The 144,179-nt window shown below is 45.2% G+C and overlaps 1 protein-coding gene across 2 annotated transcripts; it reads left to right on the top strand.

Annotated features, from left to right (window-relative positions):
- Positions 1-27,984: 27,984 nt before the first annotated feature.
- AKT1 (AKT serine/threonine kinase 1) lies at positions 27,985-143,098 on the top strand. 2 transcript variants are annotated; one of them, XM_033138574.1, is made up of 14 exons: positions 27,985-28,212; positions 47,547-47,708; positions 107,550-107,678; positions 113,787-113,898; positions 117,537-117,684; positions 118,598-118,729; positions 118,916-118,981; positions 122,529-122,597; positions 124,182-124,307; positions 127,365-127,493; positions 135,692-135,906; positions 137,599-137,686; positions 140,180-140,282; positions 141,872-141,951. In XM_033138574.1, exons 2-14 carry the CDS (start codon positions 47,663-47,665, stop codon positions 141,949-141,951), a joined length of 1,443 nt encoding a protein of 480 aa, XP_032994465.1. In that variant the 5' UTR covers positions 27,985-28,212; positions 47,547-47,662. The 2 variants fall into 2 exon arrangements, with proteins under 2 accessions (XP_032994465.1, XP_032994457.1); XM_033138566.1 differs by having other exon boundaries at positions 27,987-28,216; positions 141,872-143,098.
- The last annotated feature ends 1,081 nt before the right edge of the window (positions 143,099-144,179 follow it).

Genomic DNA, 144,179 nt, shown 5'->3' with positions numbered 1-144,179 from the left:
GCTTAGGGAGCTGGGTATGTTTAGCCTGGAGACGAGAAGGTTAAGGGGTGATATGATAGCCACGTTCAAATATATAAAAGGATGTCATATAGAGGAGGGAGAAAGGTTGTTTTCTGCTGCTCCAGAGAAGCGGACACGGGGCAATGGATTCAAACTACAAGAAAGAAGATTCCACTTAAACATTAGGAAGAACTTCCTGACAGTAAGAGCTGTTCGACAGTGGAATTTGCTGCCAAGGAGTGTGGTGGAGTCTCCTTCTTTGGAGGTCTTTAAGCGGAGGCTTGACAGCCATCTGTCAGGAATGCTTTGATGGTGTTTTCTGCTTGGCAGGGGGTTGGACTGGATGGCCCTTGTTGTCTCTTCCAACTCTATTATTCTATGATTCTATGACCTTCAGTATAGGAAGCTGCCAGGAACCCACAGACTATCTGTCCATCTGGCCCAATAATGTCTACTCTGACTGGGAGCAGTTCTCTAGGGTCTCAGGCAGACATTTTCCCCAACACCTACCTTAAACAAACTTTATTTTTTAGTATTTGGATTACAACAAAGGAACTGAACCATCAAACAAAACATTTCAAGTAAAGACCACAAGAGTTACATCGCAATACGAAGGCTATATAATAGACTTTCCTCAGAAGGAACCATTAAGACAACCAAATTTCATACACTGGTTCCGATAAGGTGCAGAATTGTGCGGTATAAAGCCCTTTGTTGTTGTTGTTGTCATTCAGTCACGTCCGACTCTTCGTGACCCCATGGACCAGAGCACGCCAGGCACGCCTATCCTTCACTGCCTCCCGTCAGACTCATGTTGGTAGCTTCAAGAACACTGTCCAACCATCTCATCCTCTGTCGTCCCCTTCTCCTTGTGCCCTCCATCTTTCCCAACATCAGGGTCTTTTCCAGGGAGTCTTCTCTTCTCATGAGGTGGCCAAAGTACTGGAGCCTCAACTTCAGGATCTGTCCTTCTAGTGAGCACTCAGGGCCGATTTCCTTGAGAATGGATAGGTTTGATCTTCTTGCAGTCCATGGGACTCTCAAGAGTCTCCTCCAGCACCATAATTCAAAAGCATCAATTCTTCGGCGATCAGCCTTCTTTATGGTCCAGCTCTCACTTCCGTACATTACTACTGGGAAAAACCATAGCAGTAGTAATGTACGGAAGTGAGAGCTGGACCATCAAGAAGGCTGATCAGCGTACCGTGTAGCATAAAACGTTTTTTGGGTTCTCTGTTCCGTTAAATGGTCCCACCCCCGCACCCGAGATTGCAAAATTCAAATATATACTAGTAATATCCAGTCTTTGAAAATATAACTATTAATATAATTGTCTCAAATCTCCCTGATCCTTTTAACTGCCAGCTGCCAGGAATTGAACCTGGGACTTTCTGCATGTATGCTCCCTTCCTGTCCAGGTAAACCCATCCAGGCACTGCCTTAAAAGTTCTGAAAATGAAAGCAGGGCTCATAACTTTTTTCACTTGGGAACCACCTGCCAAGAAAGAAACTTTCTTCCTTGTTTTTCTTCTTCTTTGCTTATTGATTTATTTCATGCTGTGCTTTCATTGGGCGTTGCATCTTCCTCCTGCCCACCCCAGGTTGGAAAAACGAGACCTCTGTTTTCGTTATTTAGTCATTTGGGTTTCAAAGATTAAAAAGCACCGGCTACAACAGAGACGTAAACAGTAGTTGCAAGGGCAGGTGTCAGATTTTCCAAGGTCAAAAATGACACCAAGGAACCAATTAGAGGTCTCCTGCTTGTTATTCCTTTCATTTATTTTTATTTTTTTAAAAAACCTCCCTGTTTCTGTGCTTTTTAAACAGCAGCTGCAGTTATTTATCAGGGGAAGTTTTTTTTTTTTCCTGGCATGAAGACAAAGCAGAGGGCAAGGTAGTCAAATGACTGATCAAGATAGAAGAAATGACCTGCAGTGTGTGTCCCTGTGACTTTAACTGTTGTTTGTTTATTTCGAGGCAAACAGCCTCCACAACATTAGCTGACAATAAAGCTAGTATAAACAATTTTTTAAAAAAACAAACCAAGAATTTCCCAAGGTTCCCCCAGTTCTATCACCCCTCCAACATTTATCCGGTGAAAATAGGGACATCCCATTCCATAATGGTAGTTTTACTATTTATACCCCACACATCTTTCTGGGTTGCCCGAGCACTCTGGGCAGGGGCGGAGCAAGGGGGTGGGGGCGGTCCGCCCCGGGTTCCAGGGAAGGGGGGGGTGACACTTTGCCCCGCCCCACCGGTGGGTCCCAGACGGGCTGCAGGGCGTGTCACGCATGTGCAGTGCATTGTATCAGACGCAGCACGCTGGGTCCCCGGGTTTGCTGCCCCGGGTGAACGAGTGGCTCGGTACGCGCCTGAATCTGGGGATCTTCAAACGCATATAAAAACATAATAAAACATTAAACTTTTTTTAAAAAAAGAAACCCCTTCTCTAAACAGGATTGCCTTCAGATAGCTCAGGGGTCGGATAACTCCATACCCTCCAACATTTCTCCATTGAAAATAGAGACATCCTAAGGAAATGTGGGTCATCCCGGGATCAAATCAGAAACTGGGATGGCTTCTCTAAATCAGGGACGTCCCTGGAAAATAGGGACACTTGGAGGGTCAGTTCTATGAGTCCATTGCATCTGTCTTTCCCAAGCTGGCATCCTCCAGAAGTTGTTGGACTATAACTTCCATAATCCCTGGCCATTGGCCATATTGGCAGGGGTTGATGGGAGTTGGAGTCCAACAGCTTCTTGGAGAGGTCAGAGTGAAGAAGGCTGCAGCACAGAAGCAAATGTTTTAGGGGACCGGATATGCTGATTCAGGGCATAACTTGGATTGGATCCTCTTTGAGATTGCCCAAAGGAGCCTGTTGTGGAATCATGCCATAATGGAGAAGGTGGCATCAGTTACTAAATTCACAGTTGTTGTCTTTCATGGACAACTTGTGGATGTAGTTGATCTTACTACATTATTATTGTTGTTGTTGTTGTTGTTGTTGTTATTTAAATTGATGTATATCCCTCCTTTCTCCCAGGATTCAATACAGCTTACAACATTTATATTAAAAATAACTTCATTATAAAATACAAAATAATAAATACAAACTAGTGTTTGTGTATAAATTTTGTGTGTGTGTTTAAAATTGGATGTGAAAGAAGACACGGTCCCTACCTGTATCTGTTATATATTTTGTAAACCAAATAGATGTTTTATTCTTATATTTACCGGTAAATAGGTTTGTCATATTTCAAAAAGTGAAAATCCGGACACAAAAGTTTTTTGGGGGCGGGCAAAGTTGTTGAACTTTTTCTTGCTATTTTTTTAGGAAATTTTGTCAAAACAACAACAACACTTCTGACATGGGCTGCCGTACACCCAGATTTCCCCAGACATTTTAACAGATTTTAGAAAATTCCACCCAGACACCATTTTCGATGGACAAATCCCAGCTATGTCCGGGAAATTCCGGACGTATGGCAGCCCTATAGTCAAACAGTATATACAAATTGTTTGCAGTGCATTTGGACACATCTTAACCAAATTTTCCTTGAAGGTTCCTGAGATCACGGAACAACCTTTTTGCCGTCAAGCTTGGAGACAGTTTGTGTTTTATTTTTATATTTTTATTTTAAAATTACAGTTGTTTATATATTACCTCAGGGGCAGAAAGGCAATTCATGAAGACTATTAATAAATAACTGTTTGGGCCAGGAGAGAAATGTATTTTCTCTGTCGGCAGAAGGAAGTCTCTTTTCCTAAGAAAACGATTACCATGGCAAACTCAAAGAGTTGTTTTGGCGACCAGCCTAGGGTTAGCACTGGGCCGCCATTTCCCTGACTGAGCCAAGCTCAGGAGCAAGTGGAGTTTTCACTTTTATACACGGAAAAGAAAAAAAATTCACTGATTACTGGTATGTCTCCACCTTCCTGCTTGTCCTTCCATTGGTGTTATCCAAAAGAGCTGTGCTGGCAAATATTTTAAAACTACTTAGTTCCCCCCCCCCCAAAAAAAAAAATCAAAAAAATTTGGCAGGACACTTCATGAAAAGGGCACAGGAGGCAGCTGTGAGGAGAAGTGAGCACCAATAATGGAAATTAACAAAAAGCCATCAAGAGGGCAATTTTAAAACAGAGCTGAGCAAAGGTGTTTTTCTCCACAGGTCTCCTTCAAAGGATGCAAGAACCAGTTGCACATGCCAAGGTGTGAATGATGGTAAAAGGTAAAGGGACCCCTGACCGTTAGGTCCAGTCGCGGACAACTCTGGGGTTGCAACGCTCATCTCACTCTATAGGCCGAGGGAGCCGGCGTACAGCTTCTGGGTCATGTGGCCAGCATGACAAAGCCGCTTCTGGCGAACCAGAGCAGCGCACGGAAACGCCGTTTACCTTCCCACTGGAGCGGTACCTATTTATCTACTTGCACTTTGACATGCTTTCGAACTGCTAGGTTAGCAGGAGCAGGGACCGAGCATCGGGAGCGCACTCCGTCGCGGGGATTCGAACCACCGACCTTCCAATCAGCAAGCCCTAGGCTCAGTGGTTTAGACCACAGCGCAACAAAGTTTGTGTGCATGAGAAGTGCGGAGGTTTTAACAGAAATGATCACTAATGCTAAGGATGTGTCTGCACTAAACACTTATAATAGTCTTACAACAGTTTAGCCAGTGCTATCTGTCTAGAAAAAGAGGTGCCAGAACTCAACATGAATGCCTCCTAATGGCACCCACCTGAGAGGTGCCAGAACTGAGTTCTGGCTGAAAAAAGCCGTGAATTTAGCATTCTTGATTTCTCCCAAAATAATCTTGGGAAATTGTGGTTTTGTGAGGATGCAGAAAATCCTGTTAGGGATTATTTCCCTTTGCCTCCAACCCCACATGACCATTTTAGGATCTCAAAAGAGAAGGGATTATAATTAAACCAAGCCCAACTCCTTAATTTAGGTTGTTTTGGAAATCATACGACAGACCTAATGTGGCTTCCCTCCCGGAAAATGTGGAACTGTTTTACAATGCTTCGTTTAAAATTGTATTTTAATCTGTATTTTAATGAATTGTTTTATGTTTTTGTTGTGATTTTATTGGTGTTAGCCGCCCTGAGCCCGGTTTGGCGGGGAAGGGCGGGGTACAAATAAAATTATTATTATTATTATTATTATTATTATTATTATTATTATTATTAATTTTATTTATGATAATATTTAGAAACCACCATATATATATATATATATATATATATATATATATATATATATAGCGAGAGAGAGAGCGTAGATGTCAGATGAGATGTTCTGCTGCTAAAATCTGCACTTTTAATCCTGGATAGGTATGGAAAACGACTGCTAGGTTTGAGAAAGCTGGGAAGAGCTTAATGGCATCAAATTGGAATTTTTGATCATTTTTGATCATTTTTGAATGATAATTTCCACCAGAAATATTGCACCTTTTTGTTGCATAAATTGTTTATTACATTTTCCAAACATCTTAATATCAAATAATTACATTGTTTCATAAATTGACTTCTCACCTCCACTTTTGTAGTGTTTTTCTACTGCATTGTATCTTTATCTATTTCAAAAAAGTTTATCTATTACAGTTATTTTATCATTTGGCTATAGTATTTTTTTTAAAATCCACAAAGGCTTCTATTCTTCTGAAATGTCCAAGTAAAGGAGCTGGTTTCCTTCCTATGGCCTTAAAGGTTTTACAGGCAAAACCTTTGGCCTAACTTTTGTATGGCTCACAAATTGGACTCTCTGCCAATCATAAGATTCTTGAAACAGTCCAATCAAAATTCCTTAGATCCTTATTTGGTACCCCTAAGAGTACACCTAATGTAATACTAAGACAAGAGGCAGGACTTCCCAGAGTTGAATTAAAAGTCTGGGAACAAGCAATAGACCTCTGGTTGAAAATTCATTATAACCCAAAGGGAATGTTATCTCATTTCCTGGCCACAGCCCCTTATCCACCTTGGCTTACGCAAATTGTTAACAAGATCAAACAAATTGGCCTAAATCCTGAAGACCTTTTTAATGGAACTCTGAATAAGGCAAAAACAATTATTACCCAGAGACTTTTTGACATCGAATTGCAAAAAGAAGATGCCTCTCTCCCTGAGAATTGTTGTTGTTCTTCAGTCGTTCAGTCATGTCCGACTCTTCGTGACCCCATGGACCAGAGCACGCCAGGCACGCCTATCCTTCACTGCCTCTCGCAGTTTGGCCAAACTCATGTTAGTAGCTTCGAGAACACTGTCCAACCATCTCATCCTCTGTCGTCCCCTTCTCCTTGTGCCCTCCATCTTTCCCAACATCAGGGTCTTTTCTAGGGAGTCTTCTCTTCTCATGAGGTGGCCAAAGTATTGGAGCCTCAACTTCAGGATCTGTCCTTCTAGTGAGCACTCAGGGCTGATTTCTTTAAGAATGGATAGGTTTGATCTTCTTGCAGTCCATGGAACTCTCAAGCGTCTCCTCCAGCACCATAATCTTGGCCTAACTTTGCAGCTGCCCCTTATTTATCCAATATCACTTATGAATCATACAGATGGGCTTTCTCTAGAGCCCGATTTGAGGCGATGCCTACAGCTGTATTGCACGGCAAATCCTTGCGGGTACCAATTCATGAGCGTCTTTGTCCATGCATGCCCAATAAGGTGGAATCTGTTACTCACCTTCTTCTATTTTGTGAACTTTATAGTGAAGTGCGATCTTGTCTGATACTACCCCTTTTATCAAAATTTATACCCTTGCAATATTATTTGGAACTTTCTGCCAAATTTTTACGCAAATTCCTTTTAGAAGACTCTTCGAGCTCAGTATCTTATGCTGTGGCCAAATTTTGCACCCTAGCTATTAGAAAACGTAAATCTCTTTATTGAATAATATACTATAAATTCTTTTAGTGCTATTTTCTCTCTGGCCTTTTGGATTTTGTCCAACTGTGATGATGTTGCTCGTCTTTTGATTGTAGTTGTGTTGTTTTGTATTGCTGGCACTTGCTGTAATAAAACTGAACTGAAATGTCCACCATTTTGATCTCTTAATTTCGCTGTCAGCTTTGCCATTTCCACGTAGTCCATTACTTTCGAAAGCCACTCTTCCTTCGTTGTACCTTTTGAGGTTACAGTTTTATACAGCCATGAAAAACAAGCAGCTTAACATTGCAAAGTAGTAGCTGTTGTTGTTGATCAATGGCCATTATAATATGCCATGTATAAATTTATGTGAATTAGAGCAGGAATTCCTCCACTTCCTAGAGTCCCCAATCCAGTGGATATTGAATATAGGGTTGTGCCTTCAAATACCTAAAAATTGTCACACACACACCCCCCCCCCAAGGCATGGGAAGGTCAGGTGGTACCCAGTGCAGAAAATTTCTTGTCAACCCCCCCATTGATTCCCCCCCACCGCAAAAATGGTTTTACGTTATTTCATATTTTCTTACAAAGGAATAATAACAAGTAATAATAATTAAAAAAAAACTTTTATTTATATCCCGCCCTCCCCAGCCGAAGTCGGGCTCAGGGCGGCTAACATCAGATACATAACATTGGTATAAAATCAAACAATAATTAAATTACCTCCTAAAAACACCTCAAAATCAAATTAAAGTCTAATTAGATGGCTTTCCACAGGGTTAGGGTTGGGAACAGTAAGTGTTCTCTGAACTGAAATTTCAGCCTTCATGGCATAGGAAAACAGTCAAGTGAACAGTTATTTTGGTGGAGGAGAAGAAGAGTTTGGATTTGATATCCCGCTTTTCACTACCCGAAGGAGTCTCAAAGCGGCTAACATTCTCCTTTCCCTTCCTCCCCCACAACAAAAACTCTGTGACACCTCACAGTGGGGCTGAGAGACTTCCGAGAAGTGTGACTAGCCCAAGGTCACCCAACTGCTGCATGTGGAGGAGCGGAGACGCGAACCCGGTTCCCCAGATTATGAGTCTACCACTCCTAACCACTACACCACACTGGCTCTCAAGGAGGGTCAAGATATTAACTGATATGCATGAAATTTCATATATAGTTATATAATCCCTAGTATAGTAAGATAAGACCTTCGGAGCAGGCATTAAAAAAAAAAATCAATTTTTTTTTTTTGCAAAAAAAAAAATTGTTCCTTGATAATTTGTCACCCCCTCCATTATGGAACACGGCCCCCCTTGCTACCCGCCCCCACCCCCCTTGCTACGCCCCTGTCTTCTAGCTATTGGGCAAATATGAGAAATAAAAGTTGTATCAACAAACTGGAAAATTATGATTAACTGGTCTTTCACCAAAATTTGCATTTGAAGTTTCAAGCCCACGGAGTCTCCAAGGAAATCCCCTTTCTGGTTTTCAAAGCCCTGGGTGTACAAATATCCTAAAATTCCACCCAAAGGATGGCTGCAATGTTTGGAAAAACTTCTATCTGAAGTGGGGTTGGCTTGCTTATAATAATATTTTTTGGAAAAAAAATATGAAGGGAAGAGGCCTTTAAACAAATATGATGGATTAATTAAGAGAAAGGCAAATAAAGGTTAGAATGGCATAATTGGCTGAGTAGAGTTCATTAGGTGAGTGTAAAACCACTGGATATTACATTGCGGAAGCATGCCGTTTGACTTCCTAAATGACAGATGCCATAAAAGACATTCCTGAAATTAAGTTAAATGAAGATAATGAGCTCTGAGAACCGAACCCTAAAGTCAAGCAGTTGGAGACCATTTGACCTTATTTTCAATCTTCTTTATTAGGGTTAAAGACAAAGAGTCCAAGTGTCTTGCTAAATCGACCAGAGGATGGCTGATGAGCTAGAAATTAATGCTGTAGTTTAAAACAGGACTCAAGGAGATGGGAAACATCGGAGACCCATTAACCTTTCCCATGGCATTGTAAAGAAACAAAACCAAGGAAAGCGAAGACCAACCAGAAGGGACGCCTTTGGACTGTAATTATTCAAAAGGCTTCAGAAGCAATTATTTCATACGATATAGAAAAGATAGCTCAGCAGAAGGCTGATCTCTGCAAACGACACGGGCCATTTTTGTACTTTGACCATCATAGGCAAAAACTGGAATACATTGCCAAGGGCTGAACAAATCAGCAATCTCTTTTCAGGGTTTGGTTTTCATGACACTCAAAGGAGTTTACCTTCAAGAAATAAGAACGCTTCAAAACAGACCATTCACAGAGCAGGTTTACCGGTAGTTCAGGCCTAATCTGAAGTACAGTGGTACCTCAGGTTACATATGCTTCAGGTTACATACTCCGCTAACCCAGAAATAACGCTTCAGGTTAAGAACTTTGCTTCAGGATAAGAGCAGAAATCGTGCTCTGGCGGTACAGCGGCAGCGGGAGGTCCCATTAGCTAAAGTGGTGCTTCAGGTTAAGAACAGTTTCAGGTTAAGAACGGACCTCCGGAACGAATTAAGTTCTTAACCCGAGGTACCATTGTAAATTCCACTGAGGTCAGAGGGACTGACACCCAGGCAAGTGTGATAATAATCTAGAAGTAAACCCCGCCGAATTCAAATAAATTACTACAAAGTAGGCATGCACAGAACCTAACTGTTCAAGATTTGCTGTGCACAATAAATGAATTTTATTAGACGGTACACAGGGGTTAGCAAAACGAGCTTCCATTGGGGGTGCAGGCCCAGGAGGGGTGCAAAAATAATCTAACAGGCTATGGAGTGTGTGACATATACGGTATGTGTTTGGGGTTGGGTGACGTGCTGCCACTGTCACAGTGAGATCCAATGCAGGAGAAGATTCCCGTCCCTCTCACACCATGACACAAAGGCATGCAAAAAAAAAAAATTCACCCTTTCTATTCATATTGCCCTTTCTCCAGACGCTTTGAGTACTTGGGTGGAATAAAATGTTGTAATTTATAATGTGGCTATTGCGGTAAAGTGATTTTTTTCAGCTGTGGGGACACCACCGCAGATACAGCTCCTTGGGTGTGGGGACCCTAGGGACACTTCTATGGAGGCAGTAATGCTTCTGAATACAGTACAAGTTCCTGGAAACCACAGTGTGGGAGAGAGCAGTTTTTATATGAACAGAGGTGGAGCTTCAATTTTTGGTGGTGCACTGGGAGAGGGCAGTCAACAGAAGTGAAATTGGGTGTCTGGAAGCCAACACACCAGAAACGGGTTATCACCCACCCACCCAATTTGGTCTAATTTTGCTTCTTATACAAAAGTAGACACACAGACACCAAATCACACCAGGTAATGCAAATGTTTGGATTCAGTGAAATTTAAGGTTCTAAGTCAGGCATAGGCAGACTTGGGCCTCCGGATGTTTTGGGACTACAACTCCCACCATCCCTAGCTAACAGGACCAGTGGTCAGGGATGGTGGGAACTGTAGTCTCAAAACATCTGGAGGGCCGAGTTTGCCTATGCCTGTTCTAAGTTGTACTTTGTTTCAGACTGATAATAATAATATAATTTATTATTTATACCCTGCCCATCTGGCTGGGCCTCCCCAGCCACTCTGGGTGGCTTCCAACACAATATTAAAATACAATAATTCGTCAGACATTAAAAGCTTCCCTAAACAGGGCTGCCTTAAGATGTCTTCTAAAAGTCTGGTAGTTGTTGTTCTCTTTGACATCTGGTGGGAGGGCATTCCACAGGGCAGGTGCCACTACCGAGAAGGCCCTCTGTCTGGTTCCCTGTAAGTTGGCTTCTCGTAATGAGGGAACCGAAGCTACTAACATGAGTTTGGCCAAACTGCGAGAGGCAGTGAAGGATAGGCGTGCCTGGCGTGCTTTGGTCCATGGGGTCACGAAGAGTCGGACACGACTGAACGACTGAACAACAACAACAACAATGAGGGAACCACCAGAAGGCCCTCGGCGCTGGACCTCAGTGTCCGGGTAGATCGATGGGGGTGGAGATGCTCTTTCAGATATAATAATACCTTTATTGACATTGTACAACCTGTGTAAAATGAAATTAAACGAGCCTTCCCCCCCAAACACTCAATCTCTTATTGAACAACACACTACCTCACAGGTCAATTGTGCTATGTTATTTTCCGTTCAACAGCCTAACATCCCACGGATAGAAGCTATTTTTTAGCCTGTTGGTATGGATGATTATTATACTTCTGTATCTCCTGCCCGAGGGTAGAAGATTAAAGAGGTGATGGCCGGGGTGTGAGTCATCCCTGAGAATTTTTCTCGCTCTCTTAAGGCAATGATCCCTTGCGATGTCATCTAGCGGACTCAAGGGACAGCCCATGATATCATGTGTTATATTCACCACCCTCTGTAGAGACTTTCTGTCTGTGGCTGTCAAGCCAGCATACCACACAGTAATACAATATGAAAGGACACTTTCTATTGTGGACCGGTAAAAGGAGTTCATCAATTGTTATTTAACATTATTCTTTCGCAAGACCCTGAGGAAATGGAGTCTCTGTTGGGCCTTTCTGACCACCTGAGTTATGTTGATTTTCCAAGTGAGGTCCTCACTATGGTAAACTCCGAGGTATTTAAAGGAGGAGACTCTCTCCACACAGCCCCCCCCCGCCCCCGATATACAATGGGGCAGGTTCCCCTCTCTTTCTATGGAAGTCCAACACCATCTCCTTTGTCTTACTAATATTTAGATGCAAGTTATTCTCTAAGCAGGGCCGTCTTAAGTAAATCTGGCGCCCTGGCGCAAAGATCCCTCCGGTGCCCCTCGCACTCCGCCGGGCAGGGCCAGGCGCAGTGAGCAGCCGGAGGGCACGGAGGGGCGGGTGGGGACGCTGCCAGCTGTGCTCCACCTCCGCCTCCACCTGCTCATCCGAAGCGGTGGCACAGCACTGCTGTCTAGGGAGCCCTGGCTGCAGCGCCGACGGGAGGCTCACCGACGGCCTCCCCGCATCAGCAGCCCGAGAAGAGGCGGGTGACAGTGGCACTGCTGGTGGGTCTGGAGAGTGCAGGCGCCCTCCTCAGGCCATGGCTCCATGGCACCTTGCGCCAGTAGCCTCAATGGCTAAGACATCCCTGTCTCTAAGCACCATGTAGATACTTTTTGAACCTCTCCCCTGTACGCTGTTTCATCTCTGCCTGCAATTAGGCCCATTATCTGCAAACTTAATAATTACTGTGGATGGATCAGATGATATGCAGTCATATGCGTACAATGAGTACAGGAAGGGACTTGGCACACATTCCTGTGGGGTGCCAGTGCTAAGCTTCAGGGAGGTAGATGTAACAGTCCCAGTCCTCACTGTTTGTGTCCGACTGACCTTTAAAACAAAACAAAACAAAAGTTTTTATTGGTTTTTAAGGGAATATAAAGGTATAAAATAAATGTTTGATACAGTTTTACGTATTCCGAAAAGGCACTTTGTTCTAGAATGTAAGATACAGAGATATGCAATAGGATAAGCATAAACAGTAAGACAAGGGATGGGGGCAGCAGGGAGGGTAGCATTGGGAGCATGCTTTTTATGTTTCGTAATAGTAAAAAGGAGGATAAAGAGTCATGTTTTGAGCTTATACATTGGTGTATATGGAGAGCATATTGGGGGGTGGGGGGGGAAGAGAGAAGGAGGAGTACAGGGATGTTTGTACTTTGTCAAATCAACCAGGTTGTGTGAGTCATCTTTTCTACACTGAATAAAATCGTACTATACTACAAAGAATTCATTTGTTTTGTTTGGCCCTCTTGCTTTCAGACTGACCTTATAATGGACTGCCCATTACCGGTAATATGCAGCCACAGGCCACAAAACTTCGCATTGATGATATTGTTGCACACTACTCCCAATCTCCGGGTGGCACGAGGTTTTCCGGGAGCTTACCCGGGGTTCGTGTTTCCTTTGGGAATGAGGCACAACGGAGATTGTGGTGTCTTTATAATATATGGTTTATTCACACACATATGCAACTTGAGCCTACAATGGAGGAGTTCACAGCATTAACACCCCAATAGGGTCTTTGTTTTTCCCATAGCCACAGAAATCAAACAGTGCTCTCAAACTTTGCTCTGACTCTCCAGCTTCTTGCTTTGCTTCTAAGGTCATATCACTGTATCTCAACTCTAAACTTAGGCTTAGTCCATCTAACCATTTCTGAGTTGGAGGAGGGGCCCTACCCATTTGTCATCTCGCACACAGCCCCCTTTCCTTTGCTCTCTTAATGGCCCATCACCCATGCAATCACCTCAACACGGGAAGCTAGCCTGCCTTACGGTATATAGAAGGATCTTGCACACAATCTGCTTCCTCCCCATAAAACTCCTAACAATATGTACAGACATTGACTCAGCAAGTTTCGCATTTATTTTAATTTGTTAATTGTTTCCCAGTTGTGACAGTTGCAAGTTTTCTTTGTACTGTTCTATTAGTTATTACTGCAAGCTGTATAAAATCGCAAATTCAGCAAAAATAATTTGACAAAAAAAGAAAGAACAAAGCCATATTGGGTAGTTTTGCCAAGCAGTTGGAGGAAATGTACCATCAAAGAATGAAACCCCATATTCAAATGGTAAGATCCGCTCCCTCCAGTTGGAAGTGTACAAGGCAGGGGCAGTGGTACCTATAATAGCAGGACAAATTTATTTAGATGCTTCTTCTTCTTCTTCTTCTTCTTCTTCTTCTTCTTCTTCTTCTTCTGTTTTAATTATCTAGGTGCTTCTGTTTTTCAGCGCTGTGTGGCAAATGTACCTGCCCAGATGTTTTCACCCAGCTGCTTTCCTCAATACAAGTACTAGAGGTGTTCTCATCTGGTCACCCCCAGGGAGACATCTTCGGGTCACTGAATGATTTATCTGACGTTAAAATTAATGTCAGAAACAGACACAAGTTGTGACCTTGTTGCAGAACCAGGGCATTATTCCAGCGAGTGCAATTGCCAGATGGACGGAGTCCTGTGACTGCCTGTGGGAATATGGCTCTCCATCCATCCTGTAACCGCCATGGGGTCATTCCACGGCCTCTACTGTGAACTGAGTGGCTCCAGTTGCCATTTTTTTGTTCTGAAAATAGTGTTCGCAGCCAGGGGTATAACACAGTGATTTAAAACGCTCTCTGGCTCATCAGCAGCTAGGAAGGAATAGACCTTTGCTATGATCACCCATGGTTTGAGAAGGTCTGGCCGCATTCAGAGTAGCTTCGTTTATGTTTTCAGACTCCATACAAACATCTGGCAAAACATCTGATGGATGCAGTTCCAACTCCGGCAGAATCGAGTCGAAACATCTGTCAGTAATAAAAGGGGAGGGCTAGGGGGAAGTTGTAACCCTTTATTTATAGTTAATATATTGTTATTAATGTAGTATTTTTTTAACTGTTTCCATCCTGATCAGGCAGCAACACTTCACGACAGTGAACTGCTAAAAACTGAAAGGAAGGAACCCATTAAAATATGAAACATTGCACACTAAAGGTGATTGGCAACACAAGCCTATGCTGGATTACTCAGAAGCACGTTACACTTTTATTATTTATTTAAGGCACACACACACACACACACACACACACACACACATTTTCCAAAATGTAATACATACAACTTTCAATACTCTTCATTTGTCTCATTTCTCCAGACTTTCCCGCCCAACCCTCCATGGCTTTCTACTTGATCCTTGTTATGCTGCATATCCATTTATTTACTGCTGCTCACATTATCTACCCCTACTTGGAAATTTAGCTGGTTGTTGTTCCTCTTTAAGTATTCTCCAAAGTATTTCCACTCTTCCAGCCCCTCCAAGTGTCCCTGTTTTCCAGGGACGTCCCCGATTTAGAGAAGCCATCCCCGTTTCTGATTTGATCCTGGGATGCCCCACTTTTTCCTTAGGATGTCCCTATTTTCATTGGAGAAATGTTGGAGGGTATGGAGTTATCCGACCCCCGAGCCGCCTGAAGACAATCCTGTGTAGGGAAGTTTTTTTTAAAAAAAAGTTTATTATATTTTTATATATGTTGGAAGCTGCCCAGAGTGGCTGGGGCAACACAATAAGATGTGCGGGGTATAAATAGTAAAACAACAACAACAACAATCATTATGGAATGGGATGTTCCTATTTTCATTGGAGAAATGTTGGAGGGTTTGCTCTTCCCTCACACATTATTCTTTATCTTAGCTGACATCTTAGCTCACTTGCATGGGGGGGGGGATGCGCCAGCTTGCTTCATTGCCCAAGAGCTCCTTAGAGCATGGGTAGGCAAACTAAGTTCCGGGGGCCGGATCCAGCCCAATCGCCTTCTAAATCCAGCCCGCGGACGGTCTAGGAATCAGTGTGTTTTTACATGAGTAGAATGTGTCCTTTTATTTAAAACTAGTGCTTTAAACCCGTTAAATTAACGGGCGCTAGAACATATGTGGTGAAACATTTTAAAAAAGAGACTGCTCGCCTGCCACCACTTGTAACGGCCGCTACTGCTTAGAAGTTCATCCACGCGAGCGCGCACCCGCTGCGTGCCCGCGCACACCCGCCGCTTCAACAGCTTTGCCCGGCCGCCTGAAGTCTCTGCGCTCCAAGTCCCAACGGCTGTCCGTGGGGCACATGTGCAGTAGTGCAATCCCACGGACACAGGGACTGGACGCAGAGACACTTGCACTTTATTAGTGTAGATGCATCTCCGGGTTATTTGTGGGGAATAGGAATTTGTTCATTTATTTATTTTTTCAAAATATAGTCCGGGCCCCCCACAAGGTCTGAGGGACAGTGGACCGGCCCCCTGGTGAAAAAGTTTGCTGACCCCTGGTCTTAGAGCCTCCCAGATTCCCTGCAACCATAGAGAGCACTTATGAGAGATCCCATCAATAGGCCTTTCTATCTCACTGTTCCACAATGAAGCTAGAGTTTCAACAGGAGCACCAGGAATCAGTCCTAGCCAATCCAAACCTCACCACTGAGGGATCTGTCCATGACAACAGGGCAATATTTGCCAGATGCAAATGTTTTAAAGTGTATATTAAAAATTAATCATGAGGGAGAGCAGGGCTCCCCCTCCAGCCAGAACTTGCCGGAACCTCTCAGGTGGGCGCCATTGCCATTGTAAGAGAACATGGGAGTTGTGTGGTTAGCTCCGGAACCTCTTTTTCTCTAAAAAAAAAAAAGCACTGAGGGAGACTACTAATTATTATGGACCAGTATGTTTAGTGTCATGTCTACTAAATGACCACTTATTAAACCAACCACTTTGTATGCCCTGAACAGAAAAGCTTAAATCTCATATGTGCCTCACCATCAACTAAGCAACTGTGAGCAACTGGGGCAGTTTAGACAGTCGTGTGGCAGAATGCCAGCAGAACTCATATGCCATGTATCTCTTCTCTGGCTCTAGGCAAGAGTAAAAGACAAGGATTTCCTGCTTTCCACAGTTCACTATATTTACATACTAAACACTGTTTACCTGACAACAGTGTTCTTACTTAAAGTTTACCTCATAAAATTTTGGTTTTTCCTCAGGGGCCATGACTGCATGCATCTTGCCGCGGCAGTGAATCTCATAGTTTAACTACACACACTTTGTAGAGAAATACTTCCTTCTGCCTGTCCTGAACACTTAGCTTTCTCACATGACCCTGAGTTCTAGTATGACAAGAAGAACACATCTTATCTCTGTCGAGTTTCTTCACAGCATGCAGAATTTTATATACCTCTATCACGTCCCCCTGCCTTAGTTACTGAAACATTATTAATCTTACATAGGGGAGTTATTCCATCCCCATGTTCATTTTAGTTTCTATTTTCCAGCTCTAACAATATCTCTTTTGAGCAACTAAACACAGTACTCTCATGTTTGGCCACACACCATAGATGTGCATTTATGAGGCCAGCAGTCCCATTTCCTAAGGATCCCTAACACGCAATTTGCCATTCCCCCCCCCCCACATCTTCCACAGGCTGAGGCAAAATCTTCACTGAGCTATTCACCTCAGCTCCAAGATTTCTTTTCCTGGTCAGTGTCGGGGTGCGGGTGCTGGAGCTCCTCGTGCACAAACTTAGACTGCCCATGCACAAGGTACCAGTAGCGAGGAAAAGCGGCCAGCGTTCCACGTGCTTATGAGCACGGGCGCCGGCCAAGTCTCACAATCTGAAGGAAGCTGAGTAAGACGGAAAATGACTCCGAAGGTGTGTGAGTTCTTGAATGCCTTCTAACTAAAATAACGCCTCGGAAACTAATGGATGCCTCGAAAACCAAAGGACGCCCTGAATCTGAACCATGTAAACCAAACCAAGGACATTGCGTTGAAATAAAAATTTTAAAACCTTTACCCCCTTTTCCCCGAATGACGACAGACACCAGATCTTTCTTTTACGGCTTTGGCAAAACCCGCGTAGGCTCGTCTTGTGGCCCTAAGCTAAGTTTCCCTGAGCTCTAAGTCCCTGCGCGCCAATTCTTCCGCGATACTAAATTAATCTAAATCTAAACCGAATATCTTCCGCAATTCTAGCCCTAGGCTAAACCTAAAAACCTAACTAAGGCTAAACCGAAAATCTTCCGCGAACTAAACCTAACTAAAAGCAAAACCCATCCAACCCAACCAGCCCGCTCCCAAAATCCCTTAAACTAAACTTGACTTCAACTGAAAGAACTAAAGAAGAACGTGAATGAACGTGCCTAAGCGGGGAGCCTCAGCCTTTTATTTGGGAACAAATGTGACATCACGATTGACACTCCAACCAATAAAACCACTGTTGCTGCCCTCCAAAAAGGCGGGAAGCAGGTTTAACGCCCATTGATAACTTCAAATATTGCCGGAACTATAAATAAAAGGCGGATTAATCTTATTGGTAAACCAACTGTTCATTCTTACTTTCACTTTTGCTTTCACGCGTAAGGATACTAAAAGTAGTTCTCAAAAACCCATTAAAACAAATGAACAACCGCGGATCTTTTAACGGATCCACGCAGCGTATTCCGACAGGTCAGTCATTGATAATTCAGACCATAAGCATATATATGGGAAGCAAGGACTTTTTGACCCAATGCGCATCACTTTACAGTTGCTTACATTTACATACCTTCCAACATTTCTCCAATAAAAATAGGGACGTCCCATTCCATAATGATAATTTGACTATTTATCCCCCACGCATCTTACTAGGTTGCCCCGGCCACTCTGGGCAGCTTCCAACATATATAAAAACATAAGAAAACATTCAACATAAAAAACCTTCCCTATACAGAATTGCCTTCAGGCAGCTTTGGGGTCGGATAACTCCATACCCTCCATCATTTCTCTGATGAAAATAGGGACATCCTAAGGCATAAGCGGGACATTCCGGGATCAAATCAGAAACCAGGATGGGTTCTCTAAATCAGGGATGTCCCTGGAAAATAGAGACAACTGTAGGGTCTGCCTTTAATCGCCTTTGGCTTTTTAATGAACACAAAATTTCCCCTTCCGCACAACTGCTTAAAAAAATGCCGGAGCCCCGCCTGATTCTGCATCCACCCATTTTAATCCCAAAATTCTTCTCTGTGAAGAAAAATAGTACCCGACTCCACTCCATTGCTTTCAACAGCTTTTGGACATGCAAAAATCCCAAGCTGTGCAGTTTTAACCAGCATGGAAGGGAAGGATTGACCTGTTGAATTTCAGTAGTCATTCTGCGCTTTGTGTTTCAAAATCTAGCCAACTCCAATGCCTGCCACTTTCTCTGCATTCCTTTAGAGTGGGCCGCTGCTTCCATCAGTTACTGACAGTTAGATACAGTATAGCCTTGCTGGGCAGTTGTGTGATGTTGTGAAATCTGCCTTTCTCAGCACTTGGAAGAGCAGGGCCAGAATGTTGATTAGCTTTCATTCTAAGGCAATGTATGAAGTGGAGTGGGGGTGGGGAATTCCCTGGCATCCCATAATTCGGGGAGACTAATTCAGTGAAATGATTCCGCAATGACGGAAGAGATGCAGTTGGAATTCCACACAGGGTTTTCCAAAAGAGAAAGAAAAACTTGTTTTGAAAGAAAGAAAGAAAGAAAGAAAGAAAGAAAGAAAGAAAGAAAGAAAGAAAGAAAACTTCAGCGTTTTCCATTATTGCAGAGCTGTAGTGACTGGCCATTTTGCACAATCACTGGAGAAATTTGAAAGTTTTAGCTAAGCAGTGACTCAGCACAGTGATCTCAGATCTTTGGTATCTCCCCGCCCCGCAACTTCCCCAGGGCCTGACTCTGCAGTTTGATGACAGCCACTAGATTCCCAGAACCACACGGTTATTATTTCCAAGAGGAATGTATAAGGTCTGCATTTGTGCATGTAGTAAAAATGTTGGGAGTGAAAGATGAGTCAGGGGAGAGTTAAAGAAACCTTGTACAGTACTGTATTACTTAGCAAGGGATTGTGCTTTGACCAAAGGCAGCAGCTAAGCTTCTACTTTGGTGGGGGGCAAGGAGCATTCTGCAGTTTGCTCCTTCATTTACAGTGACATAGGGGAGGTAGGTCACCTGTGCTGTGTATTTGGTTGGGATGGGGGGGAAGCAGAATGTTGGAAGACTCATGTCAAGCAAAAGAAAGGCCCCCCCATTGTCTTTTCACTGCTGTTGTTAAAATATGTGAGCCTTGGGGAGGGGGAGGGGGGATAGCTTGGAGGACGCTTGTGGGTTAAGCCCCCTGCCCGATCTGGGAGTTTGCCACCTCTGACATACAACCTTCCATCTTTCAGCTGACCATTTACCTATATTTACTTAAAAGCATGTGATAAAGGCTAATCCCGCTGCGTAAAGCCAGCTTAAATGAAGAGCGGAGCCAACCTCTGCCAACAGGCTGGAAGTCATACAGAGCTTTGGACTGGAGAAGTTGGGCTGCATACAGGGAAAGCTTATTTTAATAGGGCAAAGTGCACTGAACTTTTCTCCTGGGCTGAGCTTGTTGCGGCAGAAAAAGCCCTGCCAAATGCAGTTGACCTTGAACGCAGGTGCTTGCTTCAGATCCATTGCTGGCAAACAAATCAAGGGTTTTTTTAAAAAAAAATATTGCAGGGAAATAAATCTCCCAATAACTAAAGGGAGCGAACACACCATAAAGGCAGTCATTATCTCCACAAACACGAACCTCCAACGGATGGCCAGGGTACAGCTTTGAACATCCAAAAGATTATTAAGAGAGAAGAGTGTAAGGATGCTTGACTCAGCCATGATCCCTCACATGTGCTTTGATGCGTGCCCAAAGTTGATGAACAAGCAGGCTTTGAAGGCCTTCTCCAATGGTAACTTCCTCAGAACTGTAAATAGCAAATTCCAAGTGGCCATTTTTAGTCAGGACCATGGCAGGGAGATAAAGAGTTAAGCTTTATATCCCTGCCAGATTCCTCAGGCTAATTAGGTTTTCCCTTAGCTGTTATTTAAATAAGCAAAAAACCAAAAGTGCATCATGTCCAGTTTGACCCTTAGGGTGTAGTTACCTGAGGATCTCAGGTGAGGAGAGCAATGTTGTACTCAGGTCCTGCTCGCAGGCTTCTCATATGCATTTGGTTGGCTGCTGTTGAGAGCAGGACTCAGGTCTTGGGGCACTCCCAGTTTGTAGCTATTTTGGGTGGGATTCAATCACATGCAGGTGATTAATCAATTATAGTTGATTGGAAGGTCTTCTGCAGCAAGCCCACTTCTCCAAAAGATCAGAGAGGAAAGTCAGGAGGGAACGCGCCAGAAAGTGTAGGAGAACATTTGCTTTGAGGCAACGTCATCTAACTTCCCCACAAACAAAACAGTATGAGTCCTGTTCTGGCTGTAACTGCCTGCCGAAGAACTCAAACTTCCAGCTCTAGTTCTGCCAAAGTATTTAATGCTCAAATCAGACTAGTACATAGAGCAAACTATGGGTTACAAGGTTCAGCAGGTACACAATAAGTTTGCGTGCATGACTAAGTGCAGCCTGAGTTGTCAATTCAAGAAGTATCACACTTCATATACCTTATTTCTAAAGAGCAGGCATTTGTGCAGCAAGTGGCTGGAGTGTCAGGACTGGGCAAGCAAAACGGGCACACCTTCAAGCGAGTTGACTCTGTTGGTTCCTACTGGTGTCTCCATGTCTTTGGAGACAGAGGTGGAATAGCACCGGTGGGATTTGACTCCTGTGAAGTTAGCAAAAATGTACAGAACGAGCACAAATACTTGCTGGAAATGTAAAGAAAAAGAAGGCACCTTTTATCATATGTGGTGGACGTGTAAATAACTAAAATAAAAAAAGGGAGATGATATATAATGAAATGAAAAAAAATGTTTAAAATAACTTTTGTTAAAAAACCAGAAGCTTCCTTATTAGGAATTATAGGTACTGAGATACCAAAGGACGAGAAAATATTGTTTATGTATGCGACAACAGTCGCATGGATACTATTAGCCCACAGATGAAAGGAAGAGACAACCCCAACCAAAGAAGAATGGCAAACCAAGTAGATGAACTATGCTGAAATGGCAAAACTAACTGGGAAACTCAGAAATCAAGAAGAAAAGAACTTTAAAAAAGAATGGGAAATTTTATAAATAATTTATATATGAGACCACTGTAAGCAGGTTAAAACATTGGCAGGGTTTTAATCACACTTGTAAAATAACAGAAACTATGGCCAATTTAGAAGGATAAAAATTTGGATAAGTAATGACACGCAGTTGTAAACATTGCCATTAGGACCCATGGAAGGGATGGGGGCGGGAAATCAGGAGATTCAGAGCAATTCTGATATTTGGATTTGGAAATGTTTTTGTTGTAAATCAAATAAAACAATTACTAAAAAGAGACAGAGGTGGAGTCGGAATCTGCTAAGCATCTGACTTACTCTCAGTCACCTCCTTGGAATGGGGCGCTTCCTCGTTGACGTAAGGAGTGTCCGATGTCGTAGGAGTGAGGCACTCTTCTGATAACTGTCTTGGTTCCTTTACTGGATCCAGATCTCCATCCCCTACAGGCTCCTGGACCCTTCCTTTGAAGTAGACACTTTTGGGGGCACCAATTCCACCTCCCAAACCCTGCCTAGGGCCCTTCTCAAAGTCCTCCAGCTCCAACTCTCTGAGCTCCTCCTCCCATCCCTTCCCCGAGCATCTGATCATCTCCTCCAGGACACCTCCATGGGACTCATGACAAACACTCCTTAATTGAGCACCATCATATAATCTCCCTGCAGACTAATCAGGATGAATGCTCAGTCAGCAGGTCATCTCAAATGCATCTTATTGGTTGCATTCAAAGTAGCACTAAGCAGCAACTTGCACAAACATAATGGCCTCTGCTTGCTCAAAGGGACTTTCCCTCCTCATCTCTTTCCCCTGCAGCCCCCTAACTCTGTTCCAGGGGTTCCCCCAACTCTCTGGAGCAGATCTGGGGACATTGTGGAATGCAAGGGGGGGGGGAAGGAAGGGAAAGTCCCATTGTGCAAGTGAAAGCTGTTCTGCTTGTTCAATTATGCAGCTGAATACTGCTTTGTGTTTTTAATAACACCCGATGAACTCGGTAGTGCTCGCTTCTGAACAGAGATACACTGAACGAATGGCAAACACCAAGAAGATTGTTATTAATCTTTCACATAACATTGTTTGCTTCTGTTCTTTGAGCAATGTGCTGCTCCCTCTGCCCCACACAAGTGTACACATTTTAGCCTGACCTTTTAAATAGGAGCAGAATACTGTACTCTCTCTTTCTGCTACAGGCAGGTTACCTAGAATTGCCAGACATTTTTTGCTAGTAGGGCTACTATACTTTTCATCAGGTAAATTTCTGCTGTTCGCTCGGCTTTTTAAATCATTGGAGCCATACAAGGAAAGAAAACAAAAGTTGCTTGTCTGTCCTCTGCTATTCATTACACAAGGAACAGCAATTGTGCATCTAGGGATGATCTGGGCTTGGTATAACCGTACTACTGTGGGGAAATATACATCAGTGTGGTGTAGTGATTAAAGTGTCAGACTAGGACCTGGGAGACCAGGGTTCAAATCCCCACTCAGCCATAAATCTCACTGGCTGACCTTGGGCTAGTCACTAACTCTCAGCATATCCAACCTCATAGGGTTGTTGTTGTGAGGAGGAGAACTATGTATGCCACCTTGAGCTCCTTGGGGGCAATAAATCAAATAAATAAACATCTCATGATAGGGTCTAGAAAGGGCGCAGCAACAAGACAATACTGCAGCAATAAAGTAATGAAGGAAACAGCAGCAAGGCAGCTACAAAACTGTAAAAGGGAATACAAAGAAAGAAGGAAGGAAGGAAGGAGAGGAAAACTGGGGCACTGCATCCTTGAAAATTAGCAACAAGGAATATTTTCAGAGAAGCAATGGAGAAGATTCACTCCCCCCCCCAGCATTGTGGGAAAATATTTTTTTTATCATGTCTAGGGGGTGGCCAGGACCTTGAAAGAAGCATTAGTGCAAGCCTGTCTTGAGAGGTTGCGTGAGATAAATGACAACTAACATTAAACATTAAAATGTCTGTGAACTTTCATGAGGGCTGTTTGAGGGTGGGGGAAACAGCCACACGTCAATGTGGAAAACTGAACTTCTGATTGGAAAAACGAGGAACTGAAACAAATAGGAATTGACATAGTTACCCATCCCTAATGACAACTGCAGCCCAGTGGCAAATATCACTTTTTGCCTAAAGTAGTGAAGAGTGTGGTGGCTTGGACAGCTTGGGTCATGCTTGGAAGAAATTAATTATCTAGACCGGTTTCAATTGGGCTATAGGCCTAAGTTCAGCACTCAAGCAACCTTTGTCATCTTGGTTGATCACCTACACCAAGAGAAAGGGAGTATGACTCTAGATTCTCCTACATGTCTTGAGGGTTTTGGATACCATCAACCTCCTAGAGTGGGTTTGCAAGGTGGGAGATGGCAACACTGCAAGACCGTTTGCATAGAGTAGCATTTGGGGAGTTCTGTTTTCCCCCACAGTGTTTGTGCTGTGGGGTCCCCATGGTCTCAGCTTGTTGCCCATGCTTGTTAACATCTGTTCAGTGGGTCTTAAAGGGTGTGGCGCTCCACACAGATGTGGCAGGAGAGGATGGAAAGTGTGGCAGGAAGGTTCAAGGGCAATGAAACATTTGAACATTTCAGTGTAGTATATAATAAGAGTATTAAAGTGTAGTGTTTTTTTTGCAGAATATGGATAGATCTGGAACAGGGATTTTCAACTCTGACAAACATGAGATTGGAAAAGAGAAAGGCTTCTTTGTGTTGATGAAGAGATGAGGGTTTGTCTCAAATTTGACCTAATATAAATGAGATTCCCTGGCAAAGGCAAACTCACACCTCTCATTGATCACCTCTCATAAAAGAGGCTCATTTATATTTTGGGAATGATTAATGTGCTTATGAAGCTGCATTGTTGTGTACAGTTCCTGAATGTCCCATGATCATATTATAAGGCAGTTGTGTTCTGCGTTATAAACCAAGCACCGCTAGGAGTTGCTTCTTTTTGTTTTCCAATGTATTTCTTATCAATAATTTGTACGGCGTGGCATGAGAAAATTTATGAAAGTGTTGCCCAGGGAAAAAGGTTTGAGAACCACTGATCTATATGAAGCCAGTGGGGGAGATCATTTGGGGATATGCAGTGAGGTGTCACCAATATGCAGTTGACACCAGCTCTTTCTCTCCATACAGATTACATGCTTATGTACATTGTGCATAATGCTATAATCCTCTAAAGCATCACCTCCATTTCTATGCTCATTGGTACTCTAAAAGAACTCTAAAACAGTGAGTTAGACCTGACTTACTGTTGCAGAAGTCATGATGGCTATGCTTCAGCAACAGTTGTTCTTTTACATGCTTGACAATTCTAATTTGAATAATTATTTCTACCAGGTTTCCCCAGAAAGACGTAAAGCTAACCAATCTGCAATTTCCTTTCCCTCCCTCTCAATGTTTTTAAAAACTGGTGTTTCCTTGGCTACTTGCCGGTCCTCAGGTATGGATGCCAAGCTTAAGGTCGCATTACAGTACATAGTTAGAAGAAATTCAATTTCATATCTGAGTTCTTTAAAAGCTCTTGGTGGGGGCCATCCAGACCCTGTGAGTTGTTCATTTTTAATTTGTCACTAAGGCCTAGAACTTTGTGCCTTGTCGCCCCTATTTGCCTCAGTTCCTCAAATTCCTTTCCTGAGATCTTTCCCTGATCATTCAGCTTTTCTTCAGTCTCCTATTTCTCTTTTGGCACATTATTATTATTATTATTATTATTATTATTATTAGAATTTGTATACCGCCCTATGGTGCTGGAGGAAACTCTTGAGAGTCCCATGGACTGGAAGAAGATCAAACCTATCCATTCTTAAAGAAATCAGCCCTGAGTGCTCACTAGAAGGACAGATCCTGAAGTTGAGGCTCCAGTACTTTGGCCACCTCATGAGAAGGGAAGACTCCCTGGAAAAGACCCTGATGTTGGGAAAGATGGAGGGCACGAGAAGGGGACGACAGAGGATGAAATGGTTGGATAGTGTTCTCGAAGCTACCAACATGAGTCTGACCAAACTGCAGGAGGCAGTGGAAGACAGGAATGCCTGGCAGGCTCTGGTCCATGGGGTCACGAAGAGTCGGACACGACTGAACGACTGAACAACAACACCGCCCTTCATCCACAGATCACAGGGCTGTTCACAACATAAAAATACGAAATGAGAACACAAAATACACAAGAAAATAAAAACAAAAGCAAACCAATAACACCCCTTGTCATCCAAACATCTAGTCACCTCCCTAGCCAATTTCTAATATATTTAAAGCTGTTGTTGCTGGTGGTCTTGTTTTTTGTAGTGTGCTTCCTGAAATCTTTCTATTTGCCTCATTTCTTTTGCAAAGGTGTGTGTTTCTTTTCGTTCTCCTTGTATGGGCAAGACTTCTGTTTTCTGAAGAAAACCGTGCTTCGATAAACTTACTTGACTCTACTTGTTAACCACGCTAGCATCCTCTTGGCAGTAACTTCCCTGGCAGGCCTGTGGTACTATACATTCTCACTGGGCTTCTGTTAGTGTAGTTTTGAACAGCTTTCCCCAAGCATTTTAGAAAGATTTGACTCTCTTGATCAGTATTGGGAAGCTCTGGCTGGTGAGCCTAATTAGGCCAAAAGGCTGTTTCAGTCAAGTTGTGCCCACCTAGACCAGGTGCGCAGCCTGGGAATCATTTTTGACTTACAGCTGTCCATGGAGACGCAGGTCAATTCTATGTCCAGGGCAGCTGTTTACCAGCTCCATCTGGTACACAGGCTGAGACCCTACCTGCCAGTAGACTGTCTCGCCAGAGTGGTGCACGCCCTAGTTATCTCCCACTTGGACTGCTGCTACCTTTGAAGGTGACTTGGAAACTACAACTAATCCAGAATGCGGCAGCTTGACTGGGAGTGGCTGCTGGGACCATATAACACCGGTCTTGAAAGCCCTACCGGTACATTGGCTCCCAGTACATTTCCGAGTGTTGGTGCTGACCTTTAAAACCCTAAACGGTCTCAGCCAGTATACCTGAAGGAGCGGCTCCACCCCCATCGTTCAGCCCAGACACTGAGGTGAGGTCCAGCTCCGAGGGTCTTCTGCTGGTTCCCTCACTGTGAGAAGCAAAATTACAGGGAACCAGGCAGAGGGCCCTTTCGGTAGTGGTGCCCTCCCTGTGGAACGCCCTCCCTTCAGATGTCAAAGAAAAAAACAACTATTTGACTTTTAGAAGACATCTGAAGGCAGCCATGTTTAGGGAAGTTTTTAAGGATTGATGTTTTTATTATTTTTTTCTATATGTTGTAAGCTGCCCAGAGCGACTGGGGAAACCCAGCCAGATGGGTTGGGTATAAATAAATTACTACTACACTACTACTACTACTACACCAGACCTCATATATGCAGCAGGTAAAGACACAGCTGGGCCTAACGATGTTTCACCTGAGAAGTCCCATGCACTGGGTTATGCAACTACTAATCATCACCTGATTTCACACTGCTGGGCAAAAAGGGTCAGCTGACATCATTGTTGACATGAAATGATTGACAGGCGGGCAGCCCCTCCCACCTGTCAAACTTGGTCCAGTTCCCCCATCCCGCTGCCCTTGACTTTCCCATCTTTCAGCTTCCTTTTCACCAGCCACGCTTATTTTGGGGGAACTTTCCTTTTTTCAAGTCCAGTATGACTGTGCGGGGGTCTTTCTTAGCCGCAGGCCATTTAACATGTATGTAGAATTACAATTTACGGCTGTGCTCAGTGTCCCCAGTCAGGCCAGCAACACTTTACATCTCTAACCAAGTCCTGCGCCTCTTAAGATGAAGTCCAGACTCTTCTCCACTCTGGCAGAGGTGAAGAGAGACACACAATTTCGTTTTGAAGGATTGTGTATGCTCTGAGTAAATGTATGCGAGTGTTTCGAGTGCGCTGTGTATGTGAGAGCTCAGAGCAAGCGCATGTGTATGTCTTGAGTGTGCTGTGTGTGAAGCTGCTGAGTAAAGTCTATGTATGTTTTGAGTGTGCGAGCGCTGCGCCTGTTTTGTGTTGAGTGCATGAGAATGCTGAGTAAGCGCATGCGTGTGTGTTGAATGTGTCAGTGTGCTGAATAAGGTGCACGCGTGTGTTTTGGGCGTGTTGCGTGCGAGAGAGTGCACGTTTTGAGAACTGGTTTTTGCTGAGCAAGCGTCTGAGTTTGGAGGCACGTGTGAGTGTCCAGCGTGTGCTGGATGCGGCAGTGTGCTAAGTGCATGCGTGTGTCGCGTGTGCATGTGGGGGGGTGTTGAGAGAGTGCTGTGGGGGTGCGCTTATGTGTTGCCTGAGGAAGCGCATGCATGCAGCAGCGCGCGGGTGTCTTTCCAGCGTCCTGACTATTCTTTCTCCCGGGGAAATGGGAAAAAAAATATTGCATGGAAACTGGAAGTGGAGCATGCCGGGCGGTAGGACCCCGCGGGCGAGAGCCGGCGTGTGTGTGTGTGTGTGTGTGTTTGTGCGCGTGAGCGTGTGAGTGTGCGCGCGAGTGACTCAAAGAGGGGAAAGGAAGGGAGGCTGGAGGAACTGGGAGCAGCAGCAAAAGCAGCAGCAGCAGCAGCAGCGGCGGCCGCAACGGCAACGCGTCCAGCTCGCGAAGCCCGGGCAGCCGCCGCGTTGCTCCGAGGAAAGCCCCGCAGGAGAGACCAGGAGCCGCCGGCCGCCTCCTCATTCATAGCCCTCGCAGGCGGGAGCTCAATGGGCTGATTCCCTGCGAGACCAGCAAGGAGGCGGCGGCGGCGGCGCCCGGCAGCAGCAGCAGCAACAGCAGCCCGCCTAGGCCTCGGCTCCGGCCAGCCGCTCCGCTTGCACCCTCCCAGGCATGTAAGTGGCCGCCGGCGTCCCCGGGCCTCGGATGAGGAGGGAGCAGCCGCGGGGCCTTGCTCAGCCCCCTTTGGCTTGGGTGTGTGTGTGTGTGTGTGCGCGCGCGCCCGGTTTTTTTGGGGGGGGGGCGCCCCCTTTTTTGGTGCATTGTCTGGAGCGTCTGTTCCGCGCGGCGCTCTCGCCCTTTCTCCGAGGCAGTTTGTTTGCTTGCAAACCTCCCGCTGCAAAAGTGACCCTCCTTTGCAGGCCTTAGATGAGATATGTGTGTGTGTGTGTTTTCTAAATATTATCATGAAATATCCTTTTTTTGTGCATTGCAGTGGCGGCGGCGGCGGTTCCCTTTGCTCCTGCCTGCAGATGCGCTTGGGCTTTGGAAACGCCTGCTCCCCAAAAGCGAGAGGAAGGAGGGGAATGGGCTCTTTGTGCGTGCCTTTGGGGTGGGGTGCGCGCTGGGGGGGGGGCTTCTCCCCTTGTGGAAAAAACTTGCACCTTTCCCAACCCTCTTTTTTCCTGCGTTGTGGGGTGTCATGTGGGTGAGGGGTCTTGTGGTGGGTCCTGGGTTTGCACCCTCGGATGCCACTCCATTTGCTTTACTCTCTCTAACCCCCCCCTTCTTTCCTCTATGCGGTGTTTGTTTACCTCAGGCTTCTCCATTGCTGCCCACAGCTGTTTGAGGAGGAAGGAGGTTTTCAGGTCCCTCCTCCTTCCACTTCTGAGGTAACTGGGTCTCCTGCCCTACCCACCAGCAATGTATATGTTTTCCAGGCATTGGATTATTTCATATTTATTAAATGCACCCCCCCTGCAACCTCACAAACCCAGTGCCATAAAAACCAGGCCTTTGCCACCCCCACCTTCTGATTCGCCAACTGAATCTTTGATGTGAGACAGACAGGGCTGATTCACACAATACTTATATTTTATTTTTACTGTACACCTAAAAAAAGTAACGAGTGAATGAGTCAAAACGGCGAATCACGTGGGGGGGGGCGTGCTTGACAGAACAACCCCTGTGGCTCCTCGTGAGGTGCGCAGTTTGGTTGCAGACCCCCAGGTCTCTGGACCGCTGTAGCCTCCTAATTAGCTTTTGGAGGTAATGAAAATAGCTGGTTTTCTCTCTTAAAACAAAACAAAAAAAAGTATGAAGGACTTTAGATTTTTGGCTAACTTGTTCTAAATGGAGTTTCGTGGGGGTTCTCACCCTCTGTTAACCTGCTTGTAGCAGATGCTATATAGGTTTTGTTTACTATCCTTCTGAAATATGTAAAAAGCTTCATAATGTCTACCCTGGGTACGTTATACCCGAGGCCTAAGTGAGTTTCACAGAATCCACTTGGGTGTAACTCTGTAAGATCTGTGGTTTTGTTTCTAGAGCTTGTTCATAGTCTTGTTATTCTTCTGTCCACACAGGCAGTCCTGACAGCTTCTAGGTAGCTACTGTACTACTTTGTGCGGACAAACCTGGCGGTCCCGCATGAATGTGACTGAAGCGCAACAGTTGTAGCAGGGAATACTGTACCTCTTCATTTCCATGGAGCTGCCTGTTGGACATGAGAGACCCTGAAGTGTTGTGGGATAGAGTGGTGTTGGAGTAGCTGCAGAGAGACATGGGTTCAAATTCTCACTCTCCATGGGACAGCAACGCTGGGGGTGCCTCAAAGCCGGCCACCGTTCTCAAGCTAACCTACTTCGCAGGGTTGTTAAGGAGGATAAATCGGAAATTGCTCCACAAAGAGGCAGGGGTGGCCACTGACTTTGATGGCTTTTTAAGGAGAATTAAATAGCAATCAATGCCTCTTGAGTACCAGTTGCTGGAAACTGCAGGAAAGGCGTTGTGCTGAAGTCCTGCTTGCCGGCTTTTCATTATGAGGCTGGGCTTGTGGGCCACTGGCCAGATCTTGCCTGCAATATGCGGGTGGTGGTGGTGTGATGGGCTGTGAGTTGTGCCCCAAGTTTCTTGGAGGACGGGCTGAATGAAAAAAAAAAAGTAATAAAGTTACATTTGCCCATGCAATAAGTGCAAGAAAGGCCAGGGATAGGCCTCTACTTATTTGGAGAAAAACCTTGCTGTGTGAACAGACTATGATTGTTTCTAGATTTTTTTTGTAGGTAGCAATCCTGTACCCACTTACTTAGGGGAGAGTAAGCCCTTCAGAACTTAGTGGGACCCGCTTCCCACTGAGGGTAGGGTAGCATTGTTAACACTTTTAGGTAGGTTTTTTTTTGGGGGGGGGGGGTCTAGGGTAGCATTGTTAATACTTTTAGTTAGGCCCCCCCTTTGTCTTTTCTCTGGCATGAGAAAACAAAAGGATGGATCCCTTATTGCATTCTGCGTGTTTGCGTAAGCGTGTAGTATTTAAAAGTCAGGATCTTTTCCCTTCCATTTTTTTTTTAAAAGGGCTGGCCAGGTTAATTATCGCCATTGCATTTGTTTACAGGTAAATGTGCGCAGTAGGCTGTGTTGCCAGTAGAATGTAGCTGTTTAACTTCCGTCTTCAAACCCACAATGGTTTCATTTAATTATCTCGGGGCCCACGGTATTTTGAATGTGTAAAAACCTTTGTGCCAGGAATTACTGCTTTTGGAGTAGGTGAATTGGTGCAGCGGTAATATAAGGAGTTTAGGTGTAAGGTGGGGGCAAAGGCATATTAACTTGAAGGAGGTCAAGTCTGTCTGATCTATCTAGCTGCGATTTTGGGCAGGAAGAAACAGTGTCATTGGATCAGGGTCCCAAAGTGAGCTTCATATCCAAGCAAGGGCTTGATCCTGAGTTTTCCCATAGTCCCAAGTCCAGTGCGTTATCCATTGTACCACATTGCTGTCTCACACGCAGATGGTTTACCTGATATGATTAAGCTTTCTCCCTTTATTTGTTTGGGAATGTGCAAAAAACCTCCACGCTGACCTGAATGAGCCACCTCCCTTAACCCAGGTTGAGGCAGCTAAATCTCTTTAAGTGTTGGTTTATTTTATAGCATACATATTCAGCTGGTGTGTGAGGAAAAACCAGAGTTTTAAGTGGTAAAATAGACGCATGGCGCCGTTGCTTTTGAATTGGACACTTTTAAGAGCCCCAAACTTCACAGCCATGTGCGCTACAAAACGTGCTGGGGAGAGCCAGCAATGTCACATGTGCCGTTTGCAACCTGCCTTGATGTTTAAAAGTTGCATACTGAACACGAGTTCAGAAAATTAAAAGCGCTAACCAGCCCTCTACTTCTTTTCTTCTCAGGCTAGGGAGAGTACGGTTTTACTAGGAACTAATTACTTTTGCTAGGAGTAATTTTAGGATTAAAAAGATTCGTCTTTCATCCTGCCCGAGTAAATAAAAAGCATATGATTTTAATTAAATAGTTCTGGATGCCGCCTATGTGACTCAAAATCCCCATATGCACATAGGCTAGCCAACCCTCCTCGGTGAAGGGGAATGGTCAAGGAAGACTGTGTGGGGATTTCACATTAGGTGAGCAACGAGTCTTCCCCAACACATGGAGGAGATTTAGGGAAGTCCCAATGCCCATGAACAGCACAAAGATACATAGGAAGTGCTCAGTTGCACATTGTTTACTTCTTAGGAAAGGCACCACAACTTCGTGGTAAAGCACGTGCTCGCTCTGTAGAAGATGCCAAGTTAAATCTCTTGCACCTTCAGTTAAAACAGGAGTCCCCAAACTAAGGCCCGGGGGCTGGATGCGGCCCAATCGCCTTCTCAATCTGGCCTGTGGACGGTCGGTGAATCAGCGTGTTTTTAATGTGTCCTTTTATTTAAAACGCATCTCTGGGTTATTTGTGGGGACTGCCTGGTGTTTTTACTTGAGTAGAACGTGTGCTTTTATTTAAAATGCATTTCTGGGTTATTTGTGGGGCATAGGAATTTGTTCATATTTCCCCCCCAAAATATAGTCCGGCCCCCCACAAGGTCTGAGGGACAGTGGACCGGCCCCCTGCTGAAGAAGTTTGCTTACCCCTGAGTTAAAAGATTTCCTGCTAGAATAGATCAAGACTTTTGCCTGGGACCTCTTAAGACAGTGATGGCCAAACTTGGCCCTCCAGCTGTTTTGGGACTACAACTCCCACCATCCCTAGCTAACAGGACCAGTGGTCAGGGATGATGGGAATTGTAGTCCCAAAACAGCTGGAGGGCCAAGTTTGGCCATCACTGTCTTAAGAGCTACAGCCAGTGGGAGTAGCTGTTACTTGGCAATGAATGTCCTCAGTATGAGTAGTGGACTTCCTATGTTTGTATTACTGCAACTCATCTATACGAGAAGTTTTGCAGAGTTTAGGAAAGTTGTTTTTCCCTCTTTCCAGCTGGAAAATTGAGCAAAAACACCTCTTTGCTATTCCAGCATCACTTGTCTTTTTTTTTTTTTTAAATGAAGCCCCACAAGCTTGGCATGGGGAGCTTCAGGCCTGGCTACCAAATATAGCCATCCAAACCTTTCTACCTGGCCCTTGGCACTCTAAGAAAATCATAAGAGTTGGAAGGGACCCCAAGGGTCATGTAGTCAAACCCCCCCCCCCCCCGCAGTGCAGGAATGTCAGCTAAAGCATCCAGGACAGATGGCCATCCAACCTCTGCTTCAAAACTTCCGAGGAAGGAGAGCCCTTCTACTTCGGAATCTCCTTTCTTGTCCCTAAGCCACACACCCTCACTGGACTCTTCTCTACATCCTGTGTGTTTTTGGTCTGGCTGTAATGTGCCCTTAAATTCTGATGGTGCCTCTTTGCTTGCCTGGGTGAAGGGTTGAGAGGGGTATGTGCAGAAAATGCACATTTGTAAAATTCACGTTTGTTACTCCGTCCACCTTTGCCCTTGGACCAGCCCAGCACTGGCATGTGGCCCCCAAAAGCTTGCCCAGAAGCGGAATGTGGCCCTCAGGTTGGAAAAATCTTCCAGCCTTAGCCTGGAATACCAGATGTGTGTCCCTCTGCACCTTCTGTTCATGCACAAGATCCATCCCAGTCTCAACTTCCTACAACTCCAGGTATGGGGCTAGGAAAGGCTCCTTCCGCCTGAAACCCAGGAGAGCTGCTGCCAGTAAGTGTAGACAGTATTGAGCTAGGCAGGCCAGTGGTCCCACTCAACACAACTTCCTGGAAGCTCCTTTAGGGTTAACTTTCGCCGCTTAAATGTGTATGTTTTTGAGAGAGCAGACCCACAACAGCGGTTTTCTGAAAACCTGCCCTGGTGTGTATCTGCAACACCTCCACTGAGCCACTGCAGTGCTGGCATAGTGCCGTGATTTGTGATGTGCTAGAGCAGCACTTGCTATGCTCAGTGCTTTGCGTGCGCATGCTGTGGATGCAGGGGGAATCCTGACGGCACAAGATAGCACCAGCGAAGTCAACAGAATATTCTGCATGGATGCATTTGAGACTGGCAATAGTAGTCTCTGCACTGGCTATTTTGCCTTCTGTGTCTGGGACCTGTTCTCCCTTTTATTATTGTCAGAACAGTTTTTCGCACCCAAGTCCCTCTTCTTATTAATAGGCCGTTCTGGCTTTACCCATCTCTGCTCTTCTGACTTGTCGGTTGTTGTCTTTACTGTTCATTGTTGGTCTGTAACCTTTTGTTCATGCTTGGCTTTCTGGGGCCGTGTGAAGGCTTATTCTGCGAATCGTAACCTATGCAGGCAGCGAAAAGGCTTGTTTATAGAGTGGAGGCTGTTCTATCGAACAACAGGCATAGAGGGCCACCCTGTCTGTAAATACAAACACACTCGGTATAAAAAAGCCCCCTGCTTGTGGTAATCTAGCATATAGGGGAGAGACCGGTGTTCAAACTTCCTTCCTGATGTGCTACCTTTCTATATGCGGGGAGATTTATCCTTACCAGCAGAAGCTGGTGCAGAATAAATCCTGATTGCAAGTCCAGAATCCTCCTACATTCTTACTAATCATCATATTTTACTAGGAACATAGGAAGCAGTGTTAGAAACTCGGATATACAAACTAATCGCCAGTGGTGCCTTAAACCTAGATTGCAGACGTCACAACGGATTGTCTAGGCGCCTTTTTTATTTTCCAGTGAAATTTATTATTATCCATTTCATTTCTGTACTGCTTTATATTTTAAAGAACAAATCTCAAAAGCGGTTTGCAATTCATTAAAACATCAAATAAAGCAATCCAGAATAAAACAACTTTGAGTTTCACAGAAAATATTTCAGATCCTTCTCTAAGGGACATTTTGCTTTCCCCCTATTTATTTACTTACTTACTTAATTTATCTAGCCGCCCCATAGCAGAAGTGCTCTAGAAAACCCATGTGGTTTCGTAGTTAGGAGTGTCGGAATAAGACCTGGGAGATCAGGGTTCAAATCCCCACTCAGTCATGACGTTCACTGGGTAGCCTTGGGCCAGTCGCAGTCTCTCAACCTACCTCACAGGGTTGTTGTAGGGAGGGAGGTAAACCATGGACTCCTTGGGAGAAAAAGGTGGGATATAAATGCGATAATTTAGCTCTTCTGCTTACCTGCTTAAGAAAGCTGAATGGTCCAGCCAGATGGAGATGTCAGTCACTCACCTGGCACCCAGATAGCTCCACATGGTCGCAATTGGACCTGTGCCAGTCGCAAGACACACCTGGAGCCTGGGGAATTTCTAACACTGATAGGAAGCTGTATTTTCTGGTCTGTTTGGCAGTGGTTTTTCAACACTCCCAGCCCTAACTGCGGCCTTTCTCTTCTTGGGCCCCTTAGTCACCATTTATTGAATTACCTGGATTCATTTTTAGAGGTTTATTGATTTTGTATCTGTGTCTCATTGACGATTGCTTGGTTTTTGATCGCTTAATGGATTTAGGTTGCTTTCGCATCCTATTACATCCGCTTTTTTTGCAAGCTCTTTAATTAACCAGTTTATAAATCTTGCTGGATAAATACAAATAAATAAATAAATGTCCTGGTTGTTTCAGCCAAGGTGTAGAAGCTTGTGCACGTAGTGCTAGCCGCACGGCATAGTCCTTGGCTGCCCATCTCTGAGTTTGCTAACATTAAAACACATTAGGAAGAACGCAGGAAGCTGCCTTGAATGCAGAGTCAGACCCTTGGTCCATCTGCCTCAGAACTGTCTGCACTGAATGGCGGACGCTCTCCGGGGTTTCAGCCCTACCTGGAAATGCTGCAGATTGCACAACCCGGGACTTTTTGCAAGCAAAGCAAATGCACTACCTCTGAGCTGAGGCACTCCCCCCTCTGATTGACCATGCTGGCAAGTGTGGTACCCCATATGGATGACACTTTCTTTGTTTGGTCCAACATGGCCAGGTCTTGTGAATTGGCCCTTAAGTAGCAGCAGCAGCAGCAGCGAATATGCAAAGACTCTGGCTTTTGCTGACCTGGCAGGCTTGCACAATACAGGTACTTCCTAACCCTGCAAAGTATCTCTGGTTTTTGGAAATAGCTCCATTTCATAGGGTTGCGTCCAGTTCAGCAGAGCTTCGCTTGTGCCATGGGATGTCCTCTCCTTGCTCTGCGCCCCTCCCCTCCCCCAGATCTGCTCTGGAGGGTCCCTCAGCCTTGAGAATGCACATGGGGCTGCAGGAAGAGGAGAGGAGACGAACGGGAGCTTTTGATACATACCTGAGTCTTCTGTTCCGAACTCCTGTCACATCCGCATGCAAACTTCCTTCTTTCTATATCTAGGGAGCTTGATTTCTCCTTAAAAGCACCCCGACATCTTCCAGTGCTCAGATTACAAGTGACCACAGGGGTCCACTCTCCCCCTACCTTTGTGATCTGTGTCCTATAGCCACCGTTCTTAGAAGTATGCACAATTTTGGAAATAAAGACAACCGTAGTGAAGTTCGGGGAACGGGCTTCATTAAGGTCCCCCACTTCCCAAATTCAATTATTGAAGTCTTCCCAGATCACAAAGGGTGGAATCCAGTGTAGCGCTGACTTTCTTGTGTTGTCAGCATGTTGTTTTCTGCTTGCACAGTGAAACTCCCCCCCCCAAAAAATCTGTTCTTGGGGGTGGGTTTCTCCCAATTCTCTAGAGCAGATTTGGAGAGGGTGCAGGGCAAGCCTGGGAAGAGGAGAGGGAGCACGTTCTGTTGTGCAGGCGGAAACCCTTGTGCTGATGAGAAGGGGGAGCTGGGTTACCATCCTTGATTAGCAACTGGATGCCCCAAAGCCAAACCTGGCCATAGGGTAAGCAGGAGCTGGCCTCATCCGTTGCCAAACCAGAAGCAAGAGTAGCATAGGTGTAAAGAGCGGTGGCTGTGGGCTTTATTTTGGCAGTGGTGGCTAGGCAGCTAGGAAATTACATTAATTGCCACGTTTTAATTGATGGGATTTTGATAGCTGGAATGAGCCTAGGAACAAAACGGTGGTTTCAATTAAGCATGGTTTTTTTCCTCGAAAGCAGGCCCCTTGAGGCTCATATATGATGCATGAACAGGAGCTACTGCGCCTGTTGATTAATACCTACTCAGCCGTGGAACCAAATTCCACAGTGCTGAGGAGAGGAGAGGAGAGGGCTTCCTTTCCTTCCATAATGTTCTACCCTGGAAGCCTAGGGTGGCTGGGGCAACCTAGTCAGATGGGTGTATTATTATTATTATTATTATTATTATTATTATTATTATTATTTGCTAAGCTGAGCCTCGAGAGTCAAGTCTCCTCCCAACTCATCCCCTGGTTGCACTCTTGCATTCACACAATATATGAATATGCCTGGCATGTACATAGCGAGGGCTCCGCATACTTCTTCAAAATGCATTGTGTGTGTTTACTAAATTTGCATCCTGCGCTTTGTCCCAAAGGAGACCAGGGTGTCAAAAACAAGAGGTGACAAAATTGAACAAAATCGTAAGATCTCGCCTGGGCCGGTTCACTCCAGCAGAGATCCCTCCATGGGCCGGATCGTGCATGTTTGCAATTTCCGCCAATGCGATTTCTGGTGTCGCGGAAGCAAGTCCCCGCGCTGCGCTGGTTTAGTGCGGCAAGCGGGCGGCTCGGTTTGGGGGCAGCTCGTGGGCCGGTTAAATGACCCCTGTGGGCTGCTTGTGGCCCATGGGCCTTAGGTTGCTGACCCCTGCGTAAGAACAATTCCACCTACAGATGCAGATTGGGAAAGAAATCTCAGCTTAAAAGGTTTGTTGGGAGAAAGGTCTTCAAGTAGGCACTGAAAAGACAACAAGAGATGGCACCTGCCTAATATCTAAATGGGAGGACGTTCCAGAGGGGCAGGTGCCACAACACTAGGAAAGACCTCTTGATTCCTAGATTGTATCTGCAGGAAGCCATCGCCCGCACAGTGTAGGGATCAACTTGGTAAATAAGCGATATGACCTTTCTGCATGCAGAAGGTCCCGGGTTCAACCCCCAGCATCTCCAGGTGGGACTGGCATTTGTTTGTCTCGGGAGACAATTGAGGAGTGCGCCTTCAGGGGTGAAGTCAAGCCATTGGAGGACTGAGCTATAGGTTTTTTTTAGAAGCTATCAAATGGAGAAGGGCTGTAGCTCAGCACAGGAGATGGATATGGGTCAGAGGGAACAGTGGGTGGAGTAACCAAGGGAAGAGTCCTGGGGGCCTGATTGGACCTGAGGGCCAGATGTTCTCCAACTTCGTGGATTTTATGATTTGTTTTGCTACTTTTAGTTTTCTACCTACATAATCTGCTCTCTGGATTTTTTTATTTATTTAATGCGACATCTGCACTGCTTTGCACCTCCTCCCTTCCCCCCCCCCCGGCATATATTTTGATTTTACATTTATAAAAACTTTTATTAGAATAAAGAAGAGAAAGTTTGTTCTTGCAGGTTAAAGTGAAAGGGACACTACAGTTCCGACCTAGAAAAGTTTGCCAAGTGCCTTTTCTGGCATTTCTCTTCCTGTTGCACCTCCCATGTCTATGTCATGCATTTCTGCTAAGGCTTGGGAAAGTGTGCTGCTGAGCATTTTGCGGGGGGGGGGGGAGAGAACCGCCCCCCCAAAAGAGGTTTAAAAACAAAAACTGCTACCTTTTGGTGTCAGGAGTGCAACCAGCTGCATCCCTGCTTGAGTAGACAGATTGGTGGTGGTAAAGCAAACCTCTCTCTTTCTCCCTCTCCCTCTCCCTCTCTCTCTGCATTGAGATGGTTAGACTGAGATTCTGCAGTCTGGATTGTCTCTTCAAAATAACACTCCGTGGTGTATTCGCAGCTTGAATGCTTCGGTCAGCGCATGAATAAATTAGCACAGTATAAACTGCAGTGAGGCATAAGCACTGCTTAGTTTCTTGACTGTTCTTTATTGAGCTGCGAGACTAGGGGAGACAGTGGTTGCATTTTTTTTTTTTTTTGGTGCTGAGTAAACCAGGAGGAGTTTTATATCTGCGCGTTTCGATTTTGATTTACTTCTATATCTTTGGCACAGCTCTGTCACGTGGCCAGTGGCTAGACAAGCAGGCCACAGCCACCTCGGGTGACCCCTATTTGCTGTAACTCTAGGAACTGCTCCCAAGTGAGGTCACTCTCCAGCCCAGTTTTATTTGTTCGTTTTATTTTTGCAATTTGCCCCGTCATTCGTCCGGCAAGAGCGCTCGCCTTTCTTGCTACATAAATGACTGTAGGGGTGAGAACTTTTTTTCCAAGCAGTGTGGGAAACGCATCGTGCGCTGCAAGGCCAGGCTTAGATTTTGCATAGCTGTGCATTAACATACTGTCCTTTTATGCAGTCTTTTCAGGATAAGGAATGGCTGTTGGCTGCCACGCTGCATTGATTCTGCAGCATTGTTGCTCTGAAGCTGTTCATTCTCAACTGTGAACTGCTTTGACCCTCGTAAACTATTTTATTGGGAGCAGGGGTTCTTAGAAATGTGTTTCTCTTTCTAGCCTAGAACCGTGATTTCTGATGCAAACAGATTAGCAGTGGTACTCTGAACTGAGACCTACTGCACCCAGTTAAACTTATTGTGTGTACAAGATTGCAGCCTTAAGGTTAGGTTAGGCTGCGTGAATCCTGTGGTAGCATAAAACTCGACAGTGGCCGCAGAACTCCAAAAGTAAATGATAAGATTCTAGTTAACCATTTGCCACACAAAAGCCTGGTGCAAATGGAACTCTGCAGACTGGGAGCTTACTTCCGCTTTATCCCATTGGGAAGCTCTTGCCAAATAGCCCTTCCATACTACCTGTCGTATAGGGGGATTTCCCTGCAATGATGGATCCTGCGAGTGCAGCCTAATTAATTCTTGGAAGCTCTGCTACAACCTAATGCAAGTAGATGTCCTTATTTAGCATTGACTAAAGGGACCCAGGTGGGTTAAACCACAGAGTCTAGGGCTTGCTGATCAGAAGGTCGGCGGTTCAAATCCCTACCACGGGGTGAGCTCCCGTTGCTTGGTCCCAGCTCCTGCCCACCTAGCAGTTCGAAAGCACATCAAAGTGCAAGTAGATAAATAGGGACCGCTCCGGCGGGAAGGTAAACGGCGTTTCCATGCGCTGCACTGCTCTGGTTCGCCAGAAGCGGCTTTGTCATGCTGGCCACATGACCCGGAAGCTGTCTGCGGACAAACGCCGGCTCCCTTGGCCTATAGAGCAAGATGAGCGCCGCAACCCCAGAGTCAGACATGACTGGACCTAATGGTCAGGGGCCCCTTTACTTTTACTCTTTTAACTCTGGGCCGTAAAAACAAGGCAGTCACCTTCCGCCAGTAATTGGACTAAGGCTGAATCTACAATTCCTGTGAAATGCCCTTTTTTCCTGCACAAAGGACACCTCATGTTGTAGGTTCCAAATGGCCCGAGGCCTTTCGTGATGATCCTGCCACTGAATGCTGTATGAAGCTAGTCTTGAAACTTGTAATGACTTCGCCAGCCCTGCCCTGCCCTGAACGAGGTCACCTTTTGGAATTACAACTAAAGCCCATCAGAAAGTCTGCTTCCTATAATTGGGCACCAGTTGGTTCAGGCATTTGGTTATTATTTGACTCTCTGGAATACCCCACGTCACTTGTTCATCAAGCCCCATGGATGCGATGTGGGGCCTGTAGCAGGCACAGGCAAACTCGGCCCTCCAGATGTTTTGAGACTACAATCCCCATCATCCCTGACCACTGGTCCTGTTAGCTAGGGATGATGGGAGTTGTAGTCCCAAAACATCTGGAGGGCCGAGTTTGCCTATGCCTGCTCTGTAGCCTAGCTAGACCGCTTACCCTTCCTGCCTCTTCCTGCCTCCTTGCTTTTCAAACCACATTGTTATCTCAAAGTAAATACCCTGTTTCTCCTAAAATAAGACATAGCCATAAAATAAGCCATAGCAGGATTTCTATGCATTTGCGAAATATAAGCCGTTCCCCAAAAATAAGCCATACCCTGAAAATAAGCCATAGTGACATGGTACCTCCCATTAAAACAGCCTGGGGAGGCGTGGCTATGCAGCGTACCGATGCGACACGGTTAAAATAAGACATCCCCTGAAAATAAGCCATACTGTGTTTTTTTGAGCAAAAAAAAATATAAGACGGTATTTTCCTTGATTTTTTTTTTTTGGGGGGGGTAACTTCATTGAGAGAGTTCTTTGAGAACCCAGGACTAGAGTCAGTCTTGACTCAAGGGACACCTCATCGACCGACTGATGGTCCCTTGGTGGGAGAGAGCCGTCCTACTAAGTTGCCTCTCTGAGCGGATCACCCACCCGCTTCCGAATTGCAGCTGTGACATGGACTCACAGGTCGGGTGGAACTCAAGAGATGGTTTCTCTTTGCCCTGGCTTTTTTCGAAACAGGTGGTTATTAGCATCTCATTCCTGCTTTCTATCTCTACTTGCTTTCCAAATCTCGCCGCCTCTCAACCGCTGTGCCGGTCCAACGCTGTGATGTGGGCTTTTCAGAAAATGTTGAATTGAAACATTTCCTGGAGGAGAAAATTCCCACGCATATCAGAGTAACTTTCATTGGAAATTTTTCTGATGTCCTAGATTGGTCTTTGGCTGGTGGGTTAGGATTTGAGGTGGGTCGCATACAAATAAGGGATAAAGAAAAAGAAGAAGAAGAAGAGAGAAGCGGATCCCCCAAAAGTAACCGTATTTTTCTGAGGTTTTTTTTTTTGCTTTTAAAATGTAGGCAGAAATTGGGGGTCGTCTTATACATGGATAGTGAATGCAGAGGGGGTGAGTGAGCGATTGGCGGTGGTGACCTCTCCCCCCAAAAGCTCAACAACTCAAGGGATATCTCCCCCCCCAAAAAAAAGCTCAGCAAAAAATATTATTTTCTTAATTTTGGCTTCCAAAAAATAGGGCTCGTCTTATACATGTGGGTGTCTTATACACGAGAAAATAGGGTGTGTTTTGGTTGAAGGTGGGTTTATAAAGGTGGACTACTGCCCTAGCAAGAGATCTATTTTAGCATGTTTATTTTGCTTATATTTAGTAAAGCCAAAAGCTTTGAAACGGCAATGATTTCCTAATACTGTATTGGCAGTAGGTTCACAGTTACTAATTAGCTCATGACATTTGTGTGTGTGTGTGTGTGTGTGTGTAATCACCCCCCCCCCCCAAATAAAAGCTCTGGAACTTTTTGTACTCCACACCTCTGCCATTTGTGTGTGAGCTGACCCCGCTGGTGTGTTTAGTCCGGTTGGCCAATGTGAGAACAGGATGTTGGACTTGGATGGCGGGCCTTTGCTCTGACCCCGCAGGCTCTTGGGATGTGATGGTGACCACTGATGGCTTTTAAAAGGGACTGGAACAGCTTCCTCCAACCTGGCACCCTCCTGATGTTGCTGGACTCCACCTTCCTATCAGCAACATCTGGAAGGCCTCAGGTTCCCCCATCCCTGGTCTGAAAAGCTTGAATGGCTGCTTGCACAGGAGAGATGGGTTGCTGGGTCTAGCTTTGCAGGAAGGACTGTGAGTGGCATGAAAATGCTGTGGGCACAATGTTTTTGTTTTTTATAAATGTATTTTTATTAAAGATTTTCTTGATTTACAAAAGTATGTGCAATGTCTCTCTCTCGTATTTTTTTCCATGTAACATTTTTACAAATCAGTTTTATTTGTTGAGACATTAGGAAGAAAAGGGGGGAAGAGGTGGAGGGGGGGGAAGATGGGTGGGGTCGGGTGACGATGTTTCTATTTTACATAATATATGTAGGGTTTGGTGTCAGCGTTGCTTGTGCAGGTTCTCTGCCGTTCACTTATGTTCCTTGTGCAGGTTCTCTGCCGTTCACTTATGAGAGAGGTTGGGGTTGGTGTAGGGTGTGGTTGTTCATTTGTGGTTGGCTGTGGTGGTCTTTGTTTTCATGTGTGAGTGGGGTGGGTGGTTGTTTTGGATCAGGTTAGCCATATTGATTTGTATGCTGTTGGTGGATTCTTGTCATTGTCTTGTTGGGCTGTGCGTGTGATAAAGGGGAGCCATACGGAGGTGAAGGCGTCTTCTTCTATTTGTCCCCGTGTCAGTTTCAGTTTATTGGTTAATTTTTCTAGTAAGGCTGTTTGCCATACTATTTGGTACTGTTGCTCCATGCTTACTCCTGGCAGTGTCTGCTTATGATGTTTATGGCTACTAGGACACAATGTTGGGATAGATGAGGACCAATAAACTTGAGCTTGAACCTTGGAAAGGGGGAGGCACTATGGGTTTGGGGTGCCTGCACCTGGGAGATTGGCCAGTTACCTGTTCTGGATGGGGTTGGTCTCCCTCTGAAAGAACAGGTTTTGGGGTGCCTGAATCCATCTTTGTCACTGCAAGGTCAGGTAGCCTCAGTGACTCGGGATGGTGAGTTTTGCTTGCTAAGTGGCCTGCATGGAATTCCTTTTTGCCTATGGCTACCAGCCCTAGTGTTTGAATGCATCACTTGAATTTACTTGTAGCCGAATTTGATTTGGTTGATATAGCTTGGGTGGACGTCACTGCTTGTTTTTTTGCAAATGGGACCTGTTGTTGCGGTCTTCAGATGGTGAACACACTGCCATGTGGGTGAACCAGTGCAATGAAAAATGATGGGGGGAATGATACTGAGAATAAGAGCTTGGAAAGAGTGGGAAGCAGTTTGAAATTCTCTGTGGGGTGTGTGTTTGCGGGCATTTTCTGCCTTCCTATCAGACTTTGTTTTTCTTCCTCAATCAATTTGCATACATTTGCATTCACTTGTGCCAACTTTCCTTATAGGAAAATTAGCTACAGCTACAGCCAGGAATTGGGAGTTGCTGTTATGTGCGCTTTGTTTTGTTTTGAATCGTCATCTTGACTTAGTAACTATGGGGGAAAGGATCCTCTTTCTCTGTACTGGCTGTGTTCTAAACACTACTCGCTTTTAATTGTAAACGTTGCTTAAAAATTGGAACCAATCATTAAAAACACCAGTAATAACAACAAGCAGTTCGTAATAGCCTGCAGCAGAAAATGAAAGCAACCAGTCCAGTACCATCTGCAAAATACAGTACCTTTTAAAGACTATGGCCGTTACTGATTATCGTACCTTGGCATGGTGCTTCATCTGCCTCCAACCCGTTTCTTCCTTCCCTATTTTGGAGTGCCGCAAAAAGTCGGGAAGTCTTAACTGTAGTTTCCCAGAACATCTTGAACCATGGTTTAAATTTGGTTAACACAATGGGAAACTCTGGCTGATTGCAAATTTTCTAGGTTAATTGCAGCACACTTGAGGGGAAGGGGCTGCATGCGTAGATGCAAGATTCTTCACATTTCTGGTTGTTAAGCAGTGATGGGGATTTCCTAGGAAATTTTGAGTTGGGAAAATTTCATGTGTGAATTAGAGCAGTTTGCTTCAGAAACAGTTATTTTGTGTGTATTGGAAAGCTTTCTGGTGGTGTATAGTGATCTAATTTAGCATGTCTATGTTACTTATTACTTAGCTTAAACAAAACATAATTTTTTTGAAACCGCCACACTTTCTCAATATTTTTTTGCGGGTTGTATCTGTTCATTGTCACCAGTGAACTTACGAAATGGGAAAATTGCCAGTGGAAAAATAAAGCACCACTAGAAAAGTTTCTGCTTCAGAAAATGTTCAGCCAAGGTATAATTGAACTGATGGGATACCAGCCTAAATTGACAAGGCTGAATCCAACCTCTCTGGGTTTGAATCTTCTGAATTTATCAGTGACTGCAGGCTAGCGATGGTCAGCTGTGGCCCTCCAGATGTTGCTGAAGTCCAGCTCCCATCATCCCTGGCAGTTTACCACTGACCATGCAGACTGGGGCTTAGGGAAGTTGTAGTATCCAGAGTCCCACACATTCCCTATCTCTGTCCAGGGCAAATCAGCTCCACTTTTCCTCTGCTCTCCATCAGCAGTATGGGAATGAGGGTGCCACCACTGGCAAGGCTCTGTTAGATGTTGAAGACAATCCTAGCTAGGATGGATTTAGTGCCCATAACACTTCTGTGTTGGACAACTGTGAATGTGAAGGTTTATATATGGGAGAAGAGCATAGCCTTAAGCAGTTTTAGAGAACAACTCTCTCAGTAATGATTTTCTCGCAAATCGGAGGGGATGGATGTGGCTTTGCCTGCTCTAAGACTTTGTACTTAGACTTAAAATTACGGGGACAGTTCCTGGTGGAATCTCAGAAACCAAAAAGAGTGGGGTGGGAAACAGCTGAGCAGGGACTCTGGTGGTCAGGGCGTGGTGTTTTGGGAGCTACCAGAGCTTCCTGCCCTTCCCCATGAATCACAGTAGAAAAAAATATATATTTTTATTATTTATTTTAACTATTTATAGGAACATAGGAAACTGCCTTAACACTGAGTCAGACCATTGGTCCGTCCCAGCTTAGTACTGTCTACACCAACTGGCAGCAGCTCTTCAGAATTTCAGACAGGCCACCATCCAGGTTCTCCCTGGAAATGCCAGAGTTGGATCCTGGATCTTCTGCTTGCAAGGGAGATGCTGTGTGTGTGCGTGCGTGCCTACACACAAACACACACACACAGCATACTGCTTTATCTTTCTAAGTGGTTATCAACCAAATTTCTAAGTGGGTTAGGTAAAAATTAGAAAAACCCGCAGTGGATAAAATTAATTTAATTAGTCATAATAGCATATTAAATTTGTGTGAAGTAAGCAAGCATATGGGAATTATTGCATGTGACGGATTGGCCCCGGGGTGGAGGAGTTATTACCTCCCGTCTCAGAAGGAGTTAATCCACCTTCAACTTAACTGACATCTCATCCTTTGGGGGCGGGACGGGTCCCGGTTTAAAAGGAGGGAACAGCCATGTTGACAGGGGAGAAGAGGGAGGGTGTGTGTGTGGAGACAGGGAAGAAGAAGGGCGTGGGGCCAGGATAGTGGTGGTTTAGGTTAGGATTAGTTTAACATGAAACTATAGATCGAAAGATGTTTCTGTATTACCGCAACTAAGATTGTGAATGGACGAATCTTTAAAGCAACTATGTTCTCAAGAAAATAAAGTTCAGTTCTTTTTGGTGCCAAGGAGGAATCGTCATTATTCGTCCAGCAGGGCATCAAATCTCACAGAGGTGTGGACTCAAGAAAGGGCAAAACTTACCTGAGGAAAGGGAGGTGATAGTTTGTGTCCTAGAGTCACACAGAAAAGGGTTAGATGGTGAAAACCCAGAGTGCCACGAAGTTGCCAGAGTGGTGAGGCAAATCGAGACAGTGGGGATCCGAGCTGAGGGAGGCCCTTTACTGTAGGCAAGGGGTTGTTCATTTAAGTAACCCAGAGTATTGAGGATACCAGGCCACGAAAGCTGGAAAAAGACTCTCATTACTAATAAGCCCTTGAAGTAAGAGGGGTTTGTTTTGAGGCAAACCGAGTGGAGGGGGGGGGTTGGTTTCACCCCTGTACCCTTTTGGACACGATTTTAGTAATTGAGAGGTGGGGGTTCGTCACATTGCACATTCAAACAGGTTGCAGTTCCAGCTTTCCTAGTGTATTTTTAACGATGTGGAGTGCACGCTTGTTCACAAATCTGGGTGTTCTTCAAAGTCTCCGCTGTCCACATCTCCCCCCCCCCCAGGTCCGTTCCCAGTATCTGTACCGTTTCACCTCTCCAGATCTGTTCCTCAATTCCATCCCGGGGGGGGGGGGAAGACAAATCATTTGACTTTGGAATCTCATTGGTGTGTGTGTGTGTGTTGCACTTGCAAATGTGCCGAAAGTAAACATATGCTAGTTTAATCTTCATGTTTCTGGGCTCTACTGGTACAGAGTCCAAGCAGCCCTGCTGTGCTTCAACATACGGTATGCTACCTCATGTGGCAAGTGACTCATTGCTTGGTTTTTGTGTGGCTTTGAAAGGCAGGTGAGGGTTCTGGATTTTGTTTTGTTTTTTTAAAGCCGATTTCTGAAAACAATTTTTTTTTTTGGGGGGGGGTGACTGTTGACAGCTTTGCAGCACCTAATGGATAAGATCACAAGCTGGCAACAGATGCTGAAACTTCAGTGGCATTGTTTTGCCTCCCAGTTTCCAAGTACAGAAATAATAACGTTGCATCGTAGTCATATTGGGACTTAGATTACTGAAAGGGACCTGGCAGCTGAAACGCATCAGGGAGACGGATTCTAACCTAACTTTTTGTTTGCCAACAGGGTAGCATTATTTTCTCCAAAGAGACATGCTTTTTGTTTTCTTTTGGGGGGGGGAGGGGAGAGGAAATGCTGCAGGTCCGAATGCTTCTCCCTGCAAATCCTTGCTTTGTGAAATACTAGAATTGGTGGGTGCAAGGTTAGGCAAGTGCTCTTCTGCCTGATTTGTCCCACTCTGTAATCTATGGGTCTCCAGTGTGCTGCCTAAAGGGCACTTTGTTGGCATCCACCAGTAGTTGAGATTGCTGCATTTCAGGGGGTTGGACTAGATGACCCCTGGGTCCCTTCCATCTCTTAACGTTCTGTGATTTAAAACACACTTGGGATCCTTCCAGCAGGGCAGTTGATGGTTGATGGCCCTGTTGGGTGAGTGAGGAGTCTAGCCTTGAGCAAGCGTTACTGACCATTTCTCCTTTGCTTTGGCAAAGTTTAAATGCTAGGCCAATGTTAAAATTCGTTCCTAGGGAAATCTGCACTTTTTCCATTACAAGGTCTTAATTCCAGAGGTCTCTCCTGTCTCTGGCTGATACGGTCTGTGCTAGTATCGAGGCTGCTTCTGTATTTTGCCTGACCGCTTGAACACGCAGGAATCCCCAAACAATTATGTCAGCTTCCCCTGTTTGCATTGGGGCGGTTCTCCTTCTCTGTTTTCGTGTGTATTTTCCATTGCATCGTGTGTGTGTGTGTGTGTGTGTGTGTGTTTGTTTAACCAAAAGAGCTTTCGTCCTGGCTCTGTATTTATAATGGTCTTTGCATCTTTATTATTGCCTGTTTGGGTTAATCAACGTTGCGTTGTTTTTCACACACACCCCCAATACCTTCTCTTTCAGGAATAGCTGAGAAAGGGGAAAGAGGAAGACGGGGAGAAAGAGCTCAATTTCTGTGCACCGCTGTGGGCAAACGTCTGTCTGGCTTCCATCGATAGGTCGAGGGGGAATTTGCCATTATGAATGAAGTCGCAATAGTGAAAGAGGGCTGGCTTCACAAACGAGGTAAGTACTGTCCCCCCCCCCTTCTCCACCTTTGCTGAAGCTAAGTAGTTCAGGGTCAATGCCTGGATGCGGGATAACTTTTGCAAGCCACAAGTAAGCTGCCTTTGGTTCTTTGGTTGAGGTGTGCGATGATGGGAAAGTGAGACATCAATGTAAGAAAATAAATAAAATCGGGAGAAACACAGTCTATCTGAGTCACCCAGTGTAAGCCCCACTGTGCATTTAAAACAGTCATGGCTTCCCCCAGAGAATTCTGGGCGTACTGTTGTTTGTTACGGGTGCTGCAAGTTGTATGGGGAACCCATTTCCCAGAGTTCACTGGGAAAAAGGATTGATTGTTAAACCACTCTGAGAATTGTAGCTGTGTGAGCACTCCCCTAGTAACTCCCTTAACCAACTGCGGTTGCCAAGGGGTATTCTATTGCTTTAAATATACAATGTAAATGTAAGAGGAGGGTTGCCATATTTCAAAAAGCTAAAATCTGAAATAGACAGCAGAAAAGGGCAACAGACAACAAAAGTTATTCAGCAGCTTTGGGGGGGGGGCAAAGTTGTTGAGCTTTTTCTGCAATACTATTGCAGATTTTGGGGCTGTTTTTATAAACGTTCATCGAGTTCTAGACTTCTGACCTGGGTTGCAGTGCATCCGTATTTTCCCAGAAATTTTGGCGATTTCTGCACGGACTCTGCTTGCGACTGCAGTATTCCGGTTACGTCCGGGGAATTCTGAACATATGGCAGCCCTACCTTTGAGGCTTCCAAATGTTTCTGTGAAGGAAGCTCACCAAGAGATGGATGTTTCTGGTTCTGTATGTAATGGTTACAGTTTTTGTTTGTTTGTTTTAGAAAACTGACATACGCAAAATGCACCATGTCCAGAATTTTAGGCTGTGCATTTGTGAGATTGAATGGCACCTTCCTTTGAACGGCGCTGATCCTTCGTCCATTGTAACATGTCTCCTTTGGCGCAAAGCATTGTGGGAGAACGTTGGTAAACGTATCTAACAGACTGTGCACCGGGAGAGATGCTTTTCTCTCTTACATACAGAGTTCCGTGCTGTAGCCGATAACCCAATACAGCCGTACCTCGTGTTGCGTTTGCTGTGGGATGCGAATGGCGCCGGTTATGAACGCGCTGAACCCGGAAGTACTGGAACAGGTTACCTCCGGGTTCGGCGGTTCGCACTTGCACAGACGCATCAAATGATGTCATGCGCATGCGCAGAAACGCCGAATCGCGCCGTGCACATGCACAGACGCGCCGCTCGGGATGCGGACTGCTCAGGATGCCAACGGGGCTCCGGAACGGATCCCATTCGCATCTAGAGGTACCACTGTATGAGGACTTCGTTGACTCTTTTGAAGGAGACCCATAACTCAGTGTTTTTCAACCTTTTTTGGGCAAAGGCACACTTGTTTCATGAAAAAAATCACGAGGCACACCACCATTAGAAAATGTTAAAAAATTTAACTCTGTGCCTATATTGACTATATATAAAGTAATTTTTCAATTTTTCCCACGGCACACCAGGCAACATCTCGCGGCACACTAGTGTGCCGCGGAACAGTGGTTGAAAAACACTGCCATAACTAGTGCTGGAAGTGTTAAGGGCGTTATTTCGGCAGCGCATTTTGCAAAGTTCTTCCTGGGAGAAAAAGCAGCCGTGTAAAGGTCCTTGATTAAGAATGGCCACCGGCCATAGGGAAGACACGGGATGCTTGCAAACATTTGCTGGTGTGGTTGGGGTCTTGGTTACTCCAAAACCCACATTAGTAGGGTTTTTGTACAAAATAATACCTGTGACGATGAAAGAAAAATAGACAGGTTTGTTGAGTTGATGAGGAATGTTCTAAAAGGAGAAAACCGTTTAAAAATTCAGGTTTGTAAATGAGTTTTGTCGATTGGTTGACTCCTGATACAATTTGTGCTGATGATTAAGGGAAGTGAGCGATTTTTATCTCTTATGAAAATGTTAATTCTTAACCTGCGTCTCCCATCACATGATACCCAAGGCACTTTACAGAATGTGTAGGGCCTTGAATCAGTAAACAAGTGAAACCTTTAAGTTGTTTTTTTCCCTAAAATTTATTAAATCAAATTGGCAAACTACATTCTACTAACCCAGTAAACCCAGCAAAAAGTCAGTCTTTACTAGCCTGAATAGTTTATTGCTGAAGTCGTTCATACAAATGACACCTTTAGGTAGCTAGAAGCAGCTAGAACAAAAGGAAAGGGAAAGTTTCCTCTTACATGTTGGAGAAGCTCTATTACTTTTCCTTCAGTATATCAGGCACATTTATAAGTACTGGCAACCGCAGATGAATAACAGGAGGTTTGTGCCTCGTGTCTATAAAAAATAAAAACAGCAGTAAGAGAGAAATAAAGTCTCAGCCTTGCCTTCTTGATCTGGGAGAACAAACACTAGGGGTATTAACTGTAATTTGACCTAGAGTAGGAGTGGAGAACCTGAGGCCCTCCATATGTTGCTAAACTACAAATCCCATCAGTCGCAGCCAGGATGGCTAATGGTCACAGATGATGGGAATTGTAGTACCAGCTCCCTGTCCGTTGTCTAGTGTGAAACCATTGGTGAACAAGAAAGTTCAGAAGGGAAACAGTTTGGATGTCCCCAAGACACAGAGGAAGCTGTAGCCAGGGACTTACAAATGAGTAGCATGGGGAAGACTGAGCACTTTGATCTGCAGAACTGGCACCGTAAACAGATGCCACATAACATGCATTCCAAACTTGTAGGAAATCAATCTTTTAGTGTGGCAGAGCCTATGCTTTGGAGATCCATGCCTATTGACATCAGGCAGGCACCCCCCCCCCCCGTGCACTCTATGGTGCCTGCTAAAACATTTTTGTTTTAGGCAAGCCCATCCAGACATGTAGAATGTTGATGTGTGCTTTAATCCGGTTTTGAGTGTCAAGGAGCCTTGGTTGGTCTCGGATAGCTGGGTTGACTAGCCCTATGGAACGTCGTCTGTCTCAGAAAGGGGCCAACCTCTTGCCCACAGAGCACCCAGTGTTCGAAATTCCCCAGGCACGTTTTGCTACTGGTGCAGTTCCACCTGCGGCTACGTGGAGGTTTCTGGCCGCGAGGTTGGTGGCCACAGTTTAAAAACCTCTGCCTTAGTCCGTAGTTAATACCATTTCCATTTCCACTTTGTTTCTCCTTGCATACTGAATTGTTGTAGGAGCAAGCTACTGTCAAGCAGTGTAGTTGAAATCATGCAATCGTAGAATCGTAGTGTTGGAAAGGACCCCAGCGATCATCTAGTCTAACCCTCTGGCGAATAGACATTCTGTTGTGGTCACCGTAACCCACGTTTAAGGTGCCGTTTGGCACCTAGCTTATATATCTGAGTTTCTAACACCACATGTTTATGGGATGGGAAACCCAGCATTAAGTCATAGATAGGCTATCAACCCCGGTGGTGAGCTCTTACTCTGAGAGTTAATGAACTTTAGGGCGGGATTTGAACCCAGTTTTTCCAAGTCCTGATCTAGCGCACTCTCAGTATTATGCTCTTCTGCCTTTTCCCAAGCTTTGCCTCAGAGACTGCACATGCTCGCTTAACTCTTGAGAGCCAGTGTGGTGTAGTGGTTAAGAGCGGTAGACTCGTAATCTGGGGAACCGGGTTTGCGTCTCCGCTCCTCCACATGCAGCTGCTGGGTGACCTTGGGCTAGTCACACTTCTCTGAAGTCTCTCAGCCCCACTCACCTCACAGAGTGTTTGTTGTGGGGGAGGAAGGGAAAGGAGAATGTTAGCCTCCTTCGGGTAGTGAAAAGCGGGATATCAAATCTTCTTGTTCCTGGTTTCAGCAACAACTTGTCTTGCAATATGATTTTTAAATTTTGTGCTAACACCACCAGGAGTTGTGGCCTGCGTTTACCTTTTGTTTCCCCTGGCTGTTTTTCTGAGTGCGCCTTTTTAATAGTGGCTTTCCGTTCACAACAATGGCTGTGTAAAAATATACTTGGAGTGCAAAAAAACAAAAACAAGAACCTGGCTGGCTTTTGAAAAGAGCATAAAGGTTTTCAAGTGCACTGACCACAGGATGTTTCCAAAACCAGTGTCTGATATTTTGAGCTTGTGAAACATGCTCAGGCTATAATTACAACAAGGAAAGCTTACAGAAAGAAAATACAGATTATGAACTGTGGGTTGTATTCAGTGTTAGTCATGCTTAGAGTAGACCGCTTGAAATGAATGGACAAGGCCAACTTAGTTCCATTAGAATTAATGGGTAGAACTTATTTGGCTGCAACTCTGTATGTTTGTTAAAATTATATCCCTTTGAAAGGAAAACAAACCAGTGAACTGAGCCACTGGTGTTTCATTTTTTTTAAAGATGCCCTCATCTGAACAGTATAGCGTGTTTGCTGTTTTAATTGAGGTCTTCATCCAGTTACAGCTGTATTTAGAGAGCTGCTACGGTTTACAATTCAGGTTGCAAAACGCTTTGGAACTCTTCTGAATGGGAGGCACTTAAGCTTTTTGTATATAGGGCAGATGTGGGGAACCTTGAGGCCTCCAGATGTTGCCGAACTACAACTCCCATCATCCCTGGCCATCGGCTTTGCTGGCATGGGTTGATGGCAGTTCTGGTTCAGCGGCATTTGGAGGGCGAAATGTTCCCCACATGAGTGTTGGTGTACTTAATGGACTAGCATGCGGAACTCACTTTTTTTAAAATAAAACAACAACAACAACTTTTCAGTATGTGGCTCAAAGGCATACAATTTTCAGGACCAAACTATGTTCCCCAAGCTCCTCTCTGGAGCCACATCAAGTCTAGTTCTCATTGTTGTGCAAGTTACTTCAAAAATCTAGGATAGTTCCCTGGAAGGATGTTTGTTTGTGCTGTAAAATCAAACTTTTTTACTTTCTAAGCTTTCATGAGAGGGAGCTACTCATACCCATTGGTCCATCTATTCAAGTTAGTAAGTTGAAAACTCATCGGACAACTTGGCTTGCCCCCATCTGCCAGAAGATTGCTAGGCCATGTGAATTTCATATCTGAGTTCAGGAATGCAGTGTCCGTGTACCTCTAAGCACATTGCAGAATTATATTTCGGAGCGCAGCCGTATTAAGAGGTTTCCACTGTGGCCTCCTGTGTGCTTTTCCCCTGCGCTAAATGGAGAAATGAAATGAGACTCCTTCCTCTATGTCTGTCGTGGTAGTTCCTGGCAGAGGCATGAGTCAGTCACTTAAAGGAAGTGCTACTTCCAGGACAGCAGATGTTTCGTTTGTGGAAAGACCAGTCATCTCCCTGACCTCAAGCCAGAAGCTTGCAGATCTCATGAATGAACTCTTCAGCTTTCAATGGGTGTTGAGTAGCCCTGTGACCCTAATTGCAATAGCCCGGGGTTTAGTCATCTGCAAATACAGCAGCAGCTATTACCAATAACTTCCTCTGTTTCTCTTGGGGAATGTAGAGCGCAAGAAAAGCGCATAGCAGAAGCTGTGACAAGGGGAAGGGAGGGTCAGCGTTGCCGGGAGCATAGGATGTTGTCTTGTAGAGGGCCAGACCATTGCTGCATCTAGCTCAGTATTTACCTACCGGTACACTGACTGGCAGAGGCAGACACTCTCCAGGGATTAAACCTGTGAGCTTCTGTGTGCAAAGGGCCTGCTCTGCAACTGGGCAATAGCTCTTCCTTGTCATGGACCACAAGTTGCAGGGGGAACATTTCTCTGGGTCCCTAAGTGCATATTACCTAAAATATTAACCCGAGGTAAGAGGGAGGTGTGGTGATGTTGGAGGTGCTGCGTTTGCTTTTACAATCCTGCGTATCCCAATGTCATGTTTTGAGATGGCACCAAAATGTTGCAACGTCTTCCCTGGATAAGTCCTCGGCTTCCTTTTCCTGCTGCCCCTGGTGCTTTGTGGGCAGAAGCTCCTGGTTCAGTCCCCAGCATTGCCAAGTAGGGATGAAAATTCTGGACAGCTGAATGCAGTCAGTGTAAACAGTACAGAACTAGATCGACCAACAGTCTTCACCTTGTAATTAGTGTTGGGTTTTTGTTTTAAGCATTTTTTAAAAAGCGCATAGGAAGCATTTATCGAAAGGTGGGCTACAAACAACTTAATTAACGAACAAGACACACTCTTTGAATGTAAACGCTCTGCAAATCAAAAACATAGTCCAGTAAAAAAATTAGGCAAATGCTTGGTGGTGGTGGGGAATGGTAGGTGCAGAACATTTTTGAGGACGAGTTTATAAAGGTGGCAACAGGAGGCTGAATGCATTATTTATTTCATAAGATTTATATACTGCGTGATAGTAAGAAGACAAACAAAACAAAACAAAAAGCAGCATTCATTAGATTATATCCTACCTTTACTCCAGGGAGCTCAAGCTGGTGAACATGGTCCCTCTGGCCATTTTTGTTCTGACAACACCCCTGCAAGGTAGGCAAGACCGAGTGATAGTGGCCGGGCCGAGTTCCTCATTACAGTGGTGGTTAGAATCTTGGTCTAATCCTGCCACTGAAGAATTCTCCTTGTTGCTATTAGACAGCAACAGCATCTCTCCGTGTGTTTGTGTCTGAGAGTGTGCAAAATCAATATTGTGGTGATCTCCACAATCAGAACCAGCAGGACATAGTTGACTTCCCATGGTAAGCATAAGGTTGATAGGGGTGGCTGTGTGTCTCATGTTGTGTTATGACACACTTCCTATAGCAGTCATTTTGGGTTATTACACCTGCCCCCGCCCTCCCAGCCGCATAGCAGCTATTTTATGACTGGCACTTCCAGAACACACTCAAAATCCAAAATGTGCCCATCGGTCCAGAAAGGTTGGCGACTCTCTGCTAGTCTGGCACTGAGACGTCAAAGTCAAGTTTAAGTGGAAATGCCTATTGCCATCTTTTAACAAAACAAAGACTTTGAATTAGCAGCTCACGTAGGGAATTACATAATGAAATGCAACAGTTAGGGTTGTGGGAAATGCAAGGGCACCATGATAAGCTGACTTAATCACCCCAAGATCTCCTTGTAGCAACAGTGACTCTCACTGGTGGGCAGGTGGGATGCTTGGGGTGGTGGGGAGGTCATTCTTCAGCCAGTATGTGGGGCAGAGTACCTGTCGGTGTGGGCGGAATTAGAGAAAGGAGTTGCACTGAATGCACTAGAAGACTTTGATCTTGTGGCCTTGTTGTTCTTCTGTTTCAACGGTCAAATCGACCTTTTGGTGGTCAGCGGGATGCTGGGAGATATCAACTGAGGGCCAGATCATAGAATGCTCTGGTCATGGCTTGGCTTGATGCATCAGGTTTTGTAGTAAAGGGTAACTCTTGTCAAAAACATCTTCTTAACCATTGGAGGTAGTCGATGTTGGCAAAGACACACCTCTACTCCTGTCTTTATGCATACCCCTAATGGAAGGGGTGGGGTAACTATTGGCCCTCCAGATGTTGCCAGACTCTTAACTCCCACCCCCCACTCAGCATAACCAGTGATCAGGGTGGTGAGAGTTGTACAACATCTGGAGGACCACAGTAGCATATGGTGCCAGTAATATCTGCACCAGGGATGGAGAACCTCTGGCCCTCAAGATGTTGTTGACCTGCAAACCCCATAATCTCTTGACTATTGGCCATGCTGGCTGAAGCATGTTGCGAGTTAGATTCCCAACCACATCTGGTTCCCTATCCCTGTCTTATGACCTGAGTCAGTGGATTTTTCTCTTTTATCTGTTTTGCCGTAATTCCTTCCTTCCAACTCCAGTTGGCTGGTAACGTGTCGTCTCATAGGCCAAAGAAAGTATACACCCTCTACACCAGGGTTTCCCAAACTTGGGTTTCCTGCTGTTTTTTGGACTACAACTCCCATCATGCCTAGCTAGCAGGACCGGTGGCTGGGGATGATGGGAATTGTAGTTCAAAAACAGCTGGCTCTACATCATGAAGACCACCATTTAAAGGCACAATACTATTCCTGAACAGTTGTGTGAATAGAGCATATGTAAAAACACACACCACATAAACATTTGTGTTTTGCAACTGCATTTAAGTAATAGTTAAGAAGAAGAAGAAGAAGAAGAAGAAGAAGAAGAAGAAGAAAGTCAGATAGAACAAGTGTGCATGCACATGAAAGCTCATACCAAGAACAAACTTTAACTCTAAGGTGCTACTGGAAGGATTTTTTTAATTTTTTAATTTTTAATTTTTAATTTTGTTTTGACTATGGCAGACCAACACGGCTACCTACCTGCAACAGTCAGATAGGTTAAGGCTTAAATGAGCAAGTTAAGTCACGAAATAACATTTAATACTGGACGCAGAGGGAGATGGACAGCCATCAATAGACACAGTCTACCTCAATTCTGAGACAAAAGGGTTTGGAGTCAATGTTGAGGCACTAAGGTCAGAGGTGGGTACACTTCAGACATGTTGAATTTTCCCTGCCTTTTTCTAGAACCCCAAGATTTACCAACCCCAGGTGCAAAAGCCGCAGAGTTAGAATTAAAGAACAGGTTGCCTTCAAATGCATTCTGATCCTTTGTTGTTGAGTCGTTCAGTCGTGTCCGACTCTTCGTGACCCCATGGACCCCATTCCTCCACTGCCTCCCGCAGTTTGGCCAAACTCATGCCAGTCGCTTCGAGAACACTGTCCAACCATCTCATCCTCTGTCGTCCCCTTCTCCTTGTGCCCTCCATCTTTCCCAACATCAGGGTCTTTTCCAGGGAGTCTTCTCTTCTCATGAGGTGGCCAAAGTACTGGAGCCTCATCTTCAGGATCTGCCCTTCCAGTGAGCACTCAGGGCTGATTTCTTTAAGGATGGATAAGTTTGATCTTTTTGCAGTCCATGGGACTCTTAAGAGTCTCCTCCAGCACCATAATTCAAAAGCATCAATTCTTCGGCGATCAGTCTTCTTCTGATCCTTGGGTTTTGTTTTCACTGTCAGAAGAGAATTCAGCTCGTTGTCCTTTCTCACAGAAGCCTGCTCCAGCTTAGCTTTCGTCTTTAAGAATGGTTTATGGTTTCAAGTCTCCTTCCTTGCAGGCTTCCCATAGGCATCTGATGGGCCCCTGTGAGAACAGGATGCTGGAATAGGTGGGCCTTTGGTCTGATCCAGCAGGACTCTTCCTATGTTCCTTTGTCCTTATGACTGCTGGATGTCCTCTGATTTTAATTGTCCTGTATTTTTTATTTGTTTGGTGTATCTTGTTATTGTACACCATCTGGGGACGCTTGCGTGACCGGCAGTAGATGAGTAATTGTAATATACAAATTTTCAGATGGGTGAGTTATTTTGCTTTGGAGTCAGAAACCCTTGCTGATCTAATGCAATCCACCCAGAGATCTACCAGCACATCATATCCTAATCTCTGCTGATCGGTAGGGTTATGCACCAACATAATGCACTACACTTCACTCAGAGTTCGAAATTAGCCAGGCGCATTTTGCTAAATGGTTATCAGACATTTGCGACCAAGTGAAGATTCCTGGGTGCCGGGACATCTCTACCATCTGGAGGTGCATGCCTGGGGATCATTGGACCAGGACTGTTTTCACACACTAATACCACATCCTGTAGAATTTCTATCAGTTATATTTTATCTGCACAATCGGAATGAATTTCAGGTACCAAAATGCTTTTCCTGTGCAGCCTGAACAAGAGCGGTGAGCAACATTACAGTTAATTGTTGTTGCTTGTCTTCACTTACCATTAACCATTAAGAAAAAAGAGGTTGGAATCGGCCAATAAGTATGTGGACTGTCCCTGGATCAAGTGACTTTTCTTCTTTAAGTTCTCAAGGTTGGCATCTGAACTAGCCAGATGGTTAACTAAGAATCAGTCACACACAGTCTTAAGACTTCAGAGTCGCCCTGCCCCAAAATGACAACTAGACGTTCTGTTATGGCGACTGTAACCTTGGTTTAAGGAGGCATTTGGTGCCCAGCTTATATAATATCTGAGTTTCCAACACTGATCAAACCTTTGCTGATTGGTAGGGTTATTCACTAACGTAATCTTCTTTGGCGATCACTCGTAACCGAGTAAGATTGTCTTCCATAAACACGGTTTTAACAATGAGTCCGTTGTGGAGGCCAATTCCGGATCCACACGTCCTTCCACAGTGGGGGCATTGGTTTCCGGGCGGGAGTTGATCGCGGTGTGGATTTGCCAAGCGTGCCTTCCTCGGAATAGGAATAATTTTATTGGCCAAGTATCAATCATACTTGGAATTTTGCTTCGACTACATTGCAATGTAAAGAAAACGTACCTCATACAAACACTATTCCCCTCACGCTACAACAGCACAATAAAGGAACCCCATACCACCAACTGACCTCCCTTCCGCAAACAACTACAAATTCAACAGTTTGATGGCACAAGGAAAAAAACTATTCCTGTGCCTAGACGTTTTTGTGTATAGAGTCCTGTAACAACGTCCGGATGGAAGTAAATCAAACAGGTAATGTCCAGGATGCAAAGGGTCTGCGACAATTCTCTCTGCTCTCTTCCTGCCTCGAGCAGCATAAAGTGTCTCCTGGAGGCAAACTAACACCAGTTACCCTCTCTGCAATTCTTACTGCTCATTGGAGCCTCTTCTTACCCAGCTTAGAGGCTGTGCCAAACCAGACAGTAATAGAATTACAGAGAACAGTTTCAATGGTGCCTCTGTAAAATAAATTTTCTTAGTTGTCGCAAGAAATACAACCTATGGTGGACCTTTTTTAGTAATAATGATGATGTTGCCTGACCAATTTAAGTTTTGAGAAATTATAGAACCCAGGAACTTAAAGGACTCTACCACTACAACCATGTTACCAAGAATGGAAAGTGGCAGCGAGATGGGAGGATGCTTCCTAAAATCGATTATCATTTCCACTGTCTTTTGGGCATTTAGCACCAAGTTATTCCTACTGCACCACGAAACAAGACGGTCTATTTCCCGCCCATATGCAGATTCCACATCCTCCCAGATAAGCCCAATGACTGTTGTATCATCCGCAAATTTCAAGATCTTAACCGATGGGTCAGTTGAGGTGCAGTCATTTGTGTATAAAGAAAAAAGCAGTGGGGAGAGCACACACCCCTGGGGAGCACCTATACTGATGGTATTATTACTTGATATAATTTTCCCCAGCCTCACCTGCTGCCTCCTGTCCGTCAAAAAGCTGTACATCCATTGGCAAACAGAAGCAGGCACGTTAAGCTGAAGTAATTTAGAAAATAATTTGGATGGGACAATAGCATTGAAAGCTGAACTAAAGTCCACAAACAAAACTCGCACGTAACCCCCCTGGGGAATCCAGATGTTGCAGGATGTAATGCAGTGCCATATTGACCGTATCATCTACTGACCTATTGGCTCGATAAGCAAATTGCAGAGGATCCAGCACTGGGTCAGTAGTGTCTTTCAAACAGGCCAACACTAATCTTTCAAAAACTTTCATTACTACAGATGTTAGAGCAACCGGTCTATAATCGTTCATCCCACTAATGAAAGGTTTCTTAGGTACCGGAATGATAATAGAATGTTTAAAGCATGATGGAACCCTACACAACTCCAATGAACAGTTAAATATCTGTGTGAGGATCGGGGCCAATTGTACCGCACACATTTTCAAACAAAGAGGAGTCACCGCGTCTGCGCCTGGAGTTTTTTTTGGCCTTCTGTCTCTGTAAAAGGCACCATACACCGCACTTCACTTAATGCAGCAAATGTCAAGAGGTTTGTGTGAATAGTTAACAGTCTGAAAGAGCTGTAGCTCTGTGGGCTGGGAGAGACCTCCAACTAGGGCTGGGAGAGACCTCTGTCTGAAATCCTGTAGAGCCACTGGCCAATCAGTGTAGACAAAACTGAACTAGATGGTTCAACGGTCTGACAGCTTCCTAAGGATCTAGACATGTTGGGCATGGCAGCACAGAGACAACCTAGTGAACTTTCACACAGAAGAGGGCAAAGACATCTTCTTTGCTGTCCCAGAGGGCACGACTACATCTGATGGGCTTAAGCTGCAGGAGGGGTAGATCTTGGTTGAATGCAAGGAGAAACCTCCTGATGGCAAGACTGGACCACAAGGCCTATCTAGTCCTGCATCCTGTTTCCAGCGGCCAAGCAGATACTTACAGAAAGCTTGCAGACAAGACATGAACGCGATAGCCCTTTCCTGCCCACGTGCCCTTAACTGGAAGGGGCAGGGGTGGTGAAGAGAAGGAATAAATTGCCTAGTTGTGTTTGCCTGTGTAGGTGTTCAGTCATGTGAGAGTTTTTTTCTAAAAAAACAAGCAAACAAACAAAATTGGATTGGAATATTTTCTTGTGCAAATTAGGCTAATTTGCATTGGAAGGTTTTCTGTTTGCATTGGAAAATTTTCTGCTGCCTTAGAGAGTGAACTAATTTAGCATGTTTATTTTACTTTTATTTGGTAAACAAAGCTAAAAATAAAGCACACCATGTTAATTTATATTTGCTTTTATTTGCACCGATATGGCACAAAGCATATGATTTTTTTTGGGGGGGGGAATGAAGGCATACTTAATATGGTTTAAATGTTAAATTGCGTAGAAATTTTTATTAGAAGGCTTGTGAACATTTAAAGACAATGCTAGGGACGATTACCTGAGTGCAACTTTGAAACTGCCAATATTGCCTAATCTATTTGCAGTTGGCGGTAAACTTTCTACCTCACTCTGTGTGATAGGAATCCTTTGCATCTATGCATTGTATAATAATCCTGAAAACAGGATTATTATACAATTATACAACAAGTATGATAGTAGTTGCGCTACCAATTTGTTGTTTTTTAACATGCTAATGGGTTTTGTTTTTTTGCAGAATGTATTTAATGGTAAATGTTTAGGTTGTGACAATCACTAGGGAAATAAAAGAGCTGTGAGCATGTTTTGGAAACCAAAGGATGAGTTTAGCTGTATACATTTGGTCGGTAGCAGCAGCAGCAGCAGCAGCAGCAGCAACAACAACAACAACAACAACAACATTATTTGCAGTGCTTGAGAGCGAAGCAGTGGTCAAAAGGACCTAGAATATGTTCTGAAGATACACAGTGCAGCAGCCCTACTGAAACTAAGTAGGCCAGGGTCATGTTAGCATCTGGGTGGCAAATCAACTGGGACTCGACTCTACACTCCATGGTGGATGGGCAGAATATAAATGCTGTAAAACTGTCGTGGGTTTTCTTTTTAAGTTAAAGGATACAGTCCCTGTCAGAAAGTGGCAGGCAGGTAATGGGGAGCTAAGCTAGTGAAATGCAGATTTAATAGGGAAAACATAATCTGGGAGGGATTCACCTAACTAATTCTGTCAGTGGAAGCCCTGCGCAAGGGCTTCTGCTTGCGCAACTGGGCTCCCCCCCCATTTCCCTCCAGAATATGTTCTTGGATTTGATATCTCGCTTTATCACTACCCGAAGGAGTCTCAAAGCGGCTAACATTCTCCTTTCCCTTCCTCCCCCATAACAAACACTTTGTGAGGCGAGTGGGGCTGAGAGACTTCAGAGAAGTGTGACTAGCCCAAGGTCACCCAGCAGCTGCATGTGGAGGAGTGGAGACACAAACCCGGTTCACCAGATTACAGGTCTACCACTCTTAACCACTATACCACACTGGCTCTCCAGTGTTCTTGGGGCTCAATAAATATGGGGGTCAGAATATGGCTCTTGGGAGTCAATAAAACCCCCAGGACAGTGCACAGGAAAGGGGAGGGGAGATTGTTCTGTCTGGCAAGCTGATAAGCTTGCACAGGCAAAGCATTCGTTAATAGTGTGATGCTGAATTCCAACCTTAATTTCCAGCTTTTGACGATTTCTTTTTTTGGTGTGCAGAATTGGAATGTGCCTTGCCAAGGAGGGGATAGCTCAGTCGGAAGAGCATGAGACTCTTAATTTCACCTTGGGTGAAAGATTCCCTCGTTGCAGCGGGTTTGGCTAGAGTAGATTATCCCCATGGTCCCTTCCAACTATGTGATTCTATGTCAGGGGTCCCCAAACTAAGGCCCAGGGGCCGGATGCGGCCCAATCACCTTCTCAATCCAGCCTGCGGACGGTCTGGGAATCAGCATGTTTTTACATGAGTAGAATGTGCCCTTTTATTTAAAACGCATCTCTGGGTTATTTGTGGGGCCTGCCTGGTGATTTTACATGAGTAGAACGTGTTCTTTTATTTAAAATGCATCTCTGGGTTATTTGTGGGGCATAGGAATTCGTTCATTTTTTTCCCCAAAATATAGTCCAGCCCCCCACAAGTTCTGAGGGACAGTGGACTGGCCCCCTGCTGAAAAAGTTTGCTGCCCCCTGTTCTATGTAGTCTTACCCCTTCCTTTAAAACAGGATTATAGATTAGTTCTGGAAGAAGCTCCAGAGTAGCCTTTGTCAACCTGGTGCTCTCCAGATGTTTTGAACTGGGGATGATGGGAGTTGTAGTTCAAAACATCCGGAGGGCACCAGGTTGGTGAAGGCTGCTCTAGACAAGTGCTTCTTCTCAACCTTTTTGGTTTGGCAACCTTCAAATTCAAATTTACTTGTTATGATGACTCATCAGATTATTGCCACGTGAATTATGGACCTTAGTTAGGTCTTCGGCAGCTGTCAGTTTAGTGTGTTTTCACTTCTAGTTTGCCCTATTTTATAACCACTACTTGAGCCTTCAAAGCAAAAAAAATTCTTAATATGTGCTTACAAAATTACTCACAGTTCCGTTTCTCAAAATGTAAGAACAGCAACCACCTGAATGCAGGATATTTCTTCATAAGCTGTGTTGTTGTGGAGATTAAATGAGGAGGGGGAGAGCCATGTACAGTTGAAACTCGAAAAATTAGAATGTTGTGGAAAAGTCTATTTATGTAAGCAATTGTTTTCATTAGCTACTGTAGTTTAATATATGAGATAGACTCATGACATGCAAAGCAAGATATGTCAAGCCTTTATTTGTTATAATTGTGATGATTATGGCGTACAGCTGATGAAAACCCCAAAGTTGAAATTGTTAATTTGGGGTTCTCATCAGCTGTATGCCATATTCAACACAATTATAACAAATAAGGAGTTGACATATCTCTCTTTGCATGTCACGAGTCTATCTCATGTATTAGTTTCACCTTTTAAGTTGAATTACTGAAAGAAATGAACCTTTCCACAATATTCTAATGTTTCGAGTTTCACCTGTATATCAATCACCTTGAGCTCCTTGGAGGAAAAGGTTTGATATAAATGCAGTAAATAAGTAAGCTACAGGTTTGTTCTAAAAACATGCAGTTAGGCAGTGTTAAATAAAATTAGCTATTAACATTTTTAACGTTTTTGTTATTGATAAAGTCTATTTTGGCAAGTGTCCGTTGAATGGCTGCGATTGTATTTTACCAACGAGTACCTTTGTGCAGATTGTTGTCAGATGTATTCCATTATTATTATTATTATTATTATTATTACTGCTGTGTTTTGTAGCAGTCAATGCTGGAAAACCTGTTTTGTAAAGTTATGTACAGTACTACCAAATGCCGGCAGCACAGATACTGCTCCACCAGCAAGCTCCTGATTCTCAGTGGTAGCAGCTAAAATTTGGTAACCGCATTTCCAAAAATTGGGTTTTGCTTGCACCCGCTCAGGAACCAGTACACAAATTTCCCATGTAGTAAATCCCAAGTGGTTGATGGTTGTTTGCTTAATGCTTGTTTGTTTAATGCTTGCTTTTAATCTCGTACAGTTTATCTTCCCGTGAAACATGAAGTTCTGTCATGCATGGGAAAGTTATCTGTTGTTCCCTTTCAAACCCAAACTGCCCAGAGCTCCATTTTAATCATGAAAACTCCCAACTTCTGCTACACTAGTAAAGAGGTTTTCTTCCCTACCTTGTCAACTAATTCAGCTTAGATTAGATTTATTTATTGTCATTGTCCGTATATACACAGTATACACAACAACGAAAATCAAACACCCAAAGACCGGATTTACCATACACATTTGCACATATCTCCAACACTCTCATCCTTATTAAAACATAATCTTAACCAAATGTGTCGGTGAGGTATACCGATTTCGCTAGCCAGCCTGTGTTGACCAAATGATTTGGAACAAGTCTCCGACCCCCCCCCCCCTGACAGCCAGCAAACCTCTGTGTGAAGCAATAAGTATACACATTCGGAACCCATCTCTGAACGTAAGATGTCACATAAAAGTACATTGAAGCGAACTGGCTTTGATAAAGTTTATACTTGCCAACGCCTTTTTATGTCCTGCATGAAGTACTGCACATAGCTCTTTGGCTGCCAATGCTTCACAATTTATGAAGCAGTGATAAGATACAGTATTGGGATCTACATTTATAACTCGGTGTACTAACCCTCAATGTTGACTTGCCATTGCTGCCTCTCCATTTGTGGCGGCAACAACACACTTAAACTAGTCCAAACCACTTTCAGTCGCAAACTTCTCTTAACAACCGAGAATTTTCTTCTGTGGTTTGTGTTGGCACCTCTGAAACTTGCTTCCTCAATAACCGCATTGACGGGATTAACAAAGCGTACCTAAATCCTAAGTGTTGAGCAGTTTGCAACACCAGCTGAGTCATCTCAACTGTATTGCAAAGTAGTTTTCAACATATATCGATTAACTGTTCATTCACAGTATCTGGCATTGCAGAAATTCGATGACTGCTGGCGTTATTCGAAGGAGGAACGGCATGCATCTCACTAACCACGTGCTCTCCTGAGACTTGGAATCATAGAATCGTAGAGTTGGAAGGGATTCCCAGTGTCATTTAGTCCAACCCCCTGCAGTGCAGGATTCTCACTTGTTTTCAACAGTGTCTGCGGCAGATGGCAAAATAAGTTCTTTGGCTGTAGTGTGTGGCTTCTTCACTCTTCCTGTAGGTAGAGCTACCTCCAAATATCCTATCAGTACAGTCATACCTCAAGTTGCGTCCGCTTCAGGTTACGTCTTTTCAAGTGGCAACCCGGAAGTACCGGAACGGTTACTTCTGGGTTTTGCCGCTCGCGCATGTGCAGAAGCGCTAAATCGTGCCACGCGCAGACGCGGCACTTCTGGATGCGAACACTTTGAGTTGCGGACGTGCCTCCGGGATGGATTACATCCGCAAGTCGAGGTTCCGCTGTACTGCAAAATTTATTGGAGCCATTTCCACAAGCAATTGCTTGCTGCCATTTCGTTAGGTGATGTCTGCTGGGAAAACTTAGTTGATTTTGTTGTGGGTTCACTGCGCTTGGTTTTCTGGTGTCGTATCAGCTTTGAGGGTTTCCTACTAACCTTAGCCAGCACTTCTCAACAAAGTACACATTGTGGTGTTTTAGGTCGATCTTCTGGACCAGCGTGAACGAAACCAAACTTTAGATAAGATTATATCGTATGTGCATTTTGGGCCCTTGTCACCAGTGCACAACGTCTTTGTGGCTGGTTTATCTGCTAAATCCTTGTTGTCCTCTGGATCTGAAACACTGCTAGTGCTCACAAAGACCAAGCAAGACCTACGTTCAAGAGGATTTCTGCATTTCAGATATTTTATCATCAGCAGCCAGTAAAGGTGAAGATAATATTTCTTATTTTGACTAGGCAAATTTGAAATCACTTGTAGCTAACTCTGGGCTTCTCCAGTTTTCACAAGGATTGCCTCATATCTGCAACTCAGCGGGTGGCTTAATCTGGTTCATTTGCTGCTTTTTTTTTTAAATACTTTTTCAAACACAACTAATCAAAAATTTAACAAAAGCAAAAAAAAGGACCATAACCAACTGAACAAAATCAGAAACGAAAATACTAAGAGGTTTTTATGCACAGACAGTGCAGGAAAAATTCTGATAAATGCAGAGCTGCAGCGTTTAAATAAATAAAAAGGGAAAACAAATATCTAAACAAGGCCATGTATTGGAGTAGATCCTAGGGATACTGGTTCAGTAGGACCTGCAGTACAGATTTTCAGTTCTGGCTGCTGCTAACCCGGAGGCAACAGGACGGTTCTTGAGATTATATGGTATCATTGTTTGGGTGCTGGTGAGCTCTGGATTGGGGGACAAATGTATAGCTTTCTATTCTTTTTTTAAAGCAGGATAACCCCAACCTTTCTCTTTCCCTGACTAAAAACATCCTCATACAGTCAGATACAGGTCTTGGCTCATGCTTTTCCTAGCCAGCAAGGAACATGAAAAACCTTCAGCAGCAGCCCTTTGTCCTGGTTCTACAAAGTTCTTATCTACTGTACAGGGAAGATGCACAGTTAGTTCTCTCTCGGATTAGAAAGAGATCACAGGACAGGCCACAACTCTTTCTTTGGGGCCTTTAGGTTCCTCATTTTATCATCACAACTATCTTGTGAGGTGGGTTAGTCTCATTAGTCCAATGTGGCCCAGCGAGCATCTTGGCCAGACACCGGCAACCTCCGGCCCATGAAGGCCGTTTGAACAGCCCACGAGCCACCCGCCAACCCAGCCGCCTGCTCGGCAAGCCCCCCATGCGCTGCACTAAAACAGCGCGGCGCGGGGACTTGCAGAGTGGTGCCAGAAACCGCATCTGCGCATGTCCAGACGCCGAAAATCGCTTCTGTGCAGGCACAATTTTCGGTGTCTGGGCATGCACAGATGCGGTTTCTGGCGCCACGGACATGCACAGACACATGTCCGGCCCACAGATGATCTCTGTTGGCTTGATCCGGCCCATCGCCAGAAAGCCTTGTTGACACCTGATCTTGGCTAACCTGATCTTGGTTTGCCAGCTCTTGGTTTGCCAGCTCTTACACCATTGGTAGCTAGTCCCCTTGGCATATGGAGTCCAAAGAGTGCCCCTGCCCACTCCACCTTCCCAGTGCTTTTGCTGATGCTTCTGTGGCTTGCCCTGGGGGTACTCCCTCAGTTCACCTGGAGGAACTGTCTCTTCCTATTGGTCCTAGCTGTTGCCAATTATGCACCGTATAACACTCCCAACACCTTTTTGTGTTTTGAGGAAGGGCTGTAGCTGAGCGACAAAGAGCATTTGCATGGGTTTGAAGGTCCAGCATCACTAGGTAGAGATGGGAATGGCCCTTGTCTAAAGAGACCGGTGATCGGACTCTGTATAAAAGTAGCTTTCTATATTTCCATATTCCCTGGATAATGACCGTAGACAATACGGACCATTGGTCTGACTCTGTATAAGGCAGTGTCTTATTTTCCTGAGTATTGCAGTGGAAAATAGCTAGAGGTGGGTAAACTATCTTAGGCACAAATATATGTGCTAACCTATGGTCAGTTGGCTTCTGCATAAGAGTTGAACTACTTCTAGTCTTCATCTGACTTGCTTCATAGCCAGAATCTCCCCAGAATACCAAGAGGACATTCAGGAGCAATCATGTCAACTGGTGTGGTGTAGTGGTTAGAGCAGCGGTTCTCTGGGCCACATTTTCAGAATAAAAATTTGCTAGTGCCACAACAGATTTTTTTAAATGAGAAATGCATTGGAAAACAAAAATACTGAACATTCTTGCTGGCCAGATTTCCATGTTTTAAACAACAGGTGTATTTTCATCTTGTTTGAAAATCCCCACTTGGTGATGAAGCTCACTGGGTGACCTTGAGCCATTCATGGCCTGTCAACCTAACCTACCTCACAGGATTGTTGTGAGGGCAAAATGAGGAGAACTATGCAATTAGAAAATTTCCCCAGAGCATGTCAGGTTCCATTGCTCTCTTTAGAGTAGGCCATGCTGGGCAACAAGGGTGGTCAATAGACCAGTAGCATCCCCACTCTGTCTCTTTGGCCCAGCTGCAGACCCTCTTAAGCCCACCACAAGATAAAAAGCTTTTATGAAAAAATATCCAAATATGAACTAAAGTGGAGAAGGAAACAGTAAATGTATATTTTTTATTGGATGAAGCACAAAACATTGGTAGTGCTAAGGCTACATTGGGTCCGTTGGCACAAGGATTTTTTTTTCTTGCATGATGAAACTTTCCCATCTCCTCCTTCCTAAATCCGTTCTGGGTTTCCCTCCAAAGGAGATTTGGGGACTTTACCGGGGGATCCCCTTGCACTAGCTCAAGAGGCTATTCAGTGACGCAATAACATCAAATAAGGAACCAGGCCCGATACAGATTTAGAGCTGAATTCTACAAAACTTTCCTAAGCTGAATTGCCAGTGCCTGTGAGTTAGCTGTGTAATTGCTGTTGTATTCATATTTTCCAGATTCATGGAATGAAGCAAGTGTTACCACTTTTATCTACAAATAAACCTCAACCAGGATCCCGCTTCTAGTAATGTCTTATAATTCAGTTCCACTTTTTAAAAGTTGTTCAGATAGCAGCCAGTGAGCATTATTGCTCAGTGAGAAGTGGGTCTTCCACATTCTCCCCCACCCCACCCCCAATTCTAGCTTAATAATTAAATGCAGAACTTACTGGGTTTGGGTTTGGGGGGGTGGGAAGAGAAAGAAAAAGTGCTCCCTTTACTGGGAGCAGGGAAATGGAAGTAACCCTGCAGTATAATGGTCTTTTGTGACACTAGAAAAGTGTACTGTGCCAAAGTTATGGTAAGAATTTTGTAGGTTTTCTGGCTTCTGGAACAGTTCCTTCCTCTGTTACAACTTTTTCCAGCATTAAAAGCACACGAGAGTAGAATAGCTTATTTTTCTTTTTCAAAAAAACAGAAAGTACCCAGCCAGCGGACAAGGCAAACATTCATGTCTAAAACGAAACCGGCCATTCACATGACACAGCTAGTTTGGACATAAACATACTGTTGTTGGTCTTTGCCCTGCAGGATAAATCCTTTAGACTTCCTGCACCCTTCAGAAAGCGAACCGCTGCTGTCCTTGGAAGAGCAGAGCAAGCGTGGGCCTGTGAAACTTGGGTGGGGAACTTTGCTGAAGAACAAAAAACCCTCTTCTGTAGTTTCTCCGGGTTACTCCTGGGCAAGGGCAGTCTGCTCCAACTTGCTCCATCAGTGGCAGCTGCCTTTGTGCCGAACATCTGCAAGAAGCAGAGCAGCTTGTCGCTCTTGACCGCTGTAATTCTTTCCTTGCCTGTCATTTTGTTTTAATGTTAGCCCCTTTAAATCCTGCTTTTCGGACTGGTTCGTCCTCAAGGCAGTTTACCGCAATTTGTTTAAATCAGTACAAGGATTACCACACTCTTGTCACCACCACCACTAATAATAATAATAATAATCTCTATATATAAAACCCAAGTGTCTCTGCATCCATTCCGTGTGTCCCTGGGTTTGCGCTACTGCGCATGTGCCCCACGGACGCAGGGATTGGAGCAGAGAGATCGGGCCGGGGGCAGTGGCGGCAGTTGAAGCGGGAGGAGGGGATCCCCGCCCACTTTCTTTCCCCATCTTGAGGGCCTGTGAGGGGGCTTCGAGGGCAGGGAAAATGGGGGTGAGGAGCGGGGTGGGGGGGGGAGCCCTGTTCTAGCGCCCGTTAATTTAACGGGTTTAAACCACTAATAATAATAATCATAATAATAATCACAGCTAATAAGAAAGAAACTATATAAGATCATCAACGCCCCCGCCCACCAAAATGCTGTGTTTAAAAACTCAAAAAGCTTTGCTAAATAAATGTTTCCAGCTGGTGTCTAAATGATGACACCTGTCTGGGGAGAGAATCCTACTGATAGGGAGCCATTGCAAAGAAGGCTCTGTCCTTTGTAAGCTTTGCTTTCCGCCTTGATCCTGTTCTCTTCTGCATGCATTCACTGTACAGTGGTACCTCTGGTTACGAACTTAATCCATTCTGGAGGTCCGTTCTTAACCTAAAACTGTTCTTAACCTGAGGTACCACTTTAGCTAATGGGGCCTCCTGCTGCCGCCGCGCCGCCGCCACACAATTTCTGTTCTCATCCTGAAGCAAAGTTCTTAACCCGAGGTACTATTTCTGGGTTAGCAGAGTCTGTAACCTGAAGTGTTTGTAACCAGAAGCGTTTGTAACCCGAGGTACCACTGTATAAGCAGCAGTTGTCTATACCAGGGCTCTCCAAAATAGGTGGCAAAATGCTTAACTCAGTTGCTGTTACTTTGCTCTCAAATAATTTACTTAATTAATGACAGGTGTCACAGCTTCCTTCACAGCTTTGGTACATGAGCGAGGGGCACTTTTTGTCAGTTACCCAGGCTCTTAACAATCCCACTCCTGAGGTATTTCCAAATAGTATAACAGACCCTGTTTGAGAGTCTTCTTTACCTAGAAGATCTCACCCCTCCTGATTGGAATGAGACCCAAGTAGACCATATCTACAGAGCTTCTACTGATCTCCTGGCTCAAACTCTTGTCTGGCAAGAGGAGTCTTTACAGTGGCAGGTGAGGGGGGTTGTTGTTCTTCCCAGGATGCTGACCCCTGCCTCCTGCCATGAGGTGCAGTCTAGTGATGTCTTGACAGAAGCTTTTTAAAATTATTTTTTTAAAGTGCTTTTGTTCTTGTGATGGTATCTACTTGCATGCATGTGTATCTATAAGTAAGCTGAATGTTGGACCGTCGTATTACAAATTGAATTCCATATTCAAATATAATTGAATAGCTGCACAATATATAATAAATAAAAAAGCAGTTAAAATAGAGTTGAAATACGATGTATGAGAAATAAAAGAAGCGATTAAAATCCAATTAAAAGATATACAGCACCTAGCACAGCGCAGTGCAAAAGGCAAAAAAATTAAAATAAATCATTAAGTGTTCCACCGTGGCCGTCAATGAGTTTCAAGCAGCCCATGGGTGGGCAGCAAAAGTTTGGGAGCATCTCTCAGTTAGTCTGTAAGTATTTTTGAGCACATCGGCACAGGGATGAACAATTTACTTTCAAACGATTGCATTTTGATTGGGAGTGGGTGAGAGAGCAATGTTGTGGTTATAGAAGAAAGACCTTCAGGTTTCATGAAATTAAATATCAGGAAGAACTTTCTGACAGTTTAAGAGCTTTGTGACCGTAGAACCGACTCACTGGGGAGGTTGTGGACTCTCCTTCCTTGGTGAATCACCAAAATGCATTAAAACCAGAAATGTGTGGTTCGTAATCACATTTGCAGCAGCAGCAGCAGCAGCAGCAACAACAACAACAGATAAATCAGTACAAACTGCCCTGCATGTAGTAATAACCCAAGATTCCCCATTATGGAATAATAGGCCATGGGGCTGGGAGCAGCCCCAAGTCAAGTCTTACTAAATCAAGATATGAGCGCACCTTTTGACGGTATATGCAACCCCTTTGCTCAAGCATGCTAGGAAACCAGGAAGTCTCCCACTAACCAGTTTTCTTGTTTTTATTCATACCAAGAAACTTTGGTTAACGCCTTCAGAGCAGGTTAAGAAGCTGTGGCTTGAAATGGAGTTACTACCCTTGCTTTTTCTGAAACTGTTAACCGTAATTCCCTGGGAAACTACAGCTAATAAAGGGCTTCCTGGGTTGTTTGTTGTTTTGTGCAAAGTGAGAAGCAAAGGCTGATGAGCACATGCCCCAAATGCTCATTCATATATTGGCTTACCCAACCCAGATATGATCATCCGAATTCCCATCATGTATTTGTTTTCTAACCTGATTTTTTTCCCTTCTAAATTACTTGAAGATAATTTTCCAAGATGGTTTGAGTATCAAAATCAATTGCTCCTTTCTCTTTCTTCTCTTGACTCCTTTAGAGTCTTCCTCAATAATATTGTTTAGTTTTTTCTTTGGGCATAGTTCAAGACAAATGCTGTGTTCATATGGAATGCTGAACCATTGTTTCCTGGTTTGCAGCAAACCGTAATTTGCTACTACACCCAAACCAGCAGACAGACTATGACTTCGGCTGGCCCTGCCAACAGTAGTTTCCTAGTTTAGATGTGACTTGCTGCAAGCCAGGAAGTTCTGATATTGGGTATTATTTTAAAAAGTAATAAATAAATCTGGAGAAATGCAAAGGAATGGATTCTGGATGTGGAAAGACAATATTTAGAGGCATCCTCAACTTTTCCCCTAACATGTTCTAGGTCTGCCTGTGGAGAATTGATGGGAAGAGAAGGACTTGCCTGAACTTCACACAGTCTTCACCCAAACCAGTTTACTTTTCAATGCCCTTAATTTTCATTGTCCCAGTGATATGACATATTGATAAAAATGGGGTTCCGGCATCACAGGGCAGGACCAAGTTGATTTATCATCATGCACAGAACTTTTTGTTTGGTTTTAATTTTGGGTGCACCTGAGGTTAGAATTGCAATGTTCACCCCCACCCCCAATATTTCTGTGCACCACAATTTTTGTGGACCCACACCACATCTCTGTTTTTGGTGGGGATGGGGGAGAAGAAGGCACATGCACGCACACCCCCTTGCTGGATTTTCCTCTTCAGGTGCTGGAAGGATGCCTGATTTGTTTCTGCTGGTGCATGCGTGCAAAAAGTAAAATGCGGCTGCTTGGCGTTGATGCTGAGGATATACACACAACTGACTCTAATGCACACAGCAGCGCATGTCTTTCACTGTAATGATGGATTATGTTTGTCATGCTGGAGAGGAATCTGGCTTGTGCATTCGGTTTCTCCTTTCCTTTCTTTGCTCTCTCTCAACCCCCCCCCCAAAAAAAACCCCAAACACTTTGGGTTTCTTCCCCTTTCAATAATAAAATAGATTCCTTTGCTCATGACTTCAGAAGTCAAATAAATCTGCAACCGAAGCTCAGCTCACGCAAGAAGAGCTACTCTTTAATTTTGCGGTTGTCTGATGGGACCCGCATCTTAGCGATTTATTTGTTGTTCCTTCCCTCTTAACGACGCTGCAGTCGAGAGGCGCTGTTTTGCTAAATGTTGTGTAGAAAGTAAATTGTGGTGCAGCAGATGTTGATATTTGGATGGATGTCTGTTCGACAGGGGGACAGCCACAGTCATCTCTGTCAGCTGTCTTCAGACTCCACAGGCCTGCTGCGTGGTTACTTTGCTGTGTAAAAACAGCTCATTTCGCAACTGTGGAAGTTTGGCATTACGGTTGGCGCGGAGCCATTCTGCCGGGTTTAGCACAAGTGTTCACCCAGCAATTTTCTTAACACTGGTAGCTCCGCGATAATGTGTATTAAACTTCCCATAAGGAAGAAGGAGGGATTGGAGCAATGGATGTTTGTTTGGTTTTATTTTATTTGCTTATTTGTGTGTCTCCTGTCTGTTTTTTAAACGAGCAATCAAAAAACTCTTGTCGCAGTACAACACACACACACACACACGTTCTCTTTGGCTGTTCTTTTATTGCCAAACCTTCATGCAAACGGATCATAACCTTCTCTCTTCCTCATTCCCACCCAGGTTTATTGTCCTAATATTGTAATATTTGCCAGGAAAAAGCAGTCCCGTTCTCATCCTCCTGTGTGGGCAAACGGCAGTGATTTGGGTACCAACTTGGTTGGAAAAGTGACCTCCATCGACTGCAGTTGCTTGTGGTCCTTGGCCACGTCTGCCCCATGCATTTAAAGCAGGGGTCAGCAAACTTTTTCAGCAGGGGGCTGGTCCACTGTCCCTCAGACCTTGTGGGGGGCCGGACTATATTTTTATTTGGGGGGGGGAAATGAAAGGATTCCTATGCCCCACAAATAACCTATGCCCCACAACCCAGATACAGGTGGGTAGCCATGTTGGTCTGCCATAGTCAAAACAAAATAAAAATTTCTTTCCAGTAGCACCTTAGAGACCAACTAAGTTTGTTCTTGGTATGAGCTTTCGTGTGAAAGAAGTGTGCATGCACACGAAAGCTCATACCAAGAACAAACTTAGTTGGTCTCTAAATAACCCAGAGATGCATTTTAAATAAAATGACACATTCTACTCATGTAAAAACATGCTGATTCCCGGACTGTATGTGGGCTGGATTTAGAAGGCGATTGGGCCGCATCTGGCCCCCGGGTCTTAGTTTGCCTACCCATGATTTAAAGCATCACTATAACACTTAAACCAGTTGTGGCTTCCCACAAAAAATCCTGGGAACAGTAGTGTGCGGTTGTTAGGAGCAGTGCTAGAAACTCAGATACATAAGCGAGGCGCCAAATGGCTCCTTAAAACCAGGGCTTCGGTCGCCAAAACGGAATGTCTGGTTGCCATTTTGGGGTAAGGCGACTCAAAAGTCTTATTTTTCAATACGGCTTTTTGGTTCCTGGAGTTTGTTCTGACTGTGCAGATAGAATCATGGATAGAATTCTACGGGATGTGTTGTTAGTGTGTGAAAACAGGCAAGGGGCAAGGATCCCCAGGCGTGCACCTCCAGATGGTGGAGACACCAAGTGCCATCCTGTCACCCAGGCATCTTCACTTGGCCTCAAGCAGCCAGTAGCCTGGTGCAAAATGTGCCTGGCGCCTTGCAAATTTTGAACGCTGGTTAGGAAGTCTCACAGAGGGCTTTGTCTGCGCTTCTGCTTGTTTTTTGCCCTTTTGCCCTGGGAAATCTGGTATTTACCCCTGAACCAACTTCAATCCGGTTTTCTTCAAGTTGACATCTGCTCCGACTGAGCAGTAAGCAGTAGATTTTCAGAGGGAAAGTGGCTGACCAAAGGGAAAACCACTCAGGAGGCGTGAGACAAACAAAAAGCTCATCGGATCTGTGCTTAGAAAGCACAGGACATGCAAAAGTGTGGACGATCCCAGAGCTACAATTGCTAGAGTCTCCCTGGGAGGAGAGGTGGGTTGACAAAGCACTCTGGGAGTTGCAGCTCTGTGAGACAAATAAGGGTCTCCTAGCAACTCTGCACCCATAGCAAACTGCAGTTCCTAGGTTCCTTTGGGCACAAGCGTGCTTAAAATGTTTCGTGCGGATGTGGCCCTTGTCTCGGCCCTTAGTCCCAGGGTGGGAAACCTGCGTCCTTTGGAGTTGTTGCCTTCCCAGCTCACCTCGGTGCCAACCGGCATGGCCACTGGTCAAGGATGATGGGAGTTGTAGTCTTAACAACATATGGAGGGCCACAGTTTTCCCCACCCCTGGCCTAGTGGATGATTCACCTTGCATGAGTTTGGAAATTGTATTCTCAAAACTACGTGACACCAAGCTGTCTAAACCCTTGACACTAGTGTCCAGCTCGTTTCCGATGTAAACACCAGCTTTGCTAATATGTTAACTGGCTGCTTTTTAAAAATTCTTCTGCCCTGTTCTGTGCCTGTTATAAAGAACCTTTGAGATTCAAATTATGCCAGCATTACCACATTTCTGGTGGTAATCTTCCAGTGGGAGATTTTCTTCCATTCTTCAAATGCTCTCTCCCCACCTCCCGACTCAGTGTAGTTTTGTGCTGGTTGAAAGCTTACCAGCGTAGCCTGTTTATAATCTAATTAAGAGCTGCTTTACACATCACTCTCTTTTAGGTGTGCACCTAAGATGTCTTAAGCGCACGCTGGGAAATGTCAAGTGTGGATAAGCTTGTGTTTGCAGGAACTTGCACACAGCGTGCATAAATCTGTTAGGGAGCTGCAATTGGCTGCAGGTACGTTTAGGGATAAATTCAGGTATGTCACTGCTTACTTGCGTGAAACAAACCTTTGGGGCTCCTTTGCTTCCCTCCCACATTGCTGATCAAAGTCTCCTAACACAGTAAAAACAACGGTCAGTACTTGGTGCACTTATTCTGCCAGTGCAATGATTTATGGGTGAGCAATGGACTTCTCCAACTCGTCATCTCATGTGCCCTTTAAATCTGTTGGGGGGGGGGTGTTCCATGACCTCTGGAGAACATTGGGGAAGGGTGCAGGGTATGTGTGTGTGTGTGTGTGGGGAGTTCTGTTGCAAAGCCAAAATTCCTTGCGCTGGCCACCAGCTTGGTGGACAAATTCCTGGGGGAGAAGAGGGCAACCAAAATGGTCAAAGGCCTGGAAACGATGCCTTATGAGGAACGGCTTAGGGAGCTGGGTATGTTTAGCCTGGAGAAGAGAAGGTTAAGGGGTGATATGATAGCCATGTTCAAATATATAAAAGGATGTGATATAGAGGAGGGAGAAAGGTTGTTTTCTGCTGCTCCAGAGAAGCGGACACGGGGCAATGGATTCAAACTACAAGAAAGAAGATTCCACCTTAACATTAGGAAGAACTTCCTGACAGTAAGAGCTGTTCAACAGTGGAATTTGCTGCCAAGGAGTGTGGTGGAGTCTCCTTCTTTGGAGGTCTTTAAGCAGAGACTTGACAGCCACCTGTCAGGAATGCTTTGATGGTGTTTCCTGCTTGGCAGGGGGTTGGACAGGATGGCCCTTGGGGTCTCTTCCAACTCTATGATTCTATGATTCGTCTACCAGTGGCTACCAGCCATGATGGCTGTGCTCTGTCTCCACCATCGGAAGCAGCAACGCTTTTGAGTGCCAGTTGCTGGAAAGCACAGGAGAGAAGAGTGGTCGTGTTGCTTGCGTGTTCCCCGCAGCCACCTGGGTGGCCGCCGTGAGAGCAGGATGCTGGTCTCAGTGGGTCATTGGCCTGATCCAGCAGACTCTTCCTGTGCCCTTACGTTCTTGACGCTTTTTTAGTGTTTGTAGAAGCTAGCCTAGGTAAAATTTGCAATTCTTTGCTCGCTTTTGCCTCTGGCCCTTTCTCACCATTGGCACGTGGCCCCCAAGCAGAGGATGTGGCCCTCAATCGGAAAAAGACTTCTCAACCCCCAATCTAGAGAGTTAGACTTTCATGTTATTGGAAGTGGATAACTTAGGAGGGCCAGACAACATATTCCCAGCTTCCACTCATAGCAATGGCTGCTGCGGCATCATCCCTGCAAGGGGAGCAGCAGAAATAGCCATTTGTCTGCAGGGGGGGGGGGTGTTCTCTTTACAGCTGCCCCCTGTTGTTTTTTTCCAGCAGTGGAAGCAAGAATTCTGGTGCAGCTGATTGCAGCTGGGGAAGCAGCAGCAGCAAATTTTACTCTTTCTCCTTGAGTATTACTTCCCTCCCTCCCTTCCTCGGAAGTCGCTGGCACCAGCAGAATTATTCAGGGTGGCCTCTGTCAGCTTGACCCATGCAGAGCCAGCAGCAAAACCTTGAGCATCTGCAGCGGCGGGAGGGTGGGAGGGGCGGGGGAGAGAAAGATGGGGAGAAAATGGATCCAGAGCAATAAGGAGGGAAGGAATATTTTGTGTCCGAAGAACTGAGCCTTCTTAAATTTCAGGATCATGAGTTCAAGCCCCGTATTGGGCAAAATATACCTGCATTACAGGGGGTTGGACTAGATGACCCTCGTGATCCCTTCCAACTCCGCAGTTCTATGATTCTGTGTTTCTCTTTCCCTCTTTCGTAGCCTGAAACCCCTGTAAGGTGCCAGGTTGGCGAAGGCTGAGCTATGCTATGTAGTTCGGGCAAAGGAGAGAAAATTTTTTCATCTTTGGTTGTCATAGCCATGTGAGCTTCTCATTCACCCCTTTTTGGAATTACCGTTATTTATTGCAAGCAGCGGCAATAGTTTTCAGCGCCCCACTTTCCTTAAAAAAACAAAACGAAACTGCCTTGGAGAAACAGCTGTGGAGTCTATCAAAATCATAGGAATATTTGCAAAATAATACAGATTGCTTCTGCTCCCTTCTCCCCACTTTCAGCATTCCCTGATGGGAGGTGCCAAAGCATTGCAGAAGCTCCTAGGTTTTGCTCCCCGGCATCCAGGAATGTCCCCTTGCTGAACTCCTGGAGAGCTGCTGCCAGTCAGTGTAGACAGTACTGAGCTTAGGCACATCAATGGATTGGCTCAGCCTAAGAAAGCTTTTTTCCATTCTTGATTCATGCAAATCAACAGTCGCAGTAGAGATATATTTGAACAGTGATTGACCACTCATCTAATTGCATAGGTTCCCCGTTATTGTATGCCGTGAAAGCTGCTGAAGAAGAATATGTTTAATATGTTTTTCTAAAGAAGATACGATGGCAGGTGGAACTGCAGGAATAGCATTAGAAGTCCCTAGGAGACAAGAAAGAGATTAGTAGGCACCCCTGTCTGTTGAGAAGGAAAAAGGACAGAAGAAGAAACACTCTGTAAGAGGTTGCTTACACCTGTCTTAATAAATATGTGCACAAAATCATGGGCAGGGGTACATTTACTTATTTGTTGTTGTTCAGTCGTGTCCGATTCTTCGTGACCCCATGGACCAGAGCACGCCAGGTACGCCTATCCTTCACTGCCTCCCGCAGTTTGGCCAAACTCATGATAGTAGCTTCGAGAACACTGTCCAACCATCTCATCCTCTGTCGCCCCCTTCTCCTTGTGCCCTCCATCTTTCCCAACATCAGGGTCTTTTCTAGGGAGTCTTCCCTTCTCATGAGGTGGCCAAAGTACTGGAGCCTCAACTTCAGGATCTGTCCTTCTAGTGAGCACTCAGGGCTGATTTCTTTAAGAAATATACTGACTGCATATTTCAGATGCAGGTCCACCAAAGGTTCAAGACACGCATCTAAATTTAGTGCAAAACCCCGTGTGATGCATTTGTGTGCGTGGGTGGAGAGAGAAAAAAGAGGGTCTCACTTCCGCATGTGATTTTCACATAAAAGCAGCAACAAAAGAATAATGCATAACCTTAAAAGACAATGCACATTCAGAGGCATTCCACCCATTAAAACAAACTAGATAGGAAGAAAGGGGTGAGTTTTGTTGGTTTTGGGGAAACTTCCAATTTATGCACAAACTTGTAGATTCAGTTCCAGCGGCTCAGGTTGTGAATCCTTGTTGTGTGTGTTTGTGTTATTATAATAGTATTTTGTGATTCTTCCAGCCACAATGTTATGAAGAGGCGAAACTGACACCCAGGGTTACTTTTTTTTAAAAGGAGGAAACTGTTGTTGTTTTTAAGAGCTACAGCTATCCTTAAAGAAAAAAAGGAAAAGGGAAGAATAACTTGTAAAGATCTTAGTGCTTAATGAGGCTTCTTCATTTGCATTTTTTCCCACCAGAGGCAGCTGTGGGTTAAGGACTAGTCTGAGTAAGCTCTGCCAAAGGGAAACGTCAGGAGTTCTGTATGCTGATTTAATTCCCTTTCACTCCCTTTGGGAATATCTCACATTGGTGAGAATTGATTGCTGTAAGCAATATGGCAGCGGTTGTTGTTTGTTTGACCTTCTAAACCAGAGCACTGCAGAAAACAGCAACACAACACAACAACCCATGTACACACCCTCAGATCTGTTTTATTTGCTTTTGAAACAGCGTGATTAGACTCGATTAAGACAAGGTGACTCCGGATTGAATGGCAAGAATTGGCACGGCTTTGGGTAGCATTTCTTCCCTTTCCTTCTCCTGAAAACACACACACACACACACGTATATGTGTGTGTGTGTGTGTAAACATCTGTGGGAAATCATATTTACTTATTTAATTTATACCCCACCCTTCCTCCCCAAAGGGTGTCCGGGGAGGCTGTCAGCATAAAATCCACTGGAATCAAAACCAACAGACAAAAAAATGTAGAATGACATGTTTAAAAAATGGCAGTGAATAAATATGCCGTTGGTCTTCCTTGCGCAGGGATAGATCCAAAGACCGTTGGTTCATGTCCCAGTCCCACTCTTCCTGCTCAGAAATTGCCGCAGCTACTGGATTGTTCAGTTTCCTTGTTTGTTCTGGACAGGGCATTAGATCACACACAATTTCCTCCCTGAATGCACTCCAGAGGAAAGGAGCATTTCTGGGCTCAGCATAGAAATGCAGTGTGCTATTGCTGGGCAATATCTGATTTTCAATATCATGATGTATCACCAACTAAACATTACAAGATACTGATAACAGTGGTACCTCGGTTTACGAACTTAATCCGTTCTGGAAGTCCGTTCTTAAACCGAAACTGTTCTTAAACCGAGGCGTGCTTTCCCTAATGAGGCCTCCTGCTGCCGGTGCCCTTCCATCGTTTAGCTTTCGTTCATAGACTGAGGTAAAGTTCGCTGACCGGAACACTACTGGATATTCTGGTGTATAAGACTACTTTTTAATCCAGGAAAATCTTCTCAAAAGTCGGGAATTGTCGTATACGCCGGGTGGAGAATCTGTGGTCGAGTATATCTCAAACTCTATATTTTAACTGGAAAAGTTGGGGGTCGTCTTATACGCCCAGTCATCTTATATGCCGGAAAATACGGTACTTCCAGTTTTGTGGAGTTCGTAAACTGAATAGTTCTTAAACAGGGCTGTTCTTAAACCGGGGTACCATTGTATATCAAGATGTCTGAAATAAAGATGGAGCTACGTAGAGGCTTTGGCTGGCTTCATGGTTTTTCCCATATTGTGATTTTCGCATAGTGCGCGCACACACACATGATTCGCGATATAATGCCAGGTCAAAAATAATGAAACCAAGATCACGATATGGACTTCAAGCCCATTTGGGACGATATTTCAATATATCGCCCGGCCTGACAGTGTGCTGCTTCAGGAGGGGGACTGCCTACCACTGCGTTCTCTGTCAGCCCTCAGCAGGCTAGTAACTTCTGTGGGCTTATTTGCAAGGCTGGACTAAACAAAGTTATAAAGAACCAACTCTCACTCTGCTTGCCAGGAAGCGATTCTAACATCCCAGAAGTGACCAAGTGGTCAGCCATTCACAAGCCTATCAATGCTGGCTCAACACTCTGCAGCGTGCATACACACACACACACACACACACTTATAGTCTAGTATTTTTTGTTTCGTTTTTTTTATAGAAGATACGCCGCCTTCAAAAGCAATTGCACCCCACGTACACACAGATAGAGATGTAAAATTTCTGGAAATTTTGAAGCTTGGAAAAACCCCGTGTTTTTTTTTCCAGGGGAAAACTGAAATTTTCGGAAAAATTGGGGAAAAAAGCTACATTAGCACTTCTTTTTTTCTTTTCCAGATTGAAAGTCATTCTGTTACTTTAGAAACATAAAATATAACTATGGACAATTTTAATGGGCATAAAATTACCACAACTACTAGCATATTACAAACAGAATGTACTTTTGAAATAATATTTATTTGTATTTGTAACAAATGGAGCAACAATCTCCTGAACTGTTTACTAGTTTATGTGGAACAACAACAAAAAAACCCTCCACAAAACAATTTTTAAAAATCCAGAAGTAACAATTATTCATATTTCCTCTCCACAGTATTAAAAAAACCAACATTCTCATAAAAAGAACTGAAGAAGGAAGTGGGACTAAGTTTCAATGAATGGGCATGAAATTTAATCAGAATAATTTTCTGAGCTGTAATGATCCGTATCAGTTTCCGTCTCTGCTTGTGCATCTACTCTGTTGTGTCTGTCATTATCACAGTTATTATGGACGTCTAAAAACTGAAGGTTTGCTCGGATTGAAACAAGCTTCTCTACCCTTTCACATGTCAGCTTATTTCTTGATTTAGTGTGAGTGTTTCCAACCCTTTTTCTTTTCTGGTGACAACAGCACCTCCTAAAGGAAGAAATGTATCTTGTTCTTGCATTGGAGAGTTCAGTTTGTAACCTAGGACTTGCTTTTCCTCACAGAAATTAGAATAATCTGATACCATACATATTTTTTTAAGAAATGATTTATAAAATATTTGAACCCCTTATCTTAAAATATTTTATTCATCATGTTAAAATAAAACATTCCATAATCTTTTTTTTTTTCAATTTTTCGGAAAAAGACAAAAAAGGCTTCAGGAAAAAAACGGTTTTTTCCCCCAGGGGGTTTTCCAGGCCTTCACATTTCTACACACAGAGCATTTGGCATTCTGTGTATTGTCTTAATTATCATTCCCAACTGTAACAAAACTTCTAAGAACATGTAAGGGCATTTGCTTGCCTTCACCCCTCCCCACTCACTTATCTGTCTGTTCCTTCCTTTCTGTTGCTTCACCACTGCCTATTTTAGATCTGCATTCTTAGGCTTCGGGACAGTGATCTGCCTGTGCAACTCCTTAAGATGCCATGCTTATGGGTGGTGCAGTACGCACATGTGTTTTAAAGCAACGAAATGGCAATTCTGCTGATTTCTGGCCACAGAAGGCGCTGGCCCGATTTCAAATGATGACTTTGGATCAGTAATTAGTAGCTCACCTGAGTGGTGTTTCTTCCACGGGTGCTTTTAAAGCGGGGGGGGGGGGGGCTAGTGTCAGGTAGCAGAGTATTGAACTGGGACCTGGGAATTTTGTTGTTGTTCAGTCGTGTCCGACTCTTTGTGACCCCATGGACCAGAGCACGCCAGGCACACCTATCCTCCACTGCTTCCCGCAGTTTGGCCAAACTCATGCTAGTCGCTTCGAGAACACTGTCCAACCATCTCATCCTCTGTCTTCCCCTTCTCCTTGTGCCCTCCATCTTTCCCAACATCAGGGTCTTTTCCAGGGAGTCTTCTCTTCTCATGAGGTGGCCCAAAGTACTGGAGCCTCAGCTTCAGGATCTGTCCTTCCAGTGAGCACTCAGGGCTGATTTCTTTAAGGATGGATAATATTTGATCTTCTTGCAGTCCATGGGACTCTCAAGAGTCTCCTCCAGCACCATAATTCAAAAGCATCAATTCTTCGGCGATCTGGGAAACCAGGGTTCAAATCCCCACTCAGCTCCCTGGGCGGCCTTAAACCACTCGTTGCCTCTCAGTCTAACCCACCTCACAGGGTTGTTGTGGGGATTTAATGGGGGGAAGAATCACGTATGCCTCCTTGAGCACTTTGGAGGGAAAAGCAGGATATAAATAAATCGCTCTCCCTTGATCAACCCTACCCTCCTTATTTTACTTTATTTTAAAATCCCACCTCTCTAGCCCTTGTAGAACCTTAAATACACAGCAAAATGTACAGGCCCTATTCTTAGGTTTTAATTTTTGGGTCAGAAACTAGCTCACTCGCCACTTTCAGTGTTTTTTTACCTTCCCCTCAGCTCTCCCCTACCTCGAAAAATGTTCCTGTAGGTGCACACGGTTCCTTTCAGTGGCGCATGAGGCAAGATCAGGCATAGACAAACTCGGCCCTCCAGATGTTTTGAGATTACAGTTCCCATCATCCCTGACCACTGGTCCTGTTAGCTAAGGGAGTTGTAGTCCCAAAACATCTGGAGGGCCGAGTTTGCCTATGCCTGGGCAAGATGATATAGCATAGCTGGAGGCAAGTCGGCTACCACCCCACCACAAACGTGAGGGTCAACAGGGCATCTGCTAATTGTTGGCATAAACTCTGCAAGGCAAGCCACTTTTATTGGGGGACAGCGCCCATGCCTGTGCTTAACTTGTGGTTGGGAAAGCTAAGTTGTTTCCTTCTGACATGGCGAGGGAGCGTCAGTCATCAGGGTTGCCCTTGGTACAGTGGCCAAATGGTTTTTGCCTCCACCCGTCAGGAAGGATTGTTTGGGGGCGATAACTGAGGTGAAGGATGTGGCTTAGCCTTTTCAGAAAGAAGTCGCTGTCTGCCAAAGGCACAGGGTGGAATCCAACAGACCCATGCTCAGAGTTAAAAACACTGTGAAATGAGTGGCGTTAAAACTGTTGGCGGGGCCCATTTGGGCAACAGCAAGAAACTGGGCCTTTAGTGCCATTGGCCCAGCCGTCTGGAATTCGCTGCTGGTAGAGATTCAGCGGGTGCTGCCTCCTGCTTCAACTTTTAAATGCTTGCTGAAAACTTTTCTATTACCTCTGCAGGCAATTGTGAACACATCCTTCCGTAGTAGCTGATCTCTGATTTTAATGCCAGTCCATCAATCAATTTATTATAGTCATGGACCACCAGTTTAAATACAATAATTATAACAACAAGTTATAAGAACAAGCCGGAATAAAAGGTTGCTTTTATTGTGTGGTTTTGCGTGCATTTGCTGTAAACCACTTGGGTATTTTGTGTGTGTGAATAGTGGCATATGAACAAAATACTTGTCTATTGGTTTCAATAGGTCTACTCTGAGTGGGAGTAATTTGGCTACCACCTGGACTCTCTCCCTTGAGCACTACCTCATAGGCACAGCCTATTGGTTTGGAAGTGGTGGTCAGTTTGAAAAGTGCTTTTTCTTTTTTAAGAAAGGGTAGTATTGTAGTTGTCTTCCATTGTAAATTTTTATTATGAGCTGCTGTGGGATATATTTGCATGAAAGGCTGCCGCAGCCAGCAAAATGATATGAGTTGCAGTCCAAAATACAGTGGAACCCCGGGTTACGCACGCGATCCGTTCTGGGTCACCGTGCGTAACGCGTGCGTGTGTAACTCTAATGCACGTTTAAAAAAAACACCCTGAAAACCCGGAAGTAGCGCGATTCGAGCGCTTCTACGCAAACATGAAGTATATAAATACACAATGTGATAACAAAGTAAACAGTACCCCCCCCCAAGATTAAAAGGCCACAGATTGTTTAATTAGCCAAAGGCTAATTAAATTAGATCCACCCACAGTTAATTGTTCAAAACTTAATCCATACTTTTAATCAACTCCCACCGAAATCTCTTGACTTTTTCTTGCTGTTGTTTTGTTTGACTGTTAAGCTTCTGTTTGGTTAGTGGTGACATAAGATGAATTTAGGTCATTCTTGATTTGTGTAGCAAGGATCTCTTAATTTGAATGGCTACAAATGCATAGAGGATTTGGGTTTGCTGTCCTTGTCAGTTAAAATGGAGATTCCATTTTCAGAGTGAGTATATCTGAGTACCACCTGCTGAGTCCAACAACAGGAGAGAGGCCCTTTTCCTTTTGTGGAAACATCCAAGTGGCAACTAGGAATGAGGATGAAATTTGATTAAGATCACATTTAAAGGTGAAACTACTTAATCCACACTTTTCAAAACAATTTGAGAACTGAAACGCGGCTGCCCTTTGAAATTTGCACACCTCTGAATTTTGTGGTTCCATTCTCCAACCAACGGTTACAACCCTCCCCCCCCCCAAAACGGGAAGAAACTGTGTGAGTGTAGTGTAGAAAATTACATTGTGCATTGGTCAGAACCGCATGCGAAAATTCACACTTAAACCCTAATGAATTTTCATGAAGAAATATTGCAGATTGCTGCAGTATAAGTGGAGAACCGAATTCAAGACTGGGAAAAATGAGAAACTGAGCGAACTGAAACGGACAAATCGGACTCTGCCTAGCATCAACAGTTGAAAACCAGAATGCTGGAGTAGATGAATCTTTCATTTGTTCCTTTTGCCCGACCCAGCCAGAGTAATTACCATCTTCTTAGATGCAGATGTGTGCTGAAGCCAGATGGGTTTTGTCCTCCTCCTTCTCCTCCACCTCTTCTTCTTCATGAGCTTGCTTCTGAATACAGTGTAAAAAGCCCACCCCCATCTGCCCCCTTTATAAACAACATTGCTCTGAACATGAGCCTGCTTTTAATCACCCCCTACCCCTAACACCCCTCTTTCCCCCTTCGCCCCCGCCTGCAAATTCCCTGAAGATATGATAATGAAGCAGGTGCCGTGTGTATTGTTAGCTTTCCACGGGCCGTGAGAAACAGCAGTCGGTTCAGAAGAAGAGTCAGTGCCGCCCGTGAGGTTGGAGGGCCATTCTTCTTAACCTGTTGCCGCTCCTGTCAATCATTGCTGTGCAGGCTGGAATCGGGGGGGGGGAGGGGGAGGGTTAAGGTTAAGGCGCACGCGGGCAGGGTGGGGCGTCTCTAGCCCTTATCCAGCATTGTGGGAAAATGCATCAAATAAAACGAAAGGAAAGCAACACACACAAACACATGTATAAATTTGGCCTTGCCCCCCCCCCAAGTTAGCCTGTCATTACTCCTGTGTTTGGTTCCCCAAAAGGCAAAAGAGCCAGTCTAAGCCTGGGGAATGACTCTGGGTGCAGACGGTCTGCTGACTCCAGCTTGACCTCCCCTATTGGAGAGCGCCCTCCGCAGCAGTCTCGGTGGGCTCATTGAAATGCGGAGCACAGCCCAGGCGTCCGCAGCTGTCCGCTGGAGGCAAAATCTCAGCGAGCATCCAGAGGGGGGTGAACAGGCCCGAAAAGGGGGTTGTGAGTGGGGGGGGGAGGTGGGATCATACAACTCTCACTTTTTTGTGTGTGTGTCTGCCTCTATGAATAGGTGAGCCCAGGACTCTTCATTTTTCCGGCAGCATATTTGGAGTAGCATTAGCATATTTTGTGCTTTGCTCGTTCCCTACCCCCACCCCCCACCCCGTCCACCCAGCCCACACCCGTCCCCTGTCCCCCTCCCTGTTTCCAGCTGCCTGAGCAAAATAGTGCTGCAAATTTCTCCCTTTCCTTCCAGATACTCCTGTTCTGCCTAGGAGGAAATGCAGGCATGCCCCTCCGTTCTCCAGAAGTGCAAAATAGCAATGTAAATTTGACGGCAAGGGGGGAATTCCTGTAGTTTTTGTTTGTGGTTTTTCTTCTTGCATGAATGTGATTGAAGAAACCTTTAGCTGGGAACTCTGCTTTGAATGAAGGGCCGAGCTAGACATCAAGGCGGTGGGGCTGTGCTTTTTTCATATGTGAAGGTGGGGAGGAAGTCAATTTGGGGAAGGGCCATTGTTTAGTGGTACTGTACAGAGAGCATCCCAAGTACAATCTCCAGGTAGGGGTGGGAATGTCCTTTTCCTGAAACCCCGGAAAGCTGCTGTGGACAGTATTAGAGTGTGGACAGCTGCAATCTATCTCTAACTTCATCTTCAATTTGCAATGTGAGAATAATAATAAAGGCCTTTCTTACCTCTGTAGGGATTGCAGTGACAGCGTGTGTGAAACGTTTGGAATAAATGACGTTTTGTTGTTGTTTTATTAAACTGGTGTTATTTTCTAACCTTTAATAATAACAAATATGGGTTCATCAGCAGTCTTAAAAAAATATTTCTTGGTGTCCTGTTGGTAGAAATTACATGCAAGAATAGAAATGTAATTAAGTTCTGCATACCCTCTCTCAAGCAGTTACGTTTCTTCATTAGAACCTTAAAAAAAAGAAAGAACGTAAGACCAACCCTTCCATCAGGCCAGTGACCCATCTAGTCCAGCATTCTGTTGTCACGTTGACCAACAAAATGTCTACGGAAAACCTGGAAGCAGGACCTGAGTGTACCAGCACTTTCCTTGCTTGTGGTTCCCAGGAACTGGTATTCAGAGGCATGCTGCCTCCAACATTGGAGGGAGAGCATAGCCTTTAAAGCTCAAAATGAGCAAGACTTGCTGGCCTGGTTTGCACAACACTGTAAGCCAGGACTTCCCATGGTTCTTGGAGAAGAGCTTGTAGCTACTTTGGCACTCTTTTTCACTGCTGTGTCAAGCTAAACTAGGGTTTGGCGTAGTGCGCTGTCCAGACTGGGCCTCATGATTAAGCTCTCTCCTCACTAGTCGTGTACATAACCCAGGTTTGTTCTTAACCTCAAGTCAAGGTTTGGATGGCATGCGAAGCCAGACCTTGGTTTCACTGTGGCATGGCATTGAAAAGGACCAGGGAGGGAGGAGCAAAGAGACTGAGAAGTCCTCTTTGGGAGCTTCCCCACTTGTACAGCTTCGATAAGCGAGGATTGGCTTGTGTTTAGCAAAGATGGGGTCCAGATTCGGATATATATGCAACTTTAGGCCAGCATGTAGCAGAAACATGCATGTGGGGTGGTAAGATAATTAATTAATTATCAGCCCACAGATCCTAGATGGTGTTGGGAAATGGAGAAGGGGGAAAGCAGTGTTTTTACAACCAAAGTCAACTATTAGACTATCATTAAGAGATATCTCTGTGAGCGAGGGAGTAGTGCTAGAGGGGAGCATACACAGAGCAGGCACTGCAAAGAGCAGTTTTTCAACTCTGCATTTGTACTTAGCATTCATGTAGCAATCTTCGTAAGTGCTGAAAGCACTTTGCAGATGTTCCCTAAGTGATTCTTAAAAGCAGCCCTGTAAGGTAGACCATTATTGTCATGCTTGTATTAAAGAGAGATCATAGAATCATAGAGTTGGAAGAGACCACAAGGGCCATCCAGTCCAACCCCCTGCCAAGCAGGAAACACCATCAAAGCATTCCTGACAGATGGCTGTCAAGCCTCTGCTTAAAGACCTCCAAAGAAGGAGACTCCACCACACTCCTTGGTAGCAAATTCTACTGCTGAACAGCTCTCACTGTCAGGAAGTTCTTCCTAATGTTTAGGTGGAATATTGGGTTGCTTGCTTAAGACCATTTGATTAACTTATTGGATGAGCTGACATTTGAACTGGGGTCTTACCTGGTGAAAGCTCATGCTCTTCTAATTTAAATTAGAAATGGTGGTAGAAGAAAAAATCCCACTGTTGAAACAAACCAGGAAGGCTATAAATCATGGGTAGGCAAACTAAGGCCCGGGGGCTGGATCAGGCCCCATCGCCTTCTTAATCCAGCCCGCAGACGGTCCGGGAATCAGCATGTTTTGACATGAGTAGAATGTGTCCTTTTATTTAAAATGCATCTCTGGGTTCTTTGTGGCGCATAGGAATTCCTTCATTTTTCCTCCCCTTTCCAAAATATAGTCCGGCCCCCCACAAGGTCCAAGGGACAGTGGACCGGCCCCCTGCTCAAATAGTTTGCTGACCCCTGCTGTAAACCAAAGGAATATAAAAGATCAACTATACGATTTGCAGTCAGAATTTAAAAGAGAATTGTCCGAGATAAAGGAAAATGTTGATAAGGCAGCCTCTCAAATTCGGGAAAACACTAATTTACTTTCCGAGGCTGTGGCACAACTCAAAGAGGTGAACATACAAACCACTGAGATGGGAAAGGTAGAGGTGGGAGACTTGAAAATGCATGGGAAAGTAAAGGTGGTTCGTGGTAAAAATGGCACTGCGTGTGAATTGATCTGGGAGGCTTTGGCAGATAAAAATTGTACCCCGTGTGAAACGATTTGGGAGGCTTTGACTGTGATAGAGAAGAAACAGAAAGGGAGTGCAAAAAGTATATGAGAGGTTACCATATGTGGTGGCAATGTAAAATTATTAAGAAGGCCTGGGAGGCAACATATAAAGATTTGAAGAGAATGTTGAAAATGACTTTTGTAAAAACAAATAAATAGAAGCTATCATTTTGAAAGGTACAGGACTTAATGGATGTACTGGGAGAAAAACTTTTCTTCCTGCACCTGAGAGTGGACACCAGGCCAAGACCAGCCCATCCCTATAGAAGGAAGACGCCACCGCCAAATAAGATAAAGAAGATTGGTAGAATAACCTAGTGAACTATGCAGGACATACAGTGGTACCTCTGTTTAAGAACAGCCCTGTTTACGAACTATTCGGTATACAAACTCCTCAAAACCAGAAGTAGTGTTCCTGTTAGCAGCCTTTAGCATGAGTTTGGCCAAACTGCGGGAGGCAGTGAAAGATAGGCGTGCCTGGCGCACTCTGGTCCATGGGGTCACGAAGAGTTGGACACGACTGAACAACAACCTCGGTCTACGAATGGAAGACGAATGGTGGAAGGGCACTGGCAGTGGGAGGGCCTCATTAAGGAAAGCGCACCTCGGTTTAAGAATAGTTTCGTTTTGAGAACGGATTAAGTTCGTAAACCGAGGTGCCACTGTATTAGACAATTTGAAACCCGAAAGGACATTGGTTTTTTCTTTTCTTTTTTTAAATAAGGGAAATGTTTAAAGCATAACCTTGTGAGCTTTGTGTATAGGTCTTTACATTAGCTGAACTTTTAAAAGTCACTTGTAATGAGAGGAATAAGGTGGAACAGCGCAATCTGTTAAATCCTGTTGAGTTCAGTGGCATTTCCTGCCAGGTAAGTGTGTCTATTGAATTCTAGCCTAAATCTCGATTGTGTGGGAGTCAAACAATCACAGAATGAAACATTCTGTCCAGCACACCTAAAAGGCAAGGCTGGGAATGAAGAATGAAGAAATGCCTTTAACCAAGGGCAGCCAGTATTGAAATTGCAGCAGGCAAAACAGCAGCAGCAGCAGCAGCAACAGCAGCAGCAGCAGCAACAACAACAACAACAACAACAACAACAACAACAACTCATGTTCTTCACCACTGCTTTTCCACCTGCTCTACTGAAGTGTGCTAGGTGTGTTAGGTCAAACTTCATTTGGAAGTAATGGAATAATTGGTGATTTTATTGGTTGCTCTATATTTCTGCAGAGTAAAAGAAAAAAGGATCCTATATTCAAGATAACAGTAAAATCATTGTTAGGCGACTCTTGCTCAAATATACTCTGCTGCGAATTGGAGGGTGCGGTTTTGGCTTTGAAATCGGCTTGATGCAGCAACAAGCTTTGCAGCAGTTGGTAAATAAAGATGGATTTCCTTTTGTTCTGCTGGTGCTTTGCTGTTCATTATTCTCTACTTACTTCCCAGGGAGTGGCAGCTGTTTCTGATGTTCAGCACTCCATCAGTTGTAGACAGCTCCCCAATTTGGTTAATACGCTGTGGTGTAAAGTTGGGTGGAAGGGAACACAACACAGCCCTGCATTTTATTGTCCAATTCTCCGCAGAATTAACTTTTCATGAAACAGAAAGAGTTTCCTGTTCTGAAATATTTAAGTGCACGTATACACTTATTTGAGGGGGGTAGCACATTCTAGTAGGATAGCTTTTCCCCTCTCTTTTTGGCATAGCAAGTCTGGCAATAAGTATGTACAGAGAATTTTAATGTGCTGTGTGCATATGGGGTAGGAGAAAGAGTGGAAGCTAAATATCTTTTTTGTGCTTTGCACGGGTGTGCATTCGTGGAAACAGCGGTGCGAAAATTGCTTTGGGGCAACTGCTGCAGTCGGTGGAGATTTTAAATCTTCTGTTTAAAAGCAGGCAAGTTGGAAGCGGAGTAGATTTCAAAAAAAGCATTTCACAACCTAAAAATGATCACTCATCTCATTTGTGGTTTTTTTGGGGGGGGATTATGGTTCATGGGGTGCAGACACCACGCTCACAAGGTTGTTTAGATGCTATCATGGCGTGGGTGGGAACAGGAGGAACAGGTACCCCTTCTTGAACTTCCTGGAGAAAAGACAAGATTTTAAAAATGTAGTACCGGTAATCTATAATAAAAGATAAATTACTCATGCAAGTAAAATGTTGGCTTTAAAAGTAATGTTGCGGTCTCCCCCCTCCCCCCCCACTTCAGTAGTGAGACTGCTTGTATTGAAAACAGCAAGCAGAGTGCGAAGGCTTATGTTTTGTTTTTTCCCCTGCAACGCCGTCGTGTCTCTGAGTACAGGCTTGTAACAGGCGCAGTGCTGCATCAAATAGAACTGAGTTATCCTGCAGTGCAGTTGCGGCCAAAATGACCTGGTTCTGGTTTGTGTTGTTGCCTCTTTTGGTGGCGTGCATTAAAGCAGCAGCGCCCACATAGGGGCAACTGATGCACATTTTGGGGAGGGGGGGCAGGAAATAAAGACATTTGCTGGCAAGAACTGCTGAGGAAGAAGATTAGATAAAAGAGGAAGGGAGAATGGACCAGCGAGGAAACCAAACCCTGTGAAGAACGGTTGAAGGAGTTGGGTATATTTAGCTTGGAGTAGAGGAGGTTAAGGGAATCATAGAATCATAGAGTTGGAAGAGACCACAAGGGCCATCCAGTCCAACCCCCTGCCAAGCAGGAAAGATGTAATAAAAGTGTTGGGAGGAGCCCAGTAGGTGAAGTTCCGTGGTTCAGGAGTTGCATTGCCAATTTTGCAAGAGACATCCAGATTTCAGCACCCTGACCATCTCAGCATACATCTTAATAGAAATTGGGGAAAAACAACCTTATGAGTTCTAGCTCATAAGAGCCAGGTCTCTGTGTGTTCCAGCATTTGCCTTGGGAGATAGTGGGGTCTTCTTCACTGAGGTGTTGAAACAGAGGCTGGGCAACCACCTGTCAGCAATGCCGGAGTACAGGTAACTTGCAATTTACACACATTTAGTATTATATTGGAAACGAACACTTCCAGGCTAAACATATTACCCACCTCCCTCAACCGATCCTCATAAGTCTTGGTTGCCCTCCTCTGCAAATGTTCCAGCTTGTCAATGTCCTTCTTAAATTGTGGTGCATGATTCAATGCCCCAACATTTTCCCTTGGCAATGCCTTCTCCTCTTTGCAAATTTATCCTTCTGCTGTGGAAGTAACATTGCAATATTGATTTCAATAAGTCTTCCTTTTATGATGCATTGCATCAAAAAAAAAAGCAACATGAAGCATAGCAGCATGGTTACAAAACGATGCAGAAGTGGATTGCTTAACATTCAAATTTTAAACCTGTTGGTTTTTTTCTTGTGAACGTGATAGTTATTAAAGAGGGCTTTCCACTTCCTTTTTCTCTCTGATCCTGTTTACAACTAGAAGAGGAACTTAAGGGCTATATGTTTGCATTTTGTGTTTGCTGAGTAGTACCGTCCAGCCCTGGTCCTTCCCACACTGCCAAAAGAGAACACCTTCCTGACTTTTGTGTTTTTGGTGCTGGAGCTGTGTCCCCTTCCTTGAGTGGCCAGTTCGCAGCTCATCATAGCCTATGTGCATTCTGGATGGACATTTGTGCGTTCTTACCAATCCTGGTGTGCAAGCTTCTTCCACTCACGGAGGCAAGGAAACAGGGAAGCAAATAAAATACAACCATGAGGCCTTCCTTATTATGAACCCCTTCACTCTCCCATTCCGTTCGTTCCCCTCTTCTCCCATCCCACCCCCATTCTCCTGCGCTGCATCCCAGTAACTGGAAGCTCAGTTCTCAGTCCTCCCTTTCGTCTGAAACCTCATGGGTGCTTCCAGTCTTTGTTCAATACTGCCTGGCCCTTTCTCTGCTGTCTGCAACCGGCTCATCTAAATCTCCTGTTCTCAAGGCTCTCTTACGTGATGTGGTTTAAGCAGAAGTAGAGCCAGAACTTAGGGTTGGGGTGGGGCGGCTGCCCCATCTTGTCATGTGCATGGGGCTGTTCTTCTCTCCCACCCCCACCCCCCTTTTTTGCCAGATTACCCAAACGGCCTTGCCTGTTTTTCATCCAGCAGATTGTGGAGGTGGGGGGTAGAGAATATTATAGGGAATTTCTACACCGATTTAAAAGATGATGCAAGTCAGTGCAATATAAAATTAGGGGTGGGTGTGTTGTGGCTGGGCACAGTGATAGCAGGGTTAATCCTTTATGCTGCCTTTGTGTGTGGTATGTGTGCGCGTTTGTGTTATATACACACACACACACACATCCTACGTTGGGCAAAAGATTCCTGCATTGCAGAGGGTTGGACTTGATGACCCTCATGGTCCCTTCCAATTCTACGATTCTATGATATATCTGTATCTACCACCGCTGACTAGATGGAAGCACTCTGTTTTGCAAGGTTGGCTAAACTGATCAACTTCTGTAAGTAAAATGGCAGGCACTGCTGATTTGGCTGTCCCTGTTTTATATAGCACACTAATATAAGCATTGGTTGGAGGTGCTTTTTGGAGTGAGCATGAACAAAAAGCAGCGTTTCTTCCCTATTATTGGTAGCCTCTTTATTTTCTAGCACAGAGATTTTCTAGCACAGAGATTTTCCTTCTTTAAATAGTCAGTCTTAACCTTTTTAAAGAACCAAAAAGTTCTAGCCCCTAAGTCTTTCTGCATCCCTCCAAACAGATTACTGGTGGGTCTCTGGGCATGCATGATCTGAAAGGATACGGAGCTGTAGGAGAAAGGGATGCGTTTCATTTGCTTTGTAATTTTAAGGGAACTCGCCTGATACACTCCACCTGGAGTTTTAGACGGACGGGTCGGGGACTCAATTTCCCTTCGCATTTTGCATTGCTCCAAATTTCCCAATACAGTGCTCTGCCCAAACAGCAGTTAACGATGCACCTTTCTTTGGGGGGGGGGAGATAATCTGCATTTGGAAATGTGTGTGTTGAATTGAAGATGTCTGTGGAGGTAAAAAAAACACAACACATGTAAATATTACATTTTGTAGAAAGATTTAAATAATCGTAATTCACAGACTGATGCAGAAAGGGTGCAGAACAGACTTGTGCATGAAGGCTTGCGATGTTGGCACAGCTGAGCAGGGCATGATCTGACCAAGGTTTTATCTTCACTTAAGACTTCCTGTGCTGCCTTGAGTTCCATAGCCGAACAGTGCAGTATAAAGCAAATAACTTAGGTTTAATTTAAAGTAGACCCCCAATGCTTTTACCCATGGAGGGTTTTGGGTGCCCAGTTTGGTATTTTGGAGTGTACTTAAACTTTGCTCTGGCAATTTACCAGTATGTCTATCCTGTGGTACATAGGGCATTATCCAACTAAATAGATCCACTAATGCAAGGATTTCTGCTTGTGCGGTGGAACTTCTCCTCCCTTTCCTCTCCTTGCACACCCCTAAATCTGCTCTAGCCGTTCCCCCCAACCCTCCAGAGCAGATTTGGGGAGGCTGCAGTGGGGAGAGGAGAGGGAGAAGTTACATTGCACATACGGAAAGTCCTTGCGCGTGCAGTTCTGTTCGATTGGATACGACCCATAGTATGTGAGGACGGCAAAGATGCACCCCTTCAAAACCTTTTAAAAGTGATGCTGTGATATAAATAGGTCTTGAATCTTTGTTCCGTTAAGATGTTCATGATTCTACAGGTCTAGAAAGATAGGGAGGCTGTCCTGTACACCTATTTATTTGTTCACCTAGCTCAGAATTACTTTCTGTTGACTGGCAGCAGCTGTCCAAACGCTCCGGGAGAATGTGGTTCCGTATCCCCTGCTACCTGATCTACTTTAATTAGAGGTGTCAGGACCTGAACCTGGGACCTTTTAAATGCAGCACTCGTTTACTCCGACACTGCTTTGTGGTCCCGTCATAATTTCTGATCTCGATTTGAATTTCGCACCTCTGAATTGTGTGGCTGTTGGCTTCATTGGATATTTTGATGAAGCTTTTACACGTCCAGCTTGTGCTCCAAAGTGATTGGTAGAAAATAGCGCCGCCATCCATTGTCCTGGCAGGGACAGACGGGAATTGTAGTACAAAGCATTAGGAAGGCATCAGGTTTAGGAAAGCTGGTTATTTCCCTGGAGAGCAGAAGCAGATGGGGAAGCCTAGGACAGCGGTTCCCAAACTTTTCCCCACAGACCACTTGAAAATTGCTCATTGTCTTAGTGGACCGCTTGATTTTTTGCTAGCGATATGTCATACGCTGTGCTAGGTGCTGTATGATTTTTAGCTGTATTTTTATTGCTTCGCCTCACCTCTTTTTATTATTATTTTTGTTATTACAATTTGCATTTCATTGAGGTCAAGTTATAATACAGCAAGCGACCATTTTGCACACGTCCAAGTGACATGTAACTGCTGATGCACGGGTCATTTTGGACCTGGAAGAGGGCATAATGGGGGTGGAATGAGGGGGCAGGGCAGGGTGGGCTTATATGCGTTCTGCCGACACATATGGGGGCCAGGAATGGAACCCCCGTGCAAAATGGTTGCTGCCTGTACTGTACATTGAAGTTCCAGTTACAGGTGGGTAGCTGTGTTGGTCTGCCATAGTTAAAACAAAATAAAATAAAAAATTCTTTCCAGTAGCACCTTAGAGACCAACTAAGTTTGTTATTGGTATGAGCTTTTGTGTGCATGCACACTTCTTCAGATGGTTATTTTATTTTGTTTTGTACATTGGAGTGTTGTTGTTGTTAAGTCGTTCAGTCGTGTCCGACTCTTCGTGACCCCATGGACCAGAGCACGCCAGGCACGCCTATCTTTCACTGCCTCCCGCAGTTTGGCCAATTTGCATTTCATTGACGTCAAGTTATACCTGTATACCTGAAGGAGCGTCTCCACCCCCATTGTTCTGCCCGGACACTGAGATCCAGCGCCAAGGGCCTTCTGTCGGTTCCCTCACTGCGAGAAGCAAAACTACAGGGAACCAGGCAGAGGGCCTTCTCGGTAGTGGCGCCTGCCCTGTGGAACGCCCTCCCATCAGAAGTCAAGGGAATAAACAATTACCTGACATTCAGAAAATACCTAAAGGCAGCCCTGTTTAGGGAAGTTTTTAAACTGTGACTTGTATTGTATTTTGGTATTTGTTGGAGGCCGCCCAGAGTGGCTGGGGAGACCCGGCCAGATGGGCGGGGTATAAATAATAAATTTTATTATTATTATTATTATTATTATTATTATTATTATTATTATTCAGGCAGCGACCATTTTGCACACGTACATTGAAGTACAATGTAAGAAATCAAAGAAGCAATTAAAATGCACTTAACAATCAAAGTGGATGTTTAATGTGGACATGCCGTGGAGCACCTGAATGAAACTTGCGGGCCACTGGTGGTCTGTGAACTTCAGTTTAGGAACCTCTGGATTAGGGTTCTATGAAAGTCATGGACCGCTTAGGATCTCCTTGAGAGAGACAGAAGTTTGTAATGTGTTCCCTTGTTGGCCTGCAGTTCTAAACACCATGACTTGGAAGCAAGCCCCATTGAATACAGTGGAACTTACCTCGGTGTAGAATTTGTGGAACTCAAAACAAGCAGCTTTATTGTGGTATTAAGCTGTTGTGCCTTATGCCCTAATAACTTTGTGGGTTGTTTTTTTTTTAAAGCTGCCACAAGACTGTGTTGCTTTTGCTGCAGGAAACAAACAGGAAAATGTTTTGTATTGCACTTTCGGAAGTGCCCCTTGCAGCACCTGCCCCTTGCAAGAACCACCCTTCTATCTTCATTTTTTCCTACCCTGCCCAAATTTGCTATTTGCCCATCCCAACCTTCTGTTTCGTTTTCTTTCAAGACATCCTTTTCCCAGCAGAAGCTGGCATAGCCAGACATGGTTTTCATTGGGTGTGTGTGAGAGAGAGAGGGGGGGGAGAGGGAGGGAGAGAGGAGTGTGGAATTAAAAACAACAACACTTGAGATGCAGTGAATCATTATGCTGCTTTCCTGAAGACCCCAAGTATAGACATTGCCAGCTTAAAATGCAGCTGTGTTCTTCTTCTTCTTCTTCTTCTTCTTCTTCTTCTTCTTCTTCTTCTTCTTCTTCTTCTTCTCCTCCTCCTCCTCCTCCTCCTCCTCCTCCTCCTCCTCCTCCTCAATTCGGATCAAAGCCGGTTTGGGGAAGGATGCATCAAAAAGCAATATTTTATGGGACAGAAATGACAGAATAGATCCAGAATAGATCTGGATTGTGACTTGTTGTTGTTCAGTCTTGTCCGACTCTTCGTGACCCCATGGACCAGAGCACGCCAGGCATGCCTATCTTTCACTGCCTCGTGCAGTTTGGCCAAACTCATGCTAATCGCTTCGAGAACACTGTCCAACCATCTCATCCTCTGTCGTTCCCTTCTCCTTGTGCCCTCCATCTTTCCCAACATCAGGGTCTTTTCCAGGGAGTCTTCTCTTCTCATGAGGTGGCCAAAGTACTGGAGCCTCAACTTCAGGATCTGTCCTTCCAGTGAGCACTCAGGGCTGATTTCTTTTAGTTTGATCTTTTTGCAGTCCATGGGACTCTCAAGAGTCTCCTCCAGCACCATAATTCAATTCTTCAGCATCAATTCTTCGGTGACTAACACGTCCGAAACTGGTGGTGGAAGTGAACTGAAACAGGTAGTGTTGGCACACCATGAGATTTCTGTCTCTCATATTCTTACCTGCAAGATGGACTTACAGTGGTACCTCGGGTTACATACGCTTCAGGTTACATACTCCGTTAACCCAGAAATAATGCTTCAGGTTAAGAACTTTGCTTCGGGATAAGAACAGAAATCGTGCACTGGTGGTGCAGTGGGAAGTCCCATTAGCTAAAGTGGTGCTTCAGGTTAAGAACAGTTTCAGGTTAAGAACGGACCTCCGGAACGAGTACTTAACCCGAGGTACCACTGTACTAAGAAAAATAAAAAGCAACCAGAAGTAAACGTGGTTATCTTCTTTTGTTTATGGGGGGGTGCTGTTTTTGGTGCTACGTTCACTCCCCACCCCCTCCAAGGCAACAGGGAAGAGAAATGCTTGCACTGGCTATTTCTTTTTTTAAAAAAAATTCAGAAGCAAAACTAATGTTGTGATACCCGAGTGAGCCTAGGGAAGCCAGCTGGTCCCGTGTGTTGAGCAGGGAGAAAGAGGGTCAGCGCTGATGAGGAGCAAAACAGCCTTTCGGCAGGTGGGAGAGCCGGTGGCAGGCGGCTGCAACAGAGGGAGGGGAGGTCTGTGGGAAGTGGGGGGGACGGAGGAGCACCATCTGTAGGGGAGTGTCCGGGGCAGGGTCCACATTCTCAGGGGAGACATTTCTTGGAAGAGGATAGAACAGCTGGAGTGGGCAAGGCATAAGGGAGGAGAGAAGCACTTTGGAAGTTCTGTCTGCTAAGTGCAGGGCACCGTTTTCGAATTTGTGTGTGGATACCTTTGATGGTAGCTGTTCCGCACAATAAACAGCAGACACGTTGCTCCCCCTCTTTTAAATTTTTTTATAGCATCTTTTTTTCCCTATTGGTTTTTAAAGGAAGATAGAAATGCGGCCGTGTCGTGGGATCTATTTCCCCTCCTCCCGATATATATTGTCTTCTGTGGGTTTTGTTGCAGATAGAGAAAAGGCAAGTGAGAGGTGACATGACAGAAGTTTATAAAATTTCACAGGGCATGCAGAAAGGGAATAGAGGAAAGTTCATCTCATTCTCTCGCAGTGCTAGAAATTCAGAGGTATAAGCTCATCGCCAAATGGGGCCTTAAACCTAGATTGCGGTTGCCACAATGGACTGCCTAGGCGCTTTTTTATTTTTGGTGGAATTATTATTTTCATTTTTGTACCTCTATATTTTAAAGAAAAAACTCAAAGTGGTTTACAAGGCATTAAAAAAGCAACCCAGAATTAAACAAATTCAAGCTTCACAGAAAATATTTCAGATCCTTCTCGAAGTGACATTCTACTTTCTCCCTATTTATTTACCTACTTAATGTATAGAGCTGCCCCACAGCAGAAGTGATCTAGGAAGCCAGTGTGGTGTAGTGGTTAAGAGTGGTAGACAGGTAATCTGGTGAACCAGGTTTGATTCCCCGCTCCTCCACATGTAGCTGCTGGGTGACCTTGGGCTAGTCACACTTCTTTGAAGTCTCTCAGCCCCACTCACCTCACAGAGTGTTTGTTGTGGGGGAGGAAGGGAAAGGAGATTGTTAGCTGCTTTGAGACTCCTTCGGGTAGTGAAAAGCGGGATATCAAATGCAAACTCTTCTTCTTCTCAGTCATTGAGCTCACTGGGGGACCTTGGGACAGTCACAGCCCCTTAACCCCCTACCTCACATGGCCATTGCAGGGATTCACTGAGGAGGGAGGTAAACCATGTACAGTACTCCTTGAAGAAAAGTGTGGGATGTAAATGCAGTAAATAAGCTCTAATGCTTACCTGCTTAAGAAGCAGGAGGGGCCAGCCAAATGGAGATATTAGTCACCAACCTGGCACCCAGAGATCTCCTCGTGGTCGCAATTGAACCCATGCCAGTCAGAAAACACACCTGGCTAATTTCTAACCCTGTTCTTTTAATGCTAGGACTTGTGGATATCCAGCAATGCTGAATGTTTAGAACAGGGGTTGGTAAACTTTTTCAGCAGGGGGCCAGTCCACTGCCCCTCAGACCTTGTGGGGGCCGGAGTATCTGCTGCCGGTACTCAAAATCCTTCATGTTGAGGGTGGCGGCAGCGATGGCGCTGGCCGGCCTCTCACCGAGTGGCAGCGGCGGCCTCTGGAGCGGCCAGGACCAACCGGCAGGCAGGAAGGGAGAGCAGCCGGAGTGCCCGGCAGGATCTGTCGCTGCGTGTCAGCGGCAGTTCAGTGAATGAGGGGCCACATCGGAGATTGCCTCAGCGCAGCACGGAAACTGATTGGTCAATCCCTGCGCCGTGCTGAGGTGGGCTCCGGCACAGCTTTAGCCAGGGCCTCACACAGCATTGCAGGCAATTGGCCCCGGCTGGTGTCCGCCTTTGCTCGCACTTTTAAGTAGGAGGTAGGGAGGAGGCGCCACCGCGGTTCATGAGAGGGAGGGGGAAATGGCGGTGCAGGGAAAAAATCGCCGAAAAGAAATGGGGGGGGGAGAGAGAACAGAACCCCACTGCCCACACCGATCCACAGACCGTTCGCGGGCCGGATCCTGAAGGCAATTGGGCCGGATCCAGCGCATGGGCCGTAGTTTGGCGACCCCTGGTTTAGAAGATAATAGAAAGCACTTCTTCAAGCAGTGAATGGTTAAGCCGCGAAACTCACTGCCCCAGGAGGCAACAGTGGCCCCCGATTTAGATGGCTTTAAAAGGGGGGATGGGTAAATTCTTGAAGGACAAAGCTTATCAACAGTTACTGGACCTGGATGGCCATGTTCAGCCTCCACTGTCAGAGGCAGTACCAGTAAATGCCTCCGAATGCCAGTTGCTGGAAACCGCAGGAGAAGAGAGTTCGCTTGTGCTTGGGTCCCATTTGTGATCTAGTTGGTCACTGTGAAAACAGGATGCTGGGCTAGTTATTCCTGCATTGCAGGGGGTTGGACTAGATGACCCTTGGGGTCCCTTCCAAGTCTGCAATTCTATGTCTAGATGGGCCACTGGCCTGGGCCAGCAAGGCTCTTATGCCCTTTCTCCATGGGCGTTTCCCTTTCCTGATTCTAGCACGAAAGGGAACGGACTCTTGGGAAAACGACGCTCTGTCAGAAGATTTGCTCTTCTTCCTTTACAATTTGCTCTTCAAAAAGCACCTAAATATCTTCTTTCTCCCAAGGTGTTCCCTCTGAAAGGACCCACCTCGCCCAGAGTTTGCAGGAGAGGAATCAAAAAGGTTTTGGCTGGGGAAGTAAACTTTAGGGGGACTTTCCAATGGCTTGGAAGAATCCCTGGCAACTTAAACTCCCGAGAAAGCAAAGTTGCTATCAGTTGGTTTCATCCATGTGTGAAGCGTTTGCCCATTGATGAATGCATGGTTGCTGCTCATTTATTCCTGTGTGGTTAGTGTCAGAAAATACGGACAAAACAAAATATAAAAGAAAAAAATCCAAAATTCCTTCCAGTAGCACCTTAGAGACCAACTAAGTTTGTTCTTGGTATGAGCTTTCGTGTGCATGCACGCTTCTTCAGATACATGAAAATATGGAATGAGAGGCAGAATGAAGGCTCAGCTGGCATTGCACATGGACGATATATTTTGGCTGAAATGCTGCCTTAGAGAAAGCCATGTTAAATAATAATATTTTATTGATTGATTGATTGATTGATTGATTGCCTTAAGCAATAATAACAACAGTTAATAATGGACATTCTGAAAGCATTCTAAAAATGACAACTGATCTCAGACTTTACTTCTTAAAAATGTCCTAAGTTTTATACAAGGGGAACAGAAACTGAACCCCAATTCCTTTCCTAGTAATTACTCTTTAATAAGTGAAGTAAAGATAATGTGTGTGTGTGTGTGTGTGTGTGTGTTTGTGTGTGTTTGTGTGCACACACACAGTTTGCTATTTTGTGTGTTTTCTTCATTCTGTTCCTAATATTTTGAATATTTGTAGAATTCTGATTTTTTGGGGCGGCGGTGGTTTGTCTCATCTTTCCTCCCTTCAGCATCTTCCTGCTCAACATCTGCTTCCTCAACTGTTCTTATTGCTTCTGCCATTTACAGTAAATAGCACCTTTTGGGAGCACATAGCCAGGGGCTGATTCTGGGACGTGGGAGACCTTCCTTCTACAAAAAGGAGTGTGCGCCGCTTATTAAAGCATGTTCTTTTTTAAAGGGTGCATAGTATATAGTGTGTCAGCCAGCCCCTGGAAGGTCAGGTTGGTGTGTCGTTTAAAGCCGACTGTTGGTTTGAGAAAACAGCAGGCTAATTAGTGAAATAAACCATTGTTTTAAAACACTTGCACTGCAAAATGTAAATGGAAAAAAAATCTCCACTTGTCACTATGAAAAATGACAATAGCAGAAAAATAATATGTAGGACATCTGTTGTGTTTTTTCCCCTTCTTTCTTCTGAAGGCAGGATTTTAAAATGCACTCCAGGCAAATGATGGTAGAATTCGAAAGTTAAATTGCAAGCTGGTCAAGAAGAAAAACGGAGCTGTTTTAACCTTCTTTTTTTTAATGAGATGTTTTGGGTAGTTGGCACCACATGTAAAAGGTCTGAAACCTTAACAGATATATGGAAATGGTGAAGAAGAAGAAGAAGAAGAAGAAGAAGAAGAAGAAGAAGAAGAAGAAGAAGAAGAAGAAGAAGAAGAATCTCTTGTTGGTTTCGATGTGAACATTCTGTGCAAAATCACAGATTGCAAAAGCCAGTTACCTGAGCATTTTTGAAAGAAACGCTGAAGTGATTCTGTCTTTGGCATTTCTGGATTTTAGTTTGCTGCACTGCTCCGAGGGAAGTTCGCAGCTATTGTACTGGCCATATCTATTGCACATAACCCAGTTGCATACTTGCTGGAAGTCCTGGTCGCCTGTCGGTGAAGGGAGTAAGGGAGAGAAAATCCGGAGTTGCTCCTCCCACTTCCAACCCCCAAACGCAGTTCAGCCACTATTGCTGTATTATCTGGCCAAGCACTCAGAGCGCCACTAGTTGGGTCAAGCTAGAAAAGACATATGCAGCCAGCACCACTTTGCATAAATAATTTTCTATCAAGTGAAGAATACAGGCACAGAAAAAGCTCTCCAGGTGCTGTTCACCTTCAGTTCAGAGATCGTTGTTTTCATTCCTATATTCTTGTGGTTTGGTGTACACTAGTGCGACTTGCAACGAAAGGTTTGCAATGTGGAATGTTCGCTGTTCAGGATTCCAGTTAGCAAGCTCTGCCTTTCCCCAGGATACTACTCCATTCCATTACCCCTTCTTCCCCAGCATTTCATTTCCCCAAAACAGTCACCCAACTTTCCGCAACCACTGAGCATGCTCAGTTCTGACTGAGCTGTTTTTTTAAAAAATTAATCTTTATTGGTTTAAATCAACACTTACAGTATATGGAGCTCGCAGACCTGACCGCCAGAATCCGAGACCAGAGGGAGGAGAAGGTGTCGCAAGATTGGAAGAAATTTAAGGACTATTTAGTTAAGCATGTTAAACTGAATGTTTGAATTTTTGTGCAGAAATATATAAAAGAGTCGGCTTTTAGAAATTTAAGGTTAGTGATAATGGTTTAGAAGAAATTTTGATGTGATAGATCTATTTGTATAAGAAGGTTCTAAGATATAGAATATAAGTTAAGAAATATATTGGTTTAAATAAATTTAAAGAGTATTAGGATACTGAGTATAAGTCAATGGGAAAAGAAATGAAGCTACCTAAAGAAAATATATGTTTTTGAAGACAGAGGAGGGATCAGGGGAAGTCCTCCCCTAAGAAGTTTAAAATAAGATGAGAAACAAAGATAAGTGTTAGGTAAGGTTTGTATATTTTTTCTTTTTTGTATGGTATTGTTGTGTTCTATATTGTTGATTGTGTATTATGTTTTGATTGTGTTTATGTATGTCTAATGTTGTTTTTGCTTTGTTTTATGGTAAAATAATAAAATCTTTAAAAAAAAATCAACACTTACAAACAACAAAAACTTGAAAAAAGAAAAGAAACAAAACAAAACAAAAGAAGCACAATACATCTTAAACAAACAAACAAACCAATAGAACAATATGTCACAAATTCACAAAAATGTTCCATCAACTTCCTTGATATGAGTTCTTTGTTTTCTTAATTACTTGCCTCTATTTTTCAATAAACTTTATCCTTATTAAATCTTATTTGACTTCATTATACCTTAATCAGTTCCGAGAGTTATTCAAACCATTCTAAAGTTTTTATGCCTGTTGTCCTTGTCCATGGAGTTTTCTTGGCAGGGATACTGGAGTGGCTTGCCAGTTCCTGCTCCAGGTGGATCATGTTTGGTCCAAACTCTCCACTATGACCTGTCCATCTTTGGTGGCCCTGCACAGCATAATTTATAGCTTCTCTTGAGTTATTCAAGCCCCTTCGCCACGACAAGGCAGTGATCCATGGAGACAGGAGTGCCTGGCATGCTCTGGTCCATGGGGTCACGAAGAGTCGGACACAACTAAACAACAACAACAACAAAAGTTTTTATACGGGGACACTGTTCTTTTAAATATTGTCTATAGATTTCCCATTCCCTTTTGAACTTTTGTGTTGAATTATCTCTGGTCTTTTCCGTCATATATGCTAGTTCCATGTATTCAAGCATTTTTACTTGCCATTCCTCTTTTGATGGAGTTTTATCTCCTTTCCACCCCCTGACAATCAGCATCCTTGCTGCCGTTGTTGCATACAAAAATATCCTTTTTTCTCCCTTGCGATACCTGGTGCCATTATGCCTAGGCTTCAGGTTTTTTTATTCAACGTTATTTTGAACAGTTTTTTTTAAAAAAATAATTCATTGTATATAAGTTCCCAAAGGCTCTTTATTTCCCAACCCCACCACATGTTGTCTTTTTGGACTCTCCACCCTACCAATTTCTGCACTTTGGGGTTTCCCCCAGACCCAACCCCTTGTGTGAGGGTGGCCCCATTAGGGACACATACTCAGATTGTGTGTTCACTATTGGTATAGGGCAGGCATAGGCAACCTTCGGCTCCAGATGTTTCGGACTACAATTCCCATCATCCCTGACCACTGGTCCTGTTAGCTAGGGATCATGGGAGTTGTAGGCCAAAACATCTGGAGAGCCGAAGGTTGCCTATGCCTGGTATAGGGGATTGTATGGAGTGTTATGGGAGGGGTAGTACCTCTGGTGGGGGACACATCATGCTCCTTCTGGAGTAGTTTCTCCACCTTTGGTCCCCACCCTGCACTCAGCTCCCACTTGCGGCTCCTAGATGTTGTCAGTGTGCGACAGAGGCCACACCTTGAGGACGTCTTCAACTGACCAACTAAGCCAAGTGAGGGTGGCTAATGTGTCTCAAACTCTTGGTGAGTTAGGGACTTCCTCTGCAAGCAAAGACAGGCTCCAGGGGATTGAACGAATGAGACCAATTAGTGGGTCCAACAGTCAAGAAGGCAAGCCAGAGCCACACTGGAGAGCCCGTGTGGTATAGTGGTTAAGATAGTGTTCTCGAAACGACTAGCATGAGTTTGGCCAAACTGCGGGAGGCAGTGAAAGATAGGCGTGCCTGGCGTGCTCTGGTCCATGGGGTCACGAAGAGTCGGACACGACTGAACAACAACTAAGATAAGAAAAGATAAGATAAGATTTCTTTATTATCATTGTATAAATGCAATGAAATTGGATGCTTTCCCATAAAAACAACACAAAAAACGACACAAAAACAATACTTGTGCAGCGGTTGATATAGCATAGAACTGAATAGTTGAAAATATTTCAATTGGTTCTCTTGAAACAGTCCTTCAGCTGGTCAATGGCACATTCATGCCAGATTTTAACGGTCCTTGTTATAGTGAGAGCCCGTTTCCTGAGGGGATGTATGCTGGAAGAAGGAACAGCGACCTATGGTCAGTCTAGTTCAGATGTGGGAGCTGTAAAGTCCTGTAACCATATTTTATATTCGAATAGACCTTTTCCAGTGAGCACAGTTTTAAGTTCAGCATGGTTGAAATCTCTGGCAATGATGTTCACAGCAGTCTTTCTGGCTGCTGATAAAGCCCGCCAGCCCCACCTTTGCTTCCTCTCTCTGTGTCGCCTTTGCCTCTTCCCTAAGCGGGTAGTGATCCATGGAGAGCTTGGTATTTTAGCTACTTCCACCATACTGTTGCCTGAGCGAAAATAACCAGCTCTTACAGCTTATTCGCACTGTAACAATTGACCCTTAGGAGTTCCTGCCGGCTGTGAATCTTGTGTGCCGCCATCTTAGATCTTAATAAGAGCGGTAGACTCGTAATCTGGTGAACCGGGTTCGCGTCTCCGCTCCTCCACATGCAGCTGCTGGGTGACTTGGGCTAGTCACACTTCTCTGAAGTCTCTCAGCCCCACTCACCTCACAGAGTGTTTGTTGTGGGGGAGGAAGGGAAAGGAGAATGTTAGCTGCTTTGAGACTCCTTCGGGTAGTGATAAAGCGGGATATCAAATCCAAACTCGATCTTCCTCCTCCTCCTCCTCCTCCTCCTCCTCCTCTTCTTCTTCACGTGTTGTAGAGGGAAATGAGGGGCAGATGGGTCTCATCAACTTGGGAAGGTTGCCCGCCTAGAAGAAGGAAAACCATGATCCTAAAGCTCTGCTGCCTGGCAGGATATCTTTGGGAGAAGAAAAGACTAAAACCCACACAAATCCAGAGTGAAGTTCCTAAGACGGTTAGTTGGCGCCTTGTACGCCTCCTTCCGGCAACTCCTGCAGCCAAGCTGGTGCCAAACGTAATGCCTTGCTTTCCTTTGGACCACATCAGCGAGGTCAAGGGGGGGGGTCTTGTTGGCTGGGCAGCCCAGGACCCTCCATACACACATACTGCCTGGGCTTGCACCCCAGGGAGGTCACTTCAGTGCTGCTAATGCAGCAGTTTGACTTTAACACACACACACCCCCAAGAGGCGCGCTCCATTGTCTCTCAAGACAGACAGATGCCAGCAACAATTGGTGTATGGGTAGAATTTCTCTTGGAATCTGGTTTCTAGTCCAGTTGTCTGGACTCCAGGGTGGTTAAATGCTTTCATTTTTAATTGCACAAAGTAAACGTTTCTTTCCATTTTTATTGAAATTGCATTAAAAAAAAAAAAAACTTAACGGCTGTTTTATTTCTTTTTTCTTTGTCCGGTGCCTCACGGCTTACAGGTGTTCTGTGCAATAACTCATGGTAGTTGTAGCTGTAGTACTTTTTTTTTTTTTTTTTTAAATTAAGCTGTTTTAAATAGAGATCTGGGTTTTGGGAAATAAGCATTGCCTATGATCAAGCACACTGAGAGTAAATATTATATTACTTTTCAGTGTTAAGAGAGGGGAACTCCATCTCTTTCAAGTCAGGCGTTGCAATTAGGGGATCAAATAAGCGACTTACTGCATTTATTATTAAGGGCTTTGATGCTGAGTGGGGGAAAGTGCGCACACAGGTTTCCTCCCTGCTCGTGAATCTCTAGAAGCTCTGAACAGTTTTAGGACAAGTTGTGATTGCTGTGATCTGTGATTTGTGATTCCCAAACTCATTTTTATTCTTATTTATTTATTACTCTGAAGTAGTAAAAAATATTTATTTTTAAGGGGAGAGGGGTGTTGAAACGGGTCTGCATTCCGAAAACTTGGGGAGTTGTCAACAAATCTTTGTTTTTCTCGGTGCTTTACAAGTCCTCCATCTCCCCATTCCCGTAATTGTTAATATAAGAAATGAAACGGGCATCAGGTTGTGCAGCTGCAGAAGAAAAGCTAACTGCAGGCGCATTTGCAACTTGCAGAAGAAGTCCATGGAAGCCTATCCCATTATAAAAACGGGTTGGCCTTTTAATGTGCCGCAACATTCCTCCTTGTGCTGTGCTGTACCTGCCTTTGTAGACTTTCTAGCAAAACGCTCTGTGACTGTGTGGAGGGAGGCCCCCTATGGGTCACACTGTGTCATTGCACACAACTGCAGGTTTCCTGTTGGCATGAGCTGAGTCACTCAGTGTGCTGGGTAGGGTTGGAGGAAATGTTTCGCCCTCGCTGCAATTCCCTGCTGCGTTCGGGAATATAGGTCTCGCCCCAAAACAACAGGATAAGTGAACTAAAGCATAATTTAACTATTAAGTTACGTGGCGTAGTCTGGGGTTCACCGTCGAGTTGGTGGTGTTTGTTTTCCTTTCTATTCTGCTTTTCAACGCAGGACAGCTGGTTTGCATCCACTGTTAGTCTCTGTGTAGGGTGGATTATTTGAAATTTCTGCATGTGGCTAACTTGTTTTCATTTCACAGGTCTGCTCAGAATTGAACTTTGGTAGGTGCAACGCACGCTGTTTACCTGCAGCAAGCGTTTTGGCTTCAGCACAGTATTTATTTATTTCATTGGGCATTTCAAATTATTTTCTCTGATTTCCATGGTTCATTTTAACCAGTTTTATCTTACGAGTCTCCATTGCAATCTCATCCTTATGCACCGCTTAAAAACTGTGGTGCCAAGTGGCGTAGAAAAGGTTGAAACGAAATGAATATACAATTACCCACATTTACCAGGCGCTGTTTTGTTTTTCTTCACATCAACCTTTCCAGGGGAGTACATTAAAACATGGAGGCCAAGGTATTTCCTGTTGAAAAATGATGGAACGTTCATTGGGTACAAGGAGCGGCCGCAAGATGTGGACCAGAGAGAATCCCCCTTAAATAACTTTTCTGTGGCCCGTGAGTATTTTCTCAACAACCATCCTTTTAGTGTCTCTTGCTTGCTTACTAAAACTTATTTGAAGCATAATTTATCTGATTCAATGGTCTCTGGTGTTTGTTGCAGACTTGGTACCATGGGCATATTTAATTTATTTAGTTATGCAGTCGTACCTTGGATCCCAAATGCCTTGTGAGTCGAACGTTTTTGGCTCCCAAACGCCACAAACTCGGGAGTGAGTGTTCCAGTTTGCAAATGTTCTTTGGAACCCGAACGTCTGACGCGGCTTCCGATTGGCTGCAGGAGCTTCCTGCAGCCAATCAGAAGCCGCGCCTTGGTTTCTGAACATTTTGGAAGTCGAACGGACTTCCGGAATGGATTCTGTTCGACTTTCGAGGTACCACTGTATTTGTCACCCCACATAATGGGACTGTGTCATCTCTCAAGTGGTGTATAAATTTTATGAATTATGATTTTTAATTTCTTATCTTAGAAAAAAACATGCACACCAATGAGCAAGGGCTTCTTTCCAGCTGACAAACCAAAAAGTTAAGAGAGACATAACAAAAACTCCTTCCAGATGACCTGTTGAAAAAGAAAATCGGATTAAAAAACCCACAAGGCCACTTACTGATCGTAGGACCAGGAATCATATGACTATCAATCTCTTCATTTTGCTGCAACAAAACCTGCCTTTTATTTCAGTCTCCTACATGGAATTCCTGGTCGCCTATAGGGCTTTTCTGGTAGCTATAGGTGACCAGGTATTTCATGCATGTGTATGAACTGGCCAGCGGTGGAGAAATGGACCGCTGTGTGCTCAGCATAGAAACCAAACAGGCTACTAGAAAAGGTTGCTGTCTTGTCCCCAGTGCTGTTTAAGATCCATATGAAGTCACTGTCCTGCTCTTGATGCAGGCCCACCCATCAGGGAAACCCAAACTGCGCCTGAAACCAGAAGCAAATGTAATTAATAAAGCAGCGTGGCTGCTAGTCCTGGGATTTCGCCCATTATTTTGTGCTTCTGAAAACAGCCTGGTATCCCAACTGCCTTCTCTGCATCACTCCTGTAACCCCCCACCCCCCAAGTCGTCTTAGAAAACCCTCTAGTGACAAACAGGAGATTGAAGGATCCTTTCTCGCTGATCTCCGTGTCATCAAAGGGGGAGCCAGTTTAACACTTCCACTGCATGAAGAGTTACTCTGTCCTCTCTCTCTCTCCCTTTCATTTTAAGTGTTTGGAGACAGAGTAAATATTTTGACATTCTAGGAAGTCGCTGGTATAATGCCTGGTGCCTCTTACCCTCACAACAACAATTTGCATATGAATGCCCGGTTGTCTGTTCACATAAGAAACACTTTGCACCGTCCAACCTACCCTTCAGAGATCCAACCAACACAAACAAGTCATAGTTTTAACATTTACACTAACTCCTTTCCATGGGGAAATGGCAGGTAGGAATAGGGGTAGGGTAGGTGGGGTTTGGGTTGGTGTTTTGTGTTTTTTTGGTTTTGTTTCTGGGTGTTTTGTTTCAGAATAGGCAATTAGGGACCAAACTGGTCCCTTAAGTAAAGTGGTGTAAGTTTGTATCTAGATGTACTGGGGGGGAAAATCACCATAATCATAATTAATTATGCATATGCCACCCTTCTGACAGGGGTGCCCCAGCCACTCTGTGCAGCTTCCAGCAAATAGGAAAAGCATAATAAAACACCAAACATTAAAAACTTCCCTAAATAGAGCTGCCTTCAGATGTCTTCTAAAAGGCAGATAGTTGTTTATTTCCTTGACATCTGATGGGAGGGTGCCACTACCGAGAAGGCCCTCTGCCTGGTTCCCTGCAGCCTCACTTCTCGCAGGGAGGGGACCGCCAGAAGGCCCTCGGCGCTGGACCTCAGTGTCTGGGCTGAACGATGGGGGGTGGAGATGCTCCTTCAGGTATACTGGGCCAAGGCTGTTTAGGGCTTTAAAGGTCAACGCGAACACTTCGAATTGCGCTTGGAAAGGTAGCACAACTGCACTGCAAAGAGCTTGCTGGGAACAAGAATCCTGGCATCAGTATGAGCCATCCTTAGTGGCTGTTGGGGTTCAGGTTACTGGAGCTGGTGCGTAGAAACCTTCCCCTTCTCGTCGTGGTCTCCCAAGCTGTAGGCTTACCTGGCAGCTGCATTTGGAAAGCTGCTAGCTATTTAAAAATTAAAAATGAAATCTCGCCATGTCTCAGAATGCCCGATGTATGATGTAGCATCATCCCAGGAACACTGGAAAGAGCCCTGCTGGATCAGGCGAAGGGCCCACCTAATCCAGCATCCTGTTCTCACTGTGGCCAACTGGATTCCAATGTGAAGCCCAGGAGAAGGTTCCTTTGGTGTCTTAATGCAGGCCTGTCCTAATTCACACTTCCAGAAACAACACAGCCATCCTCCGTAATCCCCAATGCAGTGCAAGTTTTCTTACTGCCAGTGCGCTTAAGCTGTTTAATTGGGTGGGGTGAGGCTGTAGTTCAGGAAGCGACCTTGTTAAAAAAGCACAACGAAGTAGCATAATTCCACCACCACCCTTTTTTTTTCTTTTAAAGTATCGTGCAAGTTTTCGAACGAAGCTTTCTCCCCTTCTTGATGCGTTCTGTAATGATTGAGCAGGGTAATTAGACAGCATATTGTTCACTAAACAAAACATTTCTGCGTGACATACTTGAATTATAGTGGTTATTAACTGACAAATCTCTATTATTCATCTTGCTGTGTGCTTTTAAGGACTGCTGGATCAGCAAGCTTAGCAAATATCAACGGGACAGCGCTGATTTAGAGGAAACGTGTCGATTCTAAATGGCCTCATTCCTTTCCTCGTATCGAAAAGCAATAATAGGGTGTCATACTTGAGGTCAGAATAATTTCGACTGCTGCCACGTTTTCCTCCTCCTATATTGCTTTCCACACTTTTGCCAATGCATGTTTTAGTCCAAGCTGGGATTGGCAGTGGCTGATTAATCTTGGCTTTTGTGTCTTCACTCCCCCCCCCCCCCACAGTGCCAAATAGCAGGGGGTGGGAGTGCCTAGTGTCAGGTCTCCACAGTTGCCTTCGGCAGCTCTGGTGCTCTTCAGATATTTTGGACTACAGCTCCCACCAGCTGTTCTGCCTGTGGCTGATGGGAGTTGTAGTCCAAACCAGAGTTGCCGAAGGCTGCCCTAGCAGGTGCCATCTATCTTTGCACCTGGGAAAATGGCCGCCTCGTTTCCGCATCAAGCCAAGGAAGAAAACAAAACAAACGCAAGGGATTGGTTCATGGCGGAATTCTCCCAAGCCCTGATTAGGCAGTAGTAGACTTGGGGCATTGAGAGCCCCAAGCTGGCTGTAAATGGACCAACAGTCTAGAGCAGAGGTTTTCAACCTTTTTTGAGTCCACAGCTCCCTTGACCAACTACATCCTTCCTGTGGCACCCCTGTGGGGCTCAGGAGCCCAGTTATGCCACCCCTTGCCTGCAGAGCTGGCAACCTCTCACCCCTTTTCAAACACCCTCCCTTGTGGAGTGTTCCCTCAGCCTCCTCTCCTTGAGAGTCCTCCGGGCAACTGCTGCTGCTGCCGCCCCTGGTCTCTGAGCTGCCCCCCCCCCCCCCGCCCCAAAGAGAGCTGTCTCCCAGAGGCACCATTCGCCTGTGGAGCTTATAGCCAGGGCTGCTGCAACAAATAGCTGTGCAAGCCTTTGGGAGGCAGAGATGTGAGAGGACATCAGAGGAGAGAGGGAAGGAAGGAAAGAGGGACAGAGGCCAGTGTTGCCTGCGGCACCCCTGACCATCATTCAAGGCAGCCCAGGGTGGCACGGCACTCTGGTTGAAAACCACTGGTTCAGAGTCAAGAAAACCCTGGGAGGAGATTTGTATGCACCCCTGTTGAGTGGGTGAGGTGACACCCACGACTGCAGACTTGTGATGACCAAGAAAAATAGGTGCCGGAACTCACCATGAGGTTGTTACAGTAAGTCACCGGGCAACTCAGGGCAGCCCTGAACAGATGCCGCTGCCCCTGGTTCTGGCGCAGGTCAGTTAAATGCAATGATGTTTTTTCTAGGAAAAGAACCTCCCTTATTCTCTTACAATGGCAATGGCGCCCACCTAAGAGGTGGTGGTTCCGACACGCTGGAAAAAAAGCACAGGTGATGACAGCGCCTCTGGCTCTCCCTGCATTTCCAGTTTTAACACTCCCAGATTTAGCAGAATTAGGGCATTTGTGTGCTGATCTCACTAAAGCGCGCCTTTCATTCTTCATTACTCATTTAATGCACTTTTAAAACCTAATTGCACTCCCTTTAGTAGGACGGCATGTAACCTTGGTGTGCCATGAATGAAAAACTAGATGATCTTGCCATTAAAAAAAAAACCCACCCACCCACACACGGAAAGTACTCGTGGAGAAGCTTCCCAATTTCAGCAGCAAATGAGGCATAAACTATACGGTCCAAAATGCAGCATCTAAAGGAGGATAAAGGGTGTGTGTGTGTGGAGAAAACTCAGCCAATGGCAATAAATATTTAATCTAGCTGTAAGTGTGCAAATTAAAAGCTTTCAGTTTAAAAGCAGGCATGCTCTTTAAGTTGCCACACTAATAGAACCATCCTTGGCCAGAGTGCGCCCATGGCACATATCCAAAGAGCTGGTGTTTTGCAAGTTGAGTGAGTTATATTCTCTTGAAAGCGGATTTGAAGACGAAGAAAAAGAGTTTGGATTTGATATCTCACTTTATCACTACCCGAAGGAGTCTCAAAGCAGCTAACATTCTCCTTTCCCTTCCTCCCCCACAACAAACACTCTGTGACGTGAGTGAGGCTGAGAGACTTCAGAGAAGTGTGATTAGCCCAAGGTCACCCAGCAGCTGCATGTGGAGGAGCGGGGAATCGAACCCGGTTCACCAGATTACCAGTCTACCACTCTCAACCACTACACCACACTGGCTCTTTTTGAATTTGTGTTCATATCTTCATTAATACTCTGAGGTTTCAAGCGCCCTGTGTAAGCAAGGGTGCTTTGCTGGAGCAAAAGTCAATTCAGTGCGTGGTATTAAAATGCAATGGGGGTGGTGGAAATTGTTTAGTTTAAAAAAACAAACAAACAAAAAAACCCAAATCTCTTGTTGGCTGCCGGTGACATAAACACAATGCACAACTTGGAGATCTCACACTTTTTTTTAAAAAAATCACCACACATTGTAAGAAAGAGGGTGGGGAACTTTGGAAATGTTTTAAAACTGCTTTTGGGGGCCGCTCTCTCACAAAGTAGGGTACAAGAAAAAGAAATGGCACAAAAGACAGTATAGATCAATGGGAGGGGGGGTCAACCCGAGGGCCATGTTCCCTGCTGGGCAGCCTTCCGAAGGCCACATGCCAAGGGTATGTTTGAAAGTGCCTGGGCAGTGCCTGGCCGAAATGTCAGACGGCAGATGGGTGGCTTTGAAAAAAGTGTCCATTGGAGGTAGACATTTTTAACAGCCGATATTTTACTATGTTTTTATATGTGCTAGAAGCTGCCCAGAGTGGCTGGGGAAACCCAGCCAGATGTGCAGGGTATAAGTGAACAACATAACTTTTTGTATCCCTGCCTCTTGGCGGGTGGACCCAGGATAAATTGTGCCAGCTCATTTTATACAAGTCGCAGAATCCAGTTTTTCTTGGTGCAGAATTTCAGTTTTGTGAGCACAGAATTCTTTTTTTGTGGTGGCTGTGGGGTGTGTGTGTGTGTGTGTGTGTTGAGGTTAAAGCATGGCACGGGTACAGGTGTCAGATCTTCGCAGAAATCTGGGGCAGTTTCTCAGCGCCGTGCTAAACTTCTGTCTTGCGGATTGCGGAAAACGCACAGTGCCAGCCGAGCTTTGTTTCGTGCCCCCATGTCATAATCTTTGGCCGGGCAGAATTTCCAGCGGCTGTATTCTGCGCTATCAAGAGTCTTGAAGGCGTCCCATCCACCCGCCTGTTCTGTTTGCTCGGCTCAGCCGGCGGTTGCCCCTCTCCCAAAGAGCTACTTGCGGAGATTTCCACGCCTGATGAATCGCAACAGTTTGTTAGATAAGAATAAAGACAAATGATTATTTAAACCTGCTTACATACCATGACTTCCCTCCCTCGATCTGTGCTAGAGTGCCAGTTGATGAAGACGGAGAGACCCAAACCAAACACATTCATCATCCGGTGCCTGCAGTGGACTACAGTAATTGAAAGAACGTTTCATGTGGAGACTCCGGAGGAGCGGTATGTCTCGTTCAGACTTAAATACAAAGGCAGCTTGCAAAAAAGCAGATGTAAAAGTTCAGCGTTATTAAGAGCGCCCCTTCTTCTCCAGAGCTTTGCTTTGTTTATTACGAGCTCTGGTGCTGTGGGTTTTAAGAGTCTCATTTCCCACTTGGGTGGGGGTGGATGAGAGGTTCTTGCAGAAGGAACTGATTGTGGGGTGGGGGTGTACATACATGCACACAAATTTGGAGAGGAACTGGGGAGGGAGTCCAGAAATGCTCTCCCCTCCAGGCCATCTGTTTGGCTCCCTCGGAAGGTGGTGGACTCTCCTTCCTTAGACATTTTTAAACAGAGGTTGGATGGCCACCCGTCATGGGTACTTGAGTTACTTATTATTATTACTACTATATATTAAATTTTTAAACCGCCCTATACTCGTAGATCTTGGGACGGTTCACAACGTTAACACTTCAATATTAAAAGCACAGGATACATGATAAAATTAAGAACAGAAGCAAACCAATAACGCCCTCTTCCACAACACATTTAAAAGGGCATCAGACGTCCATGAGCCAAGGGACCCCTGACCATTAGGTCCAGTCCTGTCCAACTCTGGGGTTGCGGCGCTCATCTCGCTTTGTTGGCCGAGGGAGCCGGTGTACAGCTTCCGGGTCATGTGGCCAGCATGACTAAGCCGCTTCTGGTGAACCAGAGCAGCGCACAGAAACGCCGCTTACCTTCCCGCTGGAGCGGTACCTATTTATCTACTTGCACTGGTGTGCTTTCGAACTGCTAGGTTGGCAGGAGCAGGGATCGAGCAATGGGAGCTCACCCCGTCTTGGGGATTCGAACCACCGACCTTCTGATCGGCAAGCCCTAGGCTCTGTGCCCACAGCGCCACCCGTGCCAAAGGCCTGGTTAAAGAGGAACGTTTTCACCTGGCACCTAAAGGTATAGAATGAAGGCACCACCTGAGCCTTCCTGGGGAGAGCATTCCACAAACGGGGAGCCATAGATGATATCCCTGCATTGGGGGAGGGGTTTGGACTAGATAACCCACAGGGACCCCTTCTAATTCTTCAGTTCTCGGATTCTTTCAGGTGATGGGGGGATGGGAGCACTTCTTCAGATTCTCCCCATCTGTACCTCTGCAGAGGTTTGAAGGAGAAATGTGCAGGGAGGAGAGCAAGATGTATTTCATTACATTTCATTTCTAGTTTATTTTACAACACATGCACACACAATTATCAAACTAAACATAAAAATAATAATGCCCAATCGAACAAAACACAAACAAACAGCAACAGAACAAAAAACCAAAAAGATACAAATAAAACATAATAATGTACGGAAACTTACACAAAACAACTCGACCACGAAATATATATACCAGTACCATACAGGTGAAACTCGGAAAATTAGAACATCGTGGAAAAGTCCATTTATGTAAGCAATTGTTTTCATTAGCTACTGGAGTTTAATATATGAGATAGACTCATGACATGCAAAGCAAGATGTGTCAAGCCTTTGCTTGTTATAATTGTGATGATTATGGCATACGGCTGATGAAAACCCCAAAGTTGAGATTGTTAATTTGGGTTTCTCATCAGCTGTACGCCATAATCATCACAATTATAACAAATAAAGGCTTGACATATCTCGCTTTGCATGTCATGAGTCTATCTCATATATTAGTTTCACCTTTTAAGTTGAACTACTGAAAGAAACGAACCTTTCCACGATATTCTAATTTTTCGAGTTTAACATTCAACTCTCCTTTTCTTCCAATTGACTTTCTTCATCCTCAACACGGTTCTCTTTTCAATTTTTGGTAAACTGTCTCCTTTTTAGTTTTTTTATTATTATCCCTTATACTTTCTGTTTTTAACTTAAGTGCCATAAATTATTTCAAAGCCTTGAGTGAGGGGTGTTCCCAATACCCATTGTTCGATAGGTGGGTGGGAGAGCCTGTGTGGCGTAGTGGTTAGAATGTCGGGCTGTGACTTGGGAGAGCAGGGTTCAAATCCCCTCTCAGCCATGAAACTCAGTGGCTGACCTTGGGCCAGTCGCCCTCTCTTCACCTAACCTCTACCTCACAGGGTTGTTGCGAGGATGAAATTGGAAGGGGGAGAACCATGCACACCACTTTGAGATCCTTGGAACGAGAAAGGTGGTGTATAAATGTAATAAATAAATGAATAGCCAGGAACTTTTAAGTTCCATCCTTAGCTGCCTCATTCCTGACATCATGTCAGCAGTGGCGGAGGAAGGGGAGTGCGGTGGAGTGCCATTGTGGCTGCCCTCGTGCTGTGCGCCAGCCCCGCCCACGCCTGCTCTCCGCCCCCTGGTTCCGGAGCATGAAGCTCCGACACTGCATGTCAGGAATGGGGGTGTCAGGAGGTTGCCCTCGCCGGAAGCCAGGGCTTTATCAGTTTCGCGAACCCCCGTCTCCGATTCTGAGTTCTTCATCTTCGTCCAGTGGGAGGAGTAGTAATTCCTCTAGTGGGGAGGGGGAGATGGAGACAGGAAGTGGGAGCCGGGGCTGTGACAGGGGAAGAGCGCCTTCGCACCAAGCAGAAACGGGAGGTGAAGCACCCCTTCCGTCTCCCCTTTTGCACAGGGGGGAAAGACGTAGAGGGGGGAGGCGGGGGTTCCGCATTCCGCGCCTTTTATGCTGGGCAAGGAACTGGAAGGGGTCATTCCCGGACTCTCCAGAAGGATGAGCTGGACGTTCTTTCTTTAGCTGCACTGTAAATACTCTTGAGAGTCCCATGGACTGCAAGAAGTTCAAACCTATCCATTCTTAAAGAAATCAGCCCTGAGTGCTCACTAGAAGGACAGATCCTGAAGTTGAGGCTCCAGTACTTTGGCCACCTCATGAGAAGAGAAGACTCCCTTAGAAAAGACCCTGATGTTGGGAAAGATGGAGGGCACAAGGAGAAGGGGACGGCAGAGGATGAGATGGTTGGACAGTGTTCTCGAAGCTACTAACATGAGTTTGGCCAAACTGCGTGAGGCAGTGAAGGATAGGCGTGCCTGGCGTGCTCTGGTCCATGGGGTCACGAAGAGTCGGACACAACTGAACGACTGAACAACAACAAAATATCTGCACAATAAAGGAACTTAGTTTCCAGAAGTTTGTGTCAGCCTGCTTACTCATGAGCAGCCACTAAACCACCTTACAGGGGGCATGAAAACTGCCTCACGAGCCAACTAGGGAGAACTGGGGGACCCCAGTGTAGATCTAAGCCAGGTGTGGGAACCTTTGCCCCCCCCCCCAGATGTTGCCAAACTGCGGCTTCATGAGTTTGTGTTTATGCCAGCATTCCATTTCTTTTCCAAAATACCTGGAACCCACCTGTGTTTTAGCAGCTTTTTAAGCAATGATGGGTTATGCTTGTGGTAGGCAGGAATCTCAATCGTGACTGCTTAGAATCATAGAGTTGGAAGAGACCACAAGGGCCATCCAGTCCAGCCCCCTGCCAAGCAGGAAACACCATCAAAGCATTCCTGACAGATGGCTGTCAAGCCTCTGCTTAAAGACCTCCAAAGAAGGAGACTCCACCACACTCCTTGGTAGCAAATTCCACTGCCGAACAGCTCTCACTGTCAGGAAGTTCTTCCTAATGTTTAGGTGTTAATGCTTGTTTGTTTAGGGATGAATGGACAAAAGCCATCCAAACCGTAGCAGACAGCCTTAAGAAACAAGAAGAGGAAATAATGGATTTTCGATCCGGTTCGCCCAGCGATAATTCAGGTGCCGAAGAAATGGAAATTTCTATGACAAAGCCAAAACACAAAGTAGTAAGTATTGGGGTTGAGGTGGGTTTTCTCGCCCAAGCATTAATATTCCCTGTGGCCTGTGTTGCTACAGAGCCTAGAGGTAGCCGACCTGGTGTGCCCTCCAAATGTTGCTGGGCTCCCAACTCTCATCATCCCTGGGTAGCATGGCCTAGTGGTCAGGGAACAACTGAAGAAAAGGCCCATTCTCTTGTGGAGGGGGCACAGGTCGGTTCACATGAGAAGGCAGCCCTTGAGGTATTGCAATCCTGAGGTGTTTAGGGCTTTTTATAGGTCAAAACCAGCACTTTGAATTGGGCCTGGAAACTAGTCGGCAGCCAGCATAGTCAGGCCAGGATTGGTGTAATATACTCAAACCTTCTTGCCCTGATGAGCAACCTGGCTGCTGAATTTTTTTACAGACATCTGTGTGTTTGTGTGTGTGAGTGAACAATTTTCAGAGGCAGCGCCACACACAGCGCCGTAATCATTCATAGTTAAGACGCATTTTTATTCCGAGGCATCACATGTTTAAACAAAATCGCATATATTGGGAGCACTATTGGAAAAAACCTGCAAGCACCTTCTAAACCTCTGGGAAACCCTTGATGAACCCTTTAAAAAAAACCAGCAGCACTCCTGGGATTGCGCTAGCAAAGGCTTGTGGGATTGTCAGACGCTTTTTTTCCATGCCATTTTTGTCGTTTTCACACTCTTTGGGGGGGCCGTTTTTTGCCCCTTCAAGTGCCGCTTCTAGGTATGCGCGCATGCTCGGTCGCGAGTGGCTCGAATCCGCGTAAACAGGGAGTTGCCTGTATATACATATATAAATAAATTAAGGATTCCTCAATGCTGTCATTCATTATGCTTTGTTCAAATATTTCGGGGCGTTGGCCTGTAAGGCCTCTTAACCACCTTTGAAACGTGTCTTCAACAGACTATGACTGAATTCGAGTACCTTAAGCTTCTGGGGAAAGGTACCTTTGGGAAAGTGATCCTGGTAAAAGAAAAAGCAACCGGGCGATATTACGCCATGAAAATTCTGAAGAAGGAAGTCATTGTCGCAAAGGTAGGACGTTACAGCTTTGCTGGAATGAAGCGCCTTTTTAAAAAAAGAAAAAGTTTAGATTAATTTTGTAAGATTTTGGGGGAGGCCTAACAGTAATGACAACAACAGGTTTCATCTATATATCCGTCAAAGTAATATCAGTCCAATAGCTGTTGTTCATTCACGACTTACTGGGTTGTTCTTCAGGATGAAGTGGCTCATACGCTGACAGAAAACCGTGTTTTGCAGAACTCTAGACATCCTTTTTTAACGGTATGTGTTCTCTCTTAAGGGCTGTCCATAATCTGTGAGATGGGTGTGCATGCGTGCCTTGGTCGTTTTAATTAATAGGAACCTTGGAGCCATATGTTTTTTTTCCAAATCGGAGAGTGGTAGATTTAAGTACTTGATGGCATGCCAACCATTTCCCCATTGATTGTAATGGGATTCTGAACTACTTTGCGCATAGCACAGCTGCATGGATATTTCCCTCTACTAAACACCGAAATGTGAAGGGGAAGATGCCTTAAACACACAGGCCTCGTTCAGGCAACCAAATCTTGGCGTAGGAATCTTGAGTTATTATCTTGCCTTCCCCAGCACCATTCAGCCCCTTGTTCTTCCCTTTGTAGCAAGAACAGGCGAACCATGAAGCCTTCTATTAACCACGGTTTCCAGTTTCATCTGAAATGGGAAACGATGGATGATTGCTCCAGAATAAGTCAGGATATTGCCGACTTCAGATTGCAGCTAAATATTCCAGCTTGTTTCAGACTCGTTTACTGTAGTTTCCCAGTTTGTACGAAACAGGGAAGTAGAGCTAAAGTCGGATTTCCTGGCTTGCTCATGCCTACTTTCATGACGGCACTAAATGGGTTGCACGCCTGGCCGAAAAACTTGTTTATATCTCAGTTTACTAAGCCAAGATACGATCTTCCAAAAATGGCCATGACGGTCCTGTTGGTTACAGCCAACCAACACTTTCACCACTCTTGTTTATTTTTAAGAGTGTGTGCCTGCCTGTTGTACTTCACATGCACACGGTAGAACAGTGGCTCCTAATCCCCCCCCCCCATTGACCGCTTGAGAATTGCGATCTTACCTTGGTTGGACCACTTAATGTTTTTTTCTGCCTGCTGTGACAGCCTGTTATGGTGCATTGTGCTAGACGCTGCATGATTTTTAATTCTCATTCTATTGCTCCTTTATTGTGTGTGTGTGTGTGTGTGTGTTATACAGAAATCACAATGTGAAGCTAGCCTGTGTCTCAACATCGCTCCATCCTTATTTCAGACTTTGTGATATATCAGTATATTGTGGTGTTTAGCTGGTGATATATCGCAATGTTGAAAACCAGATATCGCCCATCCCTACTTCCCACAGGAGTCTGGTTGGGCCAGTGTAAGACCAGGATGCTGGCCTGATCCAACAGGGCGCCACTTACCTACTTAGCAAAACCCTCTCTCTCTCTCTCTGCCACCCCTTTCCCCCTTGATGTTCCTCCTCCTTGCCACACGCATGAAGCTAAGGCAAGTGCCACGTGAAATGCGCTAAGATCCACGTGTGACCCACCACAAAGTGACTGAACTAGCAGAACTCAGGGCCAGCGATAGATACAGATGATAGGTAGGTAGGTAGGTAGGTAGGTAGGTAGGTAGGTAGATGGATGGATAGATAGATAGATAGATAGATAGATAGATAGATAGATAGATAGATAGATAGATAGATATATTTAAGTCTTGTTACATATCCTAAAAAAATGGTGCCTGTAAAACCCGTTATTATTTATGGAGATGTTTATTTTTATCTCAAGCCAAAGCAGTGACTCCCTCTCTGGCTCTGAAACCCCAGCTGTAACTTCTGGGCTGCAGCCCAAGCAAAACAAAATGGAGTGCACGTCAAACCAAGCTGGCGGTTCTCATGATGTAGGAATGTGTGTGACGTGAAGGAAGGGCACCAGCCCTTGTGAGTGGAGTGGGGGGGGGAGGACAAACGAGGGGGGGGGAGATGCCCCCTTCCCCAAATCCCTCTTTCACCTTCCAAGTTGAGAGCGGATTTATGTGGATGGAATGCCTCAGCTGGGCAGCTGCCATCCATGGAACTGCAGCAAAGAGCTGGATAATGAGAATAATTTCCGGATAAGAGGGGCGAATTTCACAGTGTGTCGCAAAGGATCTAGCCTCCCGCGTTGACCAAGTGTTGCCACACGTCATAGGATTGTCCGTGGAAAGACCCCCGTTTCTCAGGCTGAACTGTACGCACTTCGTCCCTCGGCTCAATCTGGGTCCTTCATCCCCTTAAGTCGCAGGCCATTCAGATTTGAAATAGCCCTAAGTCAGTTTTAAATATCCTTAAGGTAAGAGGCAAAGTGGTCCAACACCACTCCCAGCCTCCTAAGACACTGGGCATTGGAAATCTCTGTCCTGGCCGTTTAGGCTGAACATACCAACCTTCCTCACTGTGGGCTGTGGCCGTTACATGTCTCGGCCCATTCTGGGTCCTAACTCCTGTTCTCTGGAGGTGAAACCTAACAAATCTGAACCTTGGAAGATTCAGGACAGGCGAAAGGAAGCAGTTGTTCACAGGGCGCATAGTGCGGAACTGTGGAACTCCCACAAGATGTTTGCAGCGGCCACCATCTTGTACGGCTTCGAAAGAGGATTGGATAAGTGAATGGAGGATAAGGCTGTCCATGGCTGCTAGCCATGATGACTTATGTTCTACAATTGCGGGTTGGGAAGGGAGGCTCGATGTTGCTGCCCATCAACAATTAGGCAGTGACCACAAGCCTGCTGGGTTTAGTTCCCCAGAAATGTGGCCTACCAGGATTGAGGGAACCCAGGCTCTGCTCTTCTAGCCAGATCCATTTCCTCAGTGTGGTGCAGTGGTTAAGAGAGGTGGACTCGTAATCTGGTGAACCGGGTTCGTATCTCCGCTCCTCAAAGAGTGTTAGCCGCTTTGAGACTCCTTCGGGTAGTGATAAAGCGGGATATCAAATCCAAACTCTTCTTCTTCACACCTCTGCTATAGCAGATCCAGCCAGCTGCATCTCAGGCTTTGCCGCCTTCCCATGCAGCTTCTGGATCAGGAATTGGGTGTCAGTATTCCTCTGTAGATGAAACCCAATATCTTTTTGAAGCTTGAGTTAGGAGTTAAGGGTAGGGGATGAGATGAGGTGTCCCAAGATGATTTCATGACTTTAATTATTTTATCGCCTTTGTTTCCCTCCCTCTCCCGAGGGAGCACAGAGCAGCTTATAACGTAAGGTGATATAAATACATAGAATCACAGAATTGCAGAGTGGGAAGTCATCTAGTCCAACCCTTGTAACACAGCCAAGTCTGGAACAGCACAGTTCACCTAAATGTGGCCTGATTTCAGCTGGTGGGCGTGGAGTTCCATAAATGTGGGGCCACCACCAAGAATGCCCTGTCTTGCGGTACTATCCATATCACACCTCCCACTGATGGAAACAGGGTGTGGATTATCCTCAAAAGGCTGATTCTAGGTTGCAACGTGTGTGTGTGTGTGTGTGTGTGTGTGTGTGTGTGTCTGTCTTTCAGTCACTTGGTGTCCAAGCCAAATCGACAACAGATTAAATCAGTACAAGTCAATGTGGGTGGGACAGAGTGTTTTAAAACCACTGTGATAAAAGATTGGTCTTGGCTTCACCTTAATACCCCAACCATAGTGTGGAAATGATAGCAGCTAAAAAAAACCTGTGCTAGTAACTTGCTCTGCTACATCAATTTGGAAGCTGTTCAAGAACTGCATGTGAAATAAAACCACATTTTGCTCACATGTGATTCCCTTTTTGTAGGCTTTGAAGTATTCCTTCCAGACGCACGACCGCTTGTGCTTTGTTATGGAGTACGCTAACGGAGGGGAGGTAAGGATCGCGTTCACCTCGGTCGAATGTTAATGGTGTGTACTCTGAGGGCCACATTCCAGAGGGAAAAGGAAGGCGATTAATAGAAATGACTTCACTGGGCTGCATTTCAGCTGCAGACGAGTCCCTGGGTTCTGCACTCCCACAAACCTCTCCATTCTCCACCCAGACATTATAGCATTACAGTAATGAACTGCAGCCAGGGGGAAGTGCTGAAAGTGGGCGCGAAGCAAGGTTGTTGAGGGTTGTGGACACCTTTGGAGAGACACCTTTGGCCTTGAGTCTGACATTCGGTGCGTTGAGAATCTTCAAAGTTCATCACAGCAACCTTCTAAGAGCTTCCTAAGGACACGGCATATCTCAGTGGTAGAGGGCACGGTTGGCATCTAGAGGTTCTCAGAACCAGTCCTAGCATTAATAATTTCATGAATCTCAGGCCGTGGGGTAGGTAGGGGAAGACCTGAGCTGCAGAAGGGCTGCTAATCCCCTAGAATGGACAGTGCTGGTTAGGTGGACTGATAGCCTGACTCTGTATTAAGTGACTTAGTACAGTATTAGGAGTATAGCATCTAGATCAAGGGAAGTAATAGTACCACTGTATTCTGCTCTGGTCAGACCTCACCTGGAATACTGTGTCCAGTTCTGGGCACCACAGTTCAAGAAGGATACTGACAAGCTGGAACGTGTCCAGAGGAGGGCAACCAAAATGGTCAAAGGCCTGGAAACGATGCCTTATGAGGAACGGCTTAGGGAGCTGGGTATGTTTAGCTTGCAGAAGAGAAGGTTAAGGGGTGAAATGATAGCCATGTTCAAATATATAAAAGGATGTCATATAGAGGAGGGAGAAAGGTTGTTTTCTGCTGCTCCAGAGAAGCGGACACGGGCAATGGATTCAAACTACAAGAAAGAAGATTCCACCTAAATATTAGGAAGAACTTCCTGACAGTAAGAGCTGTTTGACAGTGGAATTTGCTGCCAAGGAGTGTGGTGGAGTCTCCTTCTTTGGAGGTCTTTAAGCGGAGGCTTGACAGCCATCTGTCAGGAATGCTTTGATGGTGTTTCCTGCTTGGCAGGGGGTTGGACTGGATGGCCCTTGTGGTCTCTTCCAACTCTATGATTCTATGACTTCAGGTGAGGGAAGGGGTATGTAGCTCAGGAATCACAAAGGTTGTAGTCCATGCCAGGAAGGAAGTCCTATTGACCTCTGAATGGGATGGGGAAGTGGCTGTTGGTTCCCACTGGGCCTCTTCCTTGCTCCCCAGTGCTGTGAAAGCAGCATAGAGACCGAAGCTTTCCTGGCTTGCCAAAGTGGATACAGATGGTCCTCTCAGTCTAAATCAAAATGGCCTGGTGGGCCAAATTAGTTGACCTGGAGGAATACCAGTGAGACTATTTGCCTGCCTAGTCCAGTATTTCCTTTCCACCTTACCTGCTGCCAGACCTTCCTAATGAAGAGATGTCAGGGATCAAACCTGCATCCAAACCACGTACTCCGGCACTGAGCCGTGGCCCCTCCCCAATTACAGGTCTCCAGTAAACGCTGTGGTGTGCCAGTGTAGGCTAACAAGTGCTTTTCCCTCCCAGCTGTTCTTCCATCTATCGAGAGAGCGTGTCTTTTCTGAAGACCGGGCCCGGTTCTATGGGGCTGAGATTGTATCTGCTCTAGACTACCTGCACTTGGAGAAGAACGTGGTTTATAGAGATTTAAAGGTAGGTATGCAGAAGCCGGTGAGTTTGGGAGGCCAGCCTTTTTCTCGTTTTATCTCAAGAAAAGGGCGTTTCTGGAGCAGATTCGTGGTGCTAAATCTCATTTGGAGTTTTGGGGGTATATCCGTTTCAAACTTTGTCTTGCTTAGGGGTGCCATATTTCAAGAAGTGAAAACCCGGACACAAAAATCGAAGGCAGCATTCGGCCCTCAGGGGTGTGAGGTCCCCCAGCCTCTTATTCAGCACTATTTTTCTAGAAAAAGAGGTGCTGGAACTCACCATGAATGCCACCCTTGTTCTCTTAGAATGGCAGTGGCGCCCACTGGAGAGGTGGCAGAACTGAGTCCCTGCTGGGGGGGGGGGGAGAGACACATTTTCTAGATAGCACGTAGTGGTGCTGTTAAACAAAATCAGAACACGCATATGCAGCAGCTCAGCAGTAAAAACCCACCCAGCAACACAATTCAGTGGTGAAATCCAATCCAGCGTGCCAGTGGGTTGATTGCTCTTTTCCCTCACCCCTCCAGATGTTGGGGATATACTTGTTCTGTTCTTTTCTTCACCTTGCCTCTAGTCAAGCAGCAGCTTTTAAAATTTACTCCTCGAATTAACATATGCAAATGAGCAGCAGCCCTGTAAATTCTCTGCATGGGCAGAGTCACCCGCTGTAGCAAACAGGAAGAGGCTAGGTGGCCGAGACGTTTTAGAATCCTGCCGTTTTTCATTCAGGCAATTCGCCAATTAAATATTTTTTTAGTTGTTTAATCGCCTGCCTCTCTCTTTAACTGATTTAAAGATCAGCGATATTTAAATAGGGGCGCCTTTCCATGCATTTGAAGGAAAGGTGTTGTAATAGCTTAACAGGTTTTTTTTTAATATATTCAGTAGCAGAAGGCAATGTTTTTTTCCTTTTCACTTTGTATTACAGTAACCCACCAGTTTCAAAGTTGGGCTCAGAATAAAATTAACTGGTGTGCTCTTAAAGCTCCTGGATGAGCCCGTGGTAGCTTGCTCCACACTCCTGTGTTTAAAAGCTTGAGGCCCTTATTTTGTTATCAGGTGCTCTGCAGCATGTTAAAACAGACACATGGATTAGAGGTGAGGATGGGTCATAAATCAGTGGCCGAGCACCTGCTTGGCATGCAGAAGGCAGCAAGTTCAGCCCCTGGCATCTCCACTTAGAAACGCCAGGTAGTAGGTGATGATGGGGAGCTCCTTTGCCCGAGACCCTGGGGAGCCACTGCCAGTCAGAGTAGGCAGTTCTGAGCTAGATGGAGAAACAGGGCTGCGTGGCAAAATGGTTGTTAGTCATTCATGCTTGCGCCGAATCAGTGCACTTAATTGCCCTTGGCGAACATTGGCAGCTTCAGGTTGGATTTTTTAAAGTACTTAACCGAAGCACCGCTGCTCTTGACAGTCCTGAATAAGATGTGCTAATTCGGGGCATGAGTATAGATATATATATATTGCCTACTTAAATAAATAAATAAATTAAAAGGGTCCCTCTCTTCTCTTCCCCACCCTCCCAGCTGCCTTCCTTTTCTGTGTGTGTGTTTGTTTCCCACCTGGTAACGCTGTGCAGTTTTTTTTTCCTGGAAGACAAGACAGCACCTGAGTTATTCATGCATTGCCATTGGTGGCTGCCATGGATACTGTTCGCCAGCTTTGGAAATAAGCGCTGGAGAGGAGGCAGTCACACCCACCCACCTGCCCCCTGCTCTGCTTGCCCGGCTGCTGTCCTCTCCACTTTTCCTTCTCTGTACCCCTTCCATCTAACCACTCTCAGGTGCTGGGACTGCCAAGGAGGATGGAGCTGTACAAGCAGCCCCTGTGGCAGTTCCCCTGGTTTAACGCACAACATTGTGTCTCTGCCAGCTGCACAGGAACAAACAGAGCTCAGTGGTGAAGCTTGTTGCTTTGCATACAGAGAAACCCCAGCTCCTGTCCTGCAGGCGGAATGACCAAGAAGCAGGAAGAAGCACCCATAGCTCAGTGGCAGGACATCTGTTCTGCATGCAGAAGGTTCCAGGCCCAGGACCCACCCACCCCAGGCATCGGATGCGCTCCAGTCCTTCTTTAGGGCTTTGTGTTGGGGCATCTGGTTTGCCACTGTGGAATGGATGAGCCTGTGGCCTGATCGGTGTGTCTTTGTGTGTGATTATTCTCACTTCTCCCGTGCTGTTTTCCTGTGGATAATCCCCTCTCCCTTCCAATCACTGGCGTTCTCCCCATTACAGAAAACAAATATGTCACATATATTTTTCCAGTGGGGCAAAGAGCAGTTTTGGAGACCGATCTATGTTGAGGAAAGGATGCAGGGCCGAAACATTAGTCCTTCCCCTCTGTCTGCTTTAGTCCTAAAGTAAGCTGGTTAGCTCTGTGTCTGCTTTTTGCAGAGATTCAGAGAGATGAGAGGTCTCCTGAAGGATTTCCTTCACCTGTCAAGTTTGTCCCTAAAAGTGAAGCTAGGGAGCTCCTGGTCCAGACTGGCTCACCCACAGGTTTCAGCTGACCTCCCCCATGCCACCACTATTCTCTCAGCCTTGGGCTCCCAGCTGTATACAATAATGAGGAATTTTACGGGCTACCTGACAAGGCTGTTACATGGATTTTCTCAATAATGTGTTGTGCACCACACTGAACACTCAAAAATAACTTCAGAAATCCTTATTACTATTACTATTATTATTATTATTATTATTAGCTTAAAAGCCTATTCAGCTCAGTTCAAAGGGAGCCATAACAGGTGCCCAGGTCTGCTTGTTTTCTTTCTTTCTCCCTCCCCATCCCTTTTTCCTTTTGTGCCGTGTCTTTTTGATTGTAATCCTGTGGGCAGGAGTTACCTTGTTGTGTAAGCCGTTTTGTGAGCCTTTTCAGCTGAAGTGCAGGGTGAACATGCTTTAAATAAATAAACAACAATGGGAAGGCAGTGAGAAGGGAGAAACTTCTTTTTTTAAAAAAAATGGGCAATTTTGGTAAAAAATGAAGTTTTTGCACTGATTGTCCAAATTATTGACTTGTTCCCCACCCCCCACCCCTGTATTTGATTTTTCATTTAAGTTGGAAAACTTGATGCTGGATAAAGACGGGCACATAAAAATAACGGACTTTGGGCTGTGCAAAGAAGGGATCAAAGATGGAGCAACGATGAAGACTTTCTGTGGCACCCCGGAATACCTTGCACCAGAGGTACTCTGCATGCAGCCCTTGATTGTATCATCACAAGCAACGCTTCCTGTAACAGAAGATAGAGCCGTTCATAAGGCATCATGGGGGGGGGGCTCCTCGTTTGTGGAATGCTCTCCCCAGGGAGGCTCTCCTGGTGCCTATCTTTGGGCAACAGGCTAAAGCATTCCTCTTCTCCCAGGTCTTTGGCTAATTAAACAATCTATGGCCTTTTAAACTGGGGGGTGGGTGGGGGTGGTATTGTTTTTGTTTGGTATTACGATACGTATTTTTGTGGTTTTGTATTGTAAATTGCCCTGTGTGCTTCCAGAGAGCCAGTGTGGTGTAGTGGTTAAGAGTGGTAGACTTGTAATCTGGTGAACTGGGTTCGCTTCCCCTCTCCTCCACATGCAGCTGCTGGGTGACCTTGGGCTAGTCACACTTCTCTGAAGTCTCTCAGCCCCACTCACCTCACAGAGTGTTTGTTGTGGGGGAGGAAGGGAAAGGAGAATGTTAGCCGCTTTGAGACTCCTTCGGGTAGTGATAAAGCGGGATATCAAATCCAAACTCTTCTTCTCTTCTTCTTCTTCTTCTGTGATCTTCGGATGAAGGGCTGTATAGCAATGTAAATGAAGAAGAAGAAGGAGGAGGAGGAGGAGACTGTTGGCCAATGATAGCAAACCACTTGCTGAAGCACACCCCCCCCCCCATTTTAGCAGGCCATTCACCTGTCAATCATGGGGCGTCATAATGATCCTGATAAGGTTCTGGCCCTTGAAGCCAAAAATGTTCCCCACGCCTGCCATAACCCAACACCCTGACCGCTGCACTGGTTCTCTTAACCTGTAACGAGGGTGGAATCGCAACATGGGGATGTTGAAACAATGACTGAGATGTATGGGAAGTGCCTTGAGCTACCCCGAGAGTTCAAGGATTGTTGCTGCTTCCCGTCTCGGACACGGTCCTTCTCCTCCGGTTTGCATGTGCGTCAGGTTCTGCGCGGTCCTTTTTGCCACCCAGTGGGGTGGTTTAACATTCGAGCAATCCGGATTGCGCCCGTGCGCGAGCGAGTTCCCTGCGTCCGTGAATCCGCTCGCCCTTTCTTAAAAGAGAAAAGGAGCAGCGCTGCTGGCATCCCTGTCATCTGTTTGTAATCGGAACCCGGCCTCGGAGCCTGTTTGTACAGTTGCCGCATAGTTGTTTTAGGGTCACGCTGGAATTTGGGACATAGATGGCAGCGGCCGGCTTTGATGTGCCTGGTGCGTCGGTCGCCGAGGTGTTTACAGCTGTTGTGCCTTCTCTTGTAAATTCCACCCGTGCAGCTGTTCAGAGCTGTTGGCTCCCAACCTGACTAGCTACTTATTTTAAGTGAAATGACCTTTTTTATCCTCTGGCCTTCTGCTCAACCCCACCTACTAGGTATTATAAATCATGGATGGAAAATAATTCCTTAAATACGAATAGAAATATGTTGTTTTTGATGGTGGGGGCATCTGTCTTGTCTCCGGAGACAATGGAGGAGTGAGCCTTTTGGGGGTGAAGTCAAACCATTATGGGGTTGCAGCGCCTTGTGTTGCTGTAGAGACCGCTATGGGAGAGACACGTTTCTGTGGGGCAGATGAGGGTGTCTGGGGAACAGCCCCACAACGCTTCAGAGGTGCCAGAACTCAGTTCCGGTGAGTTCCAGCTGGAAGAAAAAAGCCCTGGTCTCAGGAGACATTGCAGCAGTACACCTTTGTGGGTGAAGTCAAACTGTTGGACAGTTGCAATGCCTGCTGTGGCAGTAGAGGCCGATAGGGGGGAGACATGTTTTGTTGCAGCTGGGACAGATGCAGGCACCCAGTGGTGGTGCTGCTGCAGATGAACTCCAAATACAGACGTTCCGAACCGCAGGGAAACCAAAGAAGGATGTTAAAAACAGTTCTAGCTCTTTATTAAAGAAGGCGTAGACTTGCAGCAAAGCAGCCTGCCAGGTCTCCCAACCTTTACAGACCCAGGATGGAGACTGCAGCGAGATGGCTTGTCCTGTATACGCAAAGCAGCATACGTAACTTTGTCCTAAGACATCCCTTCCCATCCCTTCACCTGCCCAGATGAGGGCATAAGTGGCAGATACCCAAGTCTTAACAGATAGCTCCCCTTTCTGGGCTTAGAGCCCAGCACCCAAAGCCCACAAATAAGCGTATAACATCAACGCAAGCCAGTTTCCTTACATCAAAGCAAATGAATGTAGACATATGAGAGTTCATTGCTGCAACGACTACCAGTTAATTGTGGGGTTCTCTTGACTACCAAGATGGCATTTGCAGAGCTTCCTAACATCTCACCTTTGGTTCAACGCTAGAGACCGAGATAAAAATATATGATTTCCCCCCTTTTCCTTGCTACTCTCTCCCAATTTTTTAAACATGTATAGAATAGCATTTTTATATGGAGTGATGGCATATATAGTTCTCCCCCTCCTTGTATCTTCACAACAACCCTGTGAGGTAGGTTAGCCTGAGAGTGAGTGACTGACCCAAGTTCACCCGGCGAACTTCATGGCTGGGACTTGAACCCTGGTTTTCCAGGTCCTCTAACCACAACGCCACACTGGCTTTCGTTCTAGGGATGTCTTTTATTCCTTCCCCACCCTGGAGGCCCTGCAGATTCTCTTAAGAATGCAGGACAATAGCTCTCTCCCTGTACCTGGCTACTGTAATCCTCTATGAGTAAATCAGCTGTCGTAAAATATCCTAGCCGGTAAAATTTGGGCACAAGTAAAAAAATAAAGGCAACAAAATCTGCTTCGTGCATTTCAAAACTTCATTTTGCAGACGCGCCAGAAAGAAAACAGCAGCATTGTTAGCTCACATTAGCAATAGAATAGAATAGAATGCAGTTGTAACTTTAAACAGTAGTAACTTTACTAGCAGTTGTAACTTTAAACTTTAAAGTAGATGATCCATATGTCCCAAGTACAAATGAGATTGATGATTACAAGTTGTGCATTCAGACATAGAAAGGGGTTGTGAGAGCTTCAGACCCATTGAGTAGCAAAAGATGGGTGTTTGTCCTTCCAACCTTGAAGTCTCTTTGCAATCATAGCAGCTCGGAGGGTCCACTTTTGTCGTCCCTCTGTTAGCCCCCACATTGCAGGAATTACAATTAAGAAGTGCATGAGCATCCACAGATAATTAATTAATTAATTAATTAATTAATTAATTAATTAATTAATAATTTGTGCCCCGCCCATCTGGCTGGGTTTCCCCAGCCACTCTGGGCTGCTTCCAACAAAGATTTAAAATACATTAAAATGTCACACATTAAAAACTTCCCTAAACAGGGCTGCCTTCAGATGTCTTCTAAATGTCAGGTAGTTGTTTATCTCTTTGACATATGATTGGAGGGCGTTTCACAGGGCAGGTGCCACTACCAAGAAGGCCCTCTGCCTGGTTCCCTGTAACCTCACTTCTCGCTGTGAGGGAACGGCCAGAAGGCCGTCAGTGCTAGACCTCAATGTCCGGGCAGAATGATGGTGGTGGAGACGCTCCTTCAGGTATACAGGACCGAGGCCATTTAGGGCTTTAAAGGTCAGCACTAACACTTTGAATTGTGCTCGGAAACATACTGGGAGCCTATGTAGGTCTTTCAAAACCGGTGTTATGTGGTCTCGGGGGCTGCTCCCAGTCACCAGTCTAGCTGCCGCATTCTGGATTAGTTGTAGTTTCTGGGTCACCTTCAAAGGTAGCCCCACGTAGAGCACATTGCAGTAGTCCAAGTGGGAGATAACTAGAGCATGCACCACTCTGGCGAGACAGTCCGCAGGCAGGTAGAGTCACAGCCTGCATACCAGATGGAGCTGGTAGACAGCTGCCCTGGATACAGAACTGACCTGCACCTCCATGGACAGCTGTGAGTCCAAAACAAAGTTAATGTGAATAATAAGATCTTGCCAGAAGGAAGACACCGCAGGACACACCTGCATTGCCTGCCTCGGAGAGGCATTGTCTGCAAGTCGCCAACATCTCTCTGAACTAGCCAAGGCACCGTGGAGTCCATTTACCCCCCCCCCCAGGGGGGGGCACCAGCTTTTGATGAATTTATCTTCCTTTTCAAAAGCCTGCCTTCGCTAAGTAGTTTTGCTCACCTGCTCCCAGAGCCCCTTCACTTGATTTGGAATTTGGTTCAGCAAGCAGAATATATTTTTTTTTTTAAAAAAAAACAACTTTATTCCTTTTTCTCTCCTTTCTGAGTCCAGTAGTGGCCCCGACAGACTTCTGAGGACGTCACTGGGAGTGTAGTAAGGTCTAGATGCACTTCCGAACCTCTTTTCTTTCCCACTTCCCCGACAGCAATTGGGGGGGGGGGAGGTCTCATTGCAATTATTCTTTTGTGGTGGAGTCTCCTTCTTTGGAGGTCTTTAAGCAGAGGCTTGACAGCCACCTGTCAGGAATGCTTTGATGGTGTTTCCTGCTTGGCAGGGGGTTGGACTGGATGGCCCTTGTGGTCTCTTCCAACTCTATGATTCAATGGCAGTATCTCAGAAACCTTGGGCATAGGCCTTGCAAGAGCTCTTCTTGGGCCTCACCAAAAGAGAGCAGCCTTCCTCTCCTCTCGCTGCACAGCTCAGTTGGTAGACCATGAGACTCCTAATCTCAGGGTCATGGGTCCGAGCCCGACAATGCGCAAATGATTCCTGCATGGATGAGCTGGGATAGGCTCCTAATCTCAGGGTTGTGTTTTCGAGTCCCACATTGGGCAAAAGATTCCTGCTTTGCATGGGGTTGGACTAGATGACCCTCGTCGGTCCCTTCCAACTTTACAATTCTACGATCCCGTGAATCTCCCGCAATAGCAAAGTCTCTGCTCCTGTTTGCAACTGCTCCAAGGGGGCCTTGAGAAGTGTGGGCAGAAAGTCCTGTCAGCAAAGGGCACCTATGCATTGTGACACAGCCCCGCGTGCAAAGCCTTCCCAAAGCCGCCGTGCCCCCGCCCTTGTCCCGGTTGCTCGTAAAGGATGATGAGGCTGGCTCCTGGAATCCTGGCAGACGAGGCAGCTGTGTTGGTCTTCTACATATATGGGGGCAGCTGCAGAGCCAGCTGTCGCTCGGTGCGAATCATACGGCAAGAGGCAGGCTGTAAATAGACCTGCGTGGGGTAACCCAATACCTGGCAGCCTCTGGCTTTTCGCTGCAGGCCGACTTCCAGGTTCCAGTATCCTACCCCCAACACACTCCCCCCACCCCCCAACAGAGCACAGTACTAAGCAGTTAGCAGGCTCTAGACTCGCAGGGGTGTCCTAACTTTTTTCAAAGATTTGATGAAGTGAACATGCGTGAGAGCCGGCCAAAGTTGCTCAGCTTTTTTTTTAAGGATTGAACTTGTTGACCTCCTTTTAGGATTTTACCCCAGGAAATAAACTGCCACAGGGGCCGGAATGAACTGACCGGCGCACCAGATTAGGCCCCCCGACATGGATTTTGGACATGCCTGCTCTAGAGGGATGGGCAAGCAGGGAGAAGAGCAAACTGTCTAATGTTCGTTTTCTCTCTCTCTCTCTGCGTCATCGTTCAGCTCTCTTCACCATCTCTGTGCTTAAGGAAGGCATGCCTTGGGCGTGAGCAGCTTGCCTTTCTGAGTTGTAAGGCCAGTTCCATAAAGCAGGGCAGAATAATTTGGATTGCTGCAGAGGTTTAAGGCTTCTAACCCTCTTGGCTTTTAACTAGTTCTGTGTGTCGGTTTGTTTATTACACTCCTGTCCGACTTTTCCTCCTAGGAGCTCAGCGTAGTTGGTCCTTCCCATTTTACTCCCCACAACAACCCTGAGAGGTAGGCTCAAGCCGAGAGGCAGTGACCCGACTCAAGGTCACCCAGTGAGCATCACAGCTGAGTCGAGATTTGAATTCGCGTGTCCTCGTCCGACACTCTCTAGCCCAGGGAAGGAGAACCTGAGGCCCTCCAGAAATTGCTGAACTACAACTCCCATCGTTACTGGCTGGGGCTGGTGGGAGTTGTAGCTCAGCAACATCTGGAGGACTGAAGGTTCCTCACCCCTGACATTTTAAAATGGCACTATTCTACTGCCGCCAATATGAAGAGGGCATTGAAAAGATAGGCTTCCTTTATTTTTATATTGTATTATTTGTAATTCCCATGTTGTGGGGAGGTTGGACTAGATGACTGATTCCGTCAGTCTACATGACTATTTGTACTTGCTTTTTACGTTCGTAAATCACCTTCTGCCAGTGCTCTCAAGGTGGTTTAAAAGAAAGAGGTATTCCATACAATTACACAATAGTTAAAATGTCCAGGTACGAGGAGGGCGAGCCAAGTGGCGCTGAGCCTCCTCTGAGTTGATGGAGTGATCCTCACCGTGTCTCTTTGAGATGCAGCCCGGTGTAAAGGCTCACAGCAGAAGCTCTTCTGGGGGGGGGGGGAGGCCAAATTGCAGTTGTTCTTGGCCAGCCTTTTAAACAGAGGAACAAGGACTGCCTTAACAGCAAGAGTGTTAGAACTGTAAAAACCTCTGCAGCAATCCTGCTGTGTAATTTATTGCACGTTGCATATCGGTAGCAGTAACAATAAGGCAGTCGTTCTTAGGGGGGTGGGAGCATGTTGTGAGTTTGCACCCTCTGTTGTTTCACTGCACACCCCACTGCGCTCCTCCCATCCCCTGTAATTGCTCCCCCAGCTAAACACGCAAAGTTTTTTAACTGTTCTTCATAACATTTGATCTCTTCTGTTTGTTTGTTTTTGCTCATCCGCACGTCTCTCTTTGTGTGGGGTAGGGGAGAGGGGTACTTTTCCTAACTTCATTGTGAGCTGTTGTTTTTTTTATGCTGGGTATTGCAAATGTATGTGTGGTTCCCCCCTGCTGTGTTGAAACCTCATAGATTTCTGTTTATGTTTCATATGGGTGGCATTTGCAAGACAATTTCTAACGAAGTTCTTGGCCTGCATTTAAAAACAAACAAAACCTGTTAAGAGTTCCCAGTTGTGTGTGGGGGGGGGCACAACTGTCAACAGAATAGTTAAAGGTCTGGGGGAGTATTGGAGAGCTTTCACATCTCTGGCTAGTTGGGTTAAAATGCTCTCACGTGCCATTGTGACGATGAAACTTGTCAAAGCTTTGAAGTACTTCAGTAATTTTTTTGTATAATGTCAACAGTAAATCCCTTCATCCGATGCAAAACAGTCTCCATTTCTATACGTATTCCTGTGCATCTTACCCATATTTTAAATACTGGCTTCATTGTCCATCATGATAAACCCTTTCATCCATTTCTTGTCCCATTAGAGTAACCTCTTTTGCATATGTGTAAACATACGGACTGCCTTGGGTACCAGGTTTCTGTTACACCCCTCTAGATGCTGTTGGCCTCAAACTCCCATTGCTCCCAGGCAGCATGTCCAGCGGCCAGGGATGATGGAAGCTCACAGAATCGTAGAATTGTAGAGTTGGAAGAGACCCAAGGGTCATCTAGTCCAACCCCCTGCAATATAGAAATCTCAACTAAAGCATCCATGACAGATGGCCATCCAACCTCTGCTTAAAACCTCCAAGGAAGGGGAGTCCACCAGCTCCCGAGGGAGACCATTCCACTGTCAAACAGCTCTTCCCCTCAGAAAATTCTTCCTGATGTTTAGTCAGAATCTCCTTTCTTGTAATTTGAAGCCATTGGTTCGGATCCTACCCTCCAGCGCAGGAGAAAACAAGCCTGCTCCATCTTCCATGTGACAACCCTTGAGATATTTGAAGATGGCTATCATATCTCCTCTCAGTCTCATCTTTTCCCCAGGCTAAACATGCCCATTCAATCCTTTTAAGGCTTGGTTTCCAGACCCTTGGTCATCTTGCTTGCCCTCCTCTGCTTGTCAACATCCTTCTTAAATTGTGGGGCCCAGAATTGGACACAGTATTGCAAGTGTGGTCTGACCAAGGTGGAATAGAGTGGTACTATTGCTTCCCTTGATCTGGACACTAGACTCCTGTTGACGCAGCCTAGAATGGAATTCGCTTTTTTTGCTGCTGCATCACACTGTGGACTCAGGTTAAGCTTGTGTCCTACTAAGACCCCATGTGGGGTGGGGAGAAGGTTCCTCATCCCTGGCCTGAATGGATGCTGTGCAGGAAAAAAAGGCAAGCAGACTGTTACAGGACAGGAATTCCTTACTTCTGCTTATCTGCCCCATGAATGAGTTAGGCTTGCCATTGACATAAAGCTCCGGCCTTCTTGCAGGTGCTGGAGGACAACGACTACGGCCGTGCGGTGGACTGGTGGGGCTTAGGAGTCGTCATGTACGAAATGATGTGCGGGCGTCTCCCTTTCTACAACCAGGACCACGAGAAGCTCTTTGAGCTCATTCTCAGCGAAGAGATCCGGTTCCCGCGCACGTTATCGCCCGAAGCAAAGTCGCTTCTGTCGGGCTTGCTGAAGAAGGATCCAAAGCAAAGGTGAGGCCTTGACATTTCTGGTCTTCCCGATGCAGGCGGCTCCTAAATCCCAGAGGCAGATTCAGGGCAGGTCAAAGGAAGTGCTTTTTCCCAGAAGGCGTAGTTAAACTAAGATGGACACACAAAGTCCATTGTTAAACTGCCCCCCACCAACTTGGATGTTAGTGACTGTGGAGGCCAATTCTGAACCCACACGTCCTTCCACATTGGGGACATTGGTTCCCAAGTGGGAGCTGATCACGGTGTGGATTTGCCAGGCGTGCCTTCCTCTTAGCATGTTTCTTCCTTGTGTTCTGAGTTTAAGTGTCTTCAAAGTCCATGACACCTTTGGTAAAGGCTGTTCTCCAACTGGAGTGCTCGCAGACCAGTGTTTTCCAGTTGTTGGTGTTTACAGGTATACTACATTTTTTTAGATTTGCCTTGAGACAGTCTTTAAACCTCTTTTGTTGACCACCAGCATTATGCTTTCCATTTTCAAGTTCGGAATAGAGTAGTTGCTTTGGAAGACGATAATCAGGTATCCGCACAACATGACTAGTCCAACGAAGTTGATGTTGAAGAATCATTGCTTCAACACTGGTGATCTTTGCTTCTTCCAGTACACTGGCATTAGTTCGCCTGTCTTCCCAAGTGATGTGTAAGATTTTTTGGAGACACCGTGCTTTGAAGTCCATATCGTGATATCGGCATCATAATTTTTGACATGGCAAATCACGGTGTTTGTGTGCTATGCAAAAATCACAATGTGGAGGAAACCGTGAAGCCAGCCGATGCTTCTCTCGATTCCTGTAGCCCCTGTTAACTCTTGACAGCTCAGCTCTCCCCGGCCTCATGGAGGGAGCAGCGAATCACAAGAGCAGGCGAGCGCCAGCAAAAATCACAATGCAGGAAAAACCATGAAGTCAGCTGTTGCCCCTTCATAGCTCCATCCTTATTTCAGACTTCATGATAGATCACACTGTTTAGCTGGTGATATATCACGATGTGGTGGAGTCTCCTTCTTTGGAGGTCTTTAAGCAGAGGCTTGACAGCCATCTGTCAGGAATGCTTTGATGGTGTTTCCTGCTTGGCAGGGGGTTGGACTGGATGGCCCTTGTGGTCTCTTCCAAGTCTAGGATTCTGTGATTCTATGAGATACCGCCCAGCCGTACTAGATGGGCCATTGTTCTCTTTGTTCTCCTGTGCTCTCCTGCTGTGAGTGCTGGTATTCCTGGCTTGTTTAAGCCAGCGTTCTCCTCACGTTGCTTCAAAGCATCCTCTAAAATGAGCAGTGAAATGCCTTGTGTGTCATCCCAGTGTCCGTATAATCTGACAGCATTTCTGCTAACTATAGAATTGGCCACTTTGGCCACTCATTTTTCATGCTCCTTTTAATAGCAAATGTGGGGAAATGGAACATCATAGAGCAGGCAAATGTTTTGGGACTACAACTCCCATCATCCCTGACCACTGGTCCTGTTAGATAGGGATGATGGGAGTTGTAGTCCCATAACGTCTGGAGGGCCGAGTTTGCCTATGCCTGTCATAGAGCAAGTAAAAATTATGAAGTGTTTCTTCCTCTCCACCACCCACCCACCCACAAAAAAAATCCACTGCAGTTCAGGTTGATTATTTGACTTGGTTTCAAAGCTGTTGAATGCTTTTCTGCTAAACGTTTTAAGCGCACACAAAATGGTATTTTTCTCCCCACAGGTTAGGCGGTGGACAGGATGACGCCAAGGAGATTATGCAACACAAATTTTTTGCTGGCATCGTATGGCAGGATGTGTATGAAAAAAAGGTATTCAGAGTTTTGCATGTTGGAAGATGTGGTTTGTTGGTGCTTCACAGCTGGAGGCAGTGATGTTCCTGAAAACCAGGCATTGGGAACCGCAGGATGGTTCCCCCCCCCCCATAACCCATGGCTTTGCTAGTGTGGCTCTCTGCCACCCTCTAGTGTTCAACACCCACAAAAGTTTATAGCTGCAGATCAAAATGGGCTTTTTTTGGCTCACGTAGTGACGGCTGTCCCTTGATTATCATTTCACTGAATGTTGCTGTCCAAGTATCATGCCATTCAGGTTAATTAAAAAGGCCTTGTGCAATCAGATGGGAAAGATGATTTACAGTTGCCTTTGCAAAGCCCATAAAACTTCCCAGAGCTTATCCTGCTCCCCTTGTCTCCAAGCTTCTTGCTGCGAAAAACGGAAGGGGTGAGTCAGATTCAGTGAGTGCCAGCCATGCCCTCATTTACCTCCATTTCCGCTCTGCATCTCTTTTAAAAAAAAATGGCTCCATGTCTTGTTGCATTTTTTGAATTACAGGTAGGTAGCCGTGTTGGTCTGCCATAGTCAAAACAAAATGAAATAAAAAAAATTCCTTCCAGTAGCAACTTAGAGACCAACTAAGTTTGTTCTTGGTATGAGCTTAGTTGGTTTCTAAGGTGCTACTGGAAGGAATTTTTTATTTCATTTTTTGAATGTTTCACATAGAATTTAAACACTTTAATAGCTTAAGTCTGCTATTTCCCCCTGGTCGCTACCCTGCAGGAGTTTTCGCACGGTGGTGCTGTAGAGTTAAAGGCCAATCTTCGTGCATCTTCGCATAGCATGCTTCAGGTTGAAGCCTTAATATTTTTCGCAGCAGACCAGAATAGTTTTGCAACGGACTGTTGTCTCCCCTGCCGCCACCCCCAACTCCACGTCCGCACAAGAACTCCTGGTAGTGCAGCTGCATTGTGTAAGCGGATATGGGGGTGTTCCCATTGCATGCACTTTGGAAAGGCCTTTGCTCAAGTTCCTGAGCGCCAATAGTCTCCCGTGTAGGTAACCTGTGATGCACCTTGAAACCAAAATTTCAGCTGCCTTGTCTTCTGCTTCCTGGTTGATGCCTTGTCATTATGAATTCAGGTTGTGTTGGGAAGTGGACCAGCATTTTTATGAGTATGGAAAGTACTCTTATTCCATGCAGGCATGCACAATCAACAGAATTATAATGGCAGAATTCCCTCCCCCCTCCTTATTGCATAGCATTTTTCCTCTGTTTGCTCATCTGATGGCAATACTGTTTTGACCCTGGGGTGGCTGACCAGTGGCCCTCCAGGCGTCGCTGAACTACAACTCCCATCAGCCCCAGCCAGCATGGCTAGTGCTCAAGAGAGGATGGAGGTTGTAGCCCAGCAGTGTTGGAGGACCACAGGCTCTCCATCCCTGCCAGCCCCCACTAGCCCTAGGCGGTACTACCACTGGTGAGGCACAATGTTGTTTGACTCCAACTCCCATCGGCTCCTGCCAACATGGTCAGGGATGATGGGAGTTGTAGTCTGGAAGGCACCACATTGGCTACTCTTGGCTTAGCATTATGCCATAAATGGACTCGTGTGGCCTGCGCTGGGACACAGCAGCGTTATGTGAGCAGGTGGTTATGTATAAACTAGTTCCGCTGTTTTCTAAAACTGGCAGTACAGTGGTACTTCTGGTTATGAACAGGATCCGTTCCGTAGCCCCGTTTGTAATCCGTGACGTCTGTATCATGAAGCGCCACGTCTGCATGTACGTGACGTGATTTGCTGCGTCTGCGCATGTGCGAACCGCTGAACCCGAAAGTAACGCATTCCGTTACTTCCGGGTCGCCGCAGTGCATAACCCGAACGTACGCATCCCGCAGCATATGTAACATGAGGTATGACTGTATAATCACTTGTGCACATCATAACCTTGTTTCCCATCGTTTCGGATTGTGAATTAAAACAAACAAAAAAGTTAAAACAACACACATATTTAAATTGGTCAGCATCAAGCCAGTGTGGTGTAGTGGTTGAGAGCGGTAGACTCGTAATCTGGCGAACCGGGTTCGTGTCTCCACTCCTCTACATGCAGCTGCTGCGTGACCTTGGGCTAGTCACACTTCTCTGAAGTCTCTCAGCCCCACTCACCTCACAGAGTGTTTGTTGTGGGGGAGGAAGGGAAAGGAGAATGTTAGCCGCTTTGAGACTCCTTCGGGTAGTGATAAAGCGGGATATCAAATCCAAACTCCTCTTCTTCTTCTTCTTCTTCTTCTAGGTCCTTTTGTCTGCTCTGTGGGGTCTTGAGCTCTAAATGACCCACCCATTCTCTCAAGTTCAGTACATCAGGCAATCATTTAGAAAGTGAGTGAAAATCCAGATCAGGTGCCAGAACTACATTATGCTAAGTGAAATCAGCAGAGAGTTAGCCATTTTAAAAGGAGCGGAACCACCCCTCGCCAATGGTAGGATGGTAAATACTGATGGTTTTGATTCTCTCCTTTTTTCCAGCTCGTACCACCATTTAAACCACAGGTGACATCTGAAACGGACACGCGCTACTTTGATGAAGAATTCACAGCACAGATGATCACTATCACCCCTCCTGATCAAGGTAAAAACTGCTGCGGTTGTCATTATAAAGATTTATATCACTCTATATCACCAGGTTTGTCTTCATGAAAGGATTGCATAGACTGACAGGGATTCAGCCAGTATCTCCCAGAAAGCAAAGACTTAAAGTTCTCTGGAGTTTTTATCGAAAGCCCTGCAGATCCGAGGGTTGAGAACCTCTGGCTTGTAGGCCAATCTCAGTCCATGAGGGCTCAACGTCAGCTCAGTGGTTGAGAGTGGTTCAGATGTCAGCTGGAGGAGAGGAAGAGGATGCTAAATTATGCACATCTTTCCCCACCCAAGTCAGCCATGATTTAACCCCCGCCTCCTTAGCAGAGCAGGATCTCATGCAAACCTGTTCCTGATTCAGGAAGGATATTGCATTGAAATCCCCTACAAAAATAAAGGTTTTTCAACCAGCTCCTGTTTGAAGCTCTGGTTTTACGAAGTCCAAACAGGAATGCCGGGCTGGTTGAAAGCCATTCTGCAGGCTCCGTTTTTTTAACTTTGTTTGGCTTCACCTGGCTGTTCCCAACTCCCATCTGCTCCAGCCAGCATGGCCAAGAGTCATGGACGATGGAAGTGCCCTGGGAGGGTCACCAGTTCCCCATTCCTTCCATGACTCTTTCTTGGCTAGACAACCTGTGTAGACTTAGCTTCTTGAGACGGGGAGCCACAGTGTGTGCGTTTTATAGTTACCCAGTAAAGTAGGAGTGGACGAAAGATAGAACGAGAGCTACTTGGAGATCACTGGGAGGTTCAAAGTAGACGGACAAGGGTTTCTGAATCCTAGAGAGAGCCAGTGTGGTGTAGTGGTTAAGTGCGGTAGACTCGTAATCTGGAGAACCGGGTTCGTATCTCCACTCCTCCACATGCAGCTGCTGGGTGACCTTGGGCTAGTCACACTTCTTTGAAGTCTCTCAGCCCCCCTCACCTCACAGAGTGTTTGTTGTGGGGGAGGAAGGGAAAGGAGAATGTGAGCCGCTTTGAGACTCCTTCGGGTAGTGAAAAGCGGGATATCAAATCCAAACTCTTCTTCTTCTTCTTCTTCTTCTTCTTCTTCTTCTTCTTCTTCTTCTTCTTCTTCTTCTTCTTCTAGCAATTGCAACCACAAAACTACTTTTTGCAACTCTATTAGGCTGCTAAGGTAAAGAAAGGTTCGGAACATAGGAAGCTGCCTTGGACCAAGTCAAAACATTGGTCCATCTTCCTCAGTATTTTGTACACTGAATGACAGCATCTCTCTCAGGTTTCAGGCAAGGGGTCTCTCCTGGGGATGCCACAGATTGGACCTGGGACTTTTCTGCATAAAGCCCCTAACCAAGAGCCAACTCCTTTGTGAAAGGACTGTGAGCTCAGTTTAGTTTAATGATTTCCCCCAGCTCGGAATATGCTCAGAGGCACCTTGTTCTTTAATTGTAACACAACACATCTTTTTGCATCTAGCTCTGGTTAGTAGGTCTTGGCTAACCAAAACAAAATAAAACAAAGTAGACCCGACAAGCCTGAAGTCTTTCAAGCCTTGCTTGTAAAGCACTGTACGCATTGGTATCTCAGCAGAATAATAGAATGCTTTCTTTCTGCTTCCAGATGACAATATGGATTACGTTGACAGCGAGCGACGGCCGCACTTCCCTCAGTTCTCTTACTCGGCCAGCGGAACGGCTTAGTGTTTCATTTATCCATTCACAGGAACCAATCAGACTGCATTTTGGGGACCTTATAATTTCGACGGACACTAGAGATCTCTCTACGATACATGATTTGCAAACTATGTTTGTACTACAGTTTAGTTGAATTTGTAGGAAGCCTCACAGGTTGTGTATTTAAAACAATCCTGATGCATTTTTGAATCGGAATCTCTGAAGCAATTTTGAGGAAGGAAGACAAAAGGATCCACTCATAGAGCGCAATTTAAAATGTAAGAAAAAGGCTTTTTCTTCCGAAAAACGACCTTTTTTTTTGGTTTTTAAGAATATGCACCAAAACTGTTTTCTTTCTAGCAGTTTCAGATTTTCCATTATTATTTGGTTTTGGGGGTTTTTTGTGGAAAACTTTATTAAAAAGTTTAAAAAGAAGTTGTTTAAGGTTATCAACCTAGCAGCAGCAGCAGCAGTGACCATTTGAGAAAAACCTCTTTTTTTATTTATTGCATACCATTTCATTATGTAAGTAGTGAACCTGCACTCTGAATCATTAGATATATTTAGGATGAGAGACAGATTTAGGTAGTGCAATACGAGCAACAATGCAAAATAGTCTGAACAAACTCTGGAGATAACAAAAGGTTCAGCCGCTATTTGGACAGAAACAAAACAAAACAAAATGTCAGCAAAGTTAAGATACTAATTATAGGAATGGCACTAATGGCCTCAATGAGGTAAAATCAGAACCAATAGTTACGCTACCCACACCTTCTTAAAAGACAGTACAAAGTTACATATCAAACGGAGCTGTATGGAACTTGATCCATATTTTGCAGTGCACTGGGAGGTAGTCTACTAAAGGCAGTGAGTTTTAATTATTCCATCTGAGTGTATTTATCTAGGTTTTATCTTGCTGAATATCAGCAGATATCCACTGGTATTTTCTCTTGCCATGGGCTACGTTGAAACTAGCAGAAGTCGAACAAGGGTCTTTCTGCACTCATCTTCCCAGACTATATTCTCATCCCAGTTTCCTACTAGTTGTGCCTTGGAGAAACGAGCCAGTTTTACCAACTTCAACTGGAAAAAAACCCCAAATGCTTCTTAGTTGCAGAATTGACCAGCAGGGAGAGGGGTGGGCAGGCATGCCTGTATATTAAATGACAAAAGGGGGGGGGGGAATGCCGACAGCAACCGCACAATATTCTTAAGCGACGAAACATCTTGCCAAACGAGTTGACAAGTCAAATTTCAGGCACCGAAGCCATAGCTTTGTTCGTATATTTATAAAAGGCAGTTCTAAAATGGGAACGTGAAATGCACGTTGATATTACTACATCCATGTGTTCTGTCACTCACTTCAATGTACATTTTTAATTATTCTTTTTAGGGGAGTGGGGAGGAAAGCTCAGTGGTGACACCAGCACTTGGATTGAGGGGTGGGGAATGTGTGGCCCTTTGGACGCTGCTGTGCTCACTCTCAGGGGCCGATGAGCATTGCGATCCAACAACATCCATGTGCCTGCAAGTTCCCCATCCCTGGTGAGGAGGAAGCTCTGCCTTTTGCAGATGGGTGTAAAAAATATTAATTGGGTTAAAGTTCCACGTGTTCAAAAAGCGAACTCTCTCTTCCCCCATGCCCTGCCCTTTATTATCACTTTTGTTTTACATTTTCACAGAAGCCACCTCATTTTGAATCTGCCGGATGTTTAACTAAATTGTCTCTTTGCCTTTTGACACGGGCCAGGATTTCTGAATGCTCGCTTGTGCCGCGAATGAGTTTATTCAGTTGTGGCTTTATGTTCTTTTTAGATATGCTTTTGTTTCTGTTCTCTTATCTGTGCAAAAACGTTGATTGAATATACTGCAGTTCCTTAACACGTGTTTTTTTAAAAAAATTTTTGAAAGGGAATGCACCCTCAGTTTTCCCTCTACATGAAATCCCATCATTTTGTGTGTTCTTTTTTGTTTGTTTTTTACAACATTCAACTCTAGTATTTTTACTTATGATATGAAAGTTTCCCTCAAAATACTTCAATAAAATGTGCTTTAACAAGTTAGCTCGGGCCTTGGCTTTGGTGGAGCAAAACTGGATGCTCCCTTCCTGCTGTGCAATAGATTTGGGAGAGCCTTGCTAAAGGCTGAATTATCAGCCTGCTATAAGAAGGTGGGGCACACAAGCTGTTGCCAAGGAGCTACAGTAGAAAAATGAGCAGACCGAGGTGTGTGTTTGATTTTACATTATACATAAT

Source organism: Lacerta agilis, chromosome 1 (assembly GCF_009819535.1).
Source record: "Lacerta agilis isolate rLacAgi1 chromosome 1, rLacAgi1.pri, whole genome shotgun sequence".
In the NCBI taxonomy this organism is placed as follows: domain Eukaryota; kingdom Metazoa; phylum Chordata; class Lepidosauria; order Squamata; family Lacertidae; genus Lacerta; species Lacerta agilis.
Note: the sequence above shows the minus strand (reverse complement) of the source record. Positions and strands in the feature narration are given on the sequence as shown.

Excerpts from the sequence above, each read along its gene's own strand:
- AKT1 (XM_033138566.1), top strand. The coding sequence starts at position 47,663 with ATGAATGAAGTCGCAATAGTGAAAGAGGGCTGGCTTCACAAACGAG. Across the intron at positions 117,685-118,597 it reads CAAAGCCAAAACACAAAGTA|ACTATGACTGAATTCGAGTA; the intron begins GTAAGTATTGGG and ends TGTCTTCAACAG. Across the intron at positions 118,730-118,915 it reads AGGAAGTCATTGTCGCAAAG|GATGAAGTGGCTCATACGCT; the intron begins GTAGGACGTTAC and ends GTTGTTCTTCAG.